We start from the raw sequence: 134,404 nt of genomic DNA, 5'->3' as shown, positions 1-134,404 counted from the left end.
ATGCAGGACCCATATATGTGTTCCCAGATCAAACCCATGCCCACTCGGCCCATAAATAAACCATGCAGGACCCATATATGTGTTCCCAGATCAAACCCATGCCCACTTGGCCCATAAATAAACCATGCAGGACCCATATATGTGTTCCCAGTTCAAACCCATGCCCACTTGGCTCATAAAAATTATATGCAGGACCCATATGTGCATTCCCAGTTCAAACCCATGCCCACTTGGCCCATAAATATGTCATGCAAGACCCATATATGTGTTCCCAGTTCAAACCCATGCCCACTTGGCCCATAAAAATTCTATGCAGGACCCATATGTGCATTCCCAGTTCAAACCCATGCCCACTTGGCCCATAAATATGCCATTCAAGACCCATATATGTGTTCCCAGATCAAACCCATGCCCACTTGGCCCATACAAATTCTATGCAGGACCCATATGTGCATTCCCAGTTCAAACCCATGCCCACTTGGCCCATAAATATGCCATTCAAGACCCATATATGTGTTCCCAGATCAAACCCATGCCCACTTGGCCCATAAATATGTCATGCAAGACCCATATATGTGTTCCCAGTTCAAACCCATGCCCACTTGGCCCATGCCTGTCCATTATGGGGCCCATGTAATCAGCTCATATGGGCTTCCTATGTGGGACTCCTACTACAAAACCTACATGGGGCCCACTGATTTCACCCAGCCAAAGCCCATGCCCACACAGTACCCATGGAACCCGTAGTTAACCCATCTGGGCCCCACGTGTCATTGCTGGCTGGGTTGTTCTCACACGACAGCATCAAACTTCTGTCACGCTGACACTTTGACCCCAGGGGATCTTTTGAAAAACTTTCAATTACTCAAAGTCAACGAAAACCTAGCAGGACCAAGCCATTTTACAGCTGATCGCCGTAAAAAAAAGTTCAGGAGGTATTTCTTAGCGATGGTGATTTAATGTCGGTTATTTTTAGTCCAGTGCCTGTAAGTTATATAAGATTAGTATTGACCAAGTTCAGAGGTTGTCATATGTGGATCAACTTACTTTGTTGTGTATTTTCAACAGTTAAAATATGAAAAATAACTTTTATATTGATTCAATGGATTAATTGCATTTTGGGGGAAAAAAACTGTCATGAATTTATTGCATTTTGGGGGGAAACTAATCCTTTTTTATAATAAATATTTGAAAATCAAAATCTGGATTTGAAATTTTTATGTTATTATAACCTAAATATGCTATGTGAAAGTTTGAAACAAAAAATAGTGGTTTTCATCTTTCCACTCTATTGGTAAAGAAAACACATTATTACTCAAATTAATCATAATGGATTTATCGCGTTTTGAAACCAAACTCTTCATACACAACAGATATAGGCTATACAGGAAATGTGGTCATCACTGGTTGTGAAGGCGGTTCATAAATTGCAAACAAGTCATTGCGCATTGTGCCGATCTGAGTCGAAGTCTCACCGCTATTCCTGTGATGAAATATGTGCGTTTCTGTCTCTTAGCCGCTTCACTCACTGTCGTCATGTAGTAAGCTGAAGCAAACTCAGATGCAGATGGTTTATTTTCTCCTTCTCGCTCATCTTTTCGTGCGTAATATTGTACTTGGCACAACGCTGCCATTGTCACCGCATGAACTCTCACGCGAAGATGACAGCGTAGGTTATGCACAACACGTCAAATCAAGTTTGAAAACAGCCACATTTTACCGGGCAGTATTTTGATTGGTCAATCTATCAATTAGACTGACACATCAACAATTTCTTATTTTATTTTAAGCAATCAGAAATCTGAGGGGGCCGGACATGTAAATGAGGGGGCCTAGGCCCACCCAGGCCCCCTCGTGGCTACGCCACTGCTTCCTAGTGGAAAACTAAGCACAGGAAGTTAGCCTGCAACAGACTCCCTCTGTAGGACTGGAGTAAGTATAGATAGCCTCCATAGGCGTCTAAATCCCAACTAAAACACTTAATCTGGTCACACATATCTTCTATTTATCTTCTTAGAAGACTTATGTATTATTGTTACTAAACAGCGTCTGTTCAAAAACTTTAGATTGTTGAAAAACTGTAGGCTACTTAGGCGTCTTAGATCTTCGATCTTTTGTCCATGAAACATGTTGTCAAAGTTTGTCACAATGTTTTGTTGCTGCGTTGTTTTTAAGAAATCCGAGGACTCCACATTGCTCTTATTTAGACTAAGTTGTATCATTTGGAAAATCACCACACGATTTCAGAGACGCATGTGTGATAAGTAAAGTTTGTCTTGAGCGAACATTTAATTTGACTCATCTTAATTCAAACTCAAAGTATAAGATCGTATAAGATCATTTTTACTTGTATCTCCAGAACTATCCTTAATCAGTGTGGAAACACACGCACGTGATCTGTTATCTGTTGTAAGTGTGCGTGCAACGCCCTACGTGAAAAGTGCGTTTGAAATGAGAAGCACGTGATCTGTTAGTCTTATCTGTTGTATTGTGTGCGTGCAACGCCCTACGTGAAAAGTGCGTTTGAAATGAGAAGCACGTGATCTGTTAGTCTTATCTGTTGTATTGTGTGCGTGCAACGCCCTACGTGAAAAGTGCGTTTGAAATGAGAAGCACGTGATCTGTTAGTCTTATTTGTTGTAAGTATGCGTGCAACACCCTACGTGAAAAGTGCGTTTGAAATGAGAAGCACGTGATCTGTTAGTCTTATGTGTGTTCGACATAGGCTGCGGCTGGATGTAACCGATCGGCGAGAGTAGCCGCGTGCAGGCGGGGAGGAGCTGCAAACGGAGACGTGAAGTCGGACACATTCTGGTTCCCGTAGTGACCGCTCACGTGGTGTTTGCATGCTTTATCACAGCTTAAGTGAAATAAATGCAGTATTTGCCAAATAATACACAGATGTTTCAGAGACATTTTCATCCATACTTTATGTAGCTACTGCTTCATACAGCGTCTGTTTGAACAAGAATAAAGTTCAACATAAACTAGCTACTATCAATGAAGTCTACGTTTTTTAATCAGTTTTAATTTGATAAACATGACACAATATAACATCGTAACAACATGAAAAGAGTGTTTACTGTTATAAAAAAATTATTTGTGAGCTTTAGAGGAACTAAAGCTGTTCGAATAAACACGAAACACACGTGATCGTTGTCATGCGGTGAATCCGGCCAATCGTGGAACAGCTGTGTCGTCATCAGCCCTCCTGCAGCCCAAGCGGGAAGGAAGTCGACCGCGTGCCACCATCTTGTAGCAGAACTTCACCTGCTGTTAGCATTCCATTGACTCCCATTCATTTTGGCGTCACTTTGACAGCGAATAACTTTACATCTGAGGCATTTGAAGACTCCATTTGTCCATTATTTATTTCTAAAGAAACACGACAATGTATAAAATGCTCCATTACCTTGTATCTTACGTTATGGCCCCGTAGAAGCAGTTTTTGTAAAAGTAGGCTAACGATTGCGTCATAACCACGCGACTCTCTGTCGCGCAGTAGAGAGATTACCGTATGGACAAGAGGAGAAGCTCGCGGGCAATCGGGGGTACGTGGAGGCAAAATGACAAAATAATTAATCAGAATACCTAGCAAAAGTTTCTCCTGCTCCAAGCTCATGGACAGCGCCTACTCACACTCTCCGTCTCTGCAAGATTCGGAAGGGAATGATTCAGATTTATAATGCCACAGCCACTAGAAGACAGACGGTTGCTCACGTCACATCTACGTCGTCAAGCTCTGTTTGAGTCTGCGCGTCAGGAACGGAAGTCCTAAAAAATCGCTAAAAATGGGCTTCACTTGTCTCAATTGAGTTCCAATGAGATGGCTCTGTCCACTTCTTATACTGTCTATAGTGCAGCCGCTCTTGAGAAGCTGCGCTGGCTGAGTTCCCCGGCTACTCTCGAATCGCTCTCGCGGTACTTTGATGGCATACGTCACAGTCACGTGGCGTCGGCGCTGTATCAAGTCGGACAAAATTTCTAACCGGCATGCACTGCTTCAAGTCAGCCGCCGATCGGTCTGCGCAGAGCTGCATGAAGTCGAACAAGCCTACTGTGTGCGTGCAACGCCCTACATGAAAAGTGCGTTTGAAATGTGAGGAGAAAAGTGTTTTTTGTTTGTATGTCTATGTGATTTTTCATCTTAAATATAAGGAAAAAAGTTGTTTTGGAGAAAATTGGCAAAAGTGATAATAATAATAATACCTTTTATTTATAATGTGTTTTTCTAAAAACCCAAAGTGATAGAAATTAAAAGTTAGAAATTATATATAGCCGTATTTGAGCAGAATTCATAGAAAGGACGGAGACGCAGAGATAAAGTGTTTTTTAACTGAGCTCTGTGCTCTGCATAAAATTACATTTGAGCCACTGTCCCGAAATTGTTACAAAGTGACCTTGGCACCGCTCAGTGAGAAAAAAGGGAGTAATTAGGCTGAGAAAGCTGAGACAGACAAAGGCACATCAAATAAAACTCTTACAAGAAATAATTTTTGAATCAGTGTTATTAAAAGTTGAATGGATGATAAAACAAAAATTGATGACAGGAAAATAAAAAAATCAAGATATCAAAGAACAAAGAATATTCCCCGAAATTGGCTTTGTCGGCTATTTGGCCATCTTCCGGACTGTAAGCGTTGTGATCCAAATAGGGAAACACAGCCCATATTGTCAAAAGTTTGATTGATTGACTTTGTCTTTTCATTTGTTACAAGAAAAAATAGGAAAATAATAAATAAGTGTGTGAGAGCGGCTCTGCCTGAGTGTGGGAGACCGACTCTGTGTGTCTGTGTGGCTTTGAATGGGTGTGAGAGTGGCTTTGCGTGGGAGAGCGACTCTGTGTGTGTGTGCGTGTGTGTGAGTGACTCTGTGCGCGGCTGTGTGATTGTGTGTATGAAATCCCGGGTGTATGAGTGTACGTTATAGCAGACTGAAAGCATTTGTATTGAGATAAAGAAATAAGGAGGGAGAGAAGTGACCGAGATAGAGTTTTTTCACCTTTTGACACCTGAAGAAAAGTACACATGTGGTCTAGAGTGAGAGATAATTATGAGACAGTCAGAGGAGACTAGATTGCAGAAAGAAAGAAAACATGAGAATGATTTTTAAGAGGCATTAAAACTAACCAAGGGTATTAAGAATCACTTCTGGTTAGAAAAAAAGTTCATAGATAATGAAGGGCAGAGACAGGAGTTAACAGACCAAGGGAAGGATGAGTTTTTGAAAAAATTGACAGAAATAACAAATTTGAACCAGGTTGAACGAAAGTGGCCCTTAGTGGATTGGCGTGAGGTGATAAAAAAAACAACAAAAAAAACACAGATAACTCTTGAAGCCCTGAGACCACATTTGAATGAATTTAATCTTCCAAAAACAGTTATTTTGAACCCACAGCTCACAGCCATCGAAATAAAGATAGATCCGATATGGATTCCATATGTAAAAAGGAAGGAAAGGAGGAATTTGCCTAAAGAATTGAAAGTGGCAACCATTCTGAGAAATGTATGCATAAAGGTGGGTTTGTGCATTAGGTCAGTGAAATGGGAGAGTGACACAATCTTTGAAGTCAAGCAGGGAGGGGAAATCAGGCCAGTCTTTGTAGATAATTGGACATTGGAAAGACTGGCAGTGTTGGTTGTTTTTGAAAAAGATCCAAGAGATATAACTCATTTGTGGGTGTAAATTCACCGAAACAGGCAGGAGATAGAAAGACATCCTGCATCAACCGAGAATGCCGCAGTTCTGGAAGAACAGGAGGGGCGCGAGGGGCAATAGAGGGAGAAGAATTTTAAATAAAAAAGGAAGAAAGACTTTAATTGATTTATTTGAACCATTTGAATCAGACACTTGTAGCAAAGAAGAATTAAATATTTCAGTCATCATGTTGAACGGCCATGAAGTGAAATTAACCCCATCTCTCACTTATCTATATAGGGCAGGAGAAGTAACTGCACGAGGACGGTTGTTTGAAAAGAACATTATCTGGAGTTTCGAACTGGTGTGCCTGGGGGAGGACATCATTTGAAAACGAAATATACACAACCAGCTAGAAAAAATGATGCCGAAGCCTGAGAACTATTTGAGGTATCTTCAAAAAACTCAACAGATACCAGAATTTTTTAACTTAACAGAAAACTGAGAACACAAAATTATAATTTGATTAATTGAGTGAAGAAATAATTGAGATTTGCAGCAATGGCTTCGATGTCACAGCAACAAGAGACCCCTATAGAGCAGATTATATCACAATATCCGATATGTAGAGATGCTATTAAAAACTTATCTCAGAAGTGGGAAAAAAGGACCAGAAAGTTAAACACTAAGTGGCCAGCAGAGGGAACATTTGATTTGGCTATGTGCAGGGAAATGGGAGCACTAATAAAGAATCACAAAGCCCAAGACAAAAGCAAAAAAGAGTAGAGAAGAGAGAAAAAGAGCAGGAAGTGTTGAATCTTTTTAGAGATATGGGGGTAAAATTGATTAAGGGAATTAGGGAGAAGATAGAAAATAAAAGTGATGTAATGGCAACCCCACCCCCTTATGCACCCCCCTATGATTCAACTGGTAAACAACTGCCACTAGTGAATGCAACTTTAACAGTTCAAGGTAAAGTGGATCTTGAAGACGAGCCAACCGATGAAGCAAGAGGGGAGGGAGGAGAGAATGACGACAGAAAAATGAGCCCTGGCCGCAGGGAAAAAAAACTACAGACATCTTTGAAGTTTCAAAGCAAGACACACTGAATTATGGGGGAAGTCAAGACAGCAACCTAAGCATGAAACATCTTACCAGGGTAACCCCAGACCCCACCCTCTCCAATCCTTATCATCATGCAAGCAAGCCCTACAAGAACTTGAAGAGAGACTGAAGAAGGAGATGGAAGCTGACACTCAGCAATCCGAACCTGAACAGGATGAAATAGAAAGAGACATACTCATGACCAAAGAACAAATTCAACAAGAGACCCTGCTCTTGGATGAACTCCCCCAAAGCAAACCACACTGGATAAGAGGGGACAATTTGAGAAGAAGGTCAATGAGTGGAGCATATCTGCATGAAGACGGAAGAGACCAACTGAGAGAGAAACAAACACAGTGCCCCATCCTGACTGAAGGACAACAAGGACAGTATGTGCCGTGGGCAGGACAAGATCTAGAAGGACTGAAAGCACGCCTCCCTGACATACACGAAGGGGCGGGCAAATGGATTCGACTACTGGAAGAAGAGACAATCGGCAAGATACTAGCCATCGGAGACATCAAAGCCTTGCTGGCAAAGTGTGTGGGAGGCGCAAGAACAAATGAAATCCTTGATGACTCAGGACTTAACCAAGCAGTTGACTCGACGAGGATGGATGCCATGCCACTTGACCATTACAGAACAGTGATGTGGCAAGCCCTATGAGGACATTATCCCACCCAGATGGATCCAAAGTTATTAAAAGGGGAACCAATGGACGAAGAAGAAAACCCAACTACCTACGTCCAGAGACAATCACGAAGATGGAAGCAAGAGCTGGAAAAAGACCCTGAACGAGATCCAGTGATAACAGTGTTGTTCAGGGCTGCTATAATGGAAGCCATGCCACCCGTTGTAAAAGCCAAGCTGGAAGATGTAGTGGGACTGAATTCAAAGAAGACAAGAGAGTTCTGTGACCATGTGACTCATGCAGTAGAACAATACAGGAAGAGTGAACAGAAGCTGAAGAATCAAGAAAGAGAGCTTCAAAGAAAGCTGACCCAATTACAGCTGGATAACCTAATCAACAAAAAGAAGAAAGTCCAAGCTACCACGAAAGATGTTGAAGATCAATCTGCAGTGATGGCAGCGGTGAACATACCGAACCCAGCTGTACAAGCCATGCCGCAGGCACCAGCCCCTATGGGTCAGAGCACATCCAACACCACAGGAAATCAACAACAGCCAAGTGCACCAATTGTTATATACCTATCTGAACAGCAAAACAACAGAAATGGAGCAATGCCAGGAAGAGGACGAGGAAGAGGAAGAGAATACAACAATCAACAAAGAACACAAGACACTCAAGGCATGTGTTGGGGGCTGGGGCGCTGTAAAGGGGGGGTAAACGATGACGATTCTCGGGGCCCATGACTAAGAGGGGGCCCAGAGAAGCCCCCAATAAAATTGTAGTGCTAAAAAAATATATTTGATAGTAAAAATTATTAACTTTAAATTATTCTATTTGCTGTTTCCTGGTGTCAATTTTTTTTTATTTGTTTAGGAAACACAAACGTCCGTAGGCCCCTCTCCCCCTCTCGATTATCATAAAATGGTTCAGTCCGCCCAAATGGGCTTTATGCACAGCTGCACTACTTCCTGAACTTCAGGCAGGTCCTTTGTTTCCTGTCTGCCATTATTGGACAAACTGATTAATTCAGGTGGTCAGGCACACCTGGATTAATCAGTTTGTCCAATCATGGCAGACAGGAAACAAAGGACCTGCCTGAAGTTCAGGAAGTAGTGCAGCTGTGCATAAAGCCCATTGTATCCAGGCAACACAAATAAATATCAACTTGACGGAAGAGGAAGTGAAAATGCCTCAAATACGCGTTGCGCGTGGCAAGCGCGCTCATAATGTAAGAGACGCCGGCGCGACCACAACATTGTCCAATGTCCAACATCAAATGTGCAAACGTAATGTAAGCGGAACGAAACTGGGCTACTCGTTATTGTGTGGTTAAAGGACCGCTTATCAGTTTGGACCAGTGCAGCGCGAGCGATCTTGATCAAGCGACACTGTTACACAGCGGTAATAAGAGATCCAGAAAATAAATCATTTGAATTCGCCACAGAAGTAATAACAACGCTGTGAGATCTAGTGAGAAACATTCACATTTCTCCGTTTTTAACGGATCAAACAGAGCGTGGAAGCCAGGAAGAAACATTGTGCCATGAATGAACTATCCAGTGTCCACAGATCAGCAACATTCTCACCATGGATTTACTGTAGTAACACTAACTGCAACCATGGAAGTTTGGCAGGAATAGTAGGCTATAATGCTTTCAAGTAACGTTACGTTGGTTTTATTTTGACATTATGAATACAATTGCTGCCCTCAAATGTTAATCTGAACTAAAAATAGACCTTTGTTTATAACTACTACAATATTAGGTTACATTTCATTTTTTCCAAGGAGCTGTTTTGTTTATGCTCCTAAGAAGAGTCTATTATAGCTCCATCATTGGTCAAAGTGTGTTCGTTTTAATAAATAAAAAAAATAAAAAAAATTCTCTGGCATTTATTTCTTTTTGCTGTATCGAAAACGTACCAAACCGTGACACAAGTGTATCGTATTGAACCGAACCGCGAATTTTGTGAACCGTTACACCCCTACTATCTATATCTCTCTTACCTGTCTACCCCTCTGAAGCAATGGTTGAAGCAATTTGAATGCTGAGAAACTTTACTAAGACGATTTGAAAAGTTAGTTTATCTGTTTATTGTTATGAATGTTTGATATTTACCAAAAACATCACTTTGCAGTGTGTTGTTGAATGAGTTTTTTTTTATAATAAATGTATTTTTAATTAAAACATTTGTTAGTAATAGTCATTATTGGGATTTGATATGGTGTTTTACGACTGCATAATGGATGCGATGTAGGTCTTAATTTTCATTAAAGTGGTCTTAAAAAGGTCTTAAAAAAGTCTTAAATTTGGGGTGATCAAACCTGGGGAAACCCTGGAAAGAGGCAAAGGGTCGACAGTATGTTACCCAATATTTCACAAGAAAAGGTGGGTTTGTAAGTAGGCCTAAATTGTTAGTGGACCGCCCGTGACAATGGTCAAAATACCATAAACCATGATTTTATGTAAATTAATATGAAAAAAGTCTCAGCTGTGTTGGGGGCCCTGTCAAGATTCTTTTCATGGGGCCCAAAATCCTTAGCAGCGCCCCTGGTTGGGGGTGCAACCAGCCTGGGCTGCGTTTCCCAAAAGCATCGTAAGCCTAAGTAGATCGTAAAAACGATCGTACGACTGATCTTAATATTACGGTCTGTTTCCCAAAAGCATCGTAACTTAAGTAGCACTTAAAAATCATCGTAGATCTACGAGTGCTCTGGAGTACTAAGTGCCTCGTAAGAAGACAGAGTTATGAGGTCACCTGCAGGACAACTGGCAGATTACACCTTTATTCAAGTGAAATGTAATTATAAGGTTTTGATTGTACTTTAAGTTTATTGTACACTTTATTACTCGTTTTTTGTTTAAATGAATTTCTAAATTAAATAATTAAAAAGGGCAGAAAACAAAAACAAAACAAATAGAAATAATTTAATCCAATAATTTTTCTTCAAAGACTGGGAAAAATAGGGATGAACTAAAAAAATCTGTCAATGACTTGTACCATGTATTGGGCATTTCTTGGTTGGCAATCATGTGGCCCCATCATGCCATCTTTGACCTCCTCCTCCTCCTCCTCCTCCTCCACCACCTCTTCATCTTATTCCTCCCTATAAGGACACTCTCATATGTCCTGACTACAACTACAAAGATTCTCAAACTGCTGAGGTGTGTGGCTGCAGTCTGGACAACAGAAGATGGAGGCTGAGGCCTGGGAGGGTTGTTTGGAGGACTAGGAGATGTGCTGGGAGATGGCAGATGAAACTGATAGTTCCTCTGAGCATGAAGGACCTGACTCAGGCTCAGGTTGAGTTACCCCTACTCCTCCATGGATGTCAATACCACCACAAATGCCACCTGAAGCACTTGTGCCAAATGACAAGGCCTTTTCTTCCTCTGCTGTGAAAAGGGAGGACTCATTGGGCCCACCACCTGTTTTATTAAATGTTGTCCTCTGCAGTGCCCATTTCCTTTTAGCAAGGCTTGCCACTTCTTCCTGACCTCCTTCCCTGATCTTTTTATGCCCCTAGTTGCAGTCAGTTTTCTAGCAATATCCTCCTAAAATTTTTGTTTTTATTTATTTGTTTGACTACCCTTAAACCTGCTGAAAATAATACGTTTGGATAGCTCCACCTCATATAAAATTACATTAATCTCCTCTTTTAGAAAAAGTTTTTTTTTTTTTTTTTTGGGTTCAGCCATTTTGCTGGTGTCTCCACCCGAAGGTTTGTGCTTTTTATAGATTTCAAAATACAAGCGTGTGCTACAATTACGAGCCATTCTACAAGGTGACATTTCAGCACTTGACAAACGGACAGCGTCTCTTAAGTAGCACTTAAAGCACAGCTGCGTGCGATCGTGCTAAGTGCATTTTTGTGAAATGCAAGTGAAATGAACACGAACGTTCGTAAAGTCGCTCGTAGAAAATCCTCGTAAGTGCTAAGATCCATCGTTATCTGGAAACGCAGCCCTGGACATATCAAGAGGAACTGTCCTATTAACCCATGGCCCCAAAATGAGCCCCCACAGGATCAGATGTACCAACCATGGCAACAGACTAATCAGAACCAGCAGCACAGTTTAAAAAATCAAGTGTGCCAGAATCTGAGTTTCATTGTACAATGATATATGATCCACTGAGAAACCCGATTTTAGAAAACGACTGGTTAGAAAAAACGAGGGGACAGAAAATATATTTGAATTCAAATTATATAATTGTAGGACCAGAAGGGGCAGCATTGCAAATTGAAGAATGTGACTTTACTAAAACATGGTTTAGAGTAGACGATTCAATCCCACATGTAACTCTTTACCTGAATGAAGGGTGTCAAGCGAAAGATTTAGGCCCAATGATGTTGAAAGCTACAGAAAAACAGTGGGAAGCCACTGAAAACCCTTTCATTTTTCAAACACCAGATATGACACATCTTAAAATGTTATGCTCAACTAACATGTTAGGGATCCCTAAATTAATAGTAGAGACAGAAAAAAGAAAAGAAAAAAGAATTGAAGTCAAAAATGGAGGAGCTGAAATTGGAGATGGAACAAAAGGTACCGGTAGAGTTGTGGTCTAAGCATGATACAGATGTGGGCCTGGTGAAGTCAGCCAATCCTGTTAGAATTAGAGTAAAATCAGGAATGAAGTTGCCAAGAAAACAACAATACCCATTAAGACGTGAAGCAGTAGAAGGAATTAGAAAAACAATCGATGGATTGTTAAAGGCTGGAGTGTTGGTTGAAACTGTTAGTTATTGTAACGCCCATTCTACTAGTTGAAAAGGCCAATAAGTCAAAATGGAGATTAGTCGATGATTTAAGGGCAGTCAATGAGATAGTGGAAGATTGGCTGGCAGAAGTCCCAAATCCACATACGCTATTGAAAAAATGTTCCACCTGCTGCTAATTATTTCACTGTAATTGATCTCTGTTCTGCATTTTTCAGCATCCCGTTAGCGGACGAAAGCAGAAACCTTTTTTCATTCACTATCCAAGAACAATATACATACACTAGGATGCCCCAAGGATTTAAACACCACATGTCTTGAACCAAGTACTGAAGCTTGATTTGGAAGATTTAAGACTGGATAAAACATATCGCATATTATAGCACCAAATTGGATAATGTTGCTCAAGGCTACCCACCATGCTATCAACAAGATTTATATTTATATTAGACTAATATTTTGCTTATGATAAAGCCTCTGTTGTCACCATGGGCTATCTAGTCATAATATACACTCATCATAAAGTTGCTGATATAATAGAACAAGGACGTTTTGTTTTGACCCAAGCTAGATGTTTGACATACTCCACTTTACTAACATATTCTGATGATACAATAAAGAGATTTACTGCAGCAAATTTTGTCCAGCTAGAGGGGGAGGGAACACCTCATGAATGTGTTTCTGCCTCTATGGCCTTTACTCGTCTGAGACCAGATTTGGAATCAACACCAATTGTTGATGCAGACGTGGACTACTTTGTGGATGGCTCGTGTTTTAGAGACCATTTAGGTAATCATGCTGGTTTTGCTGTTGTACAAAGAGATGGAGATAGTTTCAATTCTGTTTTGATGCAGCATTGTGGACAACCTTGCTCAGCACAATTGGCCAAACTAAAACACTTACTGAAATTTGCATGTTGGCTAAAAACAAAGTAGCCAACATCTATACCGATTCTGCATATGCCAATGACGTATGTCATCTCTTTAGAGCAGTATGGAAACTAAGAGGATTCAAAAAGAGTGATGAAACCCCAATCCAACATGGGGACCAAATTACTAAACTAATCACAGCTATGATGTTTCCAACCAAATTGGCCATTATTAAGTGTCAAGCTCATAAAAAAGCCAATGACTTTGTGATCAAAGGCAATAATGCGGCCGATATACAGGCTAAACAAGCCTCAGGATGTCAATTAGCAGTTATGGCACCGTCTGTTCTGATCCAGCCCCTACCTGCTGTAGACAGCATTGCTCAAATGCAATCCAGAGCCTCTATATCTGAAATACATTTATGGCAGCAAAGGGGGGCGACAAGAGACACTAACAATATATGGAGATCACATGAAGGCCATATGATAGACACCACCCTGTTGATTAACATTTTAATTCCAGGTTTTGACCATTGTGCAAGGGGGGAGATTATTAGAAAAAGATTATTAGAAAAATAAAAAAGACAAAGATTTACAAAATAAAATAATGTCAGAAAAGGAACAGCAACTCCAATAGGCTCTATCCCAGTTCCAGAAGGACCCTTCAAACATCTAGTGATGGATTATGAGGACATGATAAAATCAGTAAGAGGAAAAAGATACAGATACAGTTTTCATAGACAGATTATCATATGGGTCGAAGCAGAACCCTCAGCAGACCAAGGAGCAGAAACTGATAACAATTTTAACCAAAGAAGTCATCCCAAGATTTGGCATACCATCTCAGATTAGCTCTGACAGTCAACAGAACAATTAAGACTAAGATCAAGCAATGGATGCCTTAGGCCATCAGCTAAAATACACCAGCAAAATGACATGGCAAAACAGACAAGCTCTGAATTGGCTACTGGCAGAAAAAGGAGGGGTATGTGTGATGTTTGGAATTGACTGTTGCACCTTTATTCTGAATAATACAGCCTCTGATGGAGCTTTTACTAGGGCCATGAAGAAGCTGAAGGATCTAAGACAAGAAGTTGCTGAAAATGCGAGGAGAGACAGACACGTTGGATACTGGTTTGACTCTGTATTTGGGTCTTGGAAAGAATGGTTCATTAAGGTGGGAATAATAATAGCTGTGGCTGTTGTCATTTTTCTTTTGTTGTTCTGCTGTGTTGTGCCTTTTCTCAGATCCATGCTAGCCAACGTGGCCGCCAAACAGATGATTAATGTGTCAGTCAAACCATCGGGAGTTGACATCGGGTGCACAAACACAAGAGTGCACCAAATTGGGCCAGGACTGGACGAGCTAGACGACTTCCTGTAAGGAGTTCTGGTGAAGGAGTAAGGAATGGGGTACCTTGTTACTTTTGATTTCTAACAGTTTGATTCTGTTTTTGATAGAGAGGGAGGTAGTAACACTGTGCATTTTATTTTTGGGGTAAAATTAGACAGATCATTAGAACATGAGTAGAGCAGGGAGTTAGTTAGAGGGGTTTTAATTGTTTCTTTGATTTTTATAAAGGACCCCTTCCTGAGTGTTTTCTTTTTTACACATAATTTTTTACATATAATCACACTAACAGTCACAAATATGAATATGTGAATGAGAGGGGAGGATACAAGGTTTGAAGCAGGTCATTGCCCGTGGTACGAGGTAATGCAACCAGATATAATGGGAAAAGATAAGAATGTTTTTACTATTTTTATCACTTACTAATCATTTTACTCGCTATAAAAGAGTTATTGTAATATTTTAAAGTTTTTATGAATCAAAAGTGAAGTACATGTATTAGTACTGGGAGATGTTTCCACGGGGTAAAAAGAGAAATGAATTACAAGCGCGGTCACCAATTGCCGGACCAGCAAGGGCAGACTCAACTGGTGGTTTAAAACCCCGCTGTCTGCTCCAACACCAGATAGTGCCCAGGGCACCTCTGGCAGCGATGGAGCAACCCAGATAGCACTCCAGGCCACCGGAAGCGCCTGTGCAGTTCCTCTGGCACCGTGGGATAATCCTAACTTCAAGTCTGTACACTGAGATATGTTGATTATGCAGAAAACAATCTTAATTTTAAGTCTGCACACTGAGATATGTTGACTATGCTGAAAAATCAAATGTTTGAAGTAATCTATCCCTTCAAGACTGATAATAGAAAAGGAAGGTGGGGTCTTTTACTCCACTCTAGTCAAGTGGGGGCGGAGATGTTTGGTCTCACTTTTCCTCCAGGGTGTACCTTCGTGAGTGGGCTTATTGATAAGAGAGATGGATGGTCCATATTGGCCATGATTGAAAGATAATGGAGAGAAGCCTGATCATGAAGATGCATTCTGGGACAGAAATGAAGGTGGGACTAGGATTAGTCCCAAAGGGGGATATGTTGGAGAATTTTCCTTGATTCATGTCTAAGTATGATGCAATGAAAATGACAAGCATGAAAAAATAGGTCTGAAAAAGATGAGAGAATGGAAAAATACCCAGACATGCAGAGTGTCAAAATACTGTATGAAACAAAGCACCATTATGTGGGGTTTGACCAATAGAGAAGACATGTCTAACTGTTCCAAGGTCACCAGGCGTGACAGAGGGGAAGAGATAGATTTGAGGGTATTCATTGGAGCCTTGATGATATGAAAAAAGTATAAGACATGAACACTGGCCAATGTAACCTCAGATGTCCGTATGGCCAGCCGGCTTCTCACTTTGTTGCTTGTCAATAAAGTTAATTCTTCTGACCTGGAACCTCGACTCTGAGAAACTTCTTTGAGACCTGAACCCAAAAGAACAATGAATTTGCCACAACAGTATTCAGTCCGTATTTATCAGGTTGATGTTTGTAGAAATAAGCAAAATACATTTATAAAACAAAAAGAACAAGTTAAGGGCCTTGTGTCAGAACACAACACTTCTTTTTATTCTAACTTTGAAAAGTGTCATACAGTTTTTGATTTTTACACATGTAGTGTTTTCGCCAACTGACCTACCCCTGAAGTTATGACTTCTGAAGGCCTCTCATGTGCAGATTCGCTCGGTTGAAAAATGGTATGTTGTCATTTAAACATCTGAAAAAATAGACTGTGCTTAATATCTGCTAACTCTTTATTGTGATGCTCCCAAACAGATATTCTACTGACTATAAGTTACTCAACTTATTCTAACCCTACCAGTCCACTAATACTCCACTAACACTAATGAGAGTTTACTTTACACACTCTGACTCTCACAAGCGAGTTAGTGGGCATGCAGGTGCGACACTACTAGTCAACAACCAAATTATGACTTAAAACGTTTTAAGTATTACATTAAAAAGGCGTAATTGACCAAAATTGTAATTCTGAATTAAGTAATAATTATGACAAAAAGTCGAAATTATGACTTAAAAAGTTGAAATTAAAATTATGACTATGCGTCATAATTATGAGACGGAAAATTTAAATGATGACATGCTAAATTGAAATTATGATAGATAAAGTAAATATTCCATAGTGAAATTTTCTGAATTCAATATAATTGTATTTGTGAAAATGAGTTTTTCATATCTTCTGCTTGTTTCTGCAGTTCGTGTAGGCCTCTAAGACTATGAATAACTAAAAATGATTATTGATGAACTTGAATAACTTGAATTTTATTGGCAATATAAAAAATAAATTGTCTTCCCATACCGGGAGTCGAACCCGGGCAGCCTGGATGAAAACCAGGAATCCTAACCGCTAGACCATATGGGAGGCGTTGATACTGCCCCGGCACATTTGAAAGGCTGCACTGCACGGTACAATATAATGCTGGATCATAGTTATGCCGAGCCACAGGAGAAGGAATCCTCATCGCCAAAAAGCAAAAATTTAATTTATCGGGGTGTAAATAAATATCGGGATAGCTTTTCCCAGGTGGAAAGAGCTAATGAAAGGGTGCCTGCTTTCTTCTCGACGGGTAAGTCAAAGATACGGTCTAAATGACAAGCTTTTTTGTATTGCTTGGCTGTGTAAATCATTATATAGACAGCATAACGGTAGAACATGTACAGTTAAACTCGATGATGTGCTATTGGAAGACATGTTGTCATAGCTTCTTGGCACATAACGGCTACCGCATTTGAAAAAGGGAGGCGCTAGAGAGCACTATTCGTTTAAATGCAAAATAGAATTTCACCACTAGATGGGAGAAATCTTTAACAAAAAAGCCTCCAAAATCGAGGGGGTCAAAGGGCATGCTTTCTGCTATAGCTCTCCCCAAAGTCTATTCATGCGGCCACCATCAACAAATGCTAACATTTGAAACTTCTACATATATTTTGAGTAGATAACCGATAGTATATTCTCAGAAAAGGGTTTCACCTCGTGTGTTTCCACACTGATTAAGGATAGTTCGTGAGATACAAGTAAAAATGATCTTATACGATCTTATACTTATACTTTGAATTAAGACGAGTAAAATTAAATGTTTGCTCAAGACAAACTTTACTTATCACACATTGCGTCTCTGAAATCGTGTGGTGATTTTCCAAATGACTTAGTCTAAATAAGAGCAATGTGGAGTCCTCGGATTTCTTAAAAACAACGCAGCAACAAAACATTGTGACAAACTTTGACAACATGTTTCATGGACAAAAGATCGAAGATCTAAGACGCCTAAGTACAGTTTTTCAACAATCTAAAGTTTTTGAACAGACGCTGTTTAGTAACAATAATACATAAGTCTTCTAAGAAGATAAATAGAAGATATGATTTTAATAAAACTTTAAAGATTTGATTTAAACTTTTAAGGTTATGCTTTTAAATGAATTTAGTATAAAACTCTGGATGTACTCTGGAACGCAGACTAGATTTACTGTGAGATTGTCCCCCCGAGACTCATCTGGTCTGTAACTCCTCCTCTAGTCTCTGTGAGGGTCTGAAGCTTCAGTTCACACTGTAGTTTATCACTGGGAGGGTCTGGGGCTGTTATGACAACTTAAACTATTTGCTTTTTTGGATTGTTTTTATCATTGCATAAAGAACTACTTCGCCTCTCTGGAAATGTAAGGTGTTTTTATTTAGCTAAAACTTTGTTTACATTTTATTAAATTATTTATTTATTTCATTTTTTAAAAATGTAGTTTTCTGTGTTTAGCTGTACGGGATAGCTATGGAAACCACCCACCATAAAAATCGAAACCCCCGCATGGACAAAAAATGCTGATTGAATCTTTTTCACATAAATGAGATGTAAGACGACTAAGTACAGTTTTTCAACACTCTAAAGTTTTGAACAGACATTGTTTAATAACAATTATACTTTAGGTCACCGTTAAACAAAATAATTTATATCATACATAAGTCTTCTAAAAGATAAATAGAAGATATGAATGTATTGAAACTTTAAAGATTTCATTTAATCAATCTTTTAAAATATCTAATGTAAACTTTTAAGGTTATGATCTATATGTTATGAAACAAATATTTTTTAAAAAGATATAATTTAAACTTTGAAATCATTTTAGCCCTAACACAACATTCACCATGTCTCATCTCATCACTGAATACACCCCTCTGAGTCAGAGACGCTGAGAACCACTCTGATTTATGTTTTACACACATACACACACACACAGACACGCGCACGGCTCCTTTACTTTTTGACACACACACACACACACACACAGACACGCGCGCACCCCTACCCCTGCTTTGACACACACGAGCTGGGGCCTCTGGTTGAGAGACTCGTTGCAATTTTTTGTGGACATCAATGGTATGGACATTGTATGGACATTGATGTGTTAAGAGCTTCTTCAACTCTCTCTAAAATAATGTAAGATGATTTTAAATTCTTTTTGTTTATCTAAACTGAAAGAATTGGTTTTAGTAGCTTTTTATTTTATACACTTTTAAAGAACAGTGTGTTTTAAACCTTAGTTAAATTATTTTATAACCATTTCATTTATATTATATAATTTATATAGTTTTAAAGACCAGCATGTTTTCAACTTTAGTTTAATTATTTTATATTATATAATTTATATTATATAAATTATAGAAAGGATAGAATATAAAGGATAGAATGTTTTTGTGTGACATACACTTCACAGTTTCACAGTGCGCGATGTGAAGGGTGGGAGGGGGCGCGATGCCAAAGGCGTCTGTGACATCATATAACCAGACAGAAACCCATATAACCGAACCTGACACCAACTTCAAAACTACATGATCGAGGGCTAAAAAGGTTAAAATAGGTCAAAACTACCTGTCAAAACTATGATTTAGGGCTAGCTAGGTCAATAGGGCAAAAGCAACTGTCAAAATCACATGATCGATAGGGAGGAAGGGCAAAGGTTAATCCCATGACCTCATTCCGGAAGTTCAACCCATCAATCATAAGGTCACCGGAAGTTCAACCTGTCAAAAGGTCAAAGGTCAAAGTCATTAATCATTTTGACACAATGTCCCTTATAAGGACTACTCACTTGCTACCCCCTTGTTTCACGTAGTTACAGAGTAAGTGCAACATCCATTGGTGTACAACACCAATTGCCACCTGTAATCACAAGTAGAGAATGAGAATGAGAGAGAGAATGAAATAGAGAATTTAGCAGAATGTCAAAAAAATGTGTTGCACTAGTACAATAATAGGAAATGAATGGGAAATGGGCAAAAAATATGGAAACAGAATATTTTTGTGTGTACAATCTACAAATCAGCCACGATACAGAAAAAAGTGCACAGCGATGAACGGGTGAAGCTCTAAAACATCAAGAGTGCAAAATAGACACACCCACTCACACATAATTATACACACAAATTAACTGGTCCGGCTATTACCATACAGCAAAAATGAGTCAGAAGACTGAAATAAGAGGTTTAATCCAGATGGATTAAGCTGTGATAAAGCATTCCTGTTTATTTTTGTTTAAGTTTTATTGAACTTTTAATGTTACGAGTAACAAAATGCTTTCTCTGTATTCAAGTTTGACGTGTATAACCTTTTTTTTTATATAATATAAACCTTGACAAAAAATTGTATTTGAGAATTAAAAAAAAAAATACATTCAAATCTACATCTTAAATGCAAGTAATTTTGTCTAAAAACTACAAAGGAATTCACAAGCCTCTCTATAGAGAGCTATACAGGCATCTAGTGGTTACACCATCAAATTACAAGGTTTATTTTATTTTCTCTCACCGGATTGCACTAATCTGCCTTCAAAAATTTGATGTAAAAGGCCTAGTCTCTATATTAATTTGAAATACTGCATTAATTGAAAAAAATATTTGTTTCATTTTCAGGTCTCCGGTCACTTTTAACCGCAAAGACCACAAGTGTGACTCCCAAGTGAAGAACAGGCAAGAGTGGAAAATGATCAGCAAAAAATAATTTCATGTCAATTTTTATATCATCTGGACTTAAGTAAAACATGGACTTAAGTAAAACATTAGAAATTAAGAATCCGGCAAAAGTGCATTTGGTCTTCGACTTTAATCAAGCATATGAATGAACAATGAACCAGCGCTGGGGAGACAATAGCTCAAACTCCCAAAACTCTAGATATGAAATATATAGTAAAACTATAAGGGGGGTCTCACCACTTCAACCAATAGAACCATACATTACATAATATCATATATATACGTTGTATAACAAATCTATAAATGGTCAGTATCCCGCTAGATATCCTTATGTGCCTTGGGGTCCAGTAAGGACTTCAATGTAAATAATAGGGAGATTTCTCCAGCAGAACACCAGAGCCCACATTAATGGTCTAAGTGTCCTAAAATTAAGGGCATATATATATATATATATAATATTTTTTCACTGCTGAACTGTTTCATCTTGAACCTCAGGGGTGGGCAGCAACTCTAGCTCTTGAGGTCCACTGTCCTGCAGGGTTTGGCTCCATCCCTAAGCAATCGTTTAATCTGATTTATGATACAACAAATAATTTTCTAAGTAATCCTGGAGACATTGGTCAGATTTTTCAGTTGTGTTTGATCAGGGTTGGAGCTAAACTCTGCAGGACGGTAGCCCTCCAGGAGCAGGACTGGATACACCTGTTCTACCATAAAACGAGCTGGGTAAAACGCTGCAAGAAAATATCTTGTTAAAAATGGAAAGATGTAATCAATTTAACATAATATAATTTTTACATTTGAATATTACCATTTGCACAATTTTTGAACTCAAAATGCATAGATTGAGAACTGTGCACAGGGGGCCCTAAGGCCAGGAGGGCCTATAAGGATCTTCTCTGAGGAATTTCCATCACTTATGGGCTGACCATGTGGGGTTTAGTTCAAACTGACAAAACGAGCACAGAAAATTTGGACCGAGTTATGTGACCCACATACTCCAAACAGACTCAATAATAACATCATTTAGATGAAAAATTATTTATCATGCCTCCTACAAGAGACTAAAGAGTATGTATCCTGTGGTGCACGTTCCATGTTTAAGGGTTAATTATATTTGAGCATAAGAAACAACATTTAAACAACAGTTCATGTCAGATTTTGTGCTGCTTTTGAAATATATTATTTAATTTTGAGTTCGCCAGCATTTTTTGAGATTTCTGGATTCCCCAATTCAAGTTGATAGGATTTTGGATGCCCAAAATTGCTGTCCGGAGGCATTGCAAATATGGTCGCTGAGTGAACAGACTTTCCTTGAAAGGGCGAGTTTTTGCAGTACTATGCAGGGGAAAAGCAGCTTAATACAACAGTCCTATGATAAATTCCTCCTTTGTGAATGTTCTACTACACATTTCCCCCCCAGACTGCTTTAGAGAGGTCAGTGTCTGGCTGCTTTAGATCAGTGTCAATAGTACATTGATTCAATAGAGTCAGTAGTTTATGTTGCTGTTCAACTGTACTGCAATAAAGATAGATGTTACTGTTATTTAGCCTATCCTCAGTGAAATAGGGTGGACAAAAACAATAGGGAAGCCTTTTAGCTTAACACTATAATTCAACACACTATGTACAATTTACGAAAATGATTATGCAGTTTAAGTCAAGATATCTCAAAAATGATCTGAACAAAAACATTATCACCTTCATGAAGGAGGATTTATTCCAGGACTACAGTAGTTTTAAAAATTAAAAATGTCTTTAGACCGCATTAGTTTTTACTAAGTGTAACTAATATCAACACTGTAATAGTAGTAAGTGGTCACTCACTTATACATGACAGCAAACTGTGTAACAATAACAGTACAATTATGAATCTTGATCGGATAGCATCCTAAAAATGGGATGTTCTGCGCATGTCCATTAATGACGCAGTCGTGAGTAAAAGTGATAAAAAAAAAAAAAAAACCTTCTTGTGGTCTGCGTATTCACAAAGAGTACAAATAGCAATTCATATTGAGACTAGGCAATTTCCTAGGCAGATATTGACTTGGGAGTTGGGACTATATTGGGGTGAAGCACAGGGGAAGCACTGCTACTTGGGCGCAGAGATATCATGCAACACCTGAAATCCGCTATATCTCTAGTTTAACCAAGATATCTGATAATCTTGATAAACTTAAGGTTGAGCCACTGTAGTCTCTTGGACTATTGTAACAATGTTTTTACTAACTTTTCTGGGCTGGCAGATATTGATTACCTAGCAAGCCTATGAAGAAGTGAGCCAGCTCTCAGATTTCATCAAAAATATCTTAATTTGTGTTCCGAAGATGAACGAAAGTCTTACGGGGTTGGAACAACACCTTTAATGCTTTTCAGAGTTTCTTTTTGAAAGGAATGTTGTGAACAGGATGTTTCATTTGTTGGTATGTTGTGGGAGTGGCATTTTAGAGTGTTTAGTTTAATTGATGAATTTGTTGAAGCTTGAGAGCATAAATAATTGGTAGCTTAGTTGATATTAAAATGGCATTTAAGCCAATTCATAGGTCTTTAATGTGTTTAACAATGTTTTAACGGTTTCTTTTGGAACAAATGATGTTTCTATATTGAATGCTGTGGGTTGATCTTGTTTAATATAATGTAACAGATTAATCCACAAGACATGCACTGAGACAGTTCATTGCAAAAAATGTACCTGATGTACTCGTTACATCATAAGAAGAATGGCAAAAATGCTAATGTTAGTCTTTCTGTTTATTCCAAGGTTTACTGAAGTCAGCCGGATCCGGGCCGGATCCAGATCAGGTGGTGGACCTGCGCCTGGACCCATCCACAACGCATCCCTGAAGTGCCAGCCTCATCAGCCCTGTGAAGGCCAACAGCCATCAGCACTGATCCTCAACAAACTCGTCTACATACCGGCGTGACTCCGACTTCCAATCAGATGGAACTGGATAAATATTCTGAATGTTCTGCTCCAATCTGACTTTTGATCTGTAATGCTGCCTGAATCATAATCATACACTGTTCGTTCATTGGCCAGAGGAGAACTGGCCCCCGACTGAGCCTGGGTTCTCCCAAGGTTTTTTTCTCCATTCTGTCACCTGATGGAGTTTTGGTTCCTTGCCACTGTTGCCTTGGCTTTTGGCTTTCTTAGCTGGGGACATTTAATATTCAACAATATTACTGATCTGCCTTACTTAAGGTGGACGATGACGCAATTTTCTTCTAGAAACAAACTTTGTTGTATTATTTTCATGTTATCACTGTGAATCTGCTTTGATACAATCTGTATTGTAAAAAGTGCTATATAAATAAAGATGACTTGACTATTGTAAATTTTATCAGTGATCGTTAAATTTCCATAATTTTTTTAAATCAAATGTATTTTACAAATTAATGTTCTAGTAGTAATTAATTATTTGGTACTGCTGCAGGTTTCAAAACACCACTTTAGTTGGCTGAACTTATTGGATGTAGTTTAGAAAACTTAACTTTAGTTGGCTGAACTTAAATTCGAAGTTTACTTAACTAAATTAAATCAGTTCATTGTACTTTATAACTTGTCAGGTAAACTTTTCCAGATTTGTCAGGTATACTTTTCCAAATAAGTTAGTTTAACTAAAAAAAAACCCATGCAAAAAGATAACAGAAAATAATGAGTTAAGTCAACAAAAGATTGTTTTTACAGTGTATGTTACTTTAATTTACTATTATCACTGTAAAGCAGCTTTGGAACAATCTACTTTGTTAAAAGCGCTATATAAATGAAGATGACTTGACTATATATATATACATATTTTGAACTGTATTTTGAAGATGGGTCCTCCATGGTGAAATTGGAAAAATTTAAATACCTTGGTTTGTGGATTAATTCTGAGCTTACCTTTAGACCTCACATTGATTATATCACAAAAAGAATATATGGCTGTCTCAGTACACTCTATATCGGTTAATTGTTTCACATTAGAAGTCAGGAAAAGGTAAATTTCTCAGTTGATATTGCCCATTATTGACTACGCTGATATAATCTACATGAATACTAGTGACAATGTTCTTAAGCCACTTAATGTTGTTTTTAACTCTCTTTGTTGATTTGTTCTGAGGTGTCCTTTTAAAACTCATCATTGTGTAATGCATCACTAAATTGGCTTCAGCTTAATTCAAGAAGAGACTTCCATTGGTTCCTACTTATTTTCAAATGTGTCTACTTCGACTATCCTCTATATCTGAAAGAACTCTTGGTTCCTTGTAGTTCTATGTATTCACTTAGACATATGCAACATCTCGTCTTTACTGTACCAGGAATCTTTTCAGCTGCTGGACGTAAAGCTTTTCATTATAAAGCTACTAGCGATTTTGGAATAATCTTCCTCTTTCCTTGAGATCCATCTCATCTTTTCGTAGATTTAGGTTATCTATATTTCAATATCTTAACAATGTGTGTGCATGTTACTGATGTTGAACTGAATAGTATTGCTTGTAATTGTCTTTTGTTTCATGTAATTGTCTAATTGACTTACCTCCTGTGGATTCAACCTTTGTTTTTCTTGTGTGATACCTTTTCACATTGAATTTCTTATGTATTATGGGTTCCAATTGTGTAATAAGGTAAACGTGATGTGCTTAATGAGATAGCTATAACATGTCTGAGCTATGATGTGTATTTGGTCTGGGGTGACGGTGTAAGCTGCCTAGTAACTCAATTGTTTTGAGCATTTGTTTTTGCCTGTTTGGTTGTATTATGTATATGTGTATTTGGACCCTCTTGAAAATGAGATGTTGCATGTCAAAGGGCTATCCATTAATAAATTGAAATTGAAATGTGTGTATATATATATATATATATATAAAGAAATGAAATGCTTAAAATTGCAGGTGAAAACTAAAAAATTTTAATAAATGACACTTTTAAGAATGTCTAATTAGTTTATTATTTTCCATACATCAGTTATTTCTTACCATTTTAAAGTCTTTTACAACTTTAAAATCTCTCGGTTTTTAGTTCTTTCAGAAATATCAATAGATCTGCATTTACAACAGCATTCGAAACTAAATTATTTAAACTGCTGGTATAGAAATTACATCACATATTTAAAAAAATTATTGTGCCCCTTAACAAATATAAATGTTTTTACTCTTAAACTGCATTATATGGTTAAACAACCAAATTTCCATAACTCTGTGCAGTCAACTAAATCTCATATCCTTATTATTTAATAATTAAGACCAGACTCTAAGAGATAGTAAGATCAATACTCTATAGTACCAAAGTGCCTCGATCCTCCCTGAAAGATTAATATAGATTCTGAGTAACGGAATAATGTAAACTTGTCCAGCGTGAATCCAGTCATACCAAAGTCAATCAGTTGCTTCAGTCCAAGGGAAGAACCAGCTTCTTGGTGAGGGTATATCGAGGTTCAGGCATCTGCTTGTAGCCTTTCAAAACTTTGGTGCTCACTTCACGGTTTACCTTCGTCAGAATGGACAAGATATCCTCGTTTCTATCAGAAAAAGCAGATAAGCAGACTTTAATATGGATCCATCTAAATTAAACCATCATGAATATTCAACAGGAGCATTTTCTCCAATGAGGCAAGGGAGGCAGTGTCTCTTTAAAGGCATATGAGAGAGACAAAAAAGGTGATCAAACACTGTGTGTAGACCAACATTTTTCTAAAGTAAAAATGTTCTAGAAAGAGACAGGATCTCTATTGCCTCCCAGGTGCTCACTGCATTTTCTCTGAAGTGTAGAGTAAACAGGGCTGTTGGTTAGGGCGGAAAAGGGGAACAGTGTGTAGAGGGCCCAGAGGCATTGGGGGAGCCTGGAGCTCGATTTCTACTGAAGGGGAACCCCCCTCTATGGAGCCCCGGACATGGTGAAGGAAAAAAAAAAACAGGAGATGGGAGGAAAAATTCTTTGGAAATGCTGAATAATTTCCCCTCGCATCACAAAGAACATCATTCCTTGTGTCCTTCATAATGTCCTTGCTGAATACAAATATTAATTTCTTTTAAAACAAAACAAAAACGGACACCAAACTTTTGAATGGAAGTGCATGTATGAATAGCATTTCTTAAAGGTTGTATCAGCGATTTCAGGCCCAAAAAAGGCCCAAACATAAATTATCACATTCATCTAATCTTTCCTAACGATCCGCTAGCTGCCCGCCCCATAAGCAGGCCGTCAAACCAATCACGACAGGGGGTGTGTGTTGTGAGGTTTTAAAACACCCACCACCTGTCGGTGATTGGTTGGAACACTATTTATTTTGGTTTTGAGTGGTTGGTGAAACCAATTGTTTTTGTGTGCAGATCTCAGAGCCAAGGCTGCCTACAGAGACGCGTTTTTTTGACGGCCTGCTTATGGGGCAGGCAGCTAGCGGATCGTTAGGAAAGATTAGATGAATGTGATCATTTATGTTTGGGCCTTTTTTGGGCCTGAAATTGCTGATACAACCTTTAATCTGCATAAATGGGTCAAACTGGTGGAAATAGATGAGATGGCTGGTGGAAACTAAAGACTGCAAAGTAAACATTACAGAACTGGAACATGACTTTATACAGACCCAGGAAAGGCACATCTAAGAAGTCATGTGTATATCTTTCATCCAAGGCATGAATGAGTCCTCTATGTTTTTAACTCACCTGGGGCAGATCTGCAGCTGTCTACAGAGCTCCTGGATATAGATAGACCCCTCTTTAATGTGGCGAAAGGACTGGTAGTACTCTACTGTGGCCATTCCGATTAGGAAATCAGCTTCAATGGGAATCTTGCGCAATGCAGGATTATGAGCATCTTCCTCAAGTGTTCCTTCTTCTGTATCGTTCACTTGTCCATCTGCTGTCCATATACCGTTCTGGCCCTCCTTACCCTGACAGGCCTGAATGAAGAAAAGCTTGGGCTTGCTGGCTAGAGTGCGGCATTCAGCAAAAGGCAGTGTGAGTTCACGGATTTCAACCGGTTTACCATCTGTGCCCAACACTGCGCCTTTCTCTCCATGCGAGAGGACACAGCAGACAAAAGCGCCCATTTTAGTATGATCCTTTTTTGCAAACTCCTTTATCACTTCTTTTATATCTGAGGCTAGCAGATCGTCCCGCACCTCAACCGTGAAATGCATTCTCTCAAACAAGCTAAAAAGATCATCTAGAGAATAGAGAGAAATAGAAATGGAGAGAGAAAGTGTTCATTTAGAAGTCACAATAGGAATAATACACGGAATAATACACATGAGATAAAAAAAGATTAATACTCAAAATACCTTTGTCCTTCTTAGTGCCTTCTCGGTTGCGGTATGGGGTATTTTCTTTAAATCTGTAGTTGTTGATGATGAGACAGTACCCAAGAGGCCGCTGAGTCATGGTATAATATTCATCTGACTACAAGAATGCAAAGCAAATCACATTAAAATGATATTTATTTACATATTACACAAATAGCCAGTACACAACACACATCTTATTCATAGAAGATCATTGTTAAATCCTATTTGTCTCAGCGGTGGAACTATGGAAATGAAAAACAGCCTTTTGTTACTAGAGTATGTGCTATGCCTTGATGAAAAAGTTCAAATCTATCAGCTGTGGGAGTATTGGGGTATATTAAAACAGTCGATCATAATGACCTTGATCCATAAATTAATCATAATTGATGTGAAATCCTGGATGTGTTCACCAGAACCCAGAAGTGTTGCCTGCTGAGCATTTGTTTGTGATTTACATAGGAGTGTGAAACAATAGAACTAAACATCTATAGCAATGGTGCATCGAATAGTTTGTCATTCAATTATAATTTAACAATGAAACAATTAAGAATAAAAAGTAATTGTCTTTTTTACCCTGGGTGCAGTGTCTGAATCGGTGAAAACCGAGCCAACAGAAGAGCCTCTTCTCCCTAAGGAAAAGCGTATAAGGTTAGAGATAGATACATTTAAAAAGACCATTAATGTTCAGCAATGTATAACATATATAACTCACATCCATCCACTGTGTTCCTTTGCTGTGTAGACGGCAAGATGTGGAGAGAAGAGAAACAATTATTATGCATTAAATTGCAGTATATTTATCATTGCACTCATTACAACTGTTATTAACTGGTATTTTCAAAGGCTCTTCATTTCAAGAATGTTAATTTACGTGAAAATATTGATTACTGATATAAGCTGTAGATGTGTGGTTCTCAACCTCCCAAATAAAGGACTGCCATTCTATTGTGATAGGGTCATGTACAACACTACTGTAACTGTTTTTAGTTATGATAGCAAAACAAAAAGGCTTAACTAAACTTAAAAGAGAGGAAACAGCACTTCCCATATGTATATCTAGTCAAACTCAGAATTTTGGCTCAAATTCATCTGCCACTTTAGCCTGGGTTTCCCCATGCTGCCTTGAGCGCAGCGCGATTTTATTCACGCTGCTAGGCAGCCTGGACACCATGGACACCATGGACCAGATTTTCCCCTCAAAAAGGGAACCAATCACAGAATGGGGAGGGAGCAGCAAGACGATGACGACGTCTATGCGACACACCGAAGCAGTTTGTTTATATCTATGGATCTAACATGGCAGCAGACGCGAAGTTACCTTTCGATGCAGCCTTAGATAGTGTTCTAAGTAGTTTAGAACGCAAGTTTATTTCGTCTTCCTCCTCGTCGAATTTCTGTCGCTCTACATACGTCATCTGGTCAAATTGAAACGATTGGCTATGAGCTACGTACAGGCGCATTTGATAGACATTCGAAGAGCCCAATAAACGGCTCTGGGCTTTCGTAAACCACGCCTCAAATACAAGAAAACGAACATGTGGTTCCCAGACCACGTCTCAATGAGAAAGAGGTCTGACGTTAGCCAGGCTACTGCCACTTGGTTAAAGCACCAAATTAAGCAGATGCCAATATTGAAAGGTTGTGTAACATTCCTTCATCCTTTAAAATCCTCAACACTAAGCAAGGCAATGAAATATGGACTAATTAAAACAAGTTCACATGCAACAAGGATAAACATGGTTTTCTGAGAAGAATCTTATAATAATTTTTACGCATAATTTGGTTCTCTGTTGGCTCACCACTTGAAGGTCAATATAAATTCTGGTTGAGAAACACTGCTTTCATTTTCTTTAGATTTTCTGTCTAAAATTTAACAAACCAACCATTCTAAAGCAGTTAAGCAAAACAAATAAATACACAAATCCTTGGCAGGGGATCCCCAGACCGCTACAATTTAAAACCCACCAGCTGCCACCGACCCAGATAACCACATCATGAGAATGATTTGTGCATCTAAATGCATATTTTAAGGCAAAGATTTTGGCTTACTTACATTGGGCTGTTCATTATTAGACATTTCCTGTAGAGGGAGTCTGCCTCCTATTATTAGACCAAAAAAAAAACACCTTTTTGTAAATGTTTGGATAAATGAGAAGAGCAGATATTTGATAATTAATTTGATTTCATCAGTAACCTTGTTCTGGGTCTCTGTCCATATTCTGGAACTCCTCTATCCTACAGGCCAGCTGTTTGTCACATTTCTCAAGGATACCGTAAAGTTCACCGAGGTTGTCTTCCCCAAGCTTCTGGTGCTTTTCCATCTCAATCAGAACATCTAGAAGTGACTGTATGGTTCAAATAAAACAACAGGTTAAAGAGCAACCCATAATAACTGTAAAGAGTAGACAAAAAATAACAACCAGTTTTTAATTAAATAAAATGATATATATAAAAAAATATGTTCATTTACAAAGCTATTTTTTGCAGTCAAAGTAGTTCTTTATTTAGCAATTGCGTATTCCACTTTCACAATAATTTATTATTTGTGTGCAATCTGCACTAACATTATAACTTCAGGGCTTAAGATAAAACTCACAGCCGATGGTCCTAGTTTTGCCCTCGGAAGTTCCAAAAGGAACTTTAAGGAGTGAAGGTTTTCTTCTGTCATGTCCTCAGATATTTTAAAAAGCATCTTTCTGATGAGAAGAGGAAAACAAAACAAGACACAGACATTGTGACATCAAGAAAACTATTTGAAACTGACAGTGTTCTTGACTTCTATACATCTTGTTTAGCACGACAATCACTTTAAGAGGGGATTTTTGATTGTAGTAATCTACATCTATACGGATGGTAAGGAATTTTCTTCATACCTGTAGGCTGAGACACCTTTACTAGAAATGTCACGGTCTGGCAGTTTTCTATTCACTTCCTCTTTTGAAGTTTCCAGGATGACAAGCAAGTCAAGGCGCCCAATTGTGATCAGAAGCTCCGGGACAAGTAGCTTGTCATCAAGCAGTGCTTGCTCTTCCAGTCGCACGAACAGGTCTTTGGCATCTCCCACCGTCTCCAAACGCTTCTTGGGAATCAGGTCCATGCACAGAAACTTCAGCTGGGCCACATCAGCACTTGTCAGGTTCTCGTCAATCTCGTGAAGCTTCCGAAAATCCATATTCTGCTGCATAATGTACAATAGCAAGTCAATGAAATAAAGGAAAAACATTTTAAACAACCTTAGAAAGCCCATACTTTGTGACAGGACTGAAACCACCATAGACATCGAGGGGGACAATTCCACTCCAATAATTATACGCGACCAAATCGTCCTCTTAAATATTTGATATTCTTGAAGCTGTTCTGTTGAAGCTCTATTAAAAACGACTCTATTTATTTTTAGGATGACAAAAAAATCTTTATAAGTTACATTTTTAGGCCGGTCTGCCTCAGCGGTCTAACAGTGCTCGTCAATGGCAAAATGATCAAGATGACCAATCAATTCAATTTCATTTATTGAATTTAACTTTATTATTCAATTTAACTTGTAAATATCTCAACATTTTTAATTTATAATATCCAGTGATGCCCATTGCTAATCTTTTTAATCTAAATGCATGAAAATATGCTATTATTTACATGATTCAAAACTGAATGTGACAGACAAGAAACCTTGTAGGTTTTTGACATATTAGACATAGGCCTAATCACGAGTGAATGTGTGCTGCATATTTTTTATATAAAGTATTATTTGAAAATAGTTTAAATTGATTACTTCACAATTAGGCTACATCTTCTCTAAATCCATTTCAATTCTTTAATTCTTTAATAAAAATACCAATTTGTGAACTTTTACTCTGATAAACGTAAGTTCAAAAACATGTCTCAACTTGCCCAACCCAACATTTATGAAAAATACCCCTGTCCTGACTCCTGAGAATAGCCTACAGCGTTAAGATCCTTCCGGTGTTTTTGTTTTGTTCACAGAAAATATGATAATGGAATTTTTGTTTGGAAAACAGAATACTATTTTCATAGAACTAAAATACTAATAAGTTTTGAACTAGGTAACTTATTTGATCGTAACGTTACTGAGAAACACACACATAGGACTTTTGATGTGACAACATACCCTTCGGACAACATTTTAACAAGTATAAAAAACTAGTTTTAGATCAAGCTTATAATGTCACACTTTACGACACTACTGCCACTGCTTGTAATTGCATATCAACAACCCAAAAACCTTGTTTGTCGAGTCGAGAGCTACACTGCTACAGCTAAAATCAACCGAACACTAAACTAAGTTTTGACAAACACATCCATGAAATTGAACTCGAACGAACAATCAACGAAAATGCTCAAAAATCCTCTTACCTTTAAATTTACAACATCCAACTGAAATAAAACCAACGTAAACAATCGTGGTACCAAAATCAATATAGCCTGATCTACATGCTAAAGCTGTTTCCAACGCGTTTTTACTTTCAGTTTCAGCCTCTTCATTTAAACAGGAACTCAGGAAGTGACATGAGGGTGTGATCACAAATGTGTTGGCTAATTCTGGAGGTTACCTTCGAGTCATGGAATTCTAAAGAAATACTTAGTTTACAGACCGTTTGACTCGAAGAAAAACAGATTTTATATGTATCAGTATAAATACTGCAATTCAATTAAAATGATTTCTGTTATATGACAAGACAAGCTAGAATGTTTTACACGCTAGAATGTTTACTGTTTTGGGTATTGTTTTATATGGCCAAACATTCTGTGCAACACTTCTTTATTACTGCACTACCAATCTACAGTCTCTCTCTCACATTAGGATCATCCATATGAATCAAATACTATTACAGTACATTCAAAAAAGCATAGTCATAATACCAAGGCATTATTAAAAGAAAACCTTTATTTTCATTCTCTGCTACATCACACAATTTGTTAGTGTTAATTATTTTTTTATTTTTTTTGTTCATTTGTTAGTGATTTTCCTGAAGGACTTTGAGAGCCAAAGGGTGCAAAAAAGTCACGAGCAAAGGAGAAGACGTCTTGAGGTTTCCTCAACAGCAGGAACTGCAGGAAGTCTGCCATTAAAGCCTTTAGCTCAGGGTGTTGTCTGATGTAGGAGGAGTAGTCCGCTTTGAGTTCCTCCTGTGTCATAAACGATTGACAATGAATCCTAATTTGCTTATATAAAATTTGCTTAAAATTGACCTGTATTTTATGTTGTACTTTGTGTTAAATTCCTCAAATTTCTACAAGAAATAATTTTCAGGTTGAAATTAATTTTGAAACCCAGAGTTTCAACATGGGCTTGGACCTGACAGTGTATTTTAATAACCGCTAACAAGTCTTTTTAAACAATAAATTAGCACACAAAACTTAACAATAATATATATTTCTGATATCCTTGAGTGATATATGGCATCAGTTAAATGCTTATGAACAGTTATAGGCACCTTTCTGTCAAGAAACTTTGAGTAAAGCTCCATATCTTCCTCCCAGATGAGTGGCTTCTTCTCAAACACAGGAATGTGGTCTTTCTCCACTAAAAAAAAAGCAAAACCTTTTGATTTATTCATAATTGTTTTTACTTTAAAGTTTAAAGATTATTTCTGATCACAAAGGAGCAGACTGCAAAGTGTTAAAGTCTTCAAACCTCCATCGAGCAAGAAAGGCAAATGCAGAAGCTTCATAATTGCAGGTGAGCCCAACTGCACTCTGCTTGCCAGATGCCTAAGTGTAAAGTATTTTAGGAAACGTTAATGTTCAAACAAAGGTCAAATCTTTAAAACTTCTGTAGCTGCTGAAAAAAGCTTTGAGTTTGTAAACAACTATGTATGGCAGCTTTGGTTTTGTTTGAAGGACGCTAATCAACGGCTATCATCCACTCTTATGAGAAACAGATGACAAGTTTTCCTTTTTAGCATAAAACGAAGAGAGTATTCTACCCATCAGGCATGAAGTAGCAATGCCAAGTTGCAGAGGAGACAGTCCTTTCAATCCCAAAGATATCGACTAACTCTTCCCCAATCATCTGCTTCTTCCACCCAAGTGCTCTCTGAAGCAAACAAGTGGATCACGCAAAAATGATAAACAGCCCACCACCTTCAATCATGTGCTGTTCATATAGATTTCGCCTATAAATAACATCCAAGGGTTGATCTATAAGCAATAATCTCCCTGGACTTACATAAACTGATTTAGAAAGCACCGTATCTGCATCAAATGACAGGAACGTCATGTATTCTGGAACAGTCTTCTGCCGAGCCAGAATCCGCAGGATCAGGAAGTTGGACGCCTCAGACACAAAGCCTTTTAGAGAACTCAATGGAAATGTGTGGGTTTGAGTCTTCACTCCCTAAAGAATGAGTTAAAATATGAAATATAAAATATTTTTTGCACATATTTAAGTAAATGTATTCAACATATGTAGTGCAGCATAGTACTCACCTCTTTCTCTGAGATGATCCTGTTTACCACTAGTTGATCATCCTGTCTAACAATATGTACCTTCCGGTCCACCGTCTGCTTTTCCAGCTGGAATGTCACAACACCTCAGATTTGGGTGGCTTTACATTTCGATTTCGATTATTTCATTTACTGTTTATATAATATTAAACTGAATTAAACGGAACCTACCCTAAGTTTTTCATAAACTTTGCTTTTAAATCGATAGAAAAGATACCTTTACATATTCATGATGATTCTCTTCCAGTATCTCAAGATTTCTGGATATGTAGGCTGGCAACAACACAAGGGAACAAACACAGAGTTTAACAAACTTTAAGAAAAGACTGAGAAAATGGCACAAATGCCATGTGTGTTCTCACTAGAGAAGAAATAATTCACACCTTCAATGGATGTGCCACAAGGAATGTCATCGATCGTTCCATGACTGTTGGCATGGAGCAGATAGCAAAGCTCCTCGTTGTAGCTCGCCTTGGTGATGCTCACAGAGAAGTCTCCCAGCTCCCTGCCCGAATCTGACACAGTACCAAGTGAATCCGCAAACAAACAATCGTCCAGATCCCTGGATCCTATAAGTGACAGCAGAAGTGGCTTGCAATTAGAAGTCCATTGCAATCACGTACTGTTAGTCTCTTGACTGACGATTCATTTATGATCACAGTTAGTGGATCTGAAAATACTTGCAGAAACATTAGATGTCAGTGCTTCATGCTTTATCACACTAACTTACTGGCACAAAGCCTCCAATCCTGCAAAGTTATCATAGTAAATCAAATAATATATATACTGTTCAAGTTATACATAAAAAGAAGAAAAATAATATTAGTAACGTTAGGCATACAGTGCAACTTTATGAACGTGAAGGACCTTGATGCCATTAACAGATGGTCCCTGGCCCAAAAATAGCATCTCTGACAGGCAAACTTTAGAAGTAACGTCATTTATTTGATCATAATCATGTTTAAATTACTTACCAATAAAAAAAAAAAAAAAAAATGTACTTACCAATGCCGTGAATAAACTCCACTGCATTAACTGAAGCTTTCAGTTCTTCGGTTTCATTCTCCTCCATGTCTTATAAAGTCCAGATAAAACCAGAGATTATCACAGCATTAACGTTAGTTCAAAATAATTGCCTAACTGTGACCTATAAAATATCGATATTCTCAATCATATTGAGAATTTAAAACACTACGCGCGTCTTTGTTTCTTTATAACGTTAACTTACCTGGATTGTATATTGCTTTTAACAGCTCGGTGCTTCAGCAAATTATCAAACGAGCTACTTTGCTAATGCTATTAAAAAGCAGAATAAACAGAAACAATTACTAACTGACACATATGGCTTTAACACGACAGGAAACAGCCCAAACTACTAACAGCATCTACATTAGGCATTTAAACCTTTTTATTTAGGGTCTATTTGTGTTTTTCGTTCATGCCTCCAACTTATTAACATCTTTGGTTTCCTTGGTAACTATGTTGTTAACAACTGTCGTAAACCTTCTTGTAATCGCGCCACAATATTTCCACAGTGCAACACATAGAAATTAATACAGACATTAGTTAGTAATTCATGGGTTTATTATGACAACGCGTTCATAAATATCAGTGCTTGTGGTACCATAGTTATTTAAAACGCTGGTCATTTTAAAAGGGAACAGCTCTCCAACACAGTCAAGGGTAATGAAAGAAAAGAAAAGAAAATCAAGAAAAATTGAAATATTTTTCAGTTCAAACAATGCCTTTCAGAGTCAACCAAATACTTAAAGTTCAAAGAAACCTATTTTTGTATACAAAATAATGCCCACGTCAACTTCACTCTGCACAAAACCTTCACTTTTCAGGTCACTGTTTAAATTCACATTAAGTTAATGCTTTTAATCCAGCTCACTTATATGTAGGGAGCAGTACATGTTTAGCTTGGAATGGTTTCAGTGGTTGCAACCTCCAAATGTAAGTGGATAAAAGCCTTATCGGTCCTTAAAAATGTCCTTCCGTCTGCGCAGTTCCTCTAAAACACGGGCGCGATACGACGCCCAGTCCTCGTCCTGCTTCTGCTGCAGGCCCAGAGACCCCTGGAGATTCTGGGAGTGGCTCCGCAGGAAAGGATTGTATTGCTTCTCCTCTGCTAGAGTGGATGGACACTATGAAGAGTAGAGATAATTACATTAAAAGGGTTAGTTCACCCAAAAATTAATTATATTATTACTTTTCCACTCTCATGTCGCTCATAAGACTTTCGTTCATCTTCGAAACACAAAAGATATTTTTAATGAAATCTGAGAGTTTTATGTCACTGAAAATCTGTTCACCCAAAACTCTGATGGTTTAAAATGTTTATAAAGAGATAAATCCATATTAAGTGCAATTTATTTAATCAAAGTCTTGTGAAGAGAAACAATCGCTTTACATGCCAAACAGAATTCATTTAGGCTTTCATTCACATAAAAACATTGATCAGCAAACAGAACTCAAATATGGAAAATAGCTCAACCATACCTAAAATGTGCTTGAGCTTACATTTAGGCTACCAAATTTGAGTGCTCTATGTACATTCGCTGATCAATGGCTTGATAAAAGCCTAAATGATGAAATCTTTCAGATTTTATTAAAAATACCTTAATTTGTGGTCTGAAGATGAATGAAAGACTAAATGATATAAGGGTGAGTAATAGATGACAGAATTATTGAACTATGAACTATTCCTTTAAATCAAGCTTGGCTGGTTGGAATATTATTTAGATTATTTAATATTATTTAATGTCTCGAAATGTAACAATTATGTTGGACTGTCTTGGACATCTTGAACTTATTTGATAGGAGGATTTTTAATAGAATTCTCGTCTTCCTTACTGTACACAATCTCTGACTTCTCTGTTGCTGCACCCACTGCAGCTTCTGCTCCCGTACAACATTGCAAGGCTCCACTTCAGCAGCAAACAGAAGGTTATCTTCAGCATACTCATGTCCTGAGAAAAAAAGACCAACTTTATTAACATGAACATGAAGCTTTTCCTTAGAATCACATCCAAGTGCAAGTTTACAAAAGCATAAAACCAAAAATAAGTTGTGCACAAAAACAAAAAATTACAAACAGGCCTGTCACATTACAATTAACCCTGGGTTAAATCCAGTATATGATTCAAAATAGGGCTTTTCACACTACACTTAATCCCGGGTTATTGTCGTTCTAAACCCCGCTTTTAAACCTGTGGGATTGCAAATTTAACAATCTGTTTAAGATCTGCTGATTCTACATCCTTACATAACATCACATGAAAAATGAAGGGGAAGTACATTGTTTTTAGATTTAAGATAAAGATGATTGCATCAATATTTTAGCATGAGGTTCCTACCAGTCCTGTTCTCTTTGTCGTAAGACAAATGAGTTAGATTCTTGAGACTCTCACCTTTTGTCTTTAATTGTTCTTGTCCCATTCTTTGAATAGTTATGATAATTGGATTGGTAACACTAGAGTATGGGGCGGGTTCGTATACCTGGAAACGTCATTTGCATGCTTAGTTTAAGGTCGTCACCCAGATGCTTTGTCTCCATTTTCTAAGCACTGCCTCCTAAAATCTAAATTAACTACAATGTACACAGCCTTAGTTAGACTTGATGACTGCAGCTGCCAACAGCTCGTGTTCTCAACGAAGATACATCCATGTCTCCGGTCTTCACTTCTGAAATTTTCAACAAACCCCGGGTAAAGCAACATTTCACACTTGTAATTTAGAAGCGGGGTTAGCACTGCTTTTTACCCGGGGTAATAAAACCCTGTTCCGGAGTAGAGTTAGCACCGCTTAATTCTTGCCTCTAAAGTCCGCAAAACCCATTCAGAAAAAAAATACAGTCAACAATATAATATAAGGATGCACAATGCTACATTACGTATCATGATTTATGTATTATGCCTTTATGTAAACAGGTTGCGTGCTGGGCTCGACATTGCAAATATGCAAATAAGAACGTTTACCCAGGGTTTAGGAATGTACAATGTTTAGGATTAATTAACCCTGGGTAAATTATGAGCAGTGTGAAATGAAGCAAAATAACCCAGGATTCCATTTACCCAGGGTTTAGAATGACCCAGGGTTAACTATTTCAAGTGCAAAAAGCCCTAAATGTGGTGCAAGAATGACATAAATACATAAATAATTAATACAATGTATATAGTTGCAGACACTCTGCATTGTGCTTAGTTTCAGCGCCTAAGGGAAATGTTCAAAAGCTTTAATTGGAGTTGTGAAGAGACACGCAAACAGGTTATGTTCTGTACTTGTCTAATAAACCCAAAATAACTGACTATCCAGTATTTATTATGATCCCAGGATAAAGTATGAACAGTCTGAAACATGAAACAAATAACCTAAGGACAAAATTGACTCTGGTTAACAACTTCAAGTGTGAAAAGACTATAAAAAAAGACTGTTTCTCATACCAGGCCAAAGCAGAGTATCATCGTTCAGCGATCCCACAGTATCCAGAGATGATAACATAGTCGAGGCATTACCTTCAAACATTCTCCCTACAAGGGTTGGAAATGAGTCAGAGCTTTAAATAGATCTAGCTGTATTTAAGAATTCTTGTTTGCAGTTGACATCCCTTGCTGTGCATCGTTATGGGGTAATTCATAAATTAAGCATTTGTACACTAAATGTCAAACACTGAAGGCAGGGAACAATAACACTACAAATATTTTAAACAAATATGATACAATGACATTTTAAGAGCACACTGAGATAACAATGTTTAATGCCACACTCACCACATCCAGAGAGGAATACCAGATCCCCTGAAAACAAGCTGCTGGGGCCACCGATCACCCGGCCATCGAGCAGGTAGATCATGTGACCCACTGTGTGCCCAGGTGTAAAGAAGGCCCTGAAGTGCAGCCGAGTTCCAAAATCTATTGTGTCTTTGTCTGAAAGGGGGCTAAATTCACAAAAATATAAATTTAAGTGGTCCGTCTCATGCTCTCAAGTAATACCCAACGTCATCTGAAATTATTATATATTCAAAGGTACTGACTGTGTGAGGCCTGGAATGTTGTCCATAGCATTCCCATACACTCGACAGGAACTGTAGCGCCTCTTTAGGGCCCTGTTTCCTCCACTGTGGTCCCTGGTTGAAGAAAAATGTATATAAATACGTTAATTAAATTTTTGTGTTTAGCTATTCAATCTTGATGTGTTTATGTTCACTCTGAAATAAAAAATTCTATAATTTTCTCACCCTCATGTCATTCTAAGCCCATAAGACTTTAATTTATCTTCAGAACACAAATTAAGATATTTTTTAATATTCTAACATCATTTTTGTCCAACCATTGAAAATCCATGCAACCAACACTTTCAAGCTTCAAAAAACACAAAGTATTCAAGCCTTCTGAAGAGAGATGCTCACTTTACCATATGTGATGTGTTTATGTCAATAAAAACCCTAAATTAGATTTATCTAGATGTCTATTTATATGGATTCCTTGTCTCTTTGTAATTTGTGAAGCATATACTGTACATTTTGAACCCAATCTTTTGGGTTTGAAACGATATTATTAAAAAAAAAAAATTTGGGTGAACTAACCCTTTAAAGGTTGTTAGATGCCTCATGTGTCTTAGAACTGGTGCAATGTGATCTTACAACGCTAAAATGATCTTCATAATAAAAATAAAAATCACCAATACTTGAATTCTCACACAAATAAATAATCCTGAACGCAACATTGATGGGTGATACAGTAAAAGTGGTACTCGCGTATCTAGTTATCGATTAACTAATAGACTGACATTTTGTCATAGTTGCTGCTAATACATTCATTGTGCAGCATTCAGTCTGTATAGATTTTTGGCATTTTCAAACTTGGTCTTACCAGTGCTTGTGCGTGCACAGAACAGCTTGTAATGCCGCCCCCTCTTCCTCTAGACATGCCTGTGTGGGTGTGAGGACAGACCATGAAATAAGATAAGAAATGAGAAAACAAATCTAGGGCTCTGGTTAATATCATGTGAAAGACATGTGACTTTATACATGACACATTCCCAGAAAGCATCTCTTCCTGTATATGAAGGGTCCTAAATATTTTGATATTACTACTGTACTTTTGCATTTGTGAGAATGAAAAACTGGAACCTGTCCATTACAGTGACAGATTTCCAATAAAAATAACTGAAAATGATTCCATCTTCCACAATTTTGGTAAACCAGTGAGGAAGAGGGAGTCATTTCCACTGAACCACATGGGTTTGGCAATTTCATCACAGTAAGATATATAATCCAGAAAACTCATTCCGAAACTTGTTTTGAATCCAACCTGAACAGGCTGAGGGTCGGCGGGATCAACCACAACAGCCGTATTGGACGCAGTGTCAATGACCACATAGCTGTAGTTGTCTGATAAGATGGGTACTGGTATTATCTTGATGCCTGTTGACAATAATAGTGTGACATTAATTATTGTAATCAGCTGTTGAGTGTATGATGGAAAAAGGTGTTTTTTCTCACCGTTTATTATAGTTGGTTGAGTTCTGGAGTGGCCAGTGGGGTACCGCTCACGTGCTTTCCTCATCTGCCTCTTATGAAATATGTACCCAAGTTTGGTCCGCGTATACAGAGAGTACCTGGAAGTGTTTTTAAAGTTGAGTGTTTTATGCAGGTTCCTCTTTGAAATTGTCCCCCACCCCCAGGCATTTTAATACTTACAATAGTTAGTATGATATTTGGGCAGAAATGTTGTAAATTAAAACTAAATAATCAATTAGGGGAGTAAATGAATGTTTCTAAGTGTTTAGGCTACTGAATTTCATTACAAGTATCCTAGTTTGTTTGATAAGAAAGCATAATTTCATTGATCTAACCATGGCGTAGACGTTTTACATTTTCATTAGGTAAGTTACATCACTGACCATGATAAAATGACAAATCATTGATATTCACTGAAGGGAACGTCTACATACGTCAATCGTTTATATTGCAATATCACTTACAAAACAGTTTAGGCAAACATCATTTACGATAGTGTGGATAAAAACAGTAGCCTGTGTAAACACAACACAGACTACCGTAGCAGGCCAAATAAGCCACTTACGCTATCCAAAACAGCGGTTTCTCTGTGCGAGCCATCAGTTTACCGATCAGACTGTTTTTCCATGCACTTTTTCTGGCGCATTTAGGAAACCGACAGATGTAAAACCCTCCACATATTGAAGCAATACAAAGTAAATACACTGGCCAGTCCGGAAACGCCATTCTAGAGGGCGTGTCGACGATGACGCAATTAAAAGGTACAACTACGAGTGGCCAGAAGTAACTCCTTTGACTCGGATTTTTTTTTATTTTTATCTTAATACATTTTTATAAGGTTCATTATGATCATTATTTGTGTCTGCCAGCTATTATTGGGTGATAACATTTCATAGACTGTTTCTTGCACAAATCATTTTGCATTTATTGCACACTGCATGCATGTTTTACACAGCTTGTTTTACCTATAACTTACCTAAAAATAAACCTCTAACTCTTAGCTTATCTTTGTGACCCTAATCGCTCTATTCAACTTTGTTGTATTGCTAATCTTAATAAGGTATAGTTTACCCAAAAAAGAATAATTCTGTAATCATTTACTCAATCTCAAGTTGTTCCTAACCTGTATGTATTTTCCTCTTCTGCTGAACACAAAAGAATACATTTTGAAGAATTCGGTTACCAAACAGTTGACTGGTCCCATTGACTTCCAGTTTTTTTGTTTTGTTTTGGAACTATGGAAGTCATTGGGGCCAGTCAACTGTTTGGTTACTCATATTTTTCCAAATATCTTTTGTGTTCAGCAGATGAAAGAAAATACTTTAGAAAAGCTTAAGGGTGAGTAAATGATGACAGAATGTCAATTGTTGGGTGAACTATCCCTTTAAAATGAGAAATTGCTGAAAAGTAGGAACTGCACTTTAGCACCACCTGGTGTAAGACAACGGAATCGACCGAACGAACATACACATGACAGCTTGTTCTAAGAATACAAATATGGTGTAGTTTGGGTTGGGTGTGTCAACTTAATCACACCTCGACAGAGTTTTTATTTTTTGGGAGAAGCGTTACATAAAGAGAACAGAGAGACAAGATTATGTAGGTGTCGTTTTCATTTTCAGGGCCAAAGCATAATTGTATTGGTCCAACGGCTATTTTGTAAAGACTAAAACGCAATATGTTTCAGACTCTTTTGACTCCACCTGCTGGCTTGTATATGCATCATGAGCACTATTAACTTGAACGTCATCGAGTCATCGACTGACTGCTGGCTTGTTGAAGTGACACTGAAGAAGGTGGAACAGGGTGTCAACTCTCTGGGTTTTATTTCAATAGGCTCAGTCTGAAGGATTATATCGTCTGATATTGCTTTCTCAAAGCTTCGACATCGATCGTATAAAGTTTTCTGGATCTCAGACAGCGCGTGGTAAGAATATTATTGCTATATTGTACCATCACATGGTCTTGTAAAACATAAAATACTGTTCAAAAGGTTTTTTTTTAACGTCAAATGATTAATCCATTAAGCTTTTACAGTAGTAAAATATGTGTAGCAGCTGTTATTTAGGCGGAAACTACAGTTACCATGGTAAATATTTGCAAGGGTGAGTGAGGGCAAGATAGCTATGTGAACATGTTCAAGATGACGTCAAAAAGCTCTCGATCACATCTTTTAGTCGTGACTTAGCCTGTATTCATAACTTATTGACTTCTAGTCAGTTTAAGTTATGTATTTGTAACTTAACTGACTGAACTAGTGCATTTTTAAAGATTAACTTTTATTGTAAGAATGGGATACCCTTAGGAATGGGATGCCGTCAGTGGCTTGTTTCAAAACCTGAGCTGCCTAACAGTTAGCTAGTAATTTAACGTTAGCTAAACAACTTTTGGGCATTGGATGCAATTATGATGGAAAACGCTAAGTAGGCAGCTTACTAGGAATTCAAACAGCCTGTTTTTGTTGTTGTTTCAGATTGATTGCATTAAAGGGTTAGTTAACTCAAAAATGAAAATTGTCAATAATTAACATAACTCCCCCTTATGTCCTTCCATCCAAACCCGTAAGACTTTCGTTCATCTTCAGAACACAAATAAAGATATTTTTTGATGAAATCTGAGCGATTTCTGTCCCTCCATTGACAGTCTAGGCAACAACCACTTTGGCGCTTCAAAAAGTTCATATCGTAAAACTAACCCATATGAATTGAGCGGTTTAGTCCAAATTCTCTGAAGAGACTCGCTTTACATGATACATTGATTAAATTTAGGCTTTTGTTCACGTATAAACATTGATCAGCGAACATAAACAAAAGCTCAACCGAACCTGCTTGATGTGCGAGAACAAACCTCATTGGTTCTTGCGGAAGCTCAAACATGCTGTGTAACACATGAGAATAAACCTCATTGGTTCTCTCAGATTTCATCAAAAAGATAATAATTTTTTTCTTTACAGGTATGAGACAACATGAGTGTGAGTAATTAATGACATAATTATAATTTTTGGGTGAACTAGGCCTATCCCTTTAATAATGTTTTCTATTCAATGCAGGTATAGGCTAGTATTAGTAAATTCCACTGTGCCTGATCAATTTTGTCAGAAAAAAATATAGTAAAAGTTTTAACTTTATCTCTGCATAATATTTAGTTGAACATGACAGATTGCATAACATTTTGGCAAATCTCACGCATCAGGGTGGACCGGTACGGAAAGTGAAGAAAGTGTAGTTTATTTTCCACTTTATATTTAAAAGGTTGCTTAGCAGAGTACATAATGGTGTAACAGTGTGCGGAGGCTTGCTTGACTCATGCTGGCAGTGTTGAGCTGAAACAAGAATGAAGACATTCTTTTCCAGTCTGGCTTGAACTACACGGCACCATCCATGTTTTTGTAAACATTATAAATAGCCTGCATACCATAGAGGTAGATACACAAGAAAGTCCTTCAATGTGCATGGTCTGAAAGTAAAAGGGTGACATTAAACATGGTTTTATGTTGTTCTTAGAGTTCTGTCACATGTCCTGGAATATTTTGGTCCTTTAGCAACTTCCTATGACTCAGTTTATTTGATCTTTAAAGATTGTGAATTTGTCAGTCACTCCCTGGACATGAAATGTAGAAACGCCTTTTCCCAGGATACCTTCAGTAAATGATGAACCGATTTACCCAGGTTAGACTTTGAATCAGATTTTCCTTAGCAGATCTGTGTCACATGTTCATGCTGACCTCACTGTGTGGTTCTGTGTGAGCTGCTTTACATCTGTTTAGTAAGAGGAAGTGCTGATCCTGGTGCACAAGTACTGCATTAACACGTAAAAAACAAGTAACATTCAAATTCCAAAATCTCTCTTCCTAAACTTAAGCATAGGAAAACTTAGTTGCTGAGAAAATGCTAGTTGTTTTCAAACCACTTACTGCAAGTCCTTGCATGGGCTGTGCCTTGTCGGCTGTTTCTTTTCAGGAAGACTGTTTGAAATGCGGTTAATGCTTTTTTTGCTGTGATCACAACTTTGAGAGGGAAAGTGTCAGCCAGCTAGGCGGGTTGACGATTGTTTAGTAATCATCTGATCGTGGTTATTTGATTACACATTCGATTATTCTTTCTTGTAATATTTTTGAGATAACCAATAATTGTGCAGTTTAAATTTCAATCACATTTACCAAATAATATGAAAAATAATGTTGGCTAAACACATGTAGTCAAAAGGTCTTCCTTCATAATTATATTATGTTATGTTATGTTCTGTTATATTATATATTCAATCAAGGCTGGAAATGCAGGGGAAGTCCAGGGAGTGAATTTCAAAGTTGGAGTTCCAGTTCAAATATTTAGTATTAGCCACCAAATAACATATTAGGTTTACACTGTAAGGAACATGAACAAAGCAGAATTAAATCGTTAATCGCAATAAAATTCAAAATATTCACAAAAATCTAACATTTAATTAGTCAAATAGTTCAATTCAATTCAATTCAAATTTATTTGTATAGCGCTTTTCACAATACACATTGTTTCAAAGCAGCTTTACAGAAAGTGCATTTCAGAAATGTACATAGAAAAATAAAGTTAGTTAATCATATTAATTTAGGGCATAACATCGCTGGCGTCGAGTCGTCTCTTCACAGGCGTCGAGTCGTCTCTTCACGGGTGTTGGGGCATCTGTAGTTTCCATGAGAGGCTGGATACAAACTGGAGCTGACGAACTCTATTTACCTCGGGACTAGCGTCTCGAGATAACAACAGAAAAGCAGATGGGAAATAATTAGCATAGCTGCTGTTCATAATATTAATGCATTTGATCCGATTTAACTGTAGTATAAAAGGTAATCATTATGTGAATGCTTGACTAAAGAGCTGCGTCTTTGATCTAGTTTTAAACTGGGCCAGCGAGTGTGAGCCTCGAACAATATCAGGAAGATTATTCCAGAGTTTAGGAGCTAAATGTGAAAACGCCCTCCCTCCTTTAGTGGACTTAGATATCCTAGGAATGACCAGAAGCCTCAAATTTAGTGATCTTAAAGAGCGCGATGGATTGTAGGGCGATAGAAGATCCGTTAAATACTCAGGAGCTAAACCATTTAGGGCTTTATAGGTCAGTAGTAATACTTTGTAATTGATACGGAACTTAATAGGTAACCAGTGTAGAGATGATAGAATTGGTGTTATATGATCATATTTTCTTGACCTAGTAAGAACTCTAGCAGCTGCATTTTGGACTAACTGTAGTTTATTGAGGATGCAGGACAACCAGCTAATAAAGCATTACAGTAATCTAGTCTCGAGGTCATGAATGCATGAACTAATTTTTCTGCATCAGAAACAGATAGCATATTACGTAGCTTAGCAATGTTTCTAAGGTGGAAAAAGGCTGTTCTTGTAACATATGAAATATGATTTTCGAAAGACAAGTTGCGGTCTAGTATAACTCCCAGGTCTTTTACTGTAGTGGATAAAGTAACAGGACATCCTTCTAAATTAAAGTTGTATTGTAAGAGGTTTTGTGGGCAGTTTTTTGGACCAATAAGTAATACCTGAATTTAAAAGCAGAAAATTACACGTCATCCAGTATTTTATATCTTTAACACACTCTGTCAATTTAGATAATTTAGCGTTTTCATCTGGTCGTGATGAAATATATAATTGAGTGTCATCAGCATAACAGTGGAAATTAATTCCATGTTTTCTTATAATATTACCAAGTGGCAGCATAGCATATATATTGAGAATAGCAGAGGGCCTAACACAGATCCTTGCGGCACTCCATAGTTTACTGAAGTTATCTTCGATTTTTCCCCATTTAAACTGACAAAATGGTAACGGTCTGATAAGTACGATCTAAACCAGTTTAATGCCTGTCCCTGAACACCAGTGTAATTTTGTAGTCGATCTAAGAGTATTTTGTGATCTATAGTGTCGAACGCAGCGCTAAGATCGAGTAAAACTAGTATTGAGATACAGCCTTGGTCAGAAGCTAGAAGTAAATCATTTGTAATTTTAACGAGCGCAGTTTCTGTGCTATGGGGCGGTCTGAATCCTTACTGAAATTTTTCATAGATATACTTTTTCTTGCAAGAAAGAGCACAATTGAGCGGACACCACTTTTTCTAGTATTTTAGACATAAATGGAAGATTCGAAATCGGTCTGTAATTTGCTAGGTTATTATGATCTAATTGTGGTTTCTTAATGAGAGGTTTTATAACTGCCAACTTGAATATTCTTGGAACATGACCTAAAGATAAAGACGAGTTAATAATATTGAGAAGAGGCTCTTCCACTACAGGTAACACTTCTTTCAGTAGTTTAGTGGGTATTGGCTCTAATAAACATGTTGTTGGTTTAGATGCGATGATAAGTTTATTTAGCTCTTCCTGTCCTATAGTTGTAAAGCGCTGTAGTTTTTCTTGAGGGGCGATAATTGAGGCTGAATCATAAGACACCATTAAAGATTGTACATTTACAATTGTGTTTCTGATGCTTTTTTATTTTCTCAGTGAAGAAATTCATAAAATCATTACTACTAAACTGTAATGGAAAATTTTGTTCAGGTGATGTCTGTTTATTTGTTAGTCTAGCCACGGTGTTAAATAAAAACCTTGGATTATTTTGGTTATTTTCTATTAGTTTGCGGAGATGCTCAGCCCTGGCTGCTTTTAGGGCCTTTTTATAACGTGACATACTGTCTTTCCACGCGAGTCTAAAGACCTCTAAATTAGTTTGTTTCCATTTACGCTCTTAATTATGAGTTTCTCTCTTGATAACATGCATAGCGCTGTTGTACCATGGTGCTTTACTTTTCTCTCTGACCTTTTTTAATCTAATTGGTGCAACAATTTCTAATGTACTAGAGAGAATGGTGCTCATAGTGCTAGTTAGTTCTTCTAGTTCATCTGTTTGTTTGGGTTCACTGAGCAGCTGAGATAGATCAGGTAAGCTATTTGAGAAAGATATTGGAAATTAGTATTCCAACAATTCTATCTTATGGCTATTTCATGATTTGTGCAGCTCAACAACTTTTGTCACGCATCATTACTGTATCCTATCTCTTTCCCACAGTGATGGATGACTATTAGAATTTGACCTGTGTTTCACTTCATATATTTATAGCCCAGTGAAACAGGAAGTCATGACTTATCACGTAGGCCAGTGAGTAATCACTTGGATTTTTACTCATTAGAATTTGTAGGGGTGCCAATAATTGTGGCACACATATTTTGGAGAAAAACATTTATTTAATTTATTCCACATTTATATATTGTGTAAATTAACTTCAATTAAATGTTAGATTTTTGTGAATATTTTAAATATTATTATGCATTATTTGAGAAGATCCAAAGCTGTTTTTTTTGGCAAAGGGAGGTTGCACAAAGTATTAAATGAAGGGGTGATTCATAGACTATATTTCAGAAAAAAATAAAAAATACAATTTGTTTTATGATAATAATTTTTTTCCTTTCAACTATTTGACTTTAATTACAGGTTAGATTTTTGTGAATATTTTGAATGAAAAACTAAGAGGAGAAATTGCAAAAGCAAATTTTCACAGTCAGTTTCGCTCATATTTAACAAGGGTGCCAATATTTGTGGAGTCTACTGTATTAGTGTGATCATTTATCATCAGCACAAAATGTATGATCGTGACAGGCCTACAAACAACAGATGATAACTACATACAGGCCTACATAATAATGGCGGTTGCATAAACTAATTGAATAACAAGGAGATTGTACTCCCAGATAATTTATTTCCAAAAACCTTTCAGTTCATGTCTTTTATGCATGCCATTGTAGGAATTAAAATGGAAAGAAACCTTTCAAAACACTGGGTGTGGACTTGCACTGGGTGTAGGCGGATTTGCAGAGTGAATTATGTCCACTTATCTGTGTTGTGCATCTGGACCTCTCAAAATCTACACGGCCACATTGCTATCTTGACCACAGAAGTCTTGATGGGAAAAGACGTTGAACTTGAAGCAGGAAGGATATTCTAAGTTTAGTGCTCTCTCAGAAATGTTCTACTAGTCATTTTACATTTATGTCTGTATTGTTTTCAAAAATGAAACTCGCTGAACTTCTCACACCTGCAATGCTTTATTAATTATTTTCCCTGCTTTCTCTCTTCAATAATTAGCCTAGTAAGAACAATAGAACAAGTCAAAAGAACAAGTAATTGTAGAACAATAACTTAATTGTAGAACAATTGGTAACCAGTAAAACCACTGCACAAATTTCATGATTAGGAAAGGTATTACAAAAAAAAGTGCTGTTGATCTTAATATCACTTATTAATATTAAACAATTAGGTCTATATAATAATCAAGTCTATATAATTACTATTGATGTTTTTCATAAAGGTGCTTTAGGTGTTTTTAAATTGCTTTAAAACCACTGACATTAATAATATAACTATATAATATTATTATGATTCACAAACAATTGTTAAACATTTGAGCACAAGATGATATTTTAACATTATTTAAAAAAAATCTTCAATGACTAAATATATAACTGGACAAAAAGTACTTTAATTGACTTAGTCACAAAATGCAAAGCAATTCAGGTACATTTTGAAATGTTTCAAGTTGGGAACTGTTGTAAGATGACTACAGAGTGACATGCTATTGCATTTGTGTTATGTAGCTTGTAAAAAGAGGATGTGACAGCTTGAGCAGACTCACAAATGTGCTCTACCACATCAAACTCTTCCTCTACTCAACATGGACTGCGTGGTCCCAGGCGGCGGGGTTTATGTAAATTTTAGGGTTAGTGATGTCACTAACCCGGGAGGAATGTCGTGTAGTCCCTACCAGCCGTTTGTTGTAGTCCTTAAAAAACGATTTCTTTAAAAGCAAACATCTTCCTTCACTTGGAACTTTGCAGATGTTGTTTATGCTCAAACAGCAACATTACACACTTACTAAAGTTAGAAAAGTGAAATCATAATCAACCACCCCTTTAAGGTGTTTAGATAAAAACTTTATTTATCCCTAAGGGGGAAATTTAGACGTTACAGCAGCATAAACAAAACAAAAACAAATATTACATTTAAGAAGACAAAAACATGTTTTCCGAAGATAAATTGTGTAGGGAGACCAAATAACATTATAACAGATATATCATTAAATATATATGGGCTGTTTTACTTGTTTAACACTTTATCACTTTATCATAGATTTAGAGTTATTTTAATATATTTTAGGACTGGATGGGAGAATTTTTGGAAAAGGCTGCAAACAAGTTTTCTTGGTTAAAACGGGTAACACTTGATCATTTGAGTACTCGTAAAGAAAGAACAAAGAATAAATAAATTCCTATTTTTGTTTTGGTGCAAATCTGATTTGAACTTTGGTTGCATCTGCACTTAAGTTTCACAAATGGTATCTTATGGGATCTTATCTACCCAACAGGAGTTAAAGCAGCATGTCAAGGTCAGATTTCCCTCCGGGTTACGATGATTCCCGGCTGCTCTCAAACCCTCAGCCTGGGGGAGGTTACCCCGCTTCTGCCCCTCCATATGGCTTCAATGCGTACGGGGGACAACCGCCTTACCCACAGCCCAATGATCCATACGGAGGACAGCCCGCACAGCCCAATGATCCATACCGAGGACAGCCTGCGGGATACCCGCCACCAAGTCTACCAGTCATCCCTGTCATTCCTTCCGGTATAGGCAAGTTGTATTATTTCTTGTATCTAGTAAATCTTCACTTTTATAGGCTTTTACTATCACCGTGTTCATGCTCCTGAAACATTTAAGAACAAAATATGTAAATATTTTGTCCTCCAGGCCAGCTTACTATGTAGCAAAGTTCAATTGGTTTAGGATGTGGTTCATTACTCAAATTTAATTTTAGCAGATCATATTCCGGGCATTGAGTTGAATTTACACTGAAGTCATCATTTTTCATAATGTGTTCCCTGTATTCTAGCTCTAACCAGATTAGTGTTGTTGGGCCAGTAATATAGTGTTTAATTATGGCTCTCTGGAATACTTGATTCTCATTGGTCAGTCACAGTTGTCCCTGGCAACCAATTTCTTATATTTGGAATTTTCAAGTCTTGTATATCACTCTGATCTAATTTAATAAACTCATTTAAAGGGATAGTTCACTTCAAAATGACAATTCTGTCATCATATACTCACCCTCAAGTTACCAAACAGGTAACTGGAACCATTGACTTCCATAGTATTTTTCTTCTTTTTTTTTCTACTATGGAAGTCAATGGTTCCAGTTACCTGTTTGGTTATTGATATTCTTCAAAACATCTTCCTTTGTGTTCAGCAGAAGAAAGAAATTCATACAGGTTTAAAACAACTTGAGGGTGAGTAAATGATGACAGAATTTTCATTTTGACGTGAACTATTCCATTAAATGTCCATTTATTTATTTATTTGGTCATAACTTTTGCAATAATATTAGCTGGCTGTACCTGATCACTTTAAAGTCCTCGCCAGTATTTAATTGACTGCACATTATCCCTTACATAGTTGGGCATTTCTTTAACTATTGGCACAAATAATCCTAACAGAGTTTTCACACTCTCACTAGTTTATGTAATTTGTCCACTAACACAGTGGACATACATGCGTCACATGAGAATTTTGCCTCCCCCTTTCATGAAAATTCCTTCCACATCTCAAATGAGTTCAATATTCATGGAAATGACATTTAAAACTGGATTTTTGGAATATAATGGCCAACTCTTGTTTTACTTATTCATTTGCTTATCTTTGCTACTTATGCCGATTTCAAAACTAGCATTTAATGTATTCAGACAATTAAAATGTTCACACTTTTTGCATAATTTAATAAAATTGGAAATGACACACAATAATTGCACATTCGATTTGTAAGTGATATTTGATTTCTCTTGATTTACATCACGTCTCATATTTCATATTTCATCTAAAACATGCTCTTCACTGGCACTGTAAACAAGCACACTAACTTCAACAAACTATATTGGGTAAAACTTGTTAGAAATGACACCCTACCATCATTTCAAATTTGATATTGATTTAAAAATGTCACACAATAAATATTGTTTAGATGATCATGGTTTTAAAGGGTTAGTTCACCCAAAAATGAAAATTCTGTCAGTAATTACTCACCCTCATGTCGTTCCAACCGCGTAAGACCTTCGTTCATCTTCGTAACACAAAAATTAAGATATTTTTGATTAAATCTGAGAGTTGTCTCACTCCTCCATAGGCTTTCAGAGGGACCGAAACTTGCTGGCCCAGAAAAGTTATTAAAGAGATCGTTAATATAGTCCAAGTGACTACAGTGGCTCAATCTTAAGTTTATCAAGCGACGAGAATACTTTTTGTGCGCAAAAACAAACAAAAATAACGACTTTATTCCACTATTCATTTCCTTCTCTCTGGGCCTCTAGTTGGTTCAAGTAGTGTTTTTGCGTAGCGCGTCTGTGTTACACATCACCACGTAGGCTCACAATTGGCCGAAGCGGGTCATGTGTGTGATGTGTGATGACGTGCAACACAGACGCGCAGCGCAAAAACACTACGAGGCCCAGAGAGAAGGAAATTAATAGTGGAATAAAGTCGTTATTTTTGTTTGTTTTTGCGCACAAAAAGTATCATCGTCGCTTGATATACTTAAGATTAAGCCACTGTAGTCACTTGGACTATATTAACGATCTCTTTAATAACTTTTCTGGGCCAGCAAGTTTCGGTCCCTCTGAAAGCCTATGGAGGAGTGAGACAACTCTCAGATTTAATCAAAAATATCTTAATTTGTGTTCCGAAGATGAACGAAGGTCTTACGCGGTTGGAACAACATGAGGGTGAGTAATTACTGACAGAATTTTCATTTTTGGGTGAACTAACCCTTTAAGCTTCATAAAATGTAGTTTTTACTGAAAACATTATTGTTACAGGTGACGACGAAGGATTTACCACCACAGATGGATTCGAGAGTACCAGTGTTCGTCACAGTTTTATACGGAAAGTAAGGAACTTTATGAGAATGTTGTCATTTAAGATAAAAGAGACCATATTATGCCCTTTTACAAAGTCTTGATATAGTATTTGGGGTCTACTAGAATAGGTTTTCATGCTTGAATGTTCAAAAACACCTTATTTTTCACATATTTTGCATTGTAGCAGCACCTCTCTTCCCAGTCTCTCAGCAACACTCTGTTTAGTTCCTCTCTCTGTAAAGCCCCTCCTTATTGGTCAGTGGTATCAATGTGTTGTGATAGGTCAACCACTTTTCGGAAATGTCATTCCCTTTACCATAATCATACGTTTCATCTTCTCAGCTGCTAACAATGGTGTCAGGTTTGCCTTATTAATTCAATAAATTCAGATGGAAAAACATCATCTCTTGGACATGGCCATAACGCACATGCTTATGCCTTGGGCGTCAGTTATTTAAATTAGGAATGTTGTTCGTTCCCGAAAGAAAACTCAAGTCTACAATCGAAACGTTTCAGGGAGTTCATAAAAACTGAGTTTACTAATATAGACAATAGCTCCCTTTGGAGTGGGATTTGTAACTTTGCAGACCTTTTTCATGCTCAAATAGAAACATGAAAGTTGACCATGTAAAAAGGCATAATAGGTCCTCTTTAATTAAAATTGTTTTTGAATATTATAATGGATAATAATGTTTCCATTGTGTTTTGCAGGTTTACCTGATTCTTTCTGCTCAGCTTCTTGTCACAGCTGCCGTCGTGGCTATTTTCACATTTGTGTGAGTCTCTGTTCTTGGTATGGTTACTTCATGTGCTTTGTGTTCACAGAAAAAAAGGTTCAACGTTATCACTGCTTGTTTATCATTTTACTTTGTGATTTAAACTCAGATGTGTGTTTTTGTTCATACAGGGAACCCGTAGGAGTGTATGTGAGGAAAAACCCAGCCATTTACTGGGTTTCATAGTAAGAACTTAGACATTTGTTTGTTCACATTGTCAAATACTTTACATTTAAAACATTAAATGCAAATGTTGGACAATATTTTTTCCAGTGCTATCTATTTCGTCACACACATCGTACTGGTTTGCTGTCAGGGACCCAGGTGAGATGATTGCTCCTTTTCTGAATCAACCTCATAGCAGCTACTGGTCATAGTTTAGTGACACAACGAGGACACAAAAATCATACCACAGTATAAACAAAAAACTGATTTAATCTAAAAACTGTAGCCCACTACAAACATAAGTTGTCATGTGAACCAATGGATTTAGCATTTGCTCTGTCACTTTTTAGGAGGCGTTTCCCATGGAACCTGATCCTGTTGGCCATCTTTGTGAGTTGGGAAATTCACTTTGAATGAATTAAGTGGAAATGTGGCCAAACCTGTAATGGTCAATATTGTTTTTTCATGTAATGGTGTAGAGAAAGTATTAAAGGGATAGTTCACCCACAAATCAAAAATCTGAACACAAAAGAAGATATTTTAAAGAATGTTGGTAATCAAACAGTTGACGGTAGCCACTGACTTTCATAGTAAGAAAAAAATACTATGGAAGTCAATGGCTACCGTCAACCGTCTGGTCTTTTGTGTTCAACAGAAGAAAGAAACTCTTACAGGTTTGGAACAACTTGAGGATAAGCAAGTGATCTAAGGTGGACTATCCCTTTAAGGACGTTACATAAAGTCTTTGCATAACATTGCATATTTTGTTTTGTTTTAGACACTGGCCTTATCGTTCATGACTGGAAATATTGCAAGGTGAGTCATGTCTCACACAAGATGAGATACAGTAGGTGGTGGAAACGGTAAAATAGCATGACTATGGCATGAGGACTGTCAACAGAGTGTTTCAATGGTTATATATAGAATATATAGGATTAAAAGGGTTTATTTCTCCTTCTCAGCAAGAATTAAGTGCAACTCTGTGCAAATTCCTTTTGGGGTCGTAAAAAGTCTTATCAGTCTTAATGTGTCCTGTAACAGTGTGTTAGCTTCATTTGGGATATACAATAAGTACATGAGTATGTACATGTGAAACAGGACTAACATAAAGTGATACCAATTTGTGTTTGCAGTTATTACAGTACTAAGGCAGTGTTCCTGGCCCTGGGCATCACTGTTGTCGTGTGCGTTGCGGTAACAGTCTTCTGCTTTCAGACTAAGGTGGGGTTCATATTTAATATGAACAACAGCAACATGATTTTACATCTAAGCATTGTGTCAAAGTGTGTGTTAACATGCTTTTCTATTCTTATATAGGTGGATTTCACTAAATGTGCAGGCTTTTTCGCCATACTCGGAATCGTGGTGTTTGTGACTGGCATCATTACGGTTATCGTGCTGTCATTCAAATACGTAAGCATGACTTTGCGCCTTGTATTTGCACAAAAATTGTAATTTGTTCATTTAACTGTTATTTTCTTTGTTTGTTTTTCAGGTCCCATGGCTTCACATGCTCTATGCAGCTATAGGAGCCATTGCATTCACTCTGGTATGTCTATTCACAAATTCAGTTTCACCTTTTTTGGAAGACTTTGGTTCTGCATGGGAACATTGTTTACCCTTTCCATCCTGAAAATCACTTCTTTGCGTTTATCTGTTTTTTAAATATTAGTTTCTGGCCTATCATACCCAGCTGCTCATCGGGAACAGGAAGCTCTCCATCAGCCCAGAGGAGTATGTGTTTGCTGCTCTCTCCCTTTATGTGGACATTGTCCAGATCTTCATTTTCCTCCTGCAAATTATCGGATTTGCGGAGAGATAGAAGCTTCAAGCTGACGGATGAAGCTTTTCTGTACTTTCATAATAGCTTTACTCTTTATGCACTATGCAGTGTCTTCTCAGTCGATTACAAACCAATATATACTCAAATAATACTGAACTTGTAAAATATATCTAGCATTTTAGTAATCAAACAAAGGGATGAATATAATTTCCATGACTAATTATTTCTATGATTAACCACCCATATGCATACATTCTAATAAAATATTAGTTATACTACATAGCCATTCCTGTGTTCTGAGGTCCATGTCATGGTAATGGATGCTCACTTTTAGAAATGGGTCTGTATTATGCAAATTTCTACTGTATAGACTTTGATTTGCTGTATTTACTATTGATGTTACTTGGGTGTGGTACATTTTGGACAAGGGTATAGGTTTTCTGCCGTGTACATACAATCTAACTGTATTTCAGTATATGAATTTAGAGTATTTATTGCACATACATTTTTTATAGAATATAAATGTATATCTACAAATGTTTTTTGCTTTAGCTTTGGGAAATGTCTTTGAATTTGATACTATACTTAAATGTCACAGATTGTGATGTACAGTGGTGCCTTTCCATTTTTGTTTAGCGCCAAAGGTATACTGTAAATAAATTGTTATAAAAAGTGTTACTTCTAAATAAAAATAAATTTGTCATAGAATGATATAAACAATGTAAACGTGTATTTTCTGTTACAATGTTCTCAGACAACAATGTGGCTAAAGTTTGATATGCAGTTGTTATCGTTAGGATAGGCATGATAAAAAGGGACAAGTATTATTCAGATATTTCATAGATTTTTTTTTAATAGATAATATTGGTTGTATTCTGTGTATTTATGAACAAGCATGGTAATGACGGCAACTACATCAAAATGTGTGAAAGATTTCAAACTGAAATTCATCCTTTTTTTTCAACTTCTCATTTATAAGATCCAAAGGTCCACCCTAATAAACGCTTGCTTTCTACAATGTCTTTGTTATATTCTGCATGGTTCACTGTCTCCATGGCAACCTGATAAGTGCTCAATGAAGCCATTCTTTAGTACAATAGAGTCATTTGACAGAAGTAGAGCTTTCACTGCATCCTGGGGGCTGGTTTATATCGGTTACTCTCGTAATCTCCCTCGTTAGATCTCTTCATTCTCTGCCTGATTTTCAGCTGCTTCAGCCGGTTCTTGTCCACCTGTCTCTTTGCCAGAATAAAACCGATGATTCCAGTAGGCAAGCCAATCATCCTAGGAGAAACACTTCAGTGTCAGTAGCTACTCAATTTATAGATTTTCAGTACTGATTTAAAAGAATTCAAACATGCGATTTAAGCTGCACTTACCATGCGTATCCAATCTTCATCATTGGATTTTTGGCCTTCCTTTTGGGGATGTACTCAGGGCTGTTATCTTCATCTTCCTCATCTTCCTCCTCTTCTTTCTTTTGTTGGTTGGTCTTATTTTCAGGTTCAGCTCCTTTCTGTGTGCTTATAACTTTTGGAGATTCCATCTTGGTGATGGTTTGTAAGGCATAATGTCCACAGTGTAGAAATCTGCTGTGCAAAACATTCTCCTGCAGTCTGGGACAGGCAACTATCTGCTCAAAGTGTGATCCTATCCACGATGTCCGATTTGATAACTGATACAAACCTGAAAAACAAATTTATATAGGTTGCCATAGAAAGGTATAGTTCACCCAAAAATGTATTCTATAATTAATTACTCACCCTCATGTCGTTCCGAACCTTAAGACTTTCGTTCATCTTTGGAACACAAATGAAGATATTTTTTATGAAATCTGAGAGCTTTATGTCCTTCCATAGACAACTATGCAACTTACAATTTGACGCTTCACAAAGTTAAAGAGATCATAAAACTAATCCATATGAATTGAGTGGTTTAGTCCAAATTTTCTGAATTTAATTTAGTCTTTTATTCACATATAAACATTGATCAGCCAACACAACCAGAAGCTCAATGAACCTGCTTGATGCATGAGAACAAACCTCATTGGTTCTTGCTGAAGCTCAAACCTGCTGCATAACACGAGAATGAAGCTCATTGGTTCTTGCTGAAGTTCGAACATGCTGCGTAACACACGAGAATGAACCTCATTAGTTCTCGCACGTCAAGCAAACATGCTTGAGCTTCCATTTCGCACAACGGTACTATACGGTTATCCGGACCACACCTGACCACAACCACTCTTGGTTGGTCGTAACCCCAGTGACGGGTAGGTTTAGGGGCGGGGTTGGGGTAGGTCATCACATGTGGTCCGGATAACCGTATAGTACCCGCACAACTTATGTGTGAGTTAATGAATGTTTATATGTGAATAAAAGCCTAAATTCAATTTGGACTAAACTGCTCAATTCATATGGATTAGTTTTATGATCTCTTTATGAACTTTCTCAAGCGCTAAAATGGTAGTTGCGTAGCTGTCAATGGAGGGATAGAAATTGCTCAGATTCATCAAAAATATCTTAATTTGCGTTCCGAAGAAGGGTTGAAACGACATGAGGGTGAGTAATTAATGACAGAAATTTCATTTTTGGGTGAACTATCCCTTTAATAAGTCATTTTATTGAGCCTACATTTATTTTCTAGGCAGGTGCTTTCTTACATACTGATCTACTACAGCACATGTGTTTTGTGAACTCCAGCGTGTAACATAAAACAAAATAAAAACGGAATGTAGTGCCACTTAGAAAGAAGAGTTATTTGTATGCAGCGGAAGCATCTAATCAGGTTAGTAGGTGTGGTGGTACTGGTTAGTGTAGTAAGGGCTAAGGGTTAGGGTTAAGTGGGTGCAGTTGAACTATGGGTTAGCTATGGAAGCTAGTTCCTACCACGGTAGGCAATTCTGACTTTTCCCATGCAATTGTGAGTTTATATCTCGAAATTCATAGGGGGGAAAAGTCAGAAATTGTTTGCAATTGCCAGCTTATATCTCGTAATTTGGACTTTATCTCTTGCAATTCTGCGTTTATAACTTGCGATTCAGATATATATATTTTTTTTTTCAGAATTGTGAGATATGAACTCGGAATTGCAAGGGAAAAAGTAGGAATTGTGAGACTCACAATAGTTTGTCTTCTCAGAGTTCTAGTTACACATATTTAGCCATAGACTGTATAAAACGTAAAAATATAAAGTATTTAGCTTAACCTGTTATTTGCATTCATTCAGTGGATAGTAGATTATTGCTGCATGAATGTCAAGCTATCAAGGCAAGTTTTAAATACACCTTTAATTTAAATTAGTTGTTAAATCTATTATTTATTAGTAAAACAATAATGATATAGAAATTGTAACTATTTGTAAACCTGTTTATCTACCTTGCACAGTTGACCTCATCAGTTTCCTACAAGGCGCAGCCATCTTTGTTGTGCAAGGAAGAGAACGCGTGCTCACGTGTCTTTGTGACGCAATATTACGTGATGTGATGCAGGAATGACGTAAAACCCGGATGTCTAATGCGCAGTGGTTCCCTCGAGATTTTCCTAAAGCCTGTAGTAAACATAACTTGACGATACGTTTTGTTCTACAACGTAAACTGCACAACCCAAACTATATTATCTAGTTATTTATCAGAAACGTACGTTTTCAAAGATGAAGATAACTGCTTCAAAATGAGCTTTTCTGGAATTTTGGAATATGGGTGTGTGTAATTTATGTTGTAGAACAAAACGTCAAAGTATCGTTAAGTTATGTTTACCCATAAATTTAACCCCCCATTATAAAAATCGCGAAGGAACCATGAGGTGGGGATTTGACATCATACCTGCACCCATAGATATCATATATAAAGGCTAGATGTCTCGTGCGCACTGCTGGCCAATGGAGGTCGACGTCCGCACGTGGCGGCCATCTTGCGACAGTGTACTCGCTCACTACTTCAATGGTGCATGTACTTTTAAATAACCATAACTTGCTCATTTTTCTACCGATTTTCAAACGGTTTGGTTTGTTATAAACGTCAGAGATGTAGTTATGACACTGCATACATACACTGCATACATATGAAAAATTATAACATACATTTTCAAGCATTCGGAATTATAGCCACGTTAATAACGTTTGTGAGAAACCAAACCGTTTGTAAATCCGTCAAGATTTCAGCGAGATAAGAGGATTTGTGTGCGTGCTGATCATTCACCTTAATGCACAGAGCACTGTCACAAGATGGCCGAACGATGATGCCGGAAGTGACTGCGCCATAAGACATCTAGCGTTTATATATGATATCTATGCCTGCACCACTCTTCATTTATCCATTCACATTCTTAAGAGTATTTGTTTAAAAGTGTTCTTTTTTGTTTTAAGATGTTAATTTATATGATTTATGAAAAATAATTAAGTTGCAAGTCATGACTCTTCTGATATACTACTAAGTTAATGTATTATGTTAGTTAATTTTAGAAATTAATGTAATTTTGCCCTTTTATTTTTTTCTTGCATTTGTATCTGTAAATATTGAATGTTTTGTATTTGCATTAAATTAGCCAAAATAACTTAACCGTGTGTAACTTATATTTTATTCATACATGAAAATGTTTGATTTAAAAATATGATGAATTTGAACGTGCAGTTTGTACAGACAACTGGCCAATAACATTTGAAAGGGTATCTACACAACTGGTATCCCATTTCCGTTTCAAAAACAGAACTCGCTTTTCATCAAATAAACAATTTTAACATTTATTGCATAATGAACACAAGTTATTTTGATGTTATACTTTGACAGCACTTTTAACAAAACATGATAAACTGTATATGCAAAACATTTTATGCATTGGATGTCCATTACTAACATTCTAAAATATTCTAAAACACTAGAACAATCAAAACAAGAAACATATTTACATAACGAATACCCCCAACGACCCCCCCTACCCCCCCCCCCCCCCCCCCCAACACCTTTTTGTATGGTCATAAATCCTCTTAAAAATGATGATGGATATACCCCTCCTAAAACCAGAAAACAACCAATTTACAAAGAGAGAGGAGACTGAAGAGGGCTGCTTCCCGAACACCATCTCATCAAACATCCCTTATTTGGAGTTAATACAGCAGAAGGTCTAGTCGTCGAATGTGTAGTTGGGGTTGACCACCAGAGTAACATCTTCCTGGGATTCTGTTCCACTGGACTCAGCTGACCCTTTCAGACCAGACTGTGTCAACTCAATCAGAATATAATCCTGAAAAAATAAAAGTCATAATTTTTTTTTGTTAAAACAGATTTCATGTAGTCTCCATCCCACTTGTTTACTCCACAGAATAAAGAATAAAAAGCAAATTGTGACTTTTCATCCCGTAATTCTGACTCTTTCTCGCAATTGCATGTTTATATCTCACGATTCTGACTTTATAACTCGTATATCTCACAATTCGGAGAAAAAGTTGCGAGTTACAAACTCGGAGATGCAAGATATAAAGTCAGAACTACAAGATATATTTTTTTCCCTCAGAATTGTGAGACTTAAACTTGCAATTGCGAGTTATAAAGTCCAAATTGTGAGATATAAACAATTGTGAGAAAAATGTCAGAATTTTGAGTAAAAACTCACCTTTTTTATTCAGTGGTGGAAACAAGCTTCCATATATTCACATAAAACAAAGATTTATATCACGTGAAAATGTTTTCTTACGTAATGAACCAGTCTGTAGATAACTTTCTCTATCATTGTCTTCTTATTGATGAGTTCTATTTCCGAATCAATCTCTGATTCGATTTCCTTCAGGTACCAGTTCACAACTTCACTCTTCTTAAGTGCAGACTCGTCCTCGGCTAGGAGAAATGGCACAATGCAAATTAGATTCCTCTGGGTTGTGTTTGTCTGAGCTTGTCATGTTGTAGTTTGTGATAAAAGTGCATAATAATTGCTAAAATGACAGCCTGTCAAGTCTTGTACAGAGTGCTCACCTTCCTCGGCATGACGCAGATGTAGCACCAACAGGTTTGAAATGCGTTTATACTCAGCAAACGATAGTCGCAGCGAGGGTTTAGCGCTTTCTCCGTTGACCCCATGACCGTCAATACCATTTGTGTGCTCGTGACCATTCACTTCCCCGTTAACAGCTTCATTCACACCGTTAGGTGCATCATGGCCTAAAAAGAGCGAGAAAACCAAGAAATGGTTCAAAACTCTCCCAATAACGAAAGATGGCTTTCCCTTTATGCTTGCAAATGTTTTCCAGTTAGAGGTTTAGTTTAGTTGTGGCTTGAAGTTACTTCCACCGCATAGAGTACTAGCCTGACCTTTCTTCACAGATAAGATGAAAATATGTTTAAGTTATACTTTAATACAAGTCAATTTAAATAATAAAAATAAATTTAAAAGACATATTGGGCCCCCCTGGTTAAGAACCATTGATTTAGAACCATGTTGAACTCGACCAAAATGACTCGAAATGAGCCTGAATGAAACGTTAATGTGTCTAGAAAGAGAAGACAACTGTACCATTCATCTGATTATCGTCTTCCTCCTCCATGGCCTCCTCTTCCTCCTGATCCAGATTGATATCAGGAGTCTCGACCCGAATAATGGACTTGTTCAGCAGCCTGAAAGCCTCCTTGACATGCTTAGGCTGAACCTAAAAAATAGAAACAGGAAGATTTAGAAATGTTTTTAACTAATATCTCATAACCAAAATCATGCTCCCACCTTTCGTTCCCACCTCATCACAGCAGTGCATCCTGGCCATGCTCTCAGAAAGACGGATCAAGCTTTCCAGCTGGCGAACTGTGATCCTCCAGGCTGACTTAGTGACTCCAGAGCCGTCCCGCTGTCTCAGACGCTTGTACTGCTCCACGATGAATTCCTCAGACTCCTTTGAGATCTGATATCACGCACACAGATTGAAACACAGTTAATAAATAGCTGACTTCGGCCCTATTTACACCTGATATTCAATAGGGCTGGGCATTGACACACATTTCACAAGTAAAATTGTGATTCAATTCAATTCCGATCTCGATTCAACTGCGATATCAATCCATTATACAGTATATCAGGTACAGTACGTAAATTTTGCTCAAAGAAAAACAATCTCTGAACTAATACTGAAAACTATATAGGGAACCCTGTCAGTTGGTGAATTAATATTGAAGGTTAAAATTAACTTTTTTTTTGTTTTTTGAAATGAAAATTGAAATGGTTGCTGTCATAAACACTTGTTTTCATGACGGATTTATTGAAACATACATTAAATATTGATGTAAAAATACAAGGAATATGTAATATATTTAGCAAAATGTTCCTCTCTAGAGTTAATTTTTCAAGCTAACCTTTGACATTGATTGGCTTTCCTGAGATAAATGTATGTGACGTATCGTTTACACGCCGTTTCATTGACGTCTTTCTGCAGTTAAAACACTGATTGAGACATGATACATTACGCTACATTCTACTGTATCTTTTATTTCATGCTGTAACTAGTTGTACTTGAACTGAGGCGACTACAGCCATCTGTAAAGCCACATTAAAGAGCACCAAAATGTTATGTATTATTTGAATTTCAGAATAAAATTGACATAATTTGATTCATATCAAAAGTAACAAAGCACAAAGACTGTTATGATTATTGAATGGGAGGTGGGCTACAAAATAATATTTAGTGAACTTTTGTTCCCGCATCAACTGAAAACAGCACAGACCAAAAATCAATTTAACCCAGCCCTAGTATTCAGATTCATTTGCTCAATATTTTGTGGCAGCATCAGAAAGAATGAAGATGAGTCTTCCTATCACTCGCCTTCGGTTTGAACTGGCGAGCAAACAGCAGGTATCTGCGAATCTCATCTAGATTGTAGACACGCTCGACAGAATTCTCAATCCTGGAGTGAAGATCCACTATACGCCTGGCTATGGCATAATCTGTGACCTGAAGAGAGAGAGAGAGAGAGGCATTTACTAACAGTATAACAGCATCCTTCTGTATCCACAAACATCTTCATATGCTGTTGCACTGATGTTCAGAACAAACATGCTCATACCTCATTACAGTCGTCCACCAGGATGAAGAAGAGATCAAATCGTGACATGATGGGTGCCGACAGGTTGATGTTCTGCTTGAGAGATTTGGAGCGGTCGTAACGCCCGCTCACTGGGTTCGCCGCAGCCAAGATGGATGTGCGAGCATTCAGAGTGGCCTACAATTTGAAAAATAATCTTATCGAACAAGTATAAAATATCTTAGCTATTAGGGCTAGGGTTGAGCAATATACCCGTTGACACGATAAACTACTAGGACTTTAAAAAATTATGGCAACATGTTTTTCATTACTTTAACTCATCAAAATAATTTAACAAATTTCAACTTTATTTTTTAAGTTACATCAGTTTAATTTATGTCAAAATGAGTTGAAATGACTTTCATACTTAAAAAATAAAGGAAGCAATTGGACATAAGCTTTTAAGATGACGTAGGGGATATTTATTACAGTGTAGAAATCTGACGACTGATATAAATTTAGAATTATTGTCTCTAACATGGTTACGTTTAGATTAGGGATGCACCGATATGAAAATTTTGGCCGGTGCCGATAATTCTTTACATTTGAAAGCCGATAACCGATATATTAGCCAATAAATCTAAATCCAAATTTTTATAGAATTTTTAAGAGCCTGGTTACAAAAACAAAAGTCTCACCATTAAAAGCCATGTCCCAAGAACACAATTATAATGTTCTCATTATAATTTTATGTAGCCTATAAAACTTGCGCTGCACATGTTTTAATTAACTGTATTTTCCTTTTTTGAAGTGATTCCAATCATATTTCAAGCAGTTCAAAACCATCATGGCGAACAGTGCCTCAGCTGAAGGAAATAATCCATTATTTATTGGCTTTAATATATCAGACAAATTTTCTTATCGGGCCGATACGGATAATATAGCATAATATAGCCTAAGGTTTTAGTCCGTTCCATTCCAATTTGATCTAATCTGGTGTTTGGAAACATGTCACGGGGCAGTGATGCTTCCACATTTTGATCTTTGACCCCTACCTTGACCCCTGCTTTGGTGATGGAGATGGTCTGCTGCTCCATGGCCTCATGGATGGCCACTTGATCTCTCGTTTCCATCTTATCAAACTCATCAATGCAACAAACACCCTATAGACAACATATATTATGAATATCAAATCACTTGGGTTTTACACATATGAATCATTTGTAAAAAGATGAACTCACATTGTCAGCCAGCATGAGCGCTCCAGCTTCAATGACAAACTCGTGTGATTCCTCGTCTCTCACCACAGCAGCTGTGAGACCTGCCGCGCTGGAGGCTTTCCCGCTGGTGTAGACCGCCCGTGGACTGAACTCCTCAACATGCCTGAATAACAGCCAAACCATTAGAACTAATAGGTATGCTACTTTTTAATACACATTTTGGGCAAACATGTAAAACTAGCTGAAATGTCGCTACGTTTCCTTTATACCTTCTATATTTTTAACAGGTTCTAGAGTAATTACAATAATATATAATAAATCCCGTAACAGTGTTCATGTGCTTTAGAAGTCTCACTTAAGGAACTGGCTCTTGGCTGTGCTGGGATCTCCCACGATGCAGACGTTGATGTCTCCTCTCAGAGATGTGCACTCCATGGTGGTTTTAGGAACACCTCCAAACAACATGAGCAAAATTCCCCGCTTCACCTCGTCATTACCTGAAAACAACAAATGAATAATGTAAACCATCTTGATATTATCCAACAAGCTGTGTGGAATGGTTCATGTAGAATGCTATATTAAGAGAATATGAACCCTAGACCTTCGTTCATCTTCGAAACACAAATTAAGATTTTTTCAAAGGAACCTAAGAGATTTCTGTCCCTTCATTGGAAGTCCACACAACTTGAATGACTAGATTTAATTTAGGCTTTTATTCATGTAAAATCATTGATCAAAGCACATACATAGAGCATATCAAATATGGTAAACAGAAGCTTAAACGCACTTACAAGAGATGCTCGAATCATATGGATTACTTTTGCAATCTCTTTATGAACCTTTTGAAGCGTCAAAGTTTTGTTGGGGGGGGGGGGGGGGGGGGGACATTATTAGGGAATTATTTTAATGGAATTATAATCCATTAAATGTCTACATTTGTGTTTCGAAGATGAACAAAAGTATTATGGGTTTGGAACAAAATAAGGGTGAGTAAATTATGACTATGGTTATTTACTGCGAGTAAATTAAATCTCTGTTGGTTGACCAATAATAAATGTAAAGGATAATCCATGGCTAGCTGTGAATTAATGGATTTTAATGCATGAGGTGGAGGCAAAAAAATGCATTAATATAGAATGGTGTTCCATTCCAGCCAAACAGAATCAAGTATTCATACCGACCTTAGTATAAATAGAACATTAACAACAATCCTCATATTTTGACAGTGTCAATTTGTGTTTGTGCCAAACTTAGAATAAGACATATGGCCAATGATAGTCATAGTGACTAACCGTGAATGGTAGGGAAGAGGCTGGTGCAGAGGTTGTGATAGAGGTTTTTATCTTGACTCATCTCAAACACCTTCTCCCACTCCTGTACCGACATCTGTTTCTTAATGCTCTCTGCTGTCTGCTCCTCATCCCGGATCTCCTTACCGCCAAACTACAAACAGAGACAGCCCATTAAAATAATGCTAAGTGATAGAAAATGAGACCTCCATGTCAAAATGTTGGGCTTGACACTTACTCTGGGATTGGTGAGGCATACGTGGCATGCCAAGAAAGCAAGTTTGTAGTTAAGTTCTCTGACGCCCAGCGCTTTAAGCCCACGGAGACCCTCGTTCTCGTAACCCTGCACACCACCAGTACGTGTGCTGGTCTCAGCACGCACACCTGAAACAAACATAATCGCATGATGCTAAGAATCACAAGCACTGTATTATCATCAGTGATGTCCGACAGGATGAGAGCCGTATACCTGGGGTGGCCAGCTGAGATACATCAGGCACAACGATGAGGGAGCCAATGAAGTCACATTTATCACCGGCCTGTGCCGACTCCACAGCCTCAGCCCGCAGAATCACCTCCATGCTACGAGGAATGGAGCCCCGTGGCAGCTCAGCCTGGGTCTCCTGGATTCGCACCTGGTATCAGGGTAAATAAACCGTCAACATAGACTAATAACACTAAATTGTAGATACAGTGATTGACAAAGAGGATGGCTTGGGGCCAGTGTGACGAAATGCCATCTGCTCAATCATCCTGACAGAGCGCAATAAAATAGGAAAGACTTATATAAATATAACATTCAAGCGTGTGATACACTGTTTTCTGCAACTGTTATTTCTGTGTGGGGCTGCATGATTAAAGTCGGCATGAAATGAAAGTTGCAATAGTCTTTTCTTCCCTATAGTGAATAATCCGAGTGAAACGGCTTCTCGGACAAGGAAAAAATGTAGGGCGATTGCTGTGATCTCATGCAAGTGACAGATGGGGAAGTTATTTTGATTAAAGATTACAAATAATAATACAATAAATATACATATAATAAATACTGCAATATTCCATAAAAAAAATAAGAGTTGTCGATTTTGACTTCATAATGACTTTAAATAAAAAACGAAGTTGCGATATGGCTTATACAATTGCAACGGCTGTCATTTAATTAAATAAATATATGAGTTTCGTGTGAAATATTACAATAATATTTTTGGGGGGTTTATATATAGAATTGTCTACAATAACTATTGTTATTATCAATAATAACTTATAATACCTTTCTAATTTTTGGCCAAATTGTGCAGCCATCTAATGGTTTTGTTCAGCTAATAATTTCTTTTGATCTCAGTCGCAATTTTTCTATCCCTGTGTAAATACATAAATAATAAAAGTTATGTCTCTATTAAACTGACATTAGAAATATCTATTGACACACCTTTCCATTCTCAATATTACTGATTTCATTATTTTATTACTTTAGGTCTCCATTTGCTTCAAATATTGCCTCTATGAATATTTTACATAAATGGCCGGAGGTTTTTATTTTTTTGCAAATAGTCATGTAAAAAAAAATGTTTTTTCTGACACTTCACTTAAAAATATGTTACAGAAAAATGTCATACGTAATTTTTGCAGAGCCAACAGAAAAATATCCTTAGCGCTGAACCTGTGACATATTATTAACTACACAGCAGCCTTTTTGAATGCTTTGCACTGTGACTTCTCCTTCATTTCAAGACAGGATAGGGGGTTTACCAAAGAACATAATAATATATGGTTTTTAAAAAAAAAGCACCTGTCATACCTTCTGGAAGTCAATGAATTTGGATTTGTTTGTATCCAGGAGAAAACGTCTACGGTTGTTGCACACAGGATTGCGGCAAATGCTCGGCTGGGTGTATTTAAACTGCTGCTCCACGTCTTTAATCATTCCCTGACAGTCCAAACACAGGAAGGTCCCGCTCACCAGCTCAGGGTGAACAGGGTGAGTACGGACAACCTGTCCGCTGATGCGCACGAGTGAGCCAACTTTCACTGCGGTTAACTCACGGATCCTGCAGGAACCCACAAGAGAACATCAGTTCGGGACGCATTTGTTCAAAATATCAAAAAATCCATGTGTAATTTTGTCAAATATTTTAGTTTCAAATGATTAATCAGTCATCGCATCTTAAAATTCTCTTTACTTGTGTCTGGTTGGTAGATCCTGGAAGGCAACATAGAACTCCTTGGAGATGGGAACTTCTCCATGATCCCGAGCAAAATTACGCACAGCACGGCACAGGAAGGGGTAAAGTCTAAATGAAATAAAAAAATATATATATTTATTAAAAACAAGGTGTTATCAATTATGTATTCAAAAGGCAGCTTTGTAGCTGTCAAAGCCTTTGCCAAATGCAAGTCCATTTGCAGCACATACTCATTATGCACATTAATTTGCACAATAACATCTGAGATTATGTATTTATCATTATGGGTGCTTCAGGTTCTTTAAGGCAGATTCTCTGATCCACTCACACTTAAGCATGCAATAACTTTAAAGTGTTATACCAGTATTATATCAAAAATAATAATTATAAAAGCTAAACTTAAATGTTGTTACTATAGTAATAACAACTCACAATTTTAAGCATTAATATTTTGATCAATGTGTACTAGTAATTAAACAGTAAGATAAGCAAAGCATATGGAGTCACACTTTATATAAGATGTCTTTAACTACTATGTACTTATATAATAAAAAACCTTAAATACAATGGACTGAATGTGTTCATGTTGTATTGCAAAACACTTTTGCAGCTTTTGAGGTCGGTTACAGGTAAGGTTAGAACAGGTTTGGTGGTATGGTTAGGTTTAAGGGTGTGTTAAACCGTGTAATTATATATTAATTACAGCTGTAATTACATGAATTAAGTACAATATTAAAGTGCACTGTATTAAAAGATTCATTTAAGTGTTAGTGCATAGTAGTTAAAGACACTTAATATAAAGTGGGACAGTATATGGTGGCTTGATTCTATTTCTAAAGCAATGTACGAGAGCATTTTAGATTTTTCTTTTGGCTCCTTTCAGACCTGTAGAATTCCTCCTGGATGGCGGTTGCCAGTTCTTGATTAAAGCCCTCAAGGTCAGTAAAACTGACCACGAGCGTGTTTCTCTCCGGCCGGATCAACTCCTCTGCGTCCCGCAGGTACTTCACTTCTCCATCACTATTATGAAACCTGCGAATCGGTACACAAAAGTATTAGTGTAAAATTCTGATTAAGGCCAAAAATTAATACAAATCACGCAAATTATAATTATATAGTGCATCATAGCAAAGATGATGCATGGTCACGTGCACAAGTCTAATTAGAAAATGTGCATTTGCATATAAATATATATGTAGTTTAACTTAACATTGCATACGCTTAACGTTACTGTACGAGCGTGTAATGTTTATTCGAATTATTGTTGTTATTCTATTCTGGTGTCCATCGTGTAACCTGTGATGCAGAAGAACAATAAGAAACACCGCATTTACTCACTCTTCTAAGAACGCCTGGAATAATTTTTGGCATTTTTCCGCCAGGTCGTCCTTGATCATCTGACCAGCATTCTGATTCGCTCCAGGTTCCAAAAGATCCATTTCAAAGCAATTGGTATTACGAAGTTATAACAATAATGTATTCTCCGTCCCGTCTACCACGCGAAGCAACACGAGCTCTTGCAGAAGTTTTCGCGCGAAATGCTGTACCATGTGATTGTTTCGCGCCAACAGGAACCAATCAGATAGATGCTTCTCTGTGCTGCTGCTACTACAATTGGACCATAGTGGCCAATCATATTCGAGCTTTCTGTTGAGGGTCGTGGCATCAAGTTGAGGTTAGATAGTTTCAGTAAATTTTAGTTCTAAATAATATAACTATGTCAACGATTGAAACAAAATAAAAATAAAAATAAAAGATAGATGTGAAAGGGTGAAACAGGTGTTACTCGAAACGGGCGGACCTTAGACGTTTGACGTTTAATGCGTTTAATACGTTTAGACGTTTGATTGATCAGGTAGCGTTACCGTCCTTAGTCCCACACATAGTGCTTACAGTCTAAATAAAATACCTGCTATTTTAACACTTCATTATGTGTTTTACTAACGCTTCTCAACAGTGCCATTAAAATGATTTTTAGACCGCTGCACTGTTTGTCACGTGGTACCTGTTACTGTTCTCTGAGCCAGTGAAGTTGAACCAATCACAGTCGTTTATGATTCATGCCATGGATAGTGCTTAGGTGAGATTGTTCTTTTGGAAACTGTAACATTTCAAAATAATGAATTGCCATTATTGTTTTGCAGAGTATAAATAGGCCTAACGTTACAGCAAAAAAAAAGAATTATGACAGTTATTTTGCAGTTATTTGTGACATCACTTGTCAGCCACCCGCCGTTACTTTGCATTGTTATCGAGGCAGGTCAGCTAATGATTTTAGCTGGCAGCTAGGTCAGCTAATGTTAATGATTTTAGTTTCCATGATTGTTTGGCACACTACGAATTGCCAGGTTTTAAAAAATTTCCTTGTGTCAAAGGTAGATGGCGCTATTGCTATATTATTATTGTTATTACGTTAACAGCCGAGTAGCCAGCTTTTTAATCCAAACAGCAGAAAGCGCCAGAGAGTTAAACAATGCATAAAACTACAAATGTCAAAACATGCTAGTGAAAAAATGTTCCACTGTGCATAAATGGTACAATAAATTTCATATTTCCTCTCATTCGATATTTGCCCAAGACCAGCATTAAATGTTTTTTCAAACATATGTGATTTATGTTTTCCTCATACAACAACTAAAATAGGAGGATCTGTGGTTTTCATTTGTAAGTAATTAATTAGCATATATGATATAATGTTTAAGTATTTCAGTACATTCATTTAATATGCATTTATCTCAAAATATATCAGTCAATGTTATGATATTTCTGATTTATTATCTGAATCAGGACATTCAACGATAAGTCAAGTGGCATCAACAGAGAAGAAAGTCATTTCAGATGAAGAATAACAAAAAATTACAAATACAAATTTGTTCTTTGGAATAACATACACAGATGAATTGCGAAGAATACGATCATAAACATGCATTACAAAAGTTTAATTTACAAAAGTAAATTATTTGCAAGCAAGCATTGTCAAGATTTCAAGTCATTCTGACATTCTTCCTAGATTCATTCGTTTTTTCGACAAACTAATAGATCTGACTGATCTTTTTGACAGGTTTCTGTTATCAGATATGTGTGGCTGGAGGGCTTTGTGGACAAATAACCGTATCTGTGTGTGGTTCATTAAGAAGTGGTAGTTTGGTCTGGAAGAAAACCACTTGCTGGTCGATTCTAGTGAGTAAGAACACATTTTTGTGGTATGTAAGTGTGTGTGTGTTTCTGAGAGTTTTTAGTGTCTGTTGGGCGTATGCCTTGAGTTGTGGTCTCTCTATATGTCTTTTGTTCTTGTGGTTTTCCTTATGGCGGTTGAATTAAGCCTCTGGCGGCATTTTTAAATTTTGAAGTCACACTTTCATTGGTGGGTAAAATGAAGACTTGCAGACGTCAAACTAACGCTTGACTGTTTTTTTTAAATGGTTAAGTTGATTTGAACACTCTGTCCCCTGTTCTCTTTGTGTGTGGGTGCATGTGTGTTTACGTGCCCTCAAAGTGTTTAAAACCCAAACATGTTTTCAATCACTTTGCTGTAGACCGTAGACGTAACTCAGTAAATATGATAAACATACACTAACGCAGTGACTGAATCACCACACACACACCTTAGCCAGGTATAGCGTTACGGCCAACAGTGTCTAGACGGTTTTGTCTGCAGGGCGCCTTCAGTACATCAGATGTTTCGTAACATTTGGCACAGCAGTATATATGAGGGCTTTTTTGCATGCTTGCAGATGCCAGGGTGAGCATAAGATATTGCATTAGTCAGGAGATTTATGTATTTCACAATCTCACACCCACCCAATAACTGCCAAAAACAGACTCTATCTTACTTGGGGTGAAAGTACATAAAACAAGATGTGACAGATATTTTAAAGTCATAACACGTGAGTTGTTTCTGGGTGGTTGTGCTTTAATGTGTAGCCCCAACCCCCATAAATGAGGTTAGCTAGACTAAAGTAACTTGTTTTCTGAAAGCTGTGCTGAAGTCACTCTTGTGTTTTGTGCATTTGTGAAAAAAGTGCATTTGGCAATTCAGCATTCAATGATTACAAAAATTGTAATCTATAATAGCATGCAGTATTAAAGTGTCGTTTTATTGAGTCAGAGACATGCTTGTACAGTATATGATGCCGCGAGTGATACAGTGACCTGCATTGTTTGTCACTGTTTGTGCATTAATTTGATCAAAAGTGACGTTCTATTCATAAAGAATCCTAAAAAAAATTATAATATGCATAATTTAATGCATTTTTTATTGCATAAATGCAGCCTTGGTGAGCATAAGAGACTTTTAAAAGCATAAGAGACTATTCAAAAATATTAAAAAGTCATACAGACCCCAAAATTTTGCAATGCAAAATACATTTTCATGGCCGGTATCCCTGGTAAATTGTGTTAATTTTCTTAACATTGGCTGATTTGGCAAAAAGTTATGTTTACACCCTATACACAGATATACACAGATATACACAGATACACAGCACAGCTTTCAGATACCTCCAACAGTAGCGGGAGAGTGAAAGAGGGCAGAGTACAGATGTCAGAGGTCAAAGGTCAGCAAAAAAGAAAGGTCACAGGAGCACTTAGAGCTCTGAGAGCTGTTTGAGGTCAAACAAAGTCTTTCGGTTAGAGTTTCCAAAGAGTGAAAATCCAGCGAGGATTTAATGGTGTTGGTTGCAAAAGCAAAACCCCTCATAATCCAGATTTTCAGGTGTGTTTTTACCAGGCTTCTATAATTACACAGGCTACATATACCTGTAGGAACCTGCATGTTGAATATATGGGCCATGTGTTTGAGGTGGGTGTATTTGCACACAGTATTTACACTTGTATATCCAAAATGTGTTTTTAAGCATGGGAATAAAATGGCACATCTGTCTGTGTCAGCACCTGAATGTATCAACCCCCCCCCCCCCCCCCCCCCCCCCCTCCCCCTCTCCAACTGTTTTGTATGTTCCTTGTTTGTTTAGGGTAGACTGGTGGGAATCTTCGACTGAGCTGGTCTCTCATTAGCACACAGTGAGAAAACGAGTCTTCGGAGGAAGATCATTGTGTCTAACAGCAGGTGTGTGTTTGTGCGTTTCACACAAAGTCTGACAATCCATGCACTGTCAGTGAAGGCAGGGAGCCTATTTACCACTGATTCATGCTGTTCGGTCTTTTTCTCACAGACAGGGTCATATATATATATATATATGCAAGAACATTTTTTCATTGTTTTCTGATTAAGGGCTATATTCTGGTGGTTAAGACTTTATTCAGAAAAACTGTAATATTATGAAATATTATTACAATTTAAAATATTTTTTCTATTTAAATATATTTAAAATGTAGTTTATTTCTGTGATGGCAACGCTGAATCATCCCTTAGACTTCGGTGTCACATGATCCTTCAGAAATCGATCTAATATGCTGAATTGGTGCTAAACAAACATTTCTCATTATTATCATATCAACTAATCAACTGTGCTGCTTAATATTTTTGTGCAAACCGTGAATGATTTGTTGTTTAGCTCAAAAGAACAGCATTAAAAAGTTTTTACATCCTACATGTTGTAGCAACTCATAATATAATAATAATAATGCACAATGTAATAACTGCACATTAATGTAATAGGTATTACATTATTAATGTAATAATTGTTTTTATAATGTAATAATATTGCCAAAATGTAATAAAATCTTTAGCTCATAATGTAATGACGATTTGCCAATGTAATAACGATTTTACACATAATGTAATATAGGTTTGCTGAATGAGAAATGTATTACATTATTAACACACTTTAGGAACTTATAATGTAATCACAGTATATAAGGTAATACCAGCACATAATGTATAAGTGAAACAATTATTAATTACAATTATGGCTCTGCATGTTGTAATTTGACATTAATGGTGCAAAAGTTCTGATTTTATTGCATCTTTCTTTCTTTTTTACATCACAAAACCAAACTGTTTTAACAGGGGTGTGTAGGCTTTTTATAACCACTGTACATGATTGTAAGTTTGACTGTATTTTTCATCTTGCCCTCTGATGTAAATTCAGGGTTTTTTTTGCTGTAACTTAAAGTGAAGAAATGTTTGCTTAATTTGTGCTCCATGCTTCCGTTGGCTGAAGCAGATAATGCAATCACGCGGTCTCACACAGACGCACACATCATTGCTATATTGATACTGTGAGGTTTTGTTTTTACACCATCTGTACGCAATGTTGCTATTTAAAACTGTTTGTCAGTTAAAAGTATGAACACCTTATGCATATAAGTAGTAGTAGTATCAGTAATTTGATGATGGATTTTGTAGGCAGGTTAAGACTGGATTTAGATTTTTAAAGTGCATAGGAATACCAATGTTTTATGTTTAATAAAAATATGATAATTATCTCTGCTGGCTTGCATGCAGGCCACACCTTCTCCTGCAACAGAAACACATACTTCTAAAAGACATAAGCTGTGACAAATAATAATAATAGTTGCATGAATATTTAAATCTGTTTATGACTGATTTAGAATTTTAAATATGTCATTTAAAGGAATACAAATATTTGTTATGTTTTAAAAGCTATTACAATTATGATAATATGACAAATGATTGTTATTACATTATGAGCTCAAGATTTTATTACGTTTTGAGAAAATACTTATTACATTGTGTGCAGTTTTTACATTATGAGTTGCTACACATGTCTTTGCATCAGATTTATTAGCTTAATCAGGTTATGACATGTTCACATGTTTACATGACACATGCATAATGAGAATACAACAAAATTCCAGTATTAATGTGAATTTTCACTTTTCTTGCATATAAGGTTGCACTTGTATTCGCCTACAGTAGAGTCATTAGTTTGCACAATGTGTCATTTCTGTGCCGCTACTGACGACAAAAGGAATTGTGATTTTTAATCCCGCAGTTCAGTCAGACACAGCCAAAAAAATGCCATTGGTTGAGCCAATGTTGCTGTTTCCGGTTGGTCCGGATACTCAAACATATAAATCAATGTTTGGATAGCACCACAAAGCCACAGTGTTTACACTGTTAGGGAAATCAGCCTGTTAATGGCTTCCTTATAGTTTTAAGCTATTTTGACATCAAAAAAAATTACATACTTTACCTTTCAATTAGGAAAGTCCTAAACCCCCTCCCCCTCCCATTTTCCCATGGACTACTCTTAACACTTTGTTTATGTTGTCATGATAGTCCTTTTGTCAGAAGTGTCTTTGTTGAACTTGGTGGTCTTTGTCAAGGGCGTAGAGTGCGTGCTGTCGTGGGTTTCACGTGGACGTGTGAAAATAGGTCCCGTCAATGAAGGAGCTTTTTTCCCACCATTGTTACCCCAGACTCACAGGAAAGCCGGTCACTGTTAGGAAGCGCTAACTGTTGCACACTTACTATTGAGCTTGACCATGAATCTGAATTATGATAACAGCCTCTCTATAACAGTGGATTAGTCATAAATAATAAAACACACCTGTCTACAAACACCAGCTTTTATAAGATTCATAAAGCTTTTGTATTGACCTGGAATTTTGAAAAAAGGAAGAGTAAGAGAGGTATATATTTTATTAAATGAAAGGGGTGTTCAAACGGGGGTCCGGGGGAGCGATGAATGAGTAAATGATAATATTAAAATAAGTACAAAATTAGATTAAAATTAATTAATTAATAAAAGTGTAATTACAAAAATATAAGTTCGTTTTTAATCTATTAAATCTATTAAATTAGATTAAAATAAATAAATAAAAATACATTTAACAGTTCATTACTAATCAATAGAAAAAAATAATAATTTCAGTGTAAATTGGGTGATTATAAAAGATAGATGCCTGAGGATGGGGGTGATGATCATATTTCGGGGTTCATGACATCTAAAAGATTGAAAACCCCTGTATTAGAGAACATATTAAATGCAAGGGTGCAAGAAAAGGATACTGTATACCTTTTGAAAAGATTTATAGCTTTCACAGGTTTCACAGAAATCATTTACATTGAGAGCTTTAAGTCTTCAAGAAAAAGCTTTTTTTACTCTTAAAAATGTACACTTTTGTATAGTCAGACTCTTCTCTCTGATAATGTGTGAAACCAAAGACTTTAGATATAGAAAGACAGTCATATTACTATGAATGGGAGAAAGTAAAGAATAAGTCCCGCCTTCTACAGTGCTATGCATAAGTTTAGACACCCATGCTAAAGTTGACTAAAAAGAGGAATAAAAAATCATCTTTTGGAAATTGAACTTAATGCCTTAATTTAAAAAATTAGGAAAAATCCAACCTTTAAGGACACCAATTTTCTTTGTGAATGAATAATGTATCGTAAATAAATAAATGTTCTTCCTTAAAATACAGGGTGCATAAGTTTGGACACCCCTATGTTAAATTCCCATAGAGGCAGGCAGATTTTTATTTTTAAGTATTTTTTGTAATTTTTTTTTTAGGATACTATGCATCCTGATAAAGTTCCCTTGGCCTTTGGAATTAAAATAGCCCCACATCATCACATAGCCTTCACCATACCTAGAGATTGGCATGGGGTACTTTCCATAAGATCATCTCTCAATGCAAATCAAACTAGCTATTAGGCTAACTGAAATAAAACCATGCCAATCTCTAGGTATGGTGAAGGCTATGTGATGATGTGCACTGTTAATTATTTCCCTGTTAAATAACTGGAAATTACTGGCAGCAGGGTTACCATTATTTTCCTGTTATTTTAACAGTTAATTCCTGTTACTGTTTTTTTACAGTGCACTCCTTGTAATGTTTTTCAACAGGAATTTACTGTGAATCACAGAAAAAACAGGAAACAACTGGCAGCAGTGTTACCATTATTTTCCTGTTAAATCACCATTTATTTTGTTTCCATTAAATATTGTTAATTATTTTTAGCATAGTAACGTGTACCACTGATTGTTATAGACATATTCTAGCTTGAGTTAATACAAGAATAGGCATAATCCATCAGATAACACTTAAGTGAAAGAAAACTAATAGTTCCATGTTGAAATTAACTTTTTTTTATTGTAATACAAACACTGAAAGGTAAATACTTACACATGTAGGCAGACATGGATCAGACCAATCACAGAAATATACTGTATATTATGTTCATTGCTGACATCTGTGGTCGCTGGACGAAAAATAACAACTGCGTCTGTCTTAAACTAGCAAAGACACTTGCGTTTGGCTTTGCGCTGTGTTGGTGCAAGATATACACTGTGACTTCTGGTCACATAAAAATGTTACACATAGGCTTCGTACTGTAGGTTAAAGATGTAAAAACAGGGTAAAAAAAGATGCCAGCCCTGTCACAAAGGTGGACTGGATCCCTTCACAAATGATTTGGCCCTCAAGGCTGAGCATCCAGCGCTGGAAGCGGCTTTCCGTTTCTCCTGAAACAGAAATGTTTTAAACTGTCAAATTTCTGTTTTAGTTTTCATTTTGAATACAGTTTAGTTTGATACCATTGAATTCACTACATACAACACCAAAGCCAAACTGTCCTATCTAAAACCAACTTACCAAGAAGTATCAGACGAGGAGTGGCAGGTATAGAGAGTGAACTCTCAAGGTCAGCTGCAGTGGCATATCCCTAGGACATAGAACAAATTAAACACAATATTAATGACATAAGACTACCACTGAGTGAGATAGATATATAGATAGAATGAGAGATGGAGAGACAGGAAAATATAGATAAAGAGAGAGGGGGATATAGATAGAGAGATAGAGAAAGACACAGAGAGAGATAGTGATGGATAAATAGATAGAAAGTGAGATAGATAAAAGAGATAGAGGGAGAGAGTTAGATAGATACAGATATAGAGGGAGAGACAGAGAGAGGGAGAAAGAGGGAGAGATAGAGGTAGAAATAGAGGAAGATATAGGGATAGATTGATAGGGAGAGAGTGATAAAACAGAGAGATAGATACAGGGTAGGTAAAGAAAAAGAGAGAGATAGTGAAAGATAGGTAAAGATAGAGGAATGGATATAGAGGCAAAGTGAGGGAGAGATAGATGGTCAGAGAGGAGTGTGTGTGTGTGAGAAAGAGAGGCAGAGAGAGGTGTGTGTGTGTTTGTGTGTAGGGGAACTTACATCTGCAAGAACAATGAGTCCTGAGACATCTTCAGAAAAGTGAGACAGAAGAAGATGGATGACCTGATAGGACAGCTCGACATCATCTGTTGTCCACAAGTTTGTCAAGAAAACATTATGCAAGCCAATTAGACTTATTGATAGATTAGCAGTAAATTGCTAGATTAAAGCAAGTAAGAAACCATTCAAATTTCCACCTGGTGCTGTGCTGTCATGGTACCCTGCATCTGCATCTGTAATAAAATCAAATCAAATGTAAACATTGATCTACAACTCAATGATAATCAAAACAGCACAAAAACACAAAATAGGGTGCACTATGCCAATGCAATTAAAAGAGAATAACGTTAGCTGTTCACATAGCTAACGTTAGATATTGCACTAGCCCGATCAGTAGGCTATAGCTGTTTTTGCTGGATTTACCTCATTAATAGGCTAAAACCTGCACATAAAATCGTCACACCAGCATGTCTGGTAGCCCAAACAGCTATAATCCATCAAAGACGAGCAGCTGACATGAATTCATCAAATACAGTCTTTGACCAACTATCTAGCATCATAAACAGCTAATCAGTAACTGTTAAATAGATTGTAAGCCGTTTGATTTGACGTGCATATGGCAAGAATGCCACACAAACTTGACCACGGGAATGCTACTTAAACGTTATAGGCCTAACGTTAGCCTATTGTTTAGATTTAGATCGTATACATAAATGGACATTAAAATAAGCGCATTGTTTCTAAAATTAATGGACAAACTATCGAAATGTTGCTAGCTTGAATCACCTTGGCTCATTAGCAGCTAGCTAGTTAGCTAAGTTACTTCATTTCATGGTGTAAGTCCGTGGCGTTTAGTATGTATACATCAACATCACTGATAAATGTTCAAACTATGCATGACTTTCAAAAAACGCTTTAATCTCACCGGATTATTGTGATTTTGGTCGATAATCTCCACCGCGATCTTCCGACATGGATCTCCGTGTTCGTTGCAGGTTCAAATGCCGTCTTCTAACTGTTACGCTCCTTCCCAGACTGCAAAAAAATACTGTATGATCATGTTATTTCAGATAGTGCCGCCAATAGACATAATAAAGAGGCGCGGGCGCCTGCAAGCGTGCTGCGTGTCATACGGATATTTACACCGTGTTCAGAAAGAACAGGGGAGACACACACAGACACACATTGGGAGCGCAGTTCCTCAACTAAATGTATAAGCCGTCTCGCGTAAAATCCGGAGTGTAGGGTAGCCTATTAATAGGGTAATAAAAGGCTATTACACCCACGATAACAAACACATTTGCGCATGCATAAAACACCGCAAACTTTCTCATTTCTGTCTATGGAATAGGCTATATGCAAGATTATTCTTGATAACATTTGCAGTAGAGAAATCAGGTGTTTAATTTGTCTAATCTTCATTCAGTAAATACATACAATATTTAGTTTGTTAGTAATGGATTGCACCGTCGACTATTGATTGAATCAGTCATTGTTTAGCAACCTAAAAAAAACGAAATGAAATTGCTAACTTCTCCACTGATAAATAATAACTTTTTTTATAATAAGCATAAAATTGCATATCGGCATTTATCTCCAAACATACCAGACCATCATGATCTTACTCTATCCGACATCTTTGCTTGAATTTTAGATTTTGCGGTTAAATAACAAAAATGAGGTGTTATTTAACAATGAGGTGTTAAATAACAAAAATGAGGTGTTATTTAACATATATTTCCTAAATTTAACAGTAAGGCGCAGTTATTAAAAATAACAGGTTAATCATGTTGAAATTTGGGCGTAAATTAACAGAAACATTTAACAGTGTGGGGCTATTTTAATTCCAAAGGCCAAGGGAACTTTATCAGGATGCATAGTATCCTGGATCCATGAAGTAACTGGCCTTTAAAAATAAAAATCTGCCTGCCTCTATGGGAATTTAACATAGGGGTGTCCAGACTTATGCACCCTGTATTTTAAGGAAGAACATTTATTTATTTACGATACATTATTTATTCACAAAGAAAATTGGTGTCCTTAAAGGTTGGATTTTTCCTAATTTTTTTAATTAAGGCATTAAGTTCAGTTTCCAAAAGATGATTTTTTATTCCTCTTTTTAGTCAACTTTAGTATGGGTGTCTAAACTTATGCATAGCACTGTAAATAAAAGAGCTAATCACCAATTGGTAAAGTCATTGCGTCACGCGTGCTTATGACTGCACATGCAATGCATTGGCTGCTCCAGCCTGAAAAATGCAGTTTTGAGCATTTAGAAACAAAATTGATGAGACAGTTCTTCGTGAGACAGATTTCATTAGTGATTTCAAATATGAAATTTAATCATAAGCTTGGTGAACAGCTTTTGAGAATCTGGGCCCGTATTCATAAAGAATCTTAATGCAAAGAGTAGCTCCTAGTGACAAAATTCTAAGAAAATTCTTAGAAATGTGGGCGTTTACTCTTAAAATTAAAGAAAAACTCCCAGTAAAGAAAAAAGTAATTCAGAAAGCATCTTAACCCTTAAAAGAGGTCTTAAGGTCAAAATTGTTAGGAGCACGGACGAGGACTTTTAAGAGGCTTAAGAGTTTCTTTAGCAGAGAAGAAAATGGCAGAAAGACGAAGTGGGAGAAGAAATGTGTTGCTGACAATGGATGACAGTGAGTTAATAAGGCGCTATAGATTAGATCGTGCAGGGATCATGTTTGTGACTGATCTTTTTAGAGACACGCTAATATCTCCGACACAGCGCAGAAATGCCATAGCGCCTGAAATGAAAGTAATCACTACATTACGATATTTGGCAACTGGGAAAATTCCATGTTTGATACATTAAAACCAACATTCAAACCACCGCTTAAATAGACATGCCAGCAATCAGTGTAACTGGAAAGAGTGGAACAATTTTTATCATTCTAAGCAATCAAATACCTTATAGGAAATCAACAGCATGGTAAATAAAAAAAGGATGTATATACACATATATAATGTGTGTGTGTGTGTGTGTGTGTGTGAGAGAACGATCAAATAGGAAAAATTACGCATGTAAGTTCAAAGTGGAGGCTTAGAATAGACCCTATACTTAAAATCACTTTTTTTTTTTCTTCTTGGACAACCAACCAATCACAGTCTTCAAAAGATTGTGTCATACATAGCAACGGGGTCAACCCCGCCTCCTCACTAAGATAAAAGTTTTTGTATTTTCCTTACTCAGAGTTGCTCTCAGATCGGTCCCGAATCGCTCTTAAGCTAAGACTCCTACATAAAAGTTTTTAAGCTAAATTAAGAGTTTTCTGAGAGGATTCTTAGAATCTTTATGAATACGGGCCCTGATGTTTCCCCATGTTGCATTCAGAGAGATGAGTTGTAGGCTACTCGCATGACTGAAACAGCTGCCGAAGAGGCGTTTCAGAGATGGCCGCAGAGTGAAATTAGGCCTACTTGCCTTAAAGAGACTTTGTTAAAACCAAAAAAAAACATTTTTATATTTCAAAATGATATCAGACAACAACGATTCTTAATCACAGTGGGGTTTTTGAATAGTTCATCCCTGTGGTGCTTCATCACAACACCTCTGAAAGTCATTCTAAAGAAAAGCACATCACCAAATGTGTTAGAAACCACGCACCCACACATATGGGCAAGCGCACAACCTCGACTCTCAGCTGTCTATCAGGATGTTGTTGGACTTTTGAGGACATCCTCCACACATCGTGAGAAAATGAGCAAACGAATGAGTGAATGGATGCTTTGGTTGATCAGTGGCCGAATGCAGCTTTGCAGAGAGAGAGAGATGAGAGGACTTGACCTGGAAGGAAGCTATTATACGGCTTAATCATATTGTGACGGACCTATTGTTGTATTTTTAGTATCCTGCAAACAAGTAGCCTGTGCGTGAGTTATTGTGTGTTTGGGTTCCAAAGACAACCTGTTTCGCGCAGATGTGAGCTTGCATGTGGTTGTTTTGTTTGTGCGCGTCAGTGTGTGTTTTGAAGCGTGTTTTCTGTCACTGTATCACAACAACATATGTGTTGTCTGGTAGACTTTTTAACGTTCCTGAAATGAAGCGGAAAAAAGGTTGTTCCTGTTTTGTTACAGACAGCAGGACAGTAAATATTCTATAAATAGAGGCCGGCGTATATATGGAAATGAAATCATGGCTGATACGTGTACTCTTGCATGTCTTTATTATGGTAATAGTTTATGTTGCTTATTTGAGATGATGGTAGTTTTTAGTCTAGAGCTTTAGTCTAATTCTTGACACATGGCAAAAACTGTTTTACCTGCCTTTAGTTTTGAAATAGCAAATAAAAAATGAAATTGAAATAGAAATAGTTACTGTTTACCACTCACTGCCTCGAAAACAACCATCATTATGACAATATTTACTATAATACACACTACTATTCAAAAGTAAGATTTTTATTAAAAGACATGAATACTTTTATTTAGCAAGAATGCATTAAATTGATCAAAAGTGAAATTTAACATTTTATTAAATATTTATATTTGGAATAAATGCTGTTTTTTTTGTTTGTTTTTTTTTCATCCTAGAATCCCCAAAAAATAAAAAAGAATGTATCACGGTTTCCACCAAAATATTAAGCAGCGGAACTGTTTTCAACAGAAATGTTTTTTGAGCACCAAATAATCATCTTATGATTTATGAAGGATCATGTGACACTGAAGACTGCAGTAATGATTCTGAAAATTCAGCTTTGCCATCATAGGAAAAAATTACATCTTAAAATATATTAAAATAGAAAAGTTATTTTAAATTGTTTTTACTGTATTTTTGATGTAATTAATGCAGCCTTTGATCTCGAGAGACTTATTTCAAAAACGTTAAAGAAATCTTACTGACCCTATAGCCTTTTGAAAGGCATATTAAGATATATATAACAGCAATATAAATACATATTTTCAATATTACTACTGTCCTGATATTTAAAAAATACACCTTTAATTTAGATCTCTCTACTTCTGGTCAACTCTGTGAGATATTTATTAAAACATTTTATTCATCCTGAAGATTCTCGTTACCTTTCAGCAACATCACACACATTTTTAAAATAAATGTAAGTAATTGTTTTTGGATTTTTTGTTACGTCAACTCTGTCACATAAACTAAAAATAAATTGTTTGAGATTTCTTCTCATTTTATGTGAGTCCTACCTACTAACAACAGTGAAACATAACGGCTACTGGATTTAATACGTGTTTGATGGCAAAATATGGTTAATTTGTCAACAGCATCAGCTGTCATTTTCTGTCTGATGTTGTTGACAGTCAGTTTGAAACCTGCATTCACATGTCATTCATGTATTGAGTTGAACCCTAATAAATGGCGTGTTTGACATGACAGTAAACTAAAACTAAAAAAAAAAAAAATTATTGTAACAAATCAATGTAAAAACCAAGCTAACAAAAATATGTTCTTAGAGCGTTTTGTTAATGTTCCCATTTAGTTTAATTTCTGAATTTTCTAAATGTTTTGTGAACGTTCAGGGATCATTCCATTTGATCATTTTACAAACATTATGGGAACGTTACTTTTGAATGAAACTAGTAGTAACATTTAAAAAATGTTAGATGAACGTACAACTAAAATGTTTCCATTGCATAAACGAGGTATAACATTTATTTGTGCTAAGATTTTGAGAACATTATTAAAGACCAGATAACTCTGACTGAACGTTCTATTAACGCTACTGGAAGAATGTTTACTCGTAACTTTGAGAGAACCTTGCAAGAATTTTAGCCAATGTTCTGAAAACGTTCCATCTTTGTTGGGAAGCAGGAGCCACAAACACATGGGTGAATAGCTCTGAACATGCCAGACAGATTCATCTAAATTGGTATCGGTAATCTAAAGTATCGGGTACATGTGCCTGGTGTCCGTGTGAGCAATTTAATGTCTTCAGTCATCATCACTCAATGTTTTCAAGCTTGAAGTGATGGCAGACAAAAGAGATTAATGCAAGATACTTGGAACTTGATGACTTTATGACCCCTTGCTTGTCTCCTCAGGTGAGAAAGGGAATAAATGCATCAAAGAACAGCCGACTATACGCTTTCAACAAGCAGGATTCCAGAAACAAAAGCAGTAAACGGAGTCCTGACAGGTCTGTCACTGTCAATACAGGTTTGCTGGAATGCATTTAAGAATTTGACTGTTATGATGAGTTATGGTGTGTGTGTGTGTGTGTGTGTGTGTGTGTGTGTCATCATACGTACTCCTTTTTACTATCACTGGAGCTGAGAGAAGGAGCAGTCAGACTGACGGACGACGGCAGAAGGAAATACGTCGGGGAACACATACCAGCACGTAACAAATCTACAATCTCTTTGTACAGTCATGTTCCATAAAACATAAACAACATTATCATCTCATTCTCACACCATCGGCCTGATGTCTGCACTTGATTCAGTGAATGCCATTTATTGATCTTATACGATATGATACTCAACGTTAGATTAGATTACTGTACTTGACTCGTACATGGTTCATTGGGTATGAACATTATGAACATAATGTACAATAAAGTTGTACACTCAATCAATAATTGCATGATAGACAATGAATGAACCTCTGCCTAATGGTATCAAGATCAATATTTACAAGCAAAGTAAGGACATTAGAAAACCTGTACAACAACTTCATATCTCTACAGTTAGCTGAGGAGGAAATGGTCTTGAATTGTAAATATTTGCACTCTATCTGTATTTACCTTTGAATACTCAATGGGATGTGCGCACAGCTCCATACAACCACGTGTACGCTAAACACACTAACCGTCGTGGTTATTTTAGATTGATTATTTATTGCCTATTTATTTGAAAAACGATAACAACCTTACCACAATAAAGTGCTTGAGAGATACTTCGTTCAACCAATGATGAAAATTATGTCATAATTTTCTAAACCATCATTTACTACATTCCTCCTTAGAGTATCATAGTGTTAAACATGCAATAAATCATATTTGCATGATGGATTTCACATCGCTTGTTGGCATTTACATAGGACATATTGTCTCATAGGCCAATAACAGTGTCCTTCGGATTATCATGAACTTCATTATGAAACTTTCATAAATTTTGGAGTAGATTTGGAGTAATTTACGCATAAAAGGGACATTCCTGAAAACTCGCTTCTGGATTCACAAACGCTTTGTAAACCTCAGATTTGATAGTTAAACGTGTGTACGTTCATGAATTACAATCCCATTTCCAGAAAAGTTGGGACAACTTGTGTAAAATGTAACAAAATCAAGAATCTGTGATTTGTTAATTCTCAAAAGAACAAAGAAAAGATTGCCAATGATTTCACTGACCAACTTCTATTTTATACATTTTGATGGCTGCAAAAAACTCCAAAAATGTTGGGAAAATAAAAGTTGGCAAAGTCTGCAAAATAAAAGTGAATATCCGAGTTGAATTGTTTTAAAACAGTCCACAATAAGCAGGTGAATTGGTGATAGGTGAGGGTATAGTGATTGAGCCTTTGGTAGATGCTCCTTTTATAATCAGTCTTTGCAAGCAAAGCAAAAAAAGCTCACCAACTTTGTGCCAAATTTCATGAGAGAATTGTCAAACAATTTAAAAATCACTTTCTCAGAGCAAGATTGCAAAGAATTTAGGTCTTTCACCATCTACCACACATAATATTATGAAAAGATTGAGGGAGATTCAAAAAATTAAGACCTCTTTGCGTCCAAACCAATTTGCATGACCTTTGAGCCCCAAGATGGCATTGCATGAGAAACCATCATGCTGCTGTGTTAAATATAGCCACATGGGCCAGTACTTTGGAAAACTGTTGTTACCTATAACACAGTCAGCCGCTGCATCAAGAAATGCAACTTGAATCTCTGTTACGCAAGGAGAAAGCAATACATCAGTTCTGTGCAAAGATGCTGCCGAGTTCTCAGGGCCTGAGCTCATCTCAGATGGTCCAAAACACTTTCATATGTGTGAATTTACCATTGAGGTGGAGGCGTATATTGGGGACATATTGCTATCAAGATGACATTTGCTTGGGGAAGTCCATGGTTATTGGAGCAAAACAATGCTAGGCCTCGTTCTGCACGTTCTACAACTGAGTGATTTCGTACTCTACATCTGCAGTCCACATCTGTCTCCTATTAAAAATGTATGGTCCATCATGAAAAGGAGAATCAAGACAAAGACAACCATGAACCGTTGAGCAGCTGTCTTGTATTAGGCGAGATTGGGTGAATATTCCACTTGCAAAACTGAAACAATTAGGATCATATTAGTAAAAGTGTAATTAAAAGGAAAGGTGATGTGACACAGTGGTAAACGCCCCTGAAACAACTGAAAATTAGGGCTATATAACGAAACATTAAACAAGATAATTAACAAGACAGGTGTGGGACACAGGGGGGCAAATCAAAAACCGTAGACAGATGAACGAGGACAAAGGAAACTGAAATGAAAGCTTTAGCATAAGTTCTGCCGGGAAGACTCAATTACTACGTCACCTATTGCCTTCACTTCTATCCAATCATATTCTTATGCTCACTGTATAAAAGCGGTACTTACACGTGTTTGAGTTCGCAGATACTGAAGCGACGATTACCCCCATCCTCCCCACCACCACCAGGATGGTCCTGTCCATACCTCCCCGGGGGGTCGGCTGCGCCCCTGCCTTCATCTTCAGGCAGGAATTGCAGATCCGATACCCTCGGATTATGCTCTACGGACGGGGCCTACGCCAAATGACTTTGTATATTATCAGCTTGCTGAGCTGTCAATAAATGTACTATTTGTTGAAATAATTCTCCCGAGTCTTTCTGGTAGAACTATAAACGGTGCAAAACCAACTCAAAGTCCAAAAAACACGAAAACACAGGACAGACGTAACATTAAGTTGGTCAGTGAAAAGACTGGAAATCTTTTTCTTTGTGCTTTTGTCAGTTAAATTAAGTTTCAAGAAAGTTAACAAATCACAGATTCTTGATTTTATCGCATTTTACAAAATGTCCCAACTTTTCTGGAAATGATGTTGCACAATCATTCGTAAATAGGGTGCTTGTACACACTCTTTCTCAATTAGCATAATCCCCATCCATGAATAACAACTAGGCCTATGTGAATTACATGAACAGGAATGCTGTGGGATCCAGGGTTATTATAGTCAACTAAGGGGGTGTTTACACGACACAGTTTTCAACAACTAAAAACATTTTATGCGTTTTGGTCGTTCATAGAAACATTGCTAAGCTACATAATATGCTATCAGTTTCTGATGCAGAAAAGTTAGTTCATGCATTCATGACCTCGAGACTAGATTACTGTAATGCTTTATTAGCTGGTTGTCCTGCATCCTCAATTAACAAGCTACAGTTAGTCCAGAATCCCGCCGCTAGAGTTCTTACTAGATCAAGAAAATATGATCATATAACACCGATTTTATCATCACTGCATTGGTTACCTATAAAGTTCCGTATTAATTACAAGGTATTGCTACTGACTTATAAAGCCCTAAACGGCTTTGCTCCAGTCTATTTAACGGATCTTCTATCGCCCTATAATCCATCGCGCTCTTTAAGATCACTTAATTCAAGGCTTTTGGTCATACCTAGGATATCCAGAACCACCAAAGGAGGGAGAGCATTTTCACATTTAGCTCCAAAACTCTGGAATAGCCTTCCTGATACTGTTCGTTGCTCAGACTCGCTCTCCCAGTTTAAAACTAGATTAAAGTCGCATCTCTTCAGCCAGGCATTCATATAATATTTTTAATCTTACAGTTCAAATTACAATCCGGTTTCTAGTTAATAAACGCCAGAGGAGAACTGGCCCCCGACTGAGCCTGGGTTCTCCCAAGGTTTTTTTTTTCTCCATTGGGTCACCTGATGAAGTTTTAGGACACCAGTAGGTCACTTGATGGAGTTTTTCGGTTCCTTGCCACTGTTGCCTTTGGCTTGCTCAGTTGGGGATATTCTGGGGATATCTAATTTGATTTTATCAATAAATTCCAGAAACAAACCTTGTTGTATTATTTTAATTTAATAATGTGAAGGTGCTTTGATACAATCTGTATTGTGAAAAGCGCTATACAAATATACTTGACTTGACTTGACTTGACTTGATTTACACGACAACAGCGTTTTTTGGGGGCCTGAAAACGCAGGCTTTTGAAAATCGGTTTACTTGAAAACGATACCATTATTGTGTCTGTGTAAACTACAAAAATTTAAAAAAGTGAATTCGCCAACTACTGGCCTGGCAGCAGAATACAGTGTTTGTAACCGTTTTTGAATGGGGATCGTTTTGACAACATTGTTGTTTGTACGTAAAAACCTCAAAAGAAAAACGTTTCCATTTTTAGTACATCGTTTTCATAAAGTGCCCTAAAACTAAAACAAAACAAATTCATTCTTTAAATAAATTAAACGTGAACTGAAATAAAGTTAATTATAAACATATAAAAAAATAGTAATAAACCAGTTTTACTCAATGTACTAACTCAAACTAAAACGGAAATAAAATGTATAAAAATAAATAAATAAATGTGACAAAAGCACACAACAAAACCTTTACATCTTATTTTCACATTTAACTATTTGGTTAATTAAATGATGTTACTATATTTGTGTTATCAAAATGCAGTGTTTTCAGTTTGCCTGAAATAAAGTTTTGGACGTGTGATTCACATTTGAAAGTGTATGTCAGAGGTGTTTTACTCAAAACTTCATTCTGCTCATGTTTTATGCATTAGCCCAACTAAACAACTAATGGAATGTTTGAAGCTTCTTCTTAGGATCTCTGGAGTTTATGGAGAATATGTTATGATAAAAAAATGATCTTAAGCTAATGCATAAGTGCAATGTTGGACATGCCACTCCAACTTCTCTAGCTTGTGCTACTTGTTTTTGCGTGCTTGTAAACCTGTAAACACAATGACTTGCTGATATCCCTTCCAGTAGAATGGGCCTTTGTTTGAGGGACACAAACCGAACCCTAAACACAGGAATCACAAAACAATAAGCATCCTCCAACTGTAACCTCCTCCTCCTCCCTCCTTGTCGTGCCACCTTTCCATTTAGACAGCTGGGTTTGGGGGTCTGAGGAGAAGGAGGAGGGGGGGAAGCCTCCATCTTTCAACCCTCTCCTCCGTTTACTATGCCACTATCCTTCCTTCTTCTCTTTCTTCGCCTAAGCCCTCTCTTCCTCGTCCTACTCTTGCGGCTCAGCTGAGGCCGGACCGAAACAGGAAATCGGCAAAAAACAAGGCGCAAAAATTCTCTGAGTAAACTTCCAGGTTCTATTTCTCCCTCTTCCTGATAGGAAGTCTTTTCTGAAGCAGTGGGAAAATAGTTTTCAGACCTTCACTCAACATCTCAGTGCCCCGATTCCTCTGAAGCTTTGCCCGCAAAACCATTGTGTTACACTGACGAAAGGGGAAATTGGGGGTTGCTCATATAAACATGATTTTGCTTTTGATTCAAGCCTCTCTGTCAAAACTTGGCTGTTTATGAGAAAGAGCTGCTGAGATGATTTATGTCTAACAAGAAGCAGTGTGAGGAGTTCAAGTGACCGCGTGGGTTTGTCTTTCATTTTGTTGACATGTGTGCGCTCTTAGCCTTTATCTTTGCCTCCAAGGGTAGGTCAAATTATAAGCATGAATTGGATTTGTGTGAGTTAGCCTACAAGTTGGAGGTTTTCTCACATCAGACCAATTAGACACAGTGTCTGAGATAAATGCACCAATTGGGAGCACTAAAGGTGCAAGGTTAATGACCATCATGTGAATGCTCACCAAGAGCATTTGCTTTGTCTGATTTCGCCATTTAAATTTCATACATTTTATATGTGCTTTGATGTTGGAATTTTACAACATGTTTCGATACGGTCCAGTGATCTTTGAACCCTGTGATGAGCTAAAATGTTTTTCGTTGCGTGTTATGGTTTGTCCTGCCTGGTTCGTGTTTCAAACATGCACGATTGACGATTCGTGTTTGAGATTTATGCACGGGTGATTCTTTCAACTTCGGCACTGTTATGGCCCAGGGGATTGGTTTTTTTCAGTGTAGTTTTTATTTTTATTTTTGAATATACATGTAAACTTTTTTTTTTTGGCTAGTTTTCAAATGGTCTTTATTTATGGGTTGTATTATTTTATGCTTTTTCCAGACCCTGACTTTTATGGGCCGTTTACATGACGGCTGATGACATGATGAAAAAACGAAAAACTTTTTATGCGTTTTGGCCGTTCAGTAACACAACAATGGCGATTTGCCGACCTGAAAACGCAAACTTTTGTTATCATTTCCGTGTAGAATACAAAAATGCGCATTTGGTAAAACTGTCACTTCATGCGCATGCGTATTATGTGTTCAGTCTATAGTGACATCGCCAACTACTGGCCTGGCATGAATAATACAGCGTTGTCATCTTACGTGAAAAACGCAAAGGAAAAACTTTTCCATTTTTGGAACATAGCTGTCATTTTAAGATTACCATACCCTTAATCTTAAAATACAAAAACAAAAAAATATGCATTATTTTCAAAACTTTGATAATATAAAAATGTGAAATAACCATAAAACATTACAATGTTTTTTAGTGTGAAAATGTTTTATTATTATTTTTTTAAACAATTTAGAATGTCCCACATTTGTTCAATCATTTTCACCCTACTGCACAGTTTTGCCCTTAATAGTTTTTTTTTTTTTTTTAGCCTGCTTGTAAACCAAGGAGACAACAGTGTCAATGGTAAACATCCCTTGTGAGAAGAACATTTTTTATTGGATTTCATTTCCAGTCTAGCTGTAATTTTTTCAAATGATGCAAAACGTGTAGAAATGTTATTTAATTCTGTATAATTATTTTGATATGAAATTAACCTTAGCAAGAAAAATGACCAAAAAGTTAAAAATGTCATTTGCAGTTTAACAGAATGCAAAACTCTGTGGTAGGAATTTTCATTACTTTCAGAGAATATGACTCTTAATTCCTCTGAATTGAAAATTGTAAATAGACCAATAAAATAAACTACTTAGAGTGTGAAAAGTCTCATTTTCAGATATAAATGTTTTTTTTAATTTATTTAAGTCCACAGGGCCAAAATTACCCATTCTTGAAGACCAAAACGTTCAGTTTGGGGATTGTCATTATTTATCATCTGAATATGTTTCTGATTGCTTGGTCATGCTTGTCACACAACGCCTGAGAAAACATGCGGTGGCCCTAAATTATGTGAGATAAGAATAAGGGTTAGCATGTACGTTAGTTTATAGTGGATGATCTCACTGTCAAGTCATAGTTTTATTGCCATTTCTCTCCTACGTGTTACGAACCGACAATAAATTATCCTTTAACTTGACTTCACAGACCCAATGCATGTGAACTATCTGTTTGCTTGTTTCTGTTAGTACAGAAGAGGTGAAATATAATGTTATGGGCCAAAAGTGAGATGTGTGTAGGCCCAAATGAGGAAGTGTGTGGGTATTCCCACAAGGGATAGCTATAGAAGGACTGCAGGTGGAGAAAGAATGTAAGTGAGCCCACTTTTTGTACAAACAGGTGCCCACGCACCTGCCCGTCTGTCAGTACAGTGTGTGTGTGTGCACGTGTATGTCTATGCGTGTTCGCGTGTGTGTTAAGTGAATGCCGACCCCGCTCACTTTGATATGAGCTCCTCTTTCCGCTAATCACTTGACAAAATCCTCTTTAGAAACATATCATATTTCTTAGAGGAATGAAGGGTGAGAATTTAGATTAAATGACATTAGAATTACAAAATCACTTCTGATGAAATAATTAGAGGTGCTGTATTGAAAATTAAACAGGATAAATGGAAGTCTCCGTTATAGGTTGAGCATATCACATGTAATGAAATAAGCCACAGGTCTTAAACTTGACCATACACAAACACACATGCACATCCACATATACCACATCTAATCCCATCATTCATCTACAGCCTCTAAAAGGGGCAGCTGCCCTCCCTCAAAACGCACTTCCCCCAAGATCATATTTCCAAGCATAGCCCCGGGTGAGAGTCGAGGGGCTCATGTTCGGCGAGGAATAAAGGTTTAGGGCATGAAGACAAAATAGAATTCGGTCCTGGCATAAATGCTAAAGATGCTTTTAAAGAACAAAGCCAACTTTCGGGTTTTTCATCTTCGACAAAAACACGATAATCAAAGTCAATCATCAGCATTCCAGTGCAAAGAAACGGAAATTTGCTAACTGATCTGACGCCAACACAAATGAGGAGGGTGTGACTGCTTTTTTGGGAAGATAACGCCGTTCCTCTCGAAACAGTCAACATGTGCATGTTTTTTTTTTGTTGTTGCTGTTTTACATTAGACGGTGCCAGCTATTCATGAATTTTTATTATTTTATGACTGACTCACCTCTGTGGTGCAAATGTCATAATAATTCATCACCAAACAGGATATGTTACCTGGCAGCCATACGTATACATGTTACAACAAAACTGTGTCCGTCAGTTCATATGCCACAGGCTAATATAAATCACATTGTGCACACAACATCCACGCAATATGCTCAAAGAAAAAAAAAGTTGCAGCATAAAAAATAGTTATTAATTGACTCCTTGTTTTTATTAAACTTTTTATTGATCAACCCCTCTGTCATATACATATAAGATTTTGATAATGCAATTAAACATGCCAAATAGTACAGACATAATTCTTTGCCAGTTTGTCATACAAAAAAACACATGCAAAAACAAGAAAGGACTGGCGAAATATTAATAACTGATTGTGTTTATATTATGCATATAGTAAAATACATCTTTTTGCTGTAGTTTACCCCTTTTTTTGAGCTGAATAATTTTGTCAGATACTTTGAACAAGTTTAATGGTTTAGTTTCTTCCCTCATATTTAAAAATATGAAATATTTTTCTCGCATTTTGATGGTGTAATCAAACTTGTAGGGTCAATAAAAACAAATCCCCTCTGGACATCACTTTTCATTTCATTTTCACGCTTAAATATTAATCATAATATCAATAAAATACATGAAGGTTAAAGAGGCATTTCTATTGACTTCTGATGGCTCTGTCATATATCAGCTGTTGTCCGGATAACCTGCTGAAATGTGGCATTGTTTTTCTAGAGTGAAAAATGTGAAATGGGTTGTAGTCGGACCCCGTAAGTATTTTCACAGCGGGAGCTGGAGTCCCTGTGGGTTTTCAGCAGGAAACTGTCTTCCAAACAGCCACTTCCCCTAGAATAACACACACATTTATCCGTTTATCACACAACAGGCTCTTGGGTGGCGAGTGTTGTGATATGTGTGTGAAGTTTATGTGTATAATAGGAGGGTATAATATCATAGGTGTACATAATGACAGTGTGTGGGAATCTGTGTATATAAGTTATTTTACTGCTTCAGTCCGTGATAATTGTCCGACATGTGTTAAACGGCTTACTGGTACAGTAGCATTTGTTTGGTCATTGTTCAAGCCCCCTGGAACTGTGATTCATTTGTAAATGATCTTGGTTTTACTGACCTCTGTGGCTCCAGTCCTTTTGGGTAAACATGCGGAGGTTTTGGGGGTCACTGGGGTCGTAAAGTGTCTCTTTGCTCCACTAGGGTCAATCTAGCAGGAACTGTGAGTGGCCGCTAATGATCCCAGACATGATCTCCTTCCTGCGCTATGGATGTCAATAGCTTTACCCTCTAACCCTCACCCTGCTTGTAAGTGGAAAAACACATGCAGAGCTGTGGAACGAGGCTCAGTGTGAGTTTGTGGGCGATTTTACTCAGAATTAGAGGAATAGTTAGACATAAAATGAAAATTCGGTTGTTATTTATTCACCCTCATAAAGAATCTGTATGAGATTCTTTCTTCTGCAGAACAAAAAAATAAAAGAGACATTTTGAAGAACATGCTAGCTTCTCTTTTTTATGTTATTACGAGTGAACAGAACAAGAGAAGCAAATCAAGACAGATTATTGAAAAAATCACTTTTGTGAACCAGACCACTGTGAACAGATTTGTTGAAACTCAGACAGCAACATAGTGTCACGTTCACCAGATGTGGGCCGGATCTGGGCCGACACTATATGTTGCTGTCTGGGAAGAGTCAACGTGCCAAGGAGAGCTGGATTCCAACTTTTTAATAACAACATTGTTCCTCGTGCAGATTTATGTGGTTTCAGAAGATTTGGAATGCAGGAATGTTTTCTATATTTATTATTTATTATGATGATCACTATTTATTATACATTTGTGTAGCTTACAGACTCAATAGTTCACCTGAAAATGAAGATTCTATCATCATTTACTCCTCCTCATGTCTTTTTGAAGCACATGAATTTTGAAAGAAGAAATTTTGAAGAATGTACTGGCTGCTCTTTTCCATGCTATTTCAATGAATGGTGCACTTTTATGCTTCAAAGAGGATACCATAAACCAGTTTTATATTTTATGAAGTCATATGGTTGTTTTGGGTAGGCAGCAGACCGAAATCTTAGTTGTTATTCACAGAACATTTTCCTCTCCGGTCAGATTAACTGGAAAACTGCTGTTACTGGATCATTGACTCATTGAGTTTAATGATTCTGACTCAAGAAAATGATTATTTCACGAATCAGATATTGCTGATGAACGTGCCACGGGTAGATGTCAGTGAATAACATTTTACATTTTACACTTTATAAGGTGCTTTTGTTGCACTGTAATTATAGATTTAAGTATTGAGTAATATTTAACTACATGTACTATAGGTTATGGTCAGGATTAGGGTTTGGTTTAGGGTTAGTTTCATGTAATTATGAATAATCTATAGTTATTACTATAGTATTACATGTAACAAGGACACTGTAAAATAAAGTGTTACACAACTTAAATATTAGCCTGTTCCTTTTACAAAGCTATCGAATGGTTTCAGAAGAAAAAAACAGAAAAGGTACTGGTAATTTTCATTGAGCCCTTGTTTTTACAGACATGGATTATATGGACTAGTTATGATAGTTAATGGTGCTTTTGTGTCATTCTTTTTAATTGCACAGAAACGTTTAGCCAGTGCAATTATTCATAATCTCTCCCAAACAAAGGTGAGAGTTTGGAATTACTTGAGGATGAGTAAATGATTTCCCAGAATTTCTATTTGTAACTAAACCATTCTTTTTATTGTGAGATTGAACAAGATTTAGGAGATTTTAAACAGGCAGATGACTGGATAAGTGTGCCGATAGACATACACTCTTTTCTACATCTACACAGAGTGAGATATATTCAGATTGACAGGGTGAACAAGGGAGTTTAACAGCAAAATAAATGACCAGCTCTTAAGGAATGTTCACTGACCACTCTCCTTTCTTACAGCCCTCCGGGGGGAACAGAAGCCTGATGGAGCACTTAACACTCTCAGACATGCAAATCTTTCACACTCTACATTAGAGCCCATTACTCTGACTCAACGGGCCGTCCAGTCACTGGTGTTAGTTTGTATTGTCCTTACGCATGGATTTTGCTTCTCAATGGGTCAACTCTCACGCATTTCCACCTCTTAACATGGTGGCCTGGTAAGCAGCTTTTGCAATGCAGAGGTCACAGGCTCTTGTTTCCTATGGCTCTACACTGCTGTGCATTGCTGTAATACTTTCTCCCTCTGTAAAGACCTCCCGTGGTTTTATTGTGGTTCATCCTCGCCCCATTTGAACTGAATGCTACTGTCATGGATTACTAGTAATAAATGCGGGCTGCAGACGTTAACTCCATAAAAAGGGTTCAGAGCATCTAGCATCATATTAGAGTATAGTTAGCACATAGTGTTTTCTATAGTGCCATTCAATACTGCTATGTAATGTAACGGATACGCACTGCTTTTAGTTGCATGTAGTTGTTCTTTGTTGATTCTACACGAAGAGTGCACACATGAGCGGCTGACCTATCCAGTCACTAGCGTTATGAGACCATAACTAATCTGAAAATCATTCTGTGAATCAACAGAACACACGTTATATGTTACAGTTCATCCGCAGTAGTTACTCCAACTAACTGAATAGTAACTCCCTTCACTGTCAGACTTCACCCTTTCAAAAGATACACCTTTGTACCTCAAAGGTATTGGTACCAAAATGGTATATATTAGTAGCCTACCTAAATTGTAGATATCAGAACCCTTTTAAAGGGTACCGTCCCAGTGACAGCTTTTGTACCATTTTATAGACCATTTACCATTTTAGAGTGTTCCTTACAACCTTACAATTTTATCATTTTGATTGCCACTATATGGCTATAATTAGTGCAAAAAGTTATTTTGGTCAAATAATTAAGATTTTAATGTTTTTAATGTTTAATGTTAATGATTTTAAAGTCTCCTATGCTTACCAAAGTTGCATTTATTTGATTAGAAATATCTATCTATCTATCTATCTATCTATCTATCTATCTATCTATCTATCTATCTATCTATCTATCTATCTATCTATCTATCTATCTGTCTGTCTATTTATCTATCTATCTATCGTTTTATTTCTAAAGCACGTTTAAAAACAACACGAGTTGAACAAAGTGCTTTACAGATCTATCTATCTATCTATCTATCTATCTATCTATCTATCTATCTATCTATCTATCTATCTATCTATCTATCTATCATTTTATTTCTAAAGCACGTTTAAAAACAACACGAGTTGAACAAAGTGCTTTACAGATCTATCTATCTATCTATCTATCTATCTATCTATCTATCTATCTATCGTTTTATTTCTAAAGCACGTTTAAAAACAACACGAGTTGAACAAAGTGCTTTACAGATCTATCTATCTATCTATCTATCTATCTATCTATCTATCTATCTATCTATCTATCTATCTATCTATCTATCTATCTATCTATCTATCTATCCGTCTGTCTGTCTGTCTGTCTGTCTGTCTGTCTGTGTGTGTGTGTGTGTGTGTGTGTGTGTGTGTGTGTAGGGGATTGTAAACAATTTAAACAATTTTTTAATATATAAAAATTATATTTAGGGATGCATTTGGCTGATGGCCATGCTCTACTCCACTGTTTGAACTGTAGGAATGCTCCATTACACTTTTTGGTTGTATAATTTTGTCCATAGGCTAATGTGATGAACTACACCTGTAGTTGCTTTGCTAGAACACCACGTGTAAACTTGAGGGTAACTGACTTCATCTACTATGAATCACTTTCACAGTTGGTTAAAAGTTATTCCAAAAAATGAAGTTAGTTCTGAGAAAAGCTCTAGCGTGATTTCTTTGCATTTTCTTTGTGGCTTTACTTAATTCAATGACATTCAGACATGTGTAAGTGTCTAAACACATGTAGAGCCACTTTATGGCATATTCAGTGCTGCCAGTTTCATAGAAAGCAAAATCATCAGGTACTGCACATACAGTATGTGTTTTTCTGTTGAATGTTGCTAAGCAAATGTGATTACGGGCATGATCCTCCAAACAGGAATAGTGGGTTTTCACCTAAACTTCTGTACGCAAAATGAGGTTGTATGACTCATACAGGGTATGTTTGTAACTTCCAATCAGTGACATGACATGGCAACATGCTTTTGTTATGGTACCACCTGAATAAACAGAATCCCTTTGAGGTAAAGGGACATTTGCAGGGGGCAAATAACAGAAAACCCAAATAAGGATGATAATGAAATGAAATTTGGAAAGTTAACCAAAACTGCAATGCAATGTAGCATAATTTGCATTTAAGAAACTTCACGTGTGTTTATGGTTGAATGGATCCCGGGGATTCCACCAATGGGTACTCTGTGTATTTGGTCAGACCTGAATGAGTTTACATATTAGGGAATCCCCGTCGTCAAATATTATAGGCTGAGGGTACTGTAATTGCTGTCCTCCACATGAATAGCTTTTACTTTGAAGAAGTAAGTGCTGAGTATCAGTGCTTCCCTACATGCACGTGTCTCTGTACGAGAATGAAACTAAACGATACTGGGCATTGCAGGGAAACTCCATTATCATCCCCTAGAAAAGTGTTACTACAGAAGTGGTCAAAACACACACACAAACACCCAACACAATAATCTGAGTACTGAAAAATTTATTGCAAGACTTCAAATAGCCAAAGCAGCTCTTTTAAACTGGAACGTCTCTGGTTTATCATGTAATAAATAAATGCAATGGTCTACATAAGTGCAGAAAGGAACCAGTTAAAAAACAATCTATATACATATGTACAGTAAACATCTTGCTCACTATATCAGCACATTTGTATGTTCACAATGCCTCTTCTCAGAGAAATTTTACAGTAATACTGGAAGCAATGCAGTATGCGATACCATACTGCAGACATATTTACATTCTATCTACTTTTCAATCAGGCTCAGCCTGTTTACTATATTTTCTTTCCTATACAAAGCACATATTAGCAAGTCATTTCATGTAAAATTTGGAAGCATATTCGCAGTCCAAGGTGCGCGCGCGCTTTTGTTAACTCGAGTGAAAGCTAGAAGACTCGGATTCTGTGGATACAGATGACATCCCTCCTCTCTTCTTCGGCAGAATTTTCAGACTGGACCCCCGGCTAGGAGATAGAGCGCTGCGGGCGGACTTCTTGAACTTCACGCCCAGAAACGCGTATAGGATGGGGTTGAGGCAGCAATGAAAGTACGCGAGAGCCTCAGTCACGAAGATCCACTTCTGTAGACCCTGCTGGAGCTCACAGCTGTGAGGAATCACCTCTAGCATCACCAGCGTGTCCACCAGGATCCCCCCGCAATAAGGCAACCAGCAGACGAAAAAGCACACGATCAGAACCACGGTGGTCTTGAGCGCCTTGCGCTTCTGTGTGCCCTTCGAGCCGCGCGACAGCTTGGAGATGATGATGCAGTAGCAGACGAGGATCACGATCCCGGGTAGCACGAAGCCCACCAGGATGTGCTGGAAGCGGAAAGTGACCACCCAAGTAAGGAAAGAGTCCTGAGGGTAAACGCGCTCGCAGAAGGTGCGTATAGTGCTGGTCTCCGCTTTGGCGAACACCAGGTCGGGGATGGTGAGGAGCGCGGCGGGGAGCCACACGCCCACGTAAATGATGCGACTGGCTAGAAGTTTCCTCGGACCTTGGCTGTTCGTGGCGCGCACCACGGCGAGGTACCGGTCTAGACTGATGAAGGCGAGGATGAGGACGCTGCTGTATAAATTCACCGTGTAAATCATATGCACGGCCACGCACATGAACCCTCCAAAATACCAGTCTTTGGCCGCGTCCACGGCCCAGAACGGCAGGGTGAGCACAAACAGAAGGTCCGCCACTGAAAGGTGCAGACGGTACTTGTCTGTCATGGTTCTGGATTTCTTCTGGCAGCCCATTACCAGAACAACCAGTCCATTCCCGATAAGACCCAAAATAAATATGATTCCGTACACGATTGGAAGAAAGATCCTCTGGAATTCGTGACTGACCTCCACGTCGCACGGGACCTCAAAGTTGGCCCCAATGTCCCCCGAGCCGAACTCAGAGTTGTTATCAGCTGATAAATCATCTTCAAATACGATGTGCTGCAAAAAAGTAAACAGACAAAGTTATTATTTTTTTTCTTATAAAGTAGCCTAATTTAAATGCAATCAAACCTCACTTAAGAAAAAAGTAATTTTTTTGAGTAACTGTTGGCTTACTTCGTAGTATGCCATCTTTAAATCACTCCTCCGGTGCTGTCAGTCTCCAGAAATTCTACAGCGACTTTGTAAACTTCTGTGGAGCTCAGACGATTTTAAATACCCCACTCGTGCGCGCAAACTCCGCCCACTCACACACGCAATCCACGGCAGCACGCGCGCTCGAGTCTACGCTCGCGCCCACAGAACAGGTAGCAGCATCTGCGTCTTCCGCAATCACTCTTTTCCTGTTTTCGTGTTTCAAAATGCATGAGTGATTGAAGAAAACGACGTCCTGCGACGGAAATTGGTGTTTCAATTGTGTGTCTGCAGAAAACCTCACACAAAACCAGTTAACTTTGCTTATTCCAAGAAATATGTTCATTTCTAATTCAAGTTGTGGTAAACTATAATAAGTTTATATTATTATATTTCATTATTATGTGTAATATGAGCATGAATGGCTTTCTTTTTAATCGTGATAGTGACGAAAGTGGCTTACTCACTACAACCCTCAAAACACTTTTAAATATCATTCAACCAGAGGCGTCAAATCAGATCATATCACACACACACACACACACACATATGAAAGTGTTTTCATACCTTGACGCTGAGCTGTGAAAAGTACACACAAACACTTTTTATGTAGGCCTAAGTGAAATTAAATCTGAAAAATTAGGAGGAATTGGCTTTTTGAGCATGGAAACATACACACTGTATGTTAATCTCTTAAGTGCTCTGAGCTGTTTATGTTTTGCATAAGTTGAATGGCATTTTATCACATTTAAAAGGTGCTAATGTGTTGATGATCAGATAAAATCACAGAGACAGTCTGAGTGATCACAGATCGTACAGTTCTTCCTTTGTTCAAAACACCCAAACCCCATAGTAAAATTAACTTAACTCATGTATATGTATTATGTCTCTATCTAGGGGGACAACTGGTAAAATGGGACACTTAAGATTTGTATTTAATATGTTCATTTTAATGTACTGAAGATCTTTAGCTATTTAAAATGGTATTGTGTGAGGTTACGTGCTGTTTGGCATCATATTTAAAAACAAAAGGACAACTTATCACATAGAGAATCTCTCAGAAGAGAACACCCACTGCCCTCTACTATAATATTGCAGTCATTCAATACTTGGTTGTAACCGTCACAGATGTTGGTTAGTGAACAGGGACGTAGACACCTGGCTGAAATGAGAGGTCAGACCTATCGCTCTTTTAGGGAGCAAGGAAGGGCAGTTCTCAAAGACAAAAAAACCCTTTGGCAATGTGTGTATGTGTGTGTGTGTGTGTGTGTGTGTGTGTGTGCTTTCCTCTGGGAGAACATGTGTTTTCACCTGCCCCCAGCCAACAGAGATGGCGTCCAGAAAACTGCTTCACAAACTGGTAGAGTTGTAAGGTGATCCCTATGTGTGTGTGTGTGTGTGTGCCCCTTCAAAATCTGTTGCATTTATTCGTTTTGTTATAAACACATATTATCATAATAGTCACTACACGGTATAACAGAGCTGTAAAATAACCTCAATGCATGGAATCTTATATCATAATTAGGTCATGCTTTAATGGAACTTATATTTTTGTTTGAACTCTCAGTTTTTCCACAGGAACATAACAAATCTGATTTTGTTTTTTCTTGTGTGTACTTATGTGTGGTTGTGTGAATGCATGTGGGCCGATGAAAGAAAGCTAGAGCAGTAAGACACAAACTGGGTGTCTTTTATGTCTGCAGATACCACAGAGGTGTGAAAGGTGCCAGGCAAGAAACAGTGTGACAGAAAGATTGAATCGATAGATTCACTGTTGTTTTTTCTCATGTCAGTAAAGCAAAAGATCCATGAATGCAGATTTTCTCACCCTCTGTGTGCAATGAAAAGGAAGTTGACCGTTAGTACGACAACAGAGGTTTGGAGACAGCTGTCCTTAAGGGTTCACAACAAAAGAAAGGAACAATAGCATAAAATAGTTTAGAGTGTAATTAATTGTGAGGTTGTTTGTGCATGAAATATATTTTACATTTTCATATTGGATCACACAATTATCCAACTAACAAAGAACATTTTAAGAACTTTCCTAACGCTCTGGCAAGGTTGTCTCAAAGTTATGAACAAACGTTCTTCCAGTAACGTTAAAAGAATGTTTGTTCAAAGTTATCTGGTCTTTAATAATGTTCTCAGAATGTTAGCAAAAAAACAATATTTACACATCGTTCATGGAACGTTTTTTCTTTTCTGAGAGGTTTTAGTTGAATGTTCGTCTAACATGTTTAAATGTTGCAGCTTGAACATTCAAAAGGAGTGTTGTCATAATGTTTGCAAAATTATAAAAAGTTATGTTTCCTTAACGTTCGCATAACCCCCCCCAAAAAAAAAAAACGTTTTAATATTATTTAAAAAACTGTACGTTTTGAACGTTCAGAGAACATTCAGATATAACGTTTTCATAACTATGTTTACACGACAACAATGTACTAAAAACGTTGCGTTTTTCCTTTGCGTTTTTCACATACAGACGACAGCGTTGTCAAAACGAATCTGCGAAAACCATTCAAAATGCTGTATTATGCTGCAAGGCCAGTAGTTGGCGATGTCACTTTGTAAACAAAAACTAATCGCCTATAGACTCAACACATAATACACATCACCATTTTCACAAATTCGTGTTTGTGTAGTTTACACGCAGAGAAGATAATGGTATCGTTTTCAAAAAGTTGCATACAAAACTACAGCAATTTCAATATGAAGTCATTCAGTGTGTGTAAAAGTGAACAGGTTGAGTTCAAACTTCTTTTTGAAAAAATCACCCACAGAACACATACAAAATGTCGGTAGTACAGAGGGTTTCCTCCCTTCTCCATAGGGCATGACAATAGCCCTCAGGACAGGGCAGAGAGGCTCTGATAAGAATACAATAGGTCTGATGATTCCAGATAAGAATTTCTGGGCTTTCTGAGAGTCATTAGGCCATATGTGTTTATGTATGTGTCGTTCTTCCTAACCAACTTTATCTACTATGATTTAAACAGATGAATTTAAAGGAAAAGATTCAGATAAGAGCATGCTGCAGTTGAAAGCTTCTTTGCTTGTCAGACGGTTGTGTGAAGTAGAGAAAAGAAACCCACAAGAAATTTGAGGTTGCAGATCTACTAGGCAGCTCGATGGTGCCTTGAAGTCTATACGTTGGCCACTAAAGTTCCAGCCTCAAGGCGACAGAAAACAAATCACTGCTTGGCCAACCCACTCATAGAGGTGAGCAGAGAGAGGGGGAGAAAGAAGAGGTGGTATTAAGGAAAGAGGAGACACCTGTTTGAATGGCCCACTGCCCATGCTTTTTTTCCTCTCTCTTTCATCCCAGCTTGTTTGGTCATGGAGACAGCTGAAAAGACTATTATGAGAGAACAGAGTCGGTCACAGACCCGTATTAATTAAAAGCCATTGACTAAGCAAAGACTCGTCGATTCACTGCTGCATTGAATTATCCAGGGGAGAAGAAGTGCAAAAACAGTATGAATGAGAGAGCCCTGAAATCAACCAGTCAAATTATTTGTAAGCTCATTTGTGTATATAGTATTTGATGTTCACATTAGGATGAAAAGAAAATGTGAGATGTTTTATTAATGTTATGGTTAGGATTTAAATGAATATTCCGGGTGCAAGCTAAGCTCAATCAACAGCATTTGTAGCATATTGAAAATAAACTTTTGTATTATGGGATGGCGGATGGAATGTAGCTTTACCCAAAAAGAGTGATTTTTTTTTGTCACACCATGTTTTATGGCTTGTGGCTATACTATTCAAAAAGTGATTATTTTAACATCTACACTGGGTTGTTTCAACCCACGGTTGGGTCAAATATGGACAAAGCCAACTGTTTGTTTGAATTTTATATTACATTTTTAAACCCAACAGTTGGGTTTGTCCACATTTGACCCAAGAATTGGCCCAAATCACCGTAACCCTTTTTTTTTTTTTTTTTTTTTTTAAATGAGGGACAAGTGGAATAGTTAAACATTCTGTCATTCTTAATGACTTTTTTTCTGCAGAAAAGAAAGGAAGATATATTTAATTAGACTATTTTTGTATAACACCATAAAAGTCCATAAAAGTCAATGTGGTCCAAAATATTCAAGGTCCAAAAAAGTTCTCACATGTCATATCACCAAATGTCATGAGATTTGAGGTTTGTGGCATCATATTTGATGCAGGTTTTGTATGCTTGCGTTTGAATAATAAAGGCTTTCATTTTGATCTGTTCATCTGTTTATCAAGTGGCTCTGTTGCTTTAGAAGACCATCTTGTTCGTATGGATTATTTCACACTTTGTGTTTTACCTTTGTGTCTTTTTTGGAGCTTCAAAGTTCTGGACCCCATTGACTCTCATAATATGGAAAAGAAACACTCAAACATTATTCAAAGTATCTTCTTTTATTCTGCAGAGGAAAGAAAGCCATGCAAAGTTGGAGCAGCAAGGGCGGGGGGGGGGGGGGGGGGATGTATCATTACAGAATTTTCATTTTTTGGGCGAACTTATTTCTTTTCAAATTCTGGACTCTTTGTCTTCTCTGTCTGGCAAGAAATCTGACTCTGACTGAATGGGACTGAATTGCGTTGCAGGTCTTTGAGAGGATTAGATGGGCTGATCTGAGGACTGATATGGAACCCTCCTGTCTGTCATTTGCATCCTTTGTGGAAGGACATTCACTGCTCTGTGTGTATATGTGGGGATGGGGGTGGGGGGCTGTATGTTAAATGACCAGAACATTTACTGTCAAACGTAAGTACGCACTCTAAAGGTCACACACAAACAACACTGACACATTTTGTATGTTGGGGTGGGGTAATTTCCTGAACAGACATTTAACTCATTTTTGCCGTACATTTGGTCTGGCAGATCTCATAAAGTGTCTCCTCCTATCTCTCCAGACAAGTGCTAGGCTTATTGATCATGAGCCGCACCTATCTGAGTGATATAGAAAGGGCCGCTCCCTTGAAAAAGTCAGCAGCTTTTAACATTGTGACTGGAAACAAAACTTTGGTTTATTTGGGTCACATTTACATTCACATTTATTCATTAAACAGACACTTTTATCCAAAGCGGCAAAGAAAAAAGTATAGTAGAAGTATACTACCTGTCAAAAAAAGAGTTTTAATGTTTTTCAAAAAAGGCTGAACTTATTTGATTAAAAATACAGTAAAGGATTTACCTTTCAATTTAAAGGAGCTGTTTTCTATTTTAATAATATTATAAAATGTAATTTATTCCTATGATGGCAAAGCCATCCAGTCTTCAGTATCACATGATCCTGCAGAAATCATGGCAACGTTGTAGTGTATCATGCGCTTAATGAAATGCATGGTTTATTATAATGATGTCTGGCAATTGCCAAAATACAATGGAGCTATTTAGTATTAAATCTGCTTTCGGCTGGCTCAGTGGCTCTAATTGACTGATAAGATTCACCTGATTCATTCATATGTTCATTCTGTCTCACAATAGAAAGGGATTACAATGCAACATACAATGATCTGACTTTAACCTTTGTCAGTAACGAGTGTAATTACATTACCATGGTAACACCAGTTCAGTGTTGAGAGGAGACTGAGAGAGGACCAAGTCATCCATTGTCCCCAACAGCTAGAAGCTAATAAGAAAATCTTGAATGATAAGAATTGACAATTATAGAGTAAACACACAGACACACTTAGAGGGTTCCGCTCCCAATGTGTCTCTGAGGTCTGACATACTTCAGTGAACAGATGTTTGTCTGCCGAGGTGTGCTTGTGCTTTTTTACTAGATGATTCCTCAGAATCACTGTGTGTGTCTACTTGCCTTTTGTTGTCTCAGCCGAGATGTTGCCCAAGTACGGCCACATCGCTGAAGCAGAGGGTCTTGAGGTAAAAGATTTGTGGTTGAGGCTGGGGTGTGGCGTTGGCATATGCCCGTCTGTGTATGAGTATGTCTGTGTACATCAAACGTACGTCTGGGTGTGGATGGGGCTGCATATGTGTGAGAAGATTGTGTAGAAAGGCACGGGTATGTATGTGACTTAAGAGCAGCTTTTTTTTCTCTCAAATAGCGTGTGACTGAGTGTACCATGCAAAACCGCAGCTTCCTGATACCGTTCCTTGACACTTATTTGTGTATTATCTCAGCACCACAGTTTGAGTTATTTTGGAATCATGTTATGTAACAAGTCTTAATGTTTTTAGCACACAACCCACACTATGGGGTAGGCTATCTCAATTACAATCTACCTTGAAACTTTGAAAATTAATTGCATATAGATTTATTCTCTTTTATTCTCTATTCTCTCATTGCATGTTATGCCTGTTATACAACCTAGACTCAGTTTTATGTACCCACTGGGTTACTGATATACAGGGACAAAAAATTTAGATGAACGCCATCACTTTTTTCTCTGTGTCAGTGGCGCCATCATTTGGGCACAAATGGCTACTACCAAATTCTGTCACTTGCTCAAGAATATAATATAATAGGTATTTTACAATATTGTACTTATGCATGTAGCCTATCCATTTAGCTGAAAACTTATATTTAAAGCAACTTACAAAAGAAGTAGCTACTATAGGCTAATCACAAAATAGTGATTGTGATTAGTGATAGTCTACTGTATATTATATTGTTGGCCTGCTATGTACATGACATTTTACTTGGCCAATAAACTCAAAATATATTCATTATATATATAATAAAAATATATGAATATTTTCTTCAATCCATTGAGAACTATTAGCTTGTTTCTGCGCATGCGCTCTCGCTGTTTCTCATCTAACTGGAATGACGTGCGTGAACGTTCCCAGCGCTGCTCACGGCAACGTCAGCGGGTAAGGAAATGCGATTCCCTAATAACAATTCCTTAAATTATATACACTCATGTATGACGAATGCAAACTGTAAAATATCACGACCCGTACAGTGTAAGTTTCGAACTGCCGACTGACGTCTCCATGTCACATTCGTGCTAAAGTTAAGAGGGTTATTATAGGGAAACGCAGCGCGAGCTCGATGACTCCTTATCTTGTTTGGGATCCGGTAGCTCTGCCTTTTTACAGTATTTATTCGTTTATTTTCGCAAAGAATCCCGTATACGCTATGAACACATGGTTAAATATACGTATTAAAACAAAGTATCAGTTGTGTACAACAAAAGACGTGAAAAATACAAATGTGATAAAAGCGAGCAGGCGGCTTGCAACAACACTGTAACCAGACCCGTGATGAGGAGTTGGATGGGGAGGAAGGTGCGACCAGAACAGCGTCAGCTCATAAACACTACATTTCACATAACTACGTATTGTTTTGTGGGGGGGGGGGGGGGGGAAATACTGCTTGTGTTGTATTTATTTATAAAATTGTCAAAACAAACATTGATATTGCTTAAACTAGTCATGTGTTGAATGAATGTCAGGACAGTTGTTTGGTTCTTATTATAGTTTCTTTTGACTTGCATTAAATGTTTGCTTTTGCTTTTATTTGGAAGTTATATGTGTTATTGAATTTGGGAAATTATGACCGTGAGAGACATGGCAGTCATTGTGATAGCTAACAGCTGTTACCTCGAAAGAACAAAGACAGCTGTTTGCAAAGGGCAAATTTCTGAATTTCCCCAAAGCTCAGATTTATTCATTATTCATTCAAATTGTCCAGTGAGTCTTATAATTTATAACATTGAAACAACTTAATAATTTGTTATTTTAATAGTTTAATATTTGACATTGATTTTCTCCCATTCATTTCAGTGTCAGTCTGCTGAATGCCACCGCTGATTTCTGAAAAGCAAGTACTAAAATGTCTTTTTGCAACATACTTTTTGCAACATTACATCATTTAAATGTTTGGGTCCGGTACGATTTTGTAATGTTTTTGTCTCTTATGCTCACCATAGCTGCATTTATTTGCTCAAAAATACAGTAAAACCAGTGATATTGTGAAATATTTTTTACAGTTTAAAATAGCTGTTTTCTATTTTAATATGTAATTTATTCCCGTGATTCTTGCTGAATAAACATGAATTTCTTTAAAAAATCGTACCGACCCAAAACTTCTAAACATTAGTTCAGTTTGTCTGACTCAAAGCAGGATGATACAGTGTTTTTATCCCATTTGCAGATCTAAGCCACGCTCATTAAGAATATGGACAGTTATGGGTTTGTATCTTAATTTCATCCAATGAATGTTACCCCTCCTCTTCTTAGATTCTATATTTAAAAACATACGTCTGCACGTTCTTTCAGGTTCTCCAGTGATATGTTCAGTGGCAGAGCAGTTCTGGGGGAGGACAGCTCGGTCATGGCCCGCATGCAGAAGAAGTTCTGGAAGACCAAGCAGGTTCTGATCAAGGCCACCGGGAAGAAGGAAGATGAGCATGTGGTGGCATCTGACGCGGATCTTGATGCCAAATTAGAGGTTTGAGCACCTTTTAAAATGTAGTAAAAATTACCTCACTGACTCGGTCAGCAATAAGTGAAACTGTTGCATCACTGGGCTGGGTTTTTCTTTCAATGACTGTATGACTCATGCTTAATTTTAACATTTGAAAGCAAATTATTTTTTTCATTGTGCGTGAGCCTCACAAAGGCAGAGGAATGGCTGAATGACATGGAAGGAGGTTAATTGAGTACTGTCACATGATGACAGGGAAGAGCAGTGGAAACTAGTTCCATGTTTTCTTATAATATGTGACCCTGGACCACAAAACCAGTCATACGAGTCATTTTCTTGAATAAATAAGCTTTCCATTGATGTATGGTTTGTTAGGATAGGATAATATTTGGTAACTATTTGAAAATCTAGAATCTGAGGGTGCCAAAAAATCTAAACATTGAGAAAATCGCCTTTAAAGTTGTCCATTTATGTTTGCGGTTGTGCTGCATTCACTCACAAAAATAAATGTGACTTAATATCCTCATGATTTTTGGCATAAAAGAAAAATCGATCATTTTGACCCATACAATGTATTGTTGGCTATATACCCGTGCTACTTGTGACTGGTTTTGTGATCCAGGGTCACATATTACCAAGTGGCAGCATATATATTAAAAACAGCAGAGGGTCTAACACAGATCCTTGCTGCACTCCATAATTTACTGACGTTATCTTATATTTTCCCCTGTTTAAATAGACAAAATGGTAGCGGTCTGATAGGTACGATCTAAACCACCTTAATGCCTGTCCCTGAGGCCAGTGTAATTTTTAGTCGATCTAAGAGTATTTTATGATCTATAGTGTCGAACGCAGCACTAATATCAAGTAAAGCTAGTACTGAGATACAGCCTTGATCAGAAGCTAGTCAAAGTGAGTCATTTGTAAAGTTTCTGTGCCATGGTGGGAAATACAAATCATTTTTTTGCAAGGAGCACAATTGAGCAGACATAAATGGAAGATTTGAAATGGGTCTGTAATTTGCTAATTCATTTGGATCTAATTGTGGTTTCTTAATGAGAGGCTTAATAACTGCCATCTTGTACAGTTTTGGGACATGACCTAGAGATAAAGACGAGTTAATAATATTGAGAAGAGGCTCTTCTGCTACAGGTAACAACTCTTTCAGTAGTTTAGTGGGTATTGGGTCTAATAAACATGTTGTTGGTTTAGATGCAATGATAAGTTTATTTAGCTCTTCCTTTCCTATAGTTGTAAAGCACTGCAATTGTTCATGAGGGGCGATAAAACCCAGAGTGATACCCATTTATTTACTTAATTGTATCAGAGAAAGTAAAAACTTTTTTTTTTTTTAACTTACTGCTTAAAAAACTCACTATAGTGTTTCAGTCTTTAACTATATGGACCTAGAATAGAATATTGTGAAATAACAGATAAAACATACAGGGAGCATATTGTAATGCATTACTTTTAAAAGTAACTTTCCCCAACACTGCTGATTAATAGTTAGCTTTTATAAAATAAAGTAGCTCTCTGATTACTTTTAATCAAGACCTAATAAAAATCCGTAGACCACTCACAGTTTAAGGAAGTGTGTGCGTGTGTTTGTTTATGTGTGCTTGTCTTGTCTTATCTTGCCCTGCCTCGGGCTGTTACTCTTAAGCATATCCTGGTTTACTGGTCATTAGATGGTTTTGTGGCTGTGCCAGTGTGCGAGAGAGCAGCAGAGAGGCCACCATAAGCCCCCCGGCTGCTTGCTTAATGAACAGGTGTATCCATGTTATTTCTACTTTAAACCACAGCTGCCATTATGTCCAAAAGAATGGTCTTTTATCCTGTTTACTCTCAAAGCTCTATTTCCTCTTAACTTTAAAACAATGCATCATCCTTATGGTGCGAAATGGCAGGATTTTACGTTGGAAACTTCAATAACAGTGTTTGTTTAGGAGAGCCTGTTGTACAACCATGATTCCTGAGGGTGTTCTGTTTGTCAGACCTGAGCTCAAGAGTTAAACAGTAACCTGAATGCAGACCTCACCTGCAGGGGTCACAGCTACATCAGCACACGTAGACCTTAGTTTGGGTAGATGCCGTATTTAATTTGATGCACGTGAAAATATTGCACTAATACAGAGATGACCCCACTAATAGACCAATAATTTTGGTCACTTTCCTGGAAGAGAATAAAATATGGGGTTTACTCTGAATAATATCAACTTATGCTAAATTACCACCTACACTACCTTTCAAAAGTTTGGGGTCAGTAAATGTTTTCAGTGTTTTTGAAAGACGTTTCTTATACTCAACAAGGCTGCATTTATTTAATAAAAAAATAATAAATAAAAAAATATATAATATTGTGAAATAATTTTTATATATTTTAAAATCTAAAAAGCTGATTTTTTTATGCATCATTACTCCAGTCTTCAGTGTCACATGATCCTTCTTCAGAAATCATTCTAATATGCTGATTTGGTGCTCAAGTAACATTGTCAACAATGTTACTTGAGCACCAAATCAGCATATTAGAATGATTTCTGAAGAAGGATCATTGCAGTTTTGTTGCTTAATATTTTTGTGAAAACTGAAATACAAAAATTATCAGGATGAGTAGAATGCTCGAAAGAAGAGCATTTCATTCTTTGATTTGATTTCATTTATTTGAAATAGAAATCTTTCGGTAAAATATCTTTGCTGTAAATTTTGATCAATTTAATGCATCTTTGCTGAATAAAAGTATTATTTCTTTAAAAAAAAAAAATCTTACTGACCACAAACTTATGAACAGTAGCGCGCTTGATTAGAACTTTAGTTGTGGTTACTTTCAACTGATATTTTCTACAGTCCAATATATTCATCCCTCTATTAACTGTTGGAAATAAGTCTTATTTCTGTGTTTGACTCCTCAACGCTCTTGAAACCCTCTCTCGAACAAAAGCCGTAATGAGTCATTTGTGTAATTTCTGTGGATTTCTTCTTTCAGGTAGAGCACAAGTATACACAGTTTACCGCTCACTCAGACTATCAGGGACATAACATCCTTTGTTGCCATGACAGCGAGACTGGAAAGGCAATTCTTTTGTGTTCTAATGTGTTGTCTGGGTTTTTTGAGATGTTATTGTGGGTGACCAAATGTTCTGTCTGCGTATATAAATTCTGAAGAGAATGAAATGCTCAGAGATTTTATGGTGTGCAGCAACAAACTCAAATTTTTTAACATTTGTTATAAAAAACTTTTAAAATGCATTTGTTAATGATAATGTGTGTCTGTTTCCTTCAGTTTTTCCGTTCAGTCCAGAACACTTGCACAGAACTCCTGAAAGTGATCGAGAAATACCAGCAAAGAATCACACGTGAGTGAGGAACATGATCTTCCACCCTCTTTGTGTGCACAGACACACTAAGAGTCTTGTTCAGCTTGTTTTGAAAGCCATTGCATGCAGTGGCATACATTTTCTCAGTATTCATGTGTACTGTTACTGTTGAGTCAGAAGGCAATTATAAGCTAAACTCTTTGAATGTGTTTTTGTGGTTCTAGTAATTGATAGCATGTCCAATCAAGCCATATATTGTTACTAATACTGTTAGTTATTGTTGTAATAACCCTGTTCTCTTCAGATCTCTCTCAAGAGGAGAATGAGCTTGGATTGTTCCTGCGCTTCCAGGCAGAGCATGATAAAACGAAAGCAGGCAATATGATGGACGCCACCAGTAAAGCCCTTTGCTGTTCCGCCAAGCAAAGGTAGGCACAAATATGAACAAATTAGGGCTTAAAATAATTAATTGGGCTCTATTTCATGATATTTTGGTAGTTATTATGTTCATACATCATGATTTAATACATCAGATAGGGAAAGGGCCATGATGGTTGACTAATGAACTAGCCATCCAACAACTTGTCATCAAACAGGGAAATCTGAAACCAGCCTTATTAGACAATCGATCAGGCAACCCACCTATTTGATATTGAAAATACGTAGTTTCTCTCCATTAATTTAGCTGTTTGAAATATGATATGAATGAACACAAATAAGTCTACAAATAACATTGAGCATAATATATAAATAATAAAGCATCTGCACAGCTATTTGTAGAATTATTTTGATCAATTTAATGCATCCTTGCTGAATAAAAGTATTTCATTCCCCCACAAAACTGTGTATTATATGTAAGGGATAATGTAGAGCGAGGCGGTTGTTATAGCGACAGGCTGATCGGGATCTTGAATCAGCCTGAAGGGGTTGTCTTCGCTATAACAACCGCCTCGCTCTACATTATCCTGCTTATTACATGGCTACCCACCAAATAAATCAATAATTTGCCACAAAATATTGATTTAAAAAGGAGTTTATTGATTTAAAAACGATTGTGTTGCTTCCGCTAAAGAAAATAGTCCGTTCCGTCTCTACGGTTAGAATCCTGCGTCCATAGCAACGCTCTGTTTTTCATAGAAAGAACATAGAAACTAGTGATACATTTCAGTTTCATTTTTAATTCATTATTTAATTAAGTTAGTTTGGCAGCCCTGGAAAGAACATTTCTATATTCTACAAACTAAAGACATAAAGACACAAAGACACAAATTAGTAAACCCACAGTTTGAATGTAACTTTTCTCTATCCTTGCATGCCACATCTACTTAACACTCATCTGTAATCATTGATCAAGCCATTTACCTGTCCTCTTGTCCTCTGTCATGCCCAGGTTGGCTCTGTGTACACCTCTCCATCGATTTGAACAGGAAGTTGAGACATTCCGGAGGAGAGCCATCGCCGACACCCTGCTGACAGTAAGCCGGATGGAGAAAGCCCGGACCGAGTATCGCGGAGCTCTGCTCTGGATGAAGGACGTCTCACAGGAACTAGACCCAGATACTTACAAACAACTGGAGAAATTTCGCAAGGTCAGACCCCGCAAAGCGAGTGTGGGAGGGATTGCATCTATATACTGAATGTGGAGGTTGAAATATTCTGCTATATGTGTGTGTTTGTGAACAGGTTCAGGCCCAGGTAAGAGGAACAAAAGTGCATTTCGATAAGCTGAAGAATGATGTTTGTCAGAAAGTGGACATGCTGGGAGCCAGTCGTTGCAACATGCTTTCACATTCATTATGCACTTACCAGGTAATACTTATTTACTTCCACCCATTTTTTCTAGTTAAACCCGTTCACTTTTTATATTGTAAATTTATTCGTCTTGAATTGTTTTTCCGTAGACAACGCTTCTACACTACTGGGAGAAGACTGCACATGTGATGTCTGGCATCCATGAGGCCTTCAAAGGATATGTACCCTACCAGTTCACTACCCTCAAAGTGGGTGTCCATGCACAAATGTCAGAAAATAAACTGTTGTGATGTGTTTTAAACCCTCATGTCTCATCACAGGAGCTGAGGGACCCACTGGACCAGATTGCCTCTGCACATTCAGCAGAGGACAGCAAAGACGAGGACCAGAAGACATATTCAGACAAGTGAGAACTCAGTTAGACATTGGCATGTTCCATTTTGAAGCGTTTTTGGTCATTAACCAACCATTTTGCTGATTTACAGCTTGTTCTTTATTTGGGCTGTCACTAACGATTATTTTGGTAATAGAGTAATCGGTTTATTATTTTGACGATTAATAGAGTATTCTGGTTTTTAAATGGTTTTAATACATCGTGCAGCCTTAGAAAACGGTCTAATAATGCACGTCATGGATTCTCGTCCATGAAACGCACCATTTCCATTAATTTGCTGGTTACTCGACAAGGGTAAATTGCCATCAAGGATTTTTTTTAATTGAGTATTTGAATTTAATCGAGGAATCATGACAGTCCTATTCTTTACATTATATTGTGCAGTATATATCACATGGTCAGTGAATCTCACACAGACACATCTAGCAGTCCCAGTTTTCTTGACGGCACCTCGCTTGGCTCTCATTGTCAGATCTCTCATTCACTCTCTTTCCTCATTCCCTGCAACCCTCCGTTCCCTCAGATTGGGTCTCTGCAGGCGAGAGGCCTCTTTAAAGGCTCTGGTTACTGATCTGTGAGTGGAATATTGTAGTTCTATTAGAAACCCCTGCTGCCTTTGTAAACAGGCAACCCTGCTTAAAGTTCCACTGTCATTTCCTGTTTTGGCAGTAGCAGATGATGTGCCATCTGTGTTAGACATGCTGTAGTATGATTTTGTTACAACTGTTTTTAGACCAACGCCGCTTCCTAGAAATATCACTGACTCACTTTTATTTGTCAATTTTAAGGTGTTTTGTAATTCTTATCTGATACTGTGCATGTCATAGTAATGTGAATCATCTCTTCCCATTTTAGAAATTATGCATCCATTTAGTGTGTCTATCAATTTAATTTGGTGTTTGTATGTTTATGTTTCAGTCTTGTTTCACTTGAAGATGAACAGCTGGGTGAATCATCCGAAACTGGTATGTTCAGCTTTTAAAGCACATTCTGGGAAAACACTCAAAGGCTCATGCTTCTTAGATGCTCTTTCTTTTTATCTTTACCAGTTTCTACTCGTGCAGTAGATGGACAGAGTAGAGGGTCTGACAGTTCTTTGTGTGCCAGTCTGGACTCTGGTAAGTTGTGTGTGTGTGTTTGTTTGCGGACTAGGCTTTGCACGATAACTCATTGTTAAGAAATGACTAGTCATCCAGAAGAGTAGTCAATTATCATACTAAATGGCAAGTAATTTTGGACAGTAATTTAATTTACTTATTATTTCATATTCAAGTCCTCCAACAAATAATGTTGTTACTCTTGCTGTAACTTGCTAATTTTAGATAACATTAAAATTTCACAATTATACAATACTAGCCTAACTAATATAAGTAAAAAGTTATGGAAGCTTACAGAAAACAGGTAAACAGTCAGTAATAAAATAAGAACAAAGAAACTAATTGCAAGCAATAGGACAAATAAAAACAAAAGAACAAAGATGAAACAAATGAAATAAACAGTGCTTTTTTGTTTTTCAGAAGTTACAGAAGTACAAAATACTACTAAATTGAATGAATAAATCAAATGTAAAATAAAACACTGCCCAGTCTACACTGTTAATTAAATATACAATGATTCTTATTAAAGCTATAAAAGTTGTTCAATTAAGTGCAATGAGTGATTTTTTTTTTTTTTCCACTCATTGTTGTATGATAAACATTAATGACACTGGCTGCTGTCACTTTAAAACCTAATGCACAGATCAAATATACTGACCCACATCTGATTTCTTTCCCAACTGTTTACATCCACTTAAGACATAAATGACTGTGTTACACGAATACTTACCAACACAGGCATTTTGACAACTCTGTGACAGGATGCTTTTTGTGTGTATGCATGGAAAAATGGCTGGCAGAACAGCATGTTTGTACCAAATTGAATATTCTTTTGCATATCATTGATCTTGAATGGATTAAAATCGCTTTAAAAAATATCAAGACTTAAAAAGCATGACAATGCAACACTGCAACGTCTTGTGAGTGTAACTATGACAGCGACAATAATAAAAAAATTCTACCAGTTTTCACATTTTTGCCAGTTTATCCAGTTAATCACTCATATCGGTTTATCACCCATGCCTGCTATTTGCATTGTCATACACCAAAAACACACTGTTCAAGTGATGGATATATATATATATAAGCACATTCCTCTTATTTTCTATAATTCCCTAACATGACAGTAGTACTGGCAGTACTTCCCATTGAAACCTGTGTGGATAAATTTACACACCGTGATATACTGTATATTTCAGTTGGTTGGCATTTTATATTGTTGTATTGTCAGACCACCCAGCCCTAACTGTCGCAATGAAGAAGCAGCAACTGAAGTCATATGATCCATGACTAGTTGGCACAGACTTAAAGCATCAAATATTGGTAGAACTAATTAACTGTGTGTCTAGTCGGTGCAACTTCTAGTGTGTTTAGCAGCTTTTATTTACAGTATGTCTGTTTGTATCTCTCATGTTCACCTTCACCCCTGTACAGCGGCCTTGAATGAACAGTTAGGCCCCATTGGTGGATCTAGCACAGATGACGACCTTCTGTTAATGACCCCTGAGCCTGGCTCAGTCCCTTCTCTTACTCCAACCTTGACCCCGACCATACACCCATCTATGACACCTGCTATTCAGTGGGACATAGGCACCTCATATGAGGAAAAGCAAGATGCGTTACACAGCAGCTTACGACCTGAAATAGGTATAAATGCCTGACTGGGCATCTCTTCAATGCCAAGGACTCCCTTATGGCCTGTTCTAACTCTCTAAAATCAACCTCCTTCGAAAGTGCTTCAACACCCTGATCTATAAGTCTTAGGTTCTATAAGAAATATTCATAAACTTTTCATGCTTAAGGCTCTTTCAGATTCTCTTCTGAACGGTAAACACTCTTCTGGGGTTTCTGACCCTGTCTCCATTACCACAACAGTGCTCTTTCTTTTCTTGTAAAAGTATCTCTAAAACCTACTTTCTTCAAGGTGCTTTATTTTTTCCATTCTTTTTGTGGTCTGTGTGATTCCAATGCACTCTTTGAGGATTGTAGGATTGCTTTTTCATATTTAACTTAAATTTACTTTAGCTTTTTGTTGCTGATAAACTAATATTTCTGTTTCTTGAAGTTTTCCTTAAGCTTCTTATCTTTTTTCTGTATTTTTGTCTTGTCTTCCAGTACAAATATCGAAACATTCTAAAACCAAGATGCATTTTCTTATATACAGTATATATTTATTTATTTAGAAAACAAGACTATCTTATGTCCTCAAGTAAATGTTTCTTTTTTTTAACACCTGTAAAGCCTGACATAATGAAGCCTGAAATAATAATCAGAAAAATATATTTTTGAAATGGAGCAGTTTATTGAACCTTTATACATAATATAATATATTTAATAATAGTTTGCATACATATTTTTTTGTTACCTGCCATGTTTGATACACCAGGCCTTTATGGGTCATATAGTTTGATATAGGAGAATATGGAGCTCATATGCAAAAAAAAAAAAATTTAATTAATATGCCCAAACCTAGCAAAAAATATGCAGTTTGGTGCAGTTGTTAATATTTATATGGCCAAAAGAAAGATGAAATTCTGAGAGCTTGTAATGTAAATCTATAAGATAACAGTATCTTATTTAGATCTTTATTACAGTATAGCAGACTACTTGTATAAAATGCATATTATCATTAAATATCATTAAATATAAATATAATTCATCACTCTTTATCCCTCAATAGTGTCTTTGTTTTATGATGAATGCACTGTAGTTTTTATTGTGGTGGTGGGTATTGCATTTTAAACTTATAAACATTTAATGCAATACAATGATAATTGAGAGAAGTACAAATAAACGTTCCTCAAAGGCCTGATGTATCATATATGATAAATTGATACAACTATGTATAAATATACATGTGTAAATATGTATAATCATGTAAACCTAAGTTGCTTCAATCTAGCTAATGTTCATCTTGACATATTACAAACAATATAAAAATCATTCTTACATTTACTTTATAAAAATCAGTCAAGATTTCACACCAAAAAGATTTGCTCTCTCGATTGCCCAAGACACATTTCTCCTAAGAAAGACAATAAAGGATGAACTAAACTAAACAATAAGCTGACAGAAGGCATGTAGCAGATTGTGTACAACAGGCATTTTAGCAAAGTTTTGATCATGTTGATAATTTAGAGGCCCTATTGTGTATTGTTTGTGTATCAGAAATGATACAGTAGGCTTTATAGGGTTAAGAATGTTGAGATTTTTGTGCTGGAAACCATGACAAAAGTGCTGAGAAAGCAATTCCGTTTTTGCAAAGTTTAAAAGCCTCATTATCTTCTTTTTATTGGAGTAGGCAGGGATCTTCTGTCTGAGCCTTTCCAGTCTGTCGAAGGGAAAGAAGAGGAGGGAGAGCGAGGTGAACTGGCATTCCTGCAGGATCTGCTGAGTCCTGGGGCTACAGGTGGCGCTAGTGAGTTCAGTAAAGCGTGGCAGGATGCTTTCGGCTGTTTTGAGGCCCCTCCTGCTCCTGTTGCTGCCGCCACACCGCAAGCAGAAACGGCAAACACACACGCTGGCTTCCTGCCATCACATCTCCTGGACCATAGCCTCAGCACCACAGGTTTGACAAATCATTTAGTTTGCCCTCTAGTGGCTGGAGGAATTAACAGCTTATTCTTGTTGTGCTACTAGAATGCAGTGATGTCATGCTGATCACTCATATTCATTCTCTTTCTGTTATTCAGGATGGGCGACTCCACCCATGTTTCAAGCCCCACCCCTCCAACCACCTTCTAGTGGAGGACAATCTCAGCCTACACAGAACACTCCAGACTCTTCTGCCAGTGGTGAGAGTTTTATGACATGTCAAGAACTATAGATGGACACTGACAATCTTTACTGTTTCTGTAGTGATTCATCTCTCTGTGTCTTTTAGCACCCAAAGGAAGCTCCAGGGACATGTCTGCCTGGTTTAACCTCTTTGCAGATCTTGACCCTCTGTCCAACCCAGACGCTATTGGACGCAGTGATCAGGAGTTTCTCAGTGCCTGAGTTGTGTTGGTGTGAGTGTGTGTATATATTTATCATTGACAAACAGGTTCCAGGTTTACAGAAACGTTCTCTCTCTATTCATGTTAGTTTTGGTGTGGTTATCTAAAACTAGATGATAAAGTTTTTGTTAATTGAAATACATATGAAATATGATATAATCGTTAGATGAAAAACTTAAACACATTTTTTTTGCCTTGGCAACTTACTAAAATAAATACATTTAAGAACTAAAATTAAAGAGAACTTACTGAAATAAAAACAAAGCTAAATAGAAATAAAAAATAAATAAATAAAAATTACTAAAGAACATAGCAAAATTACTAAAACTTAAAAATAAAAGTGAATTCAAAATATGAATAAGTACTATAATAATATATGAATAATACTAAAAAACAAGACTCTAAAAATGTCATGCGGTGCAACCATTAAGAAAGAAGTAATGTATATATTTTCCTTAAACCTTGCGAGTAAATATATGCGAGTAAACATCTTAATTAAAGTAAAAAAAATTGTTGCAATTATCATGAATTATTCATTAATTAATATCACATTTTTTTTTTGTATTTAATTTTTTTTATTTTTGCCAAAATATATTATCTTTTTTTTTAAATGCAGGTTTTCTTGTTTTTCTTCATTATGATATCAGAACAATTTAATTACCTTGACATTTTAAATGTGTATACTCTCAAAAAACTTCAAAAGGAATTTTAGTTCAAACAAAACAACAGAAAAAGCATAGTTGTCATTGCATGTATAATTTGGGTAACACTTTATTTGGATGGTCCTTTTTGACCATTCTGTTGACTATAAGTAACTTTGCATCTACATTTCAACTAACTCTCATTAGAGTATTAGTAGACTGTCTGCTTAATACCTGCTTACTCTTTATTGTGATGGTCCTCCAACAAACATTCTACTGACTATAAGCAACTTTGCAAGTACATGTCAACTTATTCTAACCCTACCAGTCTACTAATACTCTACTAACACTCCAATGAGAGTTAGTCAACATGTTGGTGCAACGTTACTTTGTTAAAGGGACCATCAAAAAAATAGTGAGACCATGATTTGTATTTTTAATGTATTTTGAATATTAAATCCATTTATGTGTCAATTCATACACCGCTCAAGGGGAGATTGTGCATGTCATAATGCTGATCTCATTCCAAGCATTCTTTGTCCCTTAGAATGGTGGAAAGAAGTGCATATCCCAAGCCTTTATTTGGAGCTGGAACACTACCTCTCCTGAAACGATTCAACCTGAGCCAAGGAAGCATCAAGAAATCTGAATCCATATTCCACACTGGAAGATTTCCGAGTTATGGGAATGTCTCTTTCCTCCTTTCTTTCATTGTGTGTGTGTGTGTGTGTGAATTTACTGTATGTACATTAGGACACCGAAGGGTAAAATGAAGACTTCATTGCTATATCACTAAAATGTTGTTACAATATGAAGTGCACATGTTTAAAGGGACAAGAAGGTCAGGATTTGCCCATCTCTTATGTGGAGGGCTGGTTTGTATAGGACCAAAAAACCTAAATAAGTGTGTGTATACTAAATATCTGTTTGCTTTGTACAATAGAGGAGTTTTTAATGTCCAGAAACAGGGTTACAGATTTATAACATCTATTAAAGACTGTATTTTTAATCAAGACAGATACCCAAAGTCTGTGAAATCACGGAAAAAAATATTTTTGAAGTCACATTCACTGGATTAGTTTAACCCTTAATGATAAAATAAATGAAATTATTTATTAAAACAATTTAAAAAAGTGTTACTCTAAACTACATATGCAAGTGGTGTGCTGTGCCATTAGTGTGGTAAGAATGACAAGGTCACATTTCAGTGGAACTAATAATAGGTGATGCAATCTTGTTTTCAGTGACAAAACACTCTCAGAGAAATAACTTCTCCCAAATGTTCTTCACATTCACACTGAGATGGAAAAACTCTTGAATGTTTGTTTGTGAACGTTTTTTTAAAATGTATTTTTAGTTTGTATGTCACCTTTAGCACAGAATTACATAACTATCCTACTCTAGAAAACATACACATTTCATTTTATCCCAGATTATCATATTTGGACTCACCAGAAGTGAGTTTATCTGAAACTATTACCAGTCTGTTTTATTTGCGTTAAAGAAAACAAGTGAATGCTTGCACTAAACTGTCTCCGAGTGCAATCTCGGGTAGTTCTGGAAAGTATGTTGTATGTTTTAAGCATAGACTTGTTTGTTGATCTGAATAGTTTGTGTAGGTGGAGAATCTGAACATTTCTCACAGGATATCACTCCATATGTACTGGAGCACATGTTTCTGTTTTGAGTGCAGTTTCATTTTGAAGTGTCACTTTCTGTGTATGAGAAATTGTGTTTGGAACTATATGTTGAGACATGTTGACGTGTTTACTTTGAAGGAAAAAGAATGTACACCATTCACAGCTGCTTTCATCTGTTTATTTTATGCAACTTTGCCTTTTGTTTCAGTTAAAAATAATGTACTTGTACAATTTCATTGATGGAAACTGGAATGGGAGATCTTGCATCTGAGAGCAAATAAATTTGAGTAGAATTGTTTCAGATTTTTTTTCTCGAATTTTTTTATCTTATTTTTTTTGTGTTAAAGGTACACTATAAAAAAAAACTTCTTTTTTTTTGTTCCAAATTGACGAAAATTAAAGAATGAGTCAATACATCAGTGATGCTCCTTTCAAAACATGTTTTTTGACTCACCCTGATTTACTATGGTAAGCCTATTATAAGTGTTTATATTATAAACCTATCGGGATGGGTCGCATTCCAATGTCGCTTGCCAGTGCAGGTCTCGTCATATCTATAACTAGCGAAAAGTTGCTCTGGCTACTTTGCTCTGGCTAACGTTAGTTGCTTGGTTCTTGTCACAACGAGCAAGTAAGGCTGAAATGGAGCACGCTAAATCTTGTACCTTCGGGGATTTGAATACATTTTTATTTTTATTTAATGCCGAACAGATATGAGTCTCCTGGCTAAAAGAGAACAGAGCCTATACCGAAAACAAGACTCAACATTGGCTTCGGAGTCGGAGATGGCGAGAACTGAGGGGTTTGAAATGTTGTAAACATTTTTATTATTAAACAGGTGAGTAAGGTATTTTATTAAACAGATAATTTGCAAATGTAGCTCTATAACAGAGTTAATTGTAAAGCATTATCTATTGTGAAATGTCATTTCATTGTGGTTGTAGCTGTGCTGTGTTTTTTGTTTGTTTGTTTTTTAAGGAAGTACCATGTCTATTAATGGGTATAGCCACAGTCTTCAGCTAGTCAGCTAGAGATCCTGTCCAAATAAACTGGTTATTAAAGGGTTAACGTTAGTTCACCCAAAAATGAAAATTCTGTCAGTAATTACTCACCCTCATGTTGTTCCAACCCCGTAAGACCTTCGTTCATCTTCGGAACACAAATTAAGATATTTTTGTTTAAATCTGAGAGCTGGCTCACTCTTCCATAGGCTTCTAAGACACTATAACTTGCTGGCCCAGAAAATGCATTAAAGACATCATTAATATAGTCCATGTGACTACAGTGGCTCAATCTTAAGTTTATAAAGCGACGAGAATACTTTTTGTGCGCAAAAACAAACAAAAATGATCTCTGGGCCTCGAGTTTTTTCACGTAGTGTTTAAGCGTAGCGCGTCTGTGTTGCACGTCACATGCATCACACACGACCAGCGTCGGCCAATAGTGAGCCTACGTGTGACGTACAACACAGACGCGCTGCGCTAAAACACTACATGAACTAACTCGAGGCCCAGAGAGAAGGAAATGAATAGTGGAATAAAGTCGTTATTTTTGGGGTTTTTTGCGCACAAAAAGTATTCTCGTCGCTTTATAAACTTAAGATTGAGCCACTGTAGTCACTTGGACTATATTAACGATGTCTTCAATGCATTTTCTGGGCCAGCAAGTTATAGTGTCTTAGAAGCCTATGGAGGAGTGAGCCAGCTCTCAGATTTAATCAAAAATATCTTAATTTGTGTTCCGAAGATGAACGAAGGTCTTATGGGGTTGGAACAACATGAGGGTGAGTAATTACTGACAGAATTTTCATTTTTGGGTGAACTAACCCTTTAAGCCTAGTAGTGAATGTTTTATGAGCAGTAGGATAGCCAAATTCATTTGCACTAAACAAAACAGTGTTGTTGCAAAATGCCAATAACCAATAGAGGGCCAAACGTTAGTGTACCTTTAACAAACCAGAGTTACAACGATCTTGAAGTTTATTCACAGAAGAAAAGAATCTGGTAATAACTAAAACAAATGGAACAACAGACACCTGTCTAATTTACACACTTCCCTATTTCAATTCAGTATTAAGGCAATTACATACATACATTACATTTTGTTCAGGATTGCCTGTAGTCTTTCATCAACATTTTTTTGGAAGAAAGGAAGCTTTACTGTATGAATAATGGAATATTTCACAGTATAAAGTTGCTACAGTTCAAATCAGTACATTTTCAGATCACTATTAGCTAAAGCCATGCCTTTCTTTGAAATTGTTTGCATCTCTTTTCTCTTGCTGTTTCATGACAAGTCTTTCATATCCAGTGCAATCCATTGTCCTTGACTGTATTGAAATTACAGTAATGGCACCTTTCAGTTGAACTAATGTTTAAATTTAACAACTGAACTCATAATCATAATACTGTCCTGTACATTTGATCGATGTCTCCTCCGCCTAATGCGCGTTCAGGCTGTTCATGTACCAACAAAACTTCCTCTCACCAGCTAATCACATTAAGCACATACAGGTTTACGTATATGGGGAAGGGCTCTATACATTTAAGGGGCCGAGACGAATGTAGGGTCAGACGATGATAGAAAAAGGACTGTAAGCAAACGGGGTCCTATGGACAGGTGGTGGGAGTCAGGCACATTTTTTTAGTCCTCCTCAAATCTGCTACAACATTTCTGGTTGTTTTTCCAGCACTATTCAAACTGCATGTAAACTATAAGCAAGCAAAACTGTGACCTAAAACCTACATTTCCTCAGTAAATCAAATCACTTACTACATTTACACTACAGGTCAAACGTTAGGAGTAATTCGTATTTTTGAGTGTTTTTGAAAGACGTCTCTTATGCATTTATTTGATAAAAACAGCAAAAATGGCAATATTACAATTGAACAGTATTCTATATTATTTTAGCCTTTATTTATTCCTGTGATGGCAAAGACTTTCTTTTTTTTAAACTTATCCCAAACTTTTGAATGGTAGTGTGTTACAATTTCCACAAAACTATTAAGCAGTTTCTTGAGCACCAAATCATCATGTGACACTGAAACCTGGAATAATGATGCTGAAAATTCAGCATTGGCATCACAGTAATAAATTACGTTTTAAAATGTATTCAAATAGAAAATAGTTCTTTTAAATTGTAATAATATTTCTGTTTTTACTGTATTTTTGATCAAATAAATGCAACATGAGACCTTTCAAAAACATTAAAAATGATTCCAGACTCTTGTGTAGGCTAAAGGATGCAGCTATACATAAGAAAATTCAAAGGCTTCATGGTAAAATGCAATAAATCGTTGAGAAAGTAAAAAGAAGTGCAATGCTAAAAATGCTTCATCTATGTACACCATATTGAAAACCTTCTTTTGATCCTCCATTTGACATATAATACCATTACCCTTATATAACAAAAAAAACCCTCTTGTTCAAGTTTCAAACTGATATCTCTCGAAGTTGTTCAGAACATGTTCTTAAATAAAATCTTAACAAAGCTCTGACTCTATCAGACAATACAGGAGTGTGGAAAAATGACATCTCTGTTCATCAGCTGAGGTTCCTTCGTTTCCGTTTTAACCCTCTGGCTCCTCAAGGTGTCGTGGGAGACATGGTGACTGACGTCCACGGGACAGGACGGAACCCATGGAGGGGGACAGGCTCCTAACCCCAACCCCACCCAGAGGCACCAAGGAGGGCGAGATACTACGGTATCCCACCCCGCTACGGAAGTTCAGCTCCTGGGTGGGTAGCAAAGGCTTTAAGATGCTCACCAGACAGAAAGCAGATCCGCTTTTGGGAATGAAGTTCACCTTGTTTCTGTCTGGGCAGAGATATGGAGGAATATCTTGGAGAGGCCTTGGCCTGGAACAGAAGATGCAAAAGTAGGTCATGGCTGTTTTGTGGAAATGTATCTTTCATACTGATAAGAAGTTAAACCCCTCACCATGAAAACATTACTACAAAACAACCAAGTCTTGACACTTTACCAGGAATGGAATACAAATTGGTGTACCATTACTTTTTTTAAAGTCATAGGGCCGACCTCAATGGCCTGGAACTTCTTGATTTTATCCAACAATTAAAGGTGCAGTCAGTGATTTCTGAGAAACGCTGTTGAAAGTGGATCGGACCGAGCACTACAACACACTTGTAGCCAATCAGCAGTTGGGGGTGTGTCCACTTATGAGCGGGGAGGAGAGAGAGTGAGCAAGAGGGAGATTTGAATAAAGACTGTAGAAGGAGAGATGGCTGAGAGACATTACAAAAGAGAAAAGGTCCAAGGAAAATCACTGGAAAAAGAAGGGTTATGATAAGGTATGGTAGGTATAACCTAGGTATGCTGTTGTTGTAATGTTAGCTATAGTAACAGGACCGTTTTGAGTGTCATTGTTTGTCTGGAGCTGGTGTGATGCTGGCGACTACTAACCAACTCTTGTATATACTCTTGTGTACTAAATGTTCATTTTTTGAATGTTCGTTCGTCATTTTCGCATTATTTTCCGCAAAGCTTTTTTTTTTTTTGCTTCGCTTCTGCTATGATATAGAGACATCCACTCTTGCATTGTGTGTTTGTGCATTTTGGGGCGGAGTAATGAAGGGAGGGGTGTGTTTGTTTGGGTTGATTTCAAACATAAACAATGTTTCTCAGAAATCGCTTACTGCACCTTTAAAATCATGCAATGAGGTAAAAAATGAATTGTTCCATAAAATTGTAAAACACAGGAAGCAATAGTTTGCGGCTTTCTAATAATAAATAGAACTACTTCCATTAAATTGTTTCATGTCCGCTTTACACAAGTAATGCTTTGGTAAACCATAATTATGACATAAAAAAATTTCACAGGGCTTCCATAATGTTGAAGATCACGATTAAACAAATATTTGTCTTTAATTTATGGGATCAATGACTGCAAACTAGATAGTCTCTAATAATTGACTTAAATTGAATTAATTTAGGCTAAATCTGCAACCCTGTTACCTAATTTTATAAAATATAATGTATTACTAGTTATTGCAGACATTTAAAATAAAATAAAAATAAAACAGCTCATAGTATTTTTCTGAAAATAAAGCACCAATATCTTACACAAACAGACAGACAAAATGTCTACAGAACAGTAACTCACTGGTTTTCTTCAAAAGCTTTAATTTTCTCGCAGCCCTCCGGAGGCTCACGTTTGAACATATAGCTATTGTTGGGCTTTGGAGATGAAGCATATTTGGGCAGAGGAGACCAAGGGCCCAGGTCTAAGACAGGAAAAAGGAATGTTTAGAAATCGAATAGTTAGATTTTAGCTTATTGTGTGATGATGATGCATGTGCTTCTCACCTCTTTCTTTGCTCTCATTGAGCGTGTCATCGAGTGGGCTGTTTCCGACCGTGTCGTTGAGGATGCTGAGGTACGAGGGTGAGACTGAGTCAGCTCGGCTGCTGCTGTTGCTACGGTTACTGCCAAGCCCACCGTTCGAGGGCGTCTGTGTGTCAATGCTGCGTGTGCTGCTGCTGCGCTGGGGGAGGGGAGGAGGCGCGCGGTGCCCATCAGGAACATCCTGTGGCTAAAACACACATTTGCTTAAGTAAGTAGGATGTGCAGGGTAAAAGCAATTTCTACTAATTGGATTCCACCAAACATATCATTAGTATCGATTGTGCCCTGATAAGCCATGTTACAGCCCCTATAGCACAAAATAGGGCTGAACGATATTGGAAAGAATAGACATAGTAATCTTTTATTGTCTGCTATGTATTGCGATATAAAAATAAAAAAAACCCGGAATTTTCAACAGTTGACTTATATAGCTACTGTATATTTGGAAAGAATGAACCATTCTAGTGAGTGGGGTCATTTTGTTGAGGTTCGTCTGCATAGAATTAAAAATAATTACTTTACTCTGAAGACTTTTTTTAATTGCAAAATTTTTCAGAAAAAACTTCACTGTAATTAAAAATATTTTTAAATAAAGATTTTTGGAGTACATTTGACAAATTTCAGTCTACATCAAAATTTCACTTTTAATTCAATCTGTTACTTGTCGTTTCTTTGTAACTGTTTGTGAAATTTACTAGCATTTCTGAGAGAAAATTGTTTCAAAGGTAAATCAAACACTAAATATTTTCTAAAAAAATTATATATATATATATAAAAAACATATTTTCACTTGAATTTCCATAGAGCACATTCTCAGTTTTTTACCTATTCAATATATGACTGTAAAATAATTATTATGATAATTATTAAATAAGAAATATATTGTAATAACCATTGTTCTGTAAAATAAAAAATTAGTAATACAAATAACTTTACTTTACTGTAAAATTATAACACCAATATTTACATATTAATTTCTTCATTTTTCAAATGACAAGCCATCAAGCTTTTATTTTATGTATATCACTTATGATCAGTGTCTCAGAACAGCTTGATTCACAGTAAATTAGCCAAGCTATTCAGAGATACTTAAACGCCGTATCCTGAACTACACGTGTTTAAATGCTGCGCTTTACTCTGAAACCGGAAGTGCATACATATTTATTTCATTAAATCACAGTTTGCACTATTTGACAATCACACTTATAGTTATATCGCAACATGCAGCTCTACCACAAAAAATAAGTCAAAACCAATCTTGCACAACATAATACAGGCGGTATTATTGAGATGCACTCACTATTATGATCTCATCTCGTTCCACAGTGTCCCGTATGATGATGCGTTCAATCTCCTGGTTGAGGCCCTCTATGCTGTTCCGAAATCTTGGAGGTGTGGACTTAGAGATGGGGATGGGAATCAGGATGGTTTTAGGCATCTGAGACTGAGGAAAAAAAAGAGGAAAAAAGGTCCAACACTTCTTTAGAAATGCGTGTATGGGTCTAAGTATGTCTCAAGTACACAAACATTCCCCTGTAGGGGAAACCAGCCTTCTGTGTAATCCTGTTAGAACGACTCCCACACACAGTGAGCCCACACATACACAATCTCTGCAGTCTCTCCACTGCCAAAAATCAAACATTCTGCCAGACTAAGCTCCATCATTATACACAAACCACTGACTACAGAGAACATTACCATTGAGAGCCCATTACTGCTCAGCTTGAGGGCACTTCTTTTGAGTATGGTGTGATGTAAGCGCTCTTTCCCAATCTTTTCTTCATGCTCTCATGATCTTCTCTGTTTATGGTTTTGGATAGCCAAACTTTTCCTTTCCTTTCCTTTCCTTTCCTTTCCTTTCCTTTCCTTTCCTTTCCTTTCCTTTCCTTTCCTTTCCTTTCCTTTCCTTTCCTTTCCCATTTCTCAGAAACAAGTACAAGTCCTCTTGGTTTTTGAGATGTATTGACACAATCTCTCCTGTCCTTAAAACACTAAAGATGTGAGGAATATTCCAGGTTCAGTACAAGTTCAATCAATGGAATTTGTGGCATCAGGAATTAATCGCATTAATTACCACAAAAATCTATTTGCACTCTTTAAAAAGAAAGCCAAAATCTACAATGGAACTGAAGGCAGGCAATCTGTAAACATTAATATACTCACTGTTTCAATAGTTTGGTCTCAAGGCATAAACAATATGCATGCTAACCTTATTTTTAGTGTGAAATATTGCTCTCTAACCTTTTCTTTATAAGTTGTTGTATGAAAGGAACCGTATGTAAGATTGTGGCCAAAACTGGTACTGCAATCACTTTCAAATTACTTATAGAGCGGTGTATCCCCTCCCCCTCCCCCCTTGACTCGAGGTTGCCAGTTAGGCTGCAGGAACGTAGGCTGCTACAAGGAGCTTCCACTGGCAAGTGACGAGTCCTACACAGAAAGTTTTTTTTCTGCTAATTATGTTTATTCTTCATGAGAGATGTTTTGCGTATTTCGGATTCATAACGAGGTCTTTTAGGTTTCGTAACGTTAGACATTTTTTATCCGACACGTGCTGCAGCTGTGGTAACTAGAGCAGAGCTGGCAACCCGGATGCCGAAACACTACTGACCTCATGATTAGTAGATAGGTGGAGGGTGGAGCATCAGGCCAAAACACAACATGACAACATCAACATCAGTTGAGGGCTGCAACTTCACTTTTAAATGACAATATCCTGGCCGGACTACTGTTGTCAGTGATATAAGTATTTGAAATGAACATGATTTCTTAATGTCTAGTGTAGAGATGCACCGATTACAATTTTCTGGGCCGATTCCAATTTCCGATTTTTCATTAAGTTTGACCTGCCGATACAGATTTTAGCCGATTCCGATTTCATTTTTTCTAACCACTTTACAGCACACACAAATATTTATTTTATATCTTTTCTGTAATAGAACATTTTACAATTTGCATAGTACATCTTTTTTTGAACAGATAAACGCTATAAAATAGAACTATATAAATTACTCCAGGTGTGGGTAATTCACACACATCTGAAGTGCAGTGTTATGGAACAACCATTTCCTTTTCACATTCAATATCCAATCATTTTTTTATATATGTATTTAGCAAACTAAACGTCTGTATGAAAACAGGGAATGGCAATAAAATAATATATAAATAAAAAATAAAAAATATATAGCCTTGCAGTGTAAAGATATTTCTCAAAGCACACACACACACACACACACACACAGGCCTATTGCAATCACTTGTACAAACTGAACATTTTCTGTAAATATTAGTCTTCTTTTCTGACATGGCCTACACGCAAATTCTGTGCATTTTGGGCACTTTTTTGTGAAACCCTATTTAGGCTATTTTGTCCATCAAAAGTGTGCTTTCCCTTTAATTGAGAGTGAGCAGTGCAGCAAATAGACTCGGCGCCGAAACACGCGCTTCACTGCTCGCGACGCTCCTGCTTGACGCTCACGCGCTGCTCCTGCTCCCGTTGTGAATGCACTCATTGACTAACATGCACGCCGAAAAAAAATACGCGCCTGCAGTCTGAACGGACGTAATTCACGAGGTTTCATACGTGTGTGTTCCGTGTGCACGTGTGATGCTGATGTTGCGCGATGTTAATCATGCGGCGCCCGAGTGCATTTGACCGGCATAAAATCGGCATTTGTCAGACTGACCGGCCGGTCGCCGGTCACGGCCGATCACGTGAAAATCGGCCAATTCCGGTCACCAGGCGATCAATCGGTGCATCTCTAGTCTAGTGACATATCAGGGCCATTTTATGATTAATTGAAATACATTTCTTACATACTGTTCCTTTAAATTTTACAACATCATTGCCATAACTACATACAGCAATGCCTAAAAACGTCCACCTCCAAAATGACTTTTACAATTTACAATTTTACAATTACAACAGAACAATTAATTGAAGGTCACATTAGTGAAATTTTCACCGGCAAAAAGGACAACTGTCCACTGTGAGTCATTTTCAGACAAAGCAGCGTTCTGTTGTCATCGCTGTAAATTTGCATTACTTCAACCTGATGAGAAATCTGTGTGGAGAAATGTTTCTTAAGATTTCCATTTCCAGATCCCTATTCAAACTGGATTTCGTCCGCAAAATTTGTCCGAGCAACGGTTAATGTGACCGCACCTTTTATATATTCCAAAAATGGCTGCATTCACATACATTTTAAGTGCCTCACAGTGCCCTAACCCTAACCTCGAAAATTATACTTGTGGTAATCAACATTTTCTAGCCACAAATGCTGTTGACTGAGCTTACCCTGTACTAAACCTGGAATATTCATTCAAGTGAACAAATAAACCCAGTGCCCTCTACTCAGGGGGCTCATTTATATGCTAGGTTGCTGTATTCTGCTGAGGTGTCAAGTATAATTAATTAAACAAAAGTGTTATAAAAATGCACACACATAGAAACACAATGTGTTGACTTATAGGTCCAAAGGCTGTCCTGATGACGGCTGTGAGAGGAGACTTTGTAATCTACACTAAAACAAGCCACGGTCCTTTGGGAGAATCCTGTCCCCCAGTCTCCAAGGGGCCAGAGAAGCCTCAAAAATGGGACAAATATGCAGGAAAGTGGGGCGCAATTAAATTCTCCAGATGTTTGGCCTACTTCAATTCTGCAGCGTGTTCTAGCTCAGGTTATGGTGGTACTCTTACTGACATCCAAGAGCACCCTGTTATTCGCACACAAGCACAAATGGTGGCTGCTGGGAGCCGATGATGCCCACCTGTGACTGGATGATAGCATGGTTGCCATTAAAGGGGGACTTGCGGTCTTTGTCCCGGCGATGGCGGCTGCTGCGTTTGCTACGCTGGAGCTGTTGTCGCAATTTTGCGATCTAAAAGAAGTCAAAATGGGGATGATGAATAGCATAGTACAGGAAAAAACGAATAAAAGAGAAGGTTGAGGCACACTAGATCAGCACATGTTATAATGGCTCTAGATGTCTCACCTCTTTCAGCTGGTCAGTGCTGCCGCAAGAAGCCGATCGCTTATGAGAGCCTCTCCTCCGCTCATCTACCCAGGCCCTAGGGGTCTGACAAGGAAAAAACGAGAGCGAATGAGTGAAGAACAGAGACTGGACTGAACAATTCAAGAATCGACTGGTTCATTCATGAAACGGCTTACTGGAGGGAAAGATTATTCAGTCTGTTCCTCACAGAAAGCTATTGTATGACTTCAAGAACCTTTGATTCAAGGGCTTCCTTTAAAAAAAAAAGCTTAACAGCCATAAAGCCATTATAAACTATCATTGTGAATTTTTAATTTTGTTTTTGTAGGGCCTTGTTTACACCTGGTATTAAGATGCGTTTTGGTCGAACAGATCACTAGACAAGGGAAACATACTGTATATCCATTTACACCTGGTGTTTTAATCCATCTCTTTTGTACACTTTCAACCACTTCTGTCTTGATTTCTTCAAAGGGAGGGTCTATGGTAAATGTATGTTTTTTTTCAGATCTTTCGATCTAATGGACAAAATAAGCTTGCGCAATTTATGTATGAACGCAACCGGAGACGACGGAAAAACATATGGAGAGCAACAGCTCTGACAGCCGCAAGACCACGATCGCTGTGAGTGAGTGTTAGAAATCAGGAATGATGAGAGAACATTGTGCTTGGTAGGTTTTTTTTCTTCAAACCAAACTTGGGTCTTCAGCCGACAAAGTTTCAGTCCCGTCTGGCAAGCGTGCTTCCAATAATGTTAACTTATTAGGTCAGTAAGAGGAGAGTAGGTGGTCTTTTGTGGCTGTTCGAACGCATTCGACCACATGAGCATTTACACTACGAAAGCAATCAGGTCGATTGCGTTTTCAACTACCTCTGGAAGTGATTGATAGTGGAGAAGCTTAAAACGTTTTAGACACCCGTTTACACCTGTATTTAGCGTTGTCCACTTGTGATCTGACTGAAACAGGGCCTAGGTGAACTAACTCTTTAATGTATGAATACTAAGAAAAAATCTAGAACAAGCTATTAGTCCTTTTTTCACCCTATAAAACATGAGCAAGCAGAAAACTATACCAATTATACTATATGTACATATACATAATATAATTTTTAACTGGTATTTTAACTGGTATATTATATGCCTTAAAGGAATAGTTCACTTAAAATGAAAATTCTGTCATTATTTACTCACCCTCAAGTAGTTTCAAACCTGAACACAAAAGAAGATATTTGGAAGAATGTTGTTAACCAAACAGTTGATCGACCCCATTGACTTTCATAGTAGGAAAAAAAAATACTATGGAAGTCAATGGGATCCATCAACTGTCTGGTTACCGACATTCTTCAAAATATCTTTCTTTGTGTTCAGCAGAAGAAAGAAAACAAATTGAAACAACTTTAGGGTGAGTAAATGAAGACAGAATTAAAAAAATAACTAGAAAAACTAAATTAGCTATATTAATCTATATTGTGAATTCTACACAATTTTATTTCTATATAGTATATTTAAATTACACTATCTATAAATGATTCATTTTATTTGTTGATTGTAAATTGGCTTCCCAGGTAACTTTAAAACTGGAAATTGGTTATAAACAAAATTATCCCTTATTTATCACACACTGTGTGAGTGTTTTTATATACTTGGTTATAATATAAATAGAATTTTCTCTATGGTATAATTCCTGTCCATTTAAAGTATGCATGTTATGTAAGGATAGCATATAAACATCGTAAATGTCTCACCTGAGTGGCCTTGTCCCTCATTTAGAGGGTGTGGTGGGCGGAGCTCCCGTGCCGCTGCCAGTTCCTTGATAGGCCAGAACTTACAGGTGAGCTCAAGGGAAAAGAATCCCTCAATGTTTCAGCTCGAGGAAGGGCTTTCGCAATGATGAGTGACTAATGTAAAAAGAAAGGAAAAGTAGGATATTTTATAGATAGAGCTGCATAGACGCTCAATAGTTTTAAAGGTTGTATTGCATTTTTTTAATCTTTTAGTTTTGATTCATCCACAGCAAAACTGCTGACCCAGCATGTCCCCTCTTCTCTTGCTGTAAAATAATCATTATCTCTCGGCCTCTATCCATAATCTCTTAATCCATGTGTGGCCTCTGTCCCCCATTTATTTTCTACATTCTCCCCACTCTTTTTATTCGTTACTACACCATCTTTTTTTTATGTCTGTTCATTGCATGTAAAAACAAACAAAAACACAGAATTACTGAGGTCACTATGAAATTCAATCCACATGAAGATGGATTTTAATGCATTAATGTAAGAATTTAAAACACAACCTACAGTTAGCTGAAGGCTGATTGATTGTAATGGTTGTTGTTTGAAATGTAATGTTGTTTACCCACATAGTGTCCCCCTTGAAGCCTATTTTCAGCCATGGTGTTTGCCATGGCAACCAATCTAGATAAGGTGTGATGTTAATGCAATGCACTCTGCCAGATTAAATGCATTGATGAAATAAAATCATTAAATAAATGGTGATTCGTGACTAAAAAAACAAAATAAATAACAATAGCACTCATTGTATAAAATAGCGTAAAATATGCTGCATCAATGAAACAGATAATTGTAAGCAGAGGTCACATTTTTAAAAGCGCAAAATTCTAAATATGCATTTTATAATTGCAGATTTGCAGATGGATGGAATGATTGCAACAGAAGACCAGTCGCATCATCAGTGTGAAATCTGCAGCACCGCACCCCGCGCGCAGGAATAACGAAAACAAGACGACGAACCGCATGATAATGCCATATAGATTACACTGCTCACATTATTCATAATCTACAACCATTGCAGGCATTCACTCAATATGCATGCAAAAACAATATCCACGATAGAACAACAATAGCCTATGGACTGCATTGATAAATAAGCGCATGGTGTTTCATACGGGTACGCACCTTTGACTGATGAAAGAATGACTGCACACAGCGCGTTCATGGTCCTTTGCGTTAAAAAGAAAACGCAGCTGTGTGGTATGGATCCAACGTTTGTAAGGTCGTTGAAAAACAGGTTGGTTGTTGGTGGTGGAGGGCGGCCGGTGTTGCTGGGTCAGAGAAACAGAAGGAGGATGTGCAGAGGAGGCGTTGCTATGGGCGTTGCTGTGCTGCTGGTGGTCGATGGGCTAGAGCTGTG

The 134,404-nt window shown here is 37.2% G+C and overlaps 9 protein-coding genes and 2 long non-coding RNA genes across 20 annotated transcripts in view; 3 read left to right on the top strand and 8 right to left on the bottom strand.

The window, feature by feature from the left end:
• Positions 1–25,246: 25,246 nt before the first annotated feature.
• casp8 (caspase 8, apoptosis-related cysteine peptidase) lies at positions 25,247–32,110 on the bottom strand (the record flags this gene model as incomplete). 3 transcript variants are annotated; one of them, XM_084426876.1, is made up of 10 exons in its annotated part: positions 25,247–25,841; positions 26,986–27,487; positions 27,603–27,720; positions 28,179–28,234; positions 28,318–28,339; positions 29,659–29,705; positions 29,800–29,950; positions 30,202–30,301; positions 30,479–30,783; positions 31,977–32,110. In XM_084426876.1, 9 exons carry the CDS (start codon positions 30,775–30,777, stop codon positions 25,712–25,714), a joined length of 1,425 nt encoding a protein of 474 aa, XP_084283002.1. In that variant the 3' UTR covers positions 25,247–25,711. The 3 variants fall into 3 exon arrangements, with proteins under 3 accessions (XP_084283002.1, XP_084283003.1, XP_084283001.1); XM_084426877.1 differs by having other exon boundaries at positions 30,479–30,780; positions 31,977–32,084; XM_084426875.1 differs by lacking the exon at positions 31,977–32,110 and having other exon boundaries at positions 30,479–30,789.
• A 378-nt stretch (positions 32,111–32,488) lies between these two features.
• On the bottom strand, positions 32,489–35,560 carry catip (ciliogenesis associated TTC17 interacting protein). 3 transcript variants are annotated; one of them, XM_084426084.1, is made up of 11 exons: positions 35,475–35,560; positions 35,299–35,366; positions 35,076–35,144; positions 34,454–34,639; positions 34,288–34,343; positions 34,053–34,139; positions 33,793–33,960; positions 33,551–33,660; positions 33,259–33,335; positions 33,059–33,147; positions 32,489–32,750 (listed from the first exon to the last, which is right to left on the bottom strand). In XM_084426084.1, exons 3-11 carry the CDS (start codon positions 35,140–35,142, stop codon positions 32,559–32,561), a joined length of 1,032 nt encoding a protein of 343 aa, XP_084282210.1. In that variant the 5' UTR covers positions 35,143–35,144; positions 35,299–35,366; positions 35,475–35,560; the 3' UTR covers positions 32,489–32,558. The 3 variants fall into 3 exon arrangements, with proteins under 3 accessions (XP_084282210.1, XP_084282209.1, XP_084282211.1); XM_084426083.1 differs by having other exon boundaries at positions 35,299–35,557; XM_084426085.1 differs by lacking the exons at positions 35,299–35,366; positions 35,475–35,560 and having other exon boundaries at positions 35,076–35,225.
• A 76-nt stretch (positions 35,561–35,636) lies between these two features.
• pnkd (PNKD metallo-beta-lactamase domain containing) lies at positions 35,637–41,352 on the bottom strand. Its single transcript, XM_084426082.1, has 9 exons — positions 41,159–41,352; positions 40,576–40,691; positions 40,385–40,497; positions 39,944–40,002; positions 39,106–39,198; positions 38,843–39,009; positions 38,516–38,602; positions 36,927–37,042; positions 35,637–36,217 (listed from the first exon to the last, which is right to left on the bottom strand). Exons 1-9 carry the CDS (start codon positions 41,317–41,319, stop codon positions 36,044–36,046), a joined length of 1,086 nt encoding a protein of 361 aa, XP_084282208.1. The 5' UTR covers positions 41,320–41,352; the 3' UTR covers positions 35,637–36,043.
• Positions 41,353–42,042: 690 nt separating this feature from the next.
• Positions 42,043–55,976, top strand: tmbim1a (transmembrane BAX inhibitor motif containing 1a). Of its 2 annotated transcripts, none has more exons than XM_084426691.1 (12): positions 42,043–42,520; positions 49,997–50,259; positions 52,491–52,561; positions 53,244–53,308; positions 53,440–53,493; positions 53,582–53,632; positions 53,824–53,863; positions 54,252–54,289; positions 54,607–54,694; positions 54,791–54,886; positions 54,969–55,022; positions 55,146–55,976. In XM_084426691.1, exons 2-12 carry the CDS (start codon positions 50,010–50,012, stop codon positions 55,293–55,295), a joined length of 957 nt encoding a protein of 318 aa, XP_084282817.1. In that variant the 5' UTR covers positions 42,043–42,520; positions 49,997–50,009; the 3' UTR covers positions 55,296–55,976. The 2 variants fall into 2 exon arrangements, with proteins under 2 accessions (XP_084282817.1, XP_084282818.1); XM_084426692.1 differs by having other exon boundaries at positions 42,072–42,520; positions 49,997–50,253.
• A 251-nt stretch (positions 55,977–56,227) lies between these two features.
• On the bottom strand, positions 56,228–59,093 carry LOC311301504 (uncharacterized protein). The gene is made up of 3 exons (XM_084426693.1): positions 58,631–59,093; positions 56,636–56,942; positions 56,228–56,540 (listed from the first exon to the last, which is right to left on the bottom strand). The coding sequence occupies exons 1-3, from the start codon at positions 58,671–58,673 to the stop codon at positions 56,381–56,383; spliced, it is 510 nt and encodes a 169-aa protein (XP_084282819.1). The 5' UTR covers positions 58,674–59,093; the 3' UTR covers positions 56,228–56,380.
• A 718-nt stretch (positions 59,094–59,811) lies between these two features.
• On the bottom strand, positions 59,812–69,477 carry mcm6 (minichromosome maintenance complex component 6). The gene is made up of 17 exons (XM_084425575.1): positions 69,277–69,477; positions 68,824–68,970; positions 67,936–68,046; positions 67,554–67,803; positions 66,228–66,393; positions 65,997–66,142; positions 65,762–65,912; positions 64,825–64,966; positions 64,491–64,632; positions 64,305–64,412; positions 63,292–63,447; positions 63,051–63,179; positions 61,974–62,135; positions 61,757–61,889; positions 61,219–61,404; positions 60,944–61,083; positions 59,812–60,493 (listed from the first exon to the last, which is right to left on the bottom strand). Exons 1-17 carry the CDS (start codon positions 69,375–69,377, stop codon positions 60,374–60,376), a joined length of 2,490 nt encoding a protein of 829 aa, XP_084281701.1. The 5' UTR covers positions 69,378–69,477; the 3' UTR covers positions 59,812–60,373.
• Positions 69,478–70,996: 1,519 nt separating this feature from the next.
• Positions 70,997–84,245, top strand: LOC311301597. Its single transcript, XR_014629481.1, has 3 exons — positions 70,997–71,118; positions 72,912–73,006; positions 84,071–84,245. It is a non-coding gene; the product is annotated as an uncharacterized lncRNA (long non-coding RNA).
• LOC311301513 lies at positions 77,060–79,069 on the bottom strand. Its single transcript, XR_014629469.1, has 5 exons — positions 78,966–79,069; positions 78,238–78,273; positions 78,041–78,126; positions 77,467–77,536; positions 77,060–77,336 (listed from the first exon to the last, which is right to left on the bottom strand). It is a non-coding gene; the product is annotated as an uncharacterized lncRNA (long non-coding RNA).
• A 13,829-nt stretch (positions 84,246–98,074) lies between the features above and the next one.
• Positions 98,075–99,845, bottom strand: cxcr4a (chemokine (C-X-C motif) receptor 4a). Its single transcript, XM_084426259.1, has 2 exons — positions 99,666–99,845; positions 98,075–99,548 (listed from the first exon to the last, which is right to left on the bottom strand). Exons 1-2 carry the CDS (start codon positions 99,678–99,680, stop codon positions 98,481–98,483), a joined length of 1,083 nt encoding a protein of 360 aa, XP_084282385.1. The 5' UTR covers positions 99,681–99,845; the 3' UTR covers positions 98,075–98,480.
• A 6,581-nt stretch (positions 99,846–106,426) lies between these two features.
• ical1 (islet cell autoantigen 1-like) lies at positions 106,427–121,195 on the top strand. 5 transcript variants are annotated; one of them, XM_084425479.1, is made up of 17 exons: positions 106,427–106,500; positions 107,416–107,452; positions 107,786–107,823; positions 107,911–108,082; positions 111,339–111,411; positions 111,677–111,800; positions 112,763–112,961; positions 113,056–113,181; positions 113,274–113,372; positions 113,445–113,530; positions 114,437–114,483; positions 114,568–114,636; positions 116,050–116,262; positions 117,917–118,183; positions 118,308–118,409; positions 118,499–118,625; positions 119,802–121,195. In XM_084425479.1, the coding sequence occupies exons 3-16, from the start codon at positions 107,810–107,812 to the stop codon at positions 118,612–118,614; spliced, it is 1,707 nt and encodes a 568-aa protein (XP_084281605.1). In that variant the 5' UTR covers positions 106,427–106,500; positions 107,416–107,452; positions 107,786–107,809; the 3' UTR covers positions 118,615–118,625; positions 119,802–121,195. The 5 variants fall into 5 exon arrangements, with proteins under 5 accessions (XP_084281605.1, XP_084281609.1, XP_084281607.1 ...); XM_084425482.1 differs by having other exon boundaries at positions 106,447–106,500; positions 107,416–107,456; XM_084425480.1 differs by lacking the exon at positions 106,427–106,500 and adding an exon at positions 106,828–106,917.
• Positions 121,196–122,855: 1,660 nt separating this feature from the next.
• fam117ba (family with sequence similarity 117 member Ba) overlaps positions 122,856–134,404 on the bottom strand; it is an 11,725-nt gene continuing 176 nt past the window's right edge. Inside the window, exons 1-8 of the mRNA XM_084425478.1 lie at positions 134,170–134,404; positions 133,000–133,152; positions 131,254–131,337; positions 131,029–131,139; positions 127,560–127,703; positions 126,221–126,446; positions 126,018–126,138; positions 122,856–124,752 (exon numbers count right to left, since the gene is read on the bottom strand). The exon at positions 134,170–134,404 is cut by the window's right edge and continues 176 nt beyond it. Coding sequence (XP_084281604.1) covers positions 124,464–124,752; positions 126,018–126,138; positions 126,221–126,446; positions 127,560–127,703; positions 131,029–131,139; positions 131,254–131,337; positions 133,000–133,020 — 996 coding nt within the window. The 5' untranslated portion in view covers positions 133,021–133,152; positions 134,170–134,404 and the 3' untranslated portion in view covers positions 122,856–124,463. The remainder of the gene's footprint in view (positions 124,753–126,017; positions 126,139–126,220; positions 126,447–127,559; positions 127,704–131,028; positions 131,140–131,253; positions 131,338–132,999; positions 133,153–134,169) is intronic.

The sequence above is a fragment of the Rutilus rutilus genome, assembly GCF_951802725.1.
Source record: "Rutilus rutilus genome assembly, chromosome: 12".
NCBI classification, from domain to species: domain Eukaryota; kingdom Metazoa; phylum Chordata; class Actinopteri; order Cypriniformes; family Leuciscidae; genus Rutilus; species Rutilus rutilus.
This window is presented reverse-complemented; position numbering and strand designations above follow the sequence as displayed.

Coding starts and splice junctions, on each gene's coding strand:
- catip (XM_084426084.1), bottom strand. CDS start 35,142: ATGGAGGAGAATGAAACCGAAGAACTGAAAGCTTCAGTTAATGCAGTG. Junction 34,344..34,453: donor TTGTGGCACATCCATTGAAG/GTGTGAATTATT, acceptor TGTTGTTGCCAG/CCTACATATCCAGAAATCTT. Junction 34,140..34,287: donor ATCATCATGAATATGTAAAG/GTATCTTTTCTA, acceptor GTGACATTCCAG/CTGGAAAAGCAGACGGTGGA.
- pnkd (XM_084426082.1), bottom strand. CDS start 41,319: ATGGCGTTTCCGGACTGGCCAGTGTATTTACTTTGTATTGCTTCAATA. Junction 39,010..39,105: donor AACATTCCAGGCCTCACACA/GTCAGTACCTTT, acceptor TTGTGAATTTAG/CCCCCTTTCAGACAAAGACA. Junction 38,603..38,842: donor GGTATTCCTCTCTGGATGTG/GTGAGTGTGGCA, acceptor CAACCCTTGTAG/GGAGAATGTTTGAAGGTAAT.
- tmbim1a (XM_084426691.1), top strand. CDS start 50,010: ATGTCAAGGTCAGATTTCCCTCCGGGTTACGATGATTCCCGGCTGCTC. Junction 53,494..53,581: donor GCCATTTACTGGGTTTCATA/GTAAGAACTTAG, acceptor TATTTTTTCCAG/TGCTATCTATTTCGTCACAC. Junction 53,633..53,823: donor GTTTGCTGTCAGGGACCCAG/GTGAGATGATTG, acceptor GTCACTTTTTAG/GAGGCGTTTCCCATGGAACC.
- LOC311301504 (XM_084426693.1), bottom strand. CDS start 58,673: ATGGCTGCGCCTTGTAGGAAACTGATGAGGTCAACTGTGCAAG. Junction 56,943..58,630: donor GATGAGGTCAACTGTGCAAG/GTAGATAAACAG, acceptor TTTGTTTTTCAG/GTTTGTATCAGTTATCAAAT. Junction 56,541..56,635: donor ATGAAGATTGGATACGCATG/GTAAGTGCAGCT, acceptor TGTTTCTCCTAG/GATGATTGGCTTGCCTACTG.
- mcm6 (XM_084425575.1), bottom strand. CDS start 69,377: ATGGATCTTTTGGAACCTGGAGCGAATCAGAATGCTGGTCAGATGATC. Junction 64,633..64,824: donor GCCAAGAGCCAGTTCCTTAA/GTGAGACTTCTA, acceptor GCTGTTATTCAG/GCATGTTGAGGAGTTCAGTC. Junction 60,494..60,943: donor TCTACAGACTGGTTCATTAC/GTAAGAAAACAT, acceptor TTATTTTTTCAG/GATTATATTCTGATTGAGTT.
- ical1 (XM_084425479.1), top strand. Junction 111,801..112,762: donor TGCTGTTCCGCCAAGCAAAG/GTAGGCACAAAT, acceptor TGTCATGCCCAG/GTTGGCTCTGTGTACACCTC. Junction 113,373..113,444: donor ACCAGTTCACTACCCTCAAA/GTGGGTGTCCAT, acceptor GTCTCATCACAG/GAGCTGAGGGACCCACTGGA.